The sequence below is a fragment of the Microcaecilia unicolor genome, chromosome 3 (assembly GCF_901765095.1).
Source record: "Microcaecilia unicolor chromosome 3, aMicUni1.1, whole genome shotgun sequence".
Taxonomy (NCBI): Eukaryota; Metazoa; Chordata; class Amphibia; order Gymnophiona; family Siphonopidae; genus Microcaecilia; species Microcaecilia unicolor.
This window is the reverse complement of record NC_044033.1, coordinates 62501702-62645880: the sequence shown is the minus strand read 5'-3', so window position 1 is coordinate 62645880 and position 144179 is coordinate 62501702. Positions and strand designations below refer to the sequence as shown.

The 144179-nt window shown below is 43.1% G+C and overlaps 1 protein-coding gene across 2 annotated transcripts; it reads right to left on the bottom strand.

The window, feature by feature from the left end:
• Positions 1–54518: 54518 nt before the first annotated feature.
• Positions 54519–119807, bottom strand: DUSP10 (dual specificity phosphatase 10). 2 transcript variants are annotated; one of them, XM_030195996.1, is made up of 4 exons: positions 119665–119807; positions 109702–110546; positions 60007–60378; positions 54519–55654 (listed from the first exon to the last, which is right to left on the bottom strand). In XM_030195996.1, the coding sequence occupies exons 2-4, from the start codon at positions 110498–110500 to the stop codon at positions 55389–55391; spliced, it is 1437 nt and encodes a 478-aa protein (XP_030051856.1). In that variant the 5' UTR covers positions 110501–110546; positions 119665–119807; the 3' UTR covers positions 54519–55388. The 2 variants fall into 2 exon arrangements, with proteins under 2 accessions (XP_030051856.1, XP_030051857.1); XM_030195997.1 differs by lacking the exon at positions 119665–119807 and adding an exon at positions 112306–112448.
• Positions 119808–144179: the final 24372 nt, after the last annotated feature.

Sequence of the window (144179 nt, the reverse complement as noted above, 5' to 3'; positions counted from 1 at the left end):
TGCGGCTTACATGGGGCAATGGAGGGTTAAGTGACTTGCCCAGAGTCACAAGGAGCTGCCTGTGCCTGAAGTGGGAATCGAACTCAGTTCCTCAGTTCCCCAGGACCAAAGTCCACCACCCTAACCACTAGGCCACTCCACTGGTTTTTTTTTCCTATTGTTACACTTACATACATTAACACGTGCAAGAGGCATGTAAATGCGACTGCCGCTCATGTAGATTTGTTCTAATGTAAGTGCATCCCATCAATTCCAGTATAACCTGTTTTGTGTAGTATAATTTATAACTGAGATCACGTGAGTGGTTGTTTATAAACTGAGGTATTGTCAGGGCTTCAAATTTTAGATTTTCATTGATAAACACCAATAAAACACCCTCATAGAAAAATTGTTAAATAGGTATTTATAGGATAAACACTGGAAAAACTCTGCCTTCCCTGATATTTTCCCCCCTCCCCCCACTGTCCACCTTGGATCATCTACTCTATTTTGGTGCCATTTCTATTCTGAGAACTGCTCAGCTGCCAAATGTATATATTTGATTCAGCTGGAAAAGGTACTCAGCAATAGTACTGACACAGCGAAAAACAACAATAAACACCAATTTCTAAAATCCTTGAATTATTCCTAATTAGCTGTAAAATGAATACATATTTTTACATTTTATAAGTTCTGAAGAATAAAACCCTTAAGCATTGTACATTCTATAGGTTATGAAGGATGGGGGGAGGTGATATATTTGTACACTAGCTTATCATAGTACTCTATAGAGTTATAAGTAATCACTATGGGAGTCTTTTACTAAGCTGCGGTAGCATTTTTAGCTGGCAACAGAAATCAGCTAGCAGTAAATGCTGAGATGCTCATTCTTTTCCTATGGGCGTCTCGGCGTTTACCGCCAGCTGATTTCTACCACGAGCTAAAAAAGACCCCCCCCCCCCATGGGCTTGATTCACTTAATGGCACTCAAAAATCAGCACCAAAAAAATCAGTGCATAAGGCTAGATTCTATATATGGTGCAAAAAAAGCACTATTGTATAAGCTGCGCTTAAAGTTAGGTGTGGTTTAAAGAATAGCACTTGTGCCCGGGAATTGCACCTAACTTTAGGCGTGGCCATTTGCACCAACTGAAACATGGTGTACATGTAAGCACCAGTGGTGTAGCTATGTGGGGCCACAGGGGCCTGGGCCCCCATAGATTTGGCCCTGGACCCCCCTGCCGACGACCCTCTCGACCCCCCCCCCCGCCATCAACCCGCCGTTGCCTACCTTTGCTGGGGAGGACCCCAACCCCCGCCAGCCAAGCTCCTCTTCTTCCTTCGTTATATTTCTGAGTCTGAAGAGGACCTCGGCTGGTGAGGGCTGGGGTCCCCTGCCAGCAAAGGTAGGCGATGGCGGCGGCGGCGGGGAAGGGTTGGCAGCGGGAGGGGGGTCGAGAGGGTCATCGGCAGGGGGGGGTCAAAATTATTGTTGGTGGTGGTGACGGCGGGGGTCGACAATGGCAGGGGTGTTGGCAGCACCGGGGGGGGGGGGCTAAAATGTGCCCCCTCACCTCAGGCTCTGGACCCCCTTCCCGCTGAAGTCTGGCTACACCCCTGGTAAGCACCATAATCAAAAACAAAAGACGGGTGTAGATTATACAAAAATATAAATGAAATCACCAAATAAATCCACTGAAAACAAAAAATAACCACTGCAAAAAAATGGAAAGGAAAGCCTCAAAGTGCTCAAGATCACAAACGATCCAATGAGCTGGGTTGTGAGCTATGGGGTGCGCATGCAAATTCAAATTAGTGCCAATTATTGGCTCATTAGCTAATATACCCCCCCCCCCCCCCATACACACACACAAAGTCACGCTAGCAGCTGCCAGTATGGTAATGCTGACACAACCCATTCAAAGTGAATGGGCTGTGTTGGCATTACTGCATGGCTTTGTAAAGGGGGGGTTAGTTGGGCACACATCTTGGATCGCCGCCCAAATATCAGCGCCTAATTTTGGACACCATATATAGAAACTGGGAATGTATGAATGATTCATGCTTATTAAGGTAGCATTATGTTTCAATAATATCCAAGGAAATTTCAGAAAGAAATTGTGCCCCCTAATAGGTGAACCTTTGATCTCAGAATAAAAAATTGTGTCCTTGCCATTAATCTTTCCAGTGTCCTGAGGATATGTGGTATCCTGGTCAGTGCTTTTTTTTATAGAAAAAAAAGGTGCCAGTACTCATTATGGGTGGGGTCACCACATATGGCCCCACCCCTTTTATAGCCAGACCCACATTAGCCACACCCCTTATACCAGCCATGGCGCATATAAACAGACATCCTTGAAAATATTATACTAGTATAGGAGAAAAAAATAACATGATTTTTTTTCATTATAAATAATTTCTGTAAGCTGTTACAGCTCCAGTATACCCAGTGCAAAATAAGACAGCAGATGTAAATTCTCAAATTGGACATATTCCAAACACTAAAATGAAAATAAAATGATTTTTTTCTACCTTTGTTGTCTGGTGACTTTGTTTTTCTATCCATATTGGTCCCAGTCTCTTATTCTGCTGCTCTCTATCTGTTCTCTTAACACGGTTTCCAGGGCTTCCTTTCCATTTATTTCTTTACTTTCCTCCTTTCTTCTTCATTCCTTGCCCTACATCCATAACTAAAAGCTGGGTCCTCCTCCGTGGAATTGACTGGAGGAGGTATAACGTGGATCCAGCTTTTGCCTATTTTCTCCATCTATGTGCAGTTTTTCTCCTCTCTTCTCTTTCCCTCATCTCCATCCATGTGCATCTTCCTCTTTTTTTCTTTCCTCCCCTCCATCCATGTCTAGCACTTCTCCTCCTCTCCATCCATGTCCAGCATTTCTCCTCTCTCTTCCTTTCTCTGTATCCATATAAAACAATAATTCTCTCTCCCCTCTCCTCCATCCAAGACCAGCATTTCTCCTCTCTCCCTGCCAACTCCTCCATCCATCCATGTCCAGCAATTCTCCTCTATCTCCTGCTCTCCTCTCCATCCATTTCCAGCATTTCTCCTCTCACCCCTGCGTGTGCATCTCCTTCCTGTCTTCCCTCCCCTCCATCCATGTCCAGCATGTCTCTTCTCTCCCCTGCCCTCCCCTCCCATGTCCAGCAATTCTCCTCTCTCCCCTGCCCTCCCCTTCCATCCATGTCCAGCGAATCTCTCTGCTGACCTAACCTCACATCCATGTCCAACAATTCTCTCTTCCCTGCCTTCCCCTCCCCTCCATGTCCAGCATGTGTCCTTTCTCCCCTGCCCTCCCCTCTCATCCATGCCCAGCGATTCTCCTCTCTCCCCTGCCCTCCCCTGTCCATGTCCAGTAATTCTCTCTTCCCTGCCCTCCTCTCCCCTCCATGTCTAGCATGTCTCCTCTCCCCTGCCCTCCCCTCCATGTCCAGCAATTCTCTCTCCCCTGCCCTCCCCCCTTCATGTCCAGCATGTCTCCTCTCTCCCCTACCCTCCCCTCATCCATGCCCAGCAATTCTCCTCTCTCCCCTGCCCTCCCCTGTCCATGTCCAGCATGTCGCCTCTCTCCCCTGCCCTCCCCTCTCATCCAAGTCACAGCGAAACGGAAGTGAAGGCAGCATTGCTCACTGAGGCAGGCATGCAGGCAGATTCGTCTCCTCTCGCGTCGCTTCCCTCTCAGTGCGTCCCACCCTCGAAGGCGGGAAGTGCTGAGAGGGAAGCAACGCGAGAGGAGACGAACCTGCCTGCCTCAGTGAGCACTGCCTGCCTTCACTTCCGGTTCGCCGTGACTTGGAGAGGGTAGGGCAGGGGAGAGAGACGACATGCTGGACATGGAGGGGAGGACAGGAGAGGGGAGGACAGGGGAGGGGAGAGAGAATTGCTGGACATGGAGGGGAGGGCAGGGGAGAGAGGAGAATCGCGACCGAGTAATCAAAGGATTTTGGAGTGTGGCAGCAGGAACGGAAGGGAGCAGGCAAGTGAGCCGGACCTCAGGGAAAAGGTGCCGGTACGCCGTACCGGCACAAAAAAAGCACTGACCAAGAGAGTTTATTGGATCTTGGATTGGATTGTTTCTTTGTGGCCCTGGTCTCGGGTGCTGACCCACAATGAGCTAGCTGGTGCCCAGACTGTATGGTGAGACCAGGGTAACACTAGCGTAAGTTGTCATCAATGCTCCTATATGTAGACATGCCCAGTTATGCTAGGTCTATGGCTAGCATAAGTGGGTGCACCCAAATGCAGCACTTACACGTTTAACTTACAGTATTCTGTAAGCTATGTGCATAAATGTTAGACCTCGCCCAGACCCCACCCTTGCTTCTCCCCTGTGAATGACCCCTTGCATTTACATACTAAGTAATTTGCATGCTTAATTTATAGAACAGCGCTGAGTGCTGTTAACACGCGTAGAAGTGTTCTATAAATTTAGTATTCTAGTATTCTATAAATTTAAGCATGCAAACGACAAATTTAAGCCCCCTGTTATAGAATGAGAGGGATGATGTGATCACTGCGCTATCACTATAAGTTTAGTTCAGGCTTGCTATTCATCAGAGCTAAGCAAAATGAATCATTTTAAAGCTGCCTTTGATCAACCCCAAACCCAAATCTATATTATATGGTTAGTACCAGGCCATTCATTCATATTTTTCATCCCAATAATCTCTGTATAATTTTTGAAAAATACATGGATATTAAAATTGTTTGTTTATCAGTTGAAAGGGAAATGGGACTTGATATACTGCCTTTCTGAGGTCTTTCACCTACATTCAAAGTGGTTTACATATATTCAGGTATTTATTTTGTACCAGGGGCAATAGAGGGTTAAGTGACTCGCCCAGAGTCACAAGGAGCTGCAGTGGGAATTGAACTCAGTTCCTCAGGATCAAAGTCCACTGCACTAACCACTAGGCTACTCCTCCACATCTTCGTTTGGATACCAAGCCGTTTTATTTCTGGGCATTCCAGTGAACTAACATGGTCACCATTTTAATTTATGATATGCAAGATGTGATATATGATTTTGACTCTAAATCTGGATCAAAAGGCTTCATCAAAAACATTGAAAATGTATCCTGTTACCCAGCCAAGAGACTCCAATCGGGAGTGGACCTTGCTGCACCTCAGCTGGTAACTTTCAATGTCTAGACCTGCACACACATCTCTTGTTTTTTTTTCTAGAGACTCTCTATTGATTTCTACAGAGATACATAGGGGAAGGTTGGATTAGTTGTATCTGTACGGTTTCTATGATGCATCTTGCTTTTTGCTTAGTACTTTGTATGTTGAGATATAATTCACAATAAAAATTTTAAAAAATGTATCCCAAATCACTAAACTATCTCATGTATCATGACAGATAAACAGGTTCATCTCTAGCTGATAGTGCAGCTGCTGTGGCTAAAAAACAGAAAAGGATATCCTATAATATGCACTGATATTACATTACAGCTCGCATGGCATGTATGAAAGTGAAGCGTAAAGCCCCCATGACAGACCATTGCAGTTAAAAGTAGAAGCTGACTTACATAACTATAGCAAGATGAGGCATTAACAGAGTGCATCTTCAAACGACCTAACATTTATAAAGTTAATGTCCTTGATCAAATATCGAAAGTTTGACATTCTGTGATTGCCAGAGACAGCTCAAACTTGCTGGGGTATTTCTGTCAGTGGGAGATCAAAGCTGGTTTAAGAAAGAAATCGCAATGGGTAGATTTTAGATCACTGTACTATTAGTATTATGGAAATGTTTTCTGTGAGTCAATTATGAATCAATCTAAAAAAACCAACATAGTAACAAACAAACTTGCAGTCACTATGCACAGCACTGGTCGAAGGATGGGGCCTGATGGAAGGAAGTAGCAAGGTTCCTGATCTGTTATTTTAGGGTGAGTTTATACTTCCCAAATGATATTTTGATGTCAGGTACCTCTCCACTTTTGTTAGGAACCCACAGAATCTCATACTCATACAGAAAATTAAAGAAGTTATATCTCTACAAAAAGAAAGAAAATAAAGAGAGAAAACAAATACCCATACCTATATTTTTTCTAGTCCTAGAGAAGAAACAGCACTTCTTCTACTATTAATAAAGATTGTAAGTTGAGCTGGGTGACAGAGCATGTATGAAGTTGCTGGTTCCTCTTAAAAATACTTCCTCACAGGATCACTTTAAGAAGCCTAGCTCTTAAGGGCTCAGCAGGCAGGATGAGGCTCAGTCAGGCCAGAGTAAGGAAGGTGTGGTTCAAGCATAGCTTTGAGCCTTGGTACAGCACAAAACCAGAAACTTGGGCTAAAGGAATTGGCACTGCCCTAGACAAGGACCAGAAGAGGTCTAGTCAGAGCTGGATGGGCAGGATTATTTATTTGTTGGGTTTACAGTGTACACTGGTGCGGTAAGCTGGAATGAAGAGGCTACTCCGGGCCCTAATAGCGGAGCAGCAGCAGTTTCTTCCACAGTAAATTGTGAAGGTGCTATGTGAACCACAGCAAACTCTGCAAAAATCTTTAGAGCTAAAACAGAGCTCTCTGGATCAAATGTTCCAGGTGCTACAAGGGCCTGTGTTCTAGGTGAACCTGACAATCCCCGTGTTGCCTAGGATGGCCCTCAGTGATGATCCATATTATTTTGTAGTGAATTTTGAAAGAACTACTTGAGTGGTCAGGTGGCTGGAAACAACATAGACAACTTAGGTAACCTCTTAACAATGTTGAGGCCTCTAAGGCCCTCTTAAGGAACATTACTATCGGTACCCTTGTCCAAAGAAATTGCATGATTTGATACTTGCCAGTGAGCCTTCTCAGAAGTAGCCCACACACTCTGAAACTTACTCCAGAGGGACTATGTCAAACTCTGGTCTATCTTTAGTACATTTGACAACTCACTCCACTACTACTACTACACTACTACTTATCATTTCTATAGCACTACTAGACGTACGCAGTGCTGTACACTTGAACATGAAGAGACAGTCCCTGCTCGACAGAGCTTACAATCTAATTAAGCTCCACACCTAGACTACCTTGCTGCACACCCTGTAACTTAGACCAGTTCTTCATACCTTATTCAACTATACATATAATTTGCCTTCAGTTTAGCCACCCATCTATTTATCCCAATACATAGTAACATAGTAAATGACGGCAGAAAAAGACCAGTAAATGTATTTTACATATAAAACTGTTTATCAAACCAATTCAGCAATCTTCCAAAATCATATGTTTCTGTGTCTTATATCTATTTCAGAACTAATTCTCCCAAAACCTCAGTGATGTTAATCACTGCAACTTCAACTGCAGTGATATAATTAACATCAAAATCTTCATAGGTTCTTAAACATTTAACATTCTTTATATTTTTGAAAAATTTTTGAAAATTTTTTTCACTTATCTCATCTCTTTGTCGGACCCAGGGGGAAATTGTCCGACATGCACGTTTCGCCCAAACCTGGGCTATCTCAAGGACCTTCCCCTGCAAGCACACAGACCCATAAGTTAAATTAATTCCCCATACTTCGGCTCAAGACCGTCGTCTAGGAAGAAAAGCTCTAAAGAAGAATATAATCTTTTAAACTCACCCGGTCTTTTCGTTAGCGTCAGCTCAGCAAAAGAAACTTAGTAGCCGAGATGGCGCCAGCGTTTTTTTTAACCACATTAAATAACAGCTGATTGATGACTCATCAAAACCCGCCCCCAGGGCATTCCACCGACAGCAAAGAATCTCCTAAAATCTCGTCCAATTAAAATAAGATTGAATGAACATAAATCTAGGATTTTAACTCAAAACCTTCAAGCACCTCTTGTGAATCATTGGATACAGAAACAACATAAATGGGATGATATTAAGTGGCGCATTGTGGAATGTATAGATAATCGGGAGGAGGGTGGGTCATTAAAAAATTTACTGAATTTTAGAGAGCAATACTACATTTTCTCTCTGCAAACAGTAGCACCTAAAGGTCTAAATCTAGAGATTGAGTGGGCTACTTTAATTTAGTTTAAGTTGTTCCTCCTTACCACCGGCAGCGATTTTAGGAGATTCTTTGCTGTCGGTGGAATGCCCTGGGGGCGGGTTTTGATGAGTCATCAATCAGCTGTTATTTAATGTGGTTAAAAAAAACGCTGGCGCCATCTCGGCTACTAAGTTTCTTTTGCTGAGCTGACGCTAACGAAAAGACCGGGTTAGTTTAAAAGATTATATTCTTCTTTAGAGCTTTTCTTCCTAGACGACGGTCTTGAGCCGAAGTATGGGGAATTAATTTAACTTATGGGTCTGTATGCTTGCAGGGGAAGGTCCTTGAGACAGCCCAGGTTTGGGCGAAACGTGCATGTCGGACAATTTCCCCCTGGGTCCGACAAAGAGATGAGATAAGTGAAAAAAATTTTCAAAAAATTTTCAAAAATATAAAGAATGTTAAATGTTTAAGAACCTATGAAGATTTTGATGTTAATTATATCACTGCAGTTGAAGTTGCAGTGATTAACATCACTGAGGTTTTGGGAGAATTAGTTCTGAAATAGATATAAGACACAGAAACATATGATTTTGGAAGATTGCTGAATTGGTTTCATAAATAGTTTTATATGTAAAATACATTTACTGGATTTCAGAAATATAGGCTATATGGTGATAGAAGATCCAGTTCTAGAATTATCAATTTGCCTTGTTATCTAGCTGTGGCAGAAAAAGACCTGCATGATCCATCCAGTCTGCCCTACAAGATAAACTCATATATGCTACTTTTTGTGTATACCTTACCTTGATTTGTACCTGTCCTTTTCAGGGCACAGACCGTGTAAGTCTGCCCAGCACTATCCCCACCTCCCAACCACCTGCCCCGCCTCCCACCACCGGCTCTTTCACAGACCGTATAAGTCTGCCCAGCACTATCCCCGCCTCCCGCCACCAGCTCTGCCACCCAATCTCGGCTAAGCTCCTTAGGATCCATTCCTTCTGACTCTCCATCTTGTCTTGTCTATACATCTCAACTGCACTTGACATCTTAAATATCTATTAAGATGTTTCATTGTATTGTATGAACAGCATTGACATCACAACTATATTATTTTATTGTTCTAATGCTTGCCTATTCAGGTGTGTCATTTGTATTGTGCATAGATCATGTTTATCATATCTTTGTTATTTGAGTTTTCTAATGTGTACCTATTGTACTTCATTTGTATTGTGCTAACGTTTTATCATCATCTGTGTTCTATGGATGTTCATCTATGTTGCCTATTATGATATCATTTGTATTCTGACATTTATCATATTTTGTGATATGATTGCTTTACAGTGCTGTTAAATGTTTATATTTCTGATACTGTACCATGTTAATCCTGTTAAGATTCAGCTTGCCTATCTCAGGTTTACCTCATTGACTGTATTTATCCTTATATTTGCACATGTTACTGTTATACTATTTTTAAAAATGGAAGTTTTATAACAAGCTGTACCTGCTGTATACCACCTTGGGTGAATCTCTTTATAAAGGTTATGGCTGTCTTTATTTGATATATCATCTTAATTGCAATCCAAAGTGGTTTACACATGAATAATGTAGGCTGTGATCAACCTTGCAAGCTGTGCTATTCATGATACTTGGGAGCACTGAGTGCTAAATTGTGACAAATATTCCCAGGCCACATCATAAGGGGACCAATACATGAATCTGGAGATTCCACCCTCCATCCCCCAAAGCCCACTCCCTACACACACACATATCTTTCCTGATACCTCCTCTTTTAAGATCCCTTTTACAGAGCGGCAGTAAGCCCAACGGGGGCTTACCACTCACTCTATTGGGACTACTGCCGGCCCAACACAGCCGCCAGCGGTAGTCCCGCCCTGAGTGCATGCCATTTCCAGGGGAAAAATACCCCTTCCCCCGGAAATAGCTTACGCGGTGATAACCTGGCAGTAATCGGGCATCGCCGCACACTGTCCGGTTACCACCAGGTTAGGGTGGGAGCCCTTATCACCACTTCAATGGGTGGCGGTAAGGGCTCCCCGTCGCATGGCCATGCAGTAAGAGTTCACTTACCGCATGGCCATGTGTGCTTGGGGTCTTTTTACCCGCTGTGGTAAAAAGGGTCCTGGCGTGTGGAAAAAATGGCCCCTGCTGTCAGCGCAGGGCCCTTTTTCACGCAGCTTGGTAAAAGGACCCCTTAATTTGGCAACATTTATATCCTTATCGCAGTTAATTGCTTGGATAACATTTACTACTTGTGCTTTAGATCCGGTGTCTTCTACATTGTTTAGGTTCTCAAAGCATAGCTGACTCCTTTAGCATCAATACTAATTAATTTCTAGAGAAGCCCCACTATGAGAATTCATGCTATGATCTGACCAGTTCTAAAGCAATCTGGTCCTGATCCCTCAGTTGTATCTGATCGCAGACCAATTTCAAATCTTTGTTTCATTTGCAAACTAACAGAACATGTCGTTTTCCCACCAACTTCAAATATATGCTGAGGCAATTTATATTTTCCATCCCAAACAATCAGGTTTTTGTACTCATCACAGTACTGAAATCTTGATGGCTGCTCTAAAGAATGACATACACTCCACTTTCAACAATGGGGATGTCTGTTTAGTGATCTCACTGGATCTCACCGCTGCATTTGATATAATGGATCACTCAGCTTTACTTGTCAAATTGCATTCCATTAGAATTCAAGGTACTGTTCTTGCTTGGATATCCTCATTTTTATCTCAAAGAATATTCTCGGTGGCTAATCTTACCACAACCTCATCTCAATAGCCTCTTACTTGTGGTGTTCCACAGGGCTCCGTTTTTGCTCCACTGTTATTCAACATTTTTCTCAGTCCACTTACCACTCTTATTTAATCTCTAAGAGTCAATGCATTCTATTATGCTGACAATATTTTATTATTTGAATCCCCAGATCCCCAGAATATCAATCTTACTCAAATCCAAACTTGTTTAGACTTTATTGCAAATTGGTTATTTGGCAATCATTTATGTAATCGAACCTAACACTTACAGGGCCACTGACTCCCCAATTGTGTCCAAAGATGTTTACAATAACAAATAGAACTACAAATTGAAAAAGATAAGAAATTAACATTTAGTTAAAAATTTTGGAACAAGTGAGTCTGAATCCAACATGGTTTACGAATAGGCAATCTATTCCTGTCTTAGTACCAACTCTTTACAATTCATCTATTTCTTTGGTAACTCAATTTAAATACTTGAAGGAGGGGTGGGTTGATAATTGACCAACATGTCACTCTTGAGCCTCAGATTACTGCCCTGCTTTTAAAATGCTTCTTTTCTCTATTCCTAAGACCGAGCATACTAAGTGGCAGGATAACTGAACTTGCTGCATGAAAATAACGCTCCTGAAACAGTCACACTGTAGAGCGAAGCAGCTTTTGTTTCAGATAAGTACCTGAGTGAACATAACTGAGGGGTACTTTTACTAAGGTGCACTGAAAAATGGCCTGCGACAGTGTATATGCGTGTTTTGGGCGCGCGCAGAATTATTTTTTAGCACACCTACAAAATATGCCTTTTTTTTGCTGAAAGCAGACGTGCGGCAAAATGAAAATTGCTGTGTGTCCTTTTTGGGTCTGAGACCTTACTGCAAGCCATTGACCTAGTGGTAAGGTCTCAGACGGTAACCAGGCGGTAATGGTCTACGCACATCAAATGCCACTTGACACGCGTAGCTGCTGTACACCAAAAAAATAAAAAAATATTTTTCAGACGCGCATAGTGGACGCATACCAAAATTGAAATTACCACAAAGGCCACACAGTAACCAAGCGGTAACTCCAATTTGGGATGCATTGGGCGCACATATGGCGCCTACGCGGCTTAATAAAAGGGCCCCTGAATTTGGACTTCAATATTGAAAAAAGGAGACAAAAAATTATCAAATATTAAATAAATATGGAACTAATTGTATAGGAGGGTTTTTTTTAGGACTGATGAAGAAGTAGGGCGGGTCATTAGTCCAAGCTATATTTCAGACGTGAGCTAGGCCACTGAAGTCCTTTTTCCTTCTCTTAGCAAATTGGATGTTACTTGCTAGTACTTTATAGTGATAGTTTTTTCAGAGCAAGTAAAGCCTGAGGAAATAGTTCTTTTCTCTTAAACAAATTTGCTGCCTCTGTTCATACTTAGATGTTTCTTCTCAAAAGACTCTACTTTAAGCTTTAATAGCATCTCGTTCAGATTACTGTAATATAGTGTACACAGGTTTACCGAATTATGCCCTTCATTAGCTGCAAACTGTACAAAATGTTGCTATTAGACTCCTCACTAATGCCACCATCCAGAATATTTGGTGAATTTGATTTTACTGACAGGTCATAACACAGTAAAGGACTGTGAGGCATTATCTAGAGTTATTGTATCCTAGCATGAAAGGTATAATATATAAATCGATATTATCAGGTATTTTTCAGTATCAAGCAGCAAAATCCTGGAATCAATTACCTGTTAAAATTAGAATGATTTCTAATTATTTTCTGACATCCTTGTTATTCTCAAAGTATGTACTAGTTAGCTTTTGATGATTTCAAGTGTATTTTATCTTGTTGTAAACCATATAGAACCATGTTTGAGGTAATTGTGGGGTATAAGAAACACAACTTCTCTACTATGGGATCATCATTGGATCCCAATCTAATAACAGATTCAGTTAAGATTTTGATGGTGCTGGGCAGACTTATACGGTCTGTGCCAGAACCGATGGTGGGAGGCAGGGCTGGTGGTTGGGAGGCGGGGATAGTGCTAGGCAGACTTATAAGGTCTGTGCCCTGAAAAGGACAGGTACAAATCAAGGTAAGGTATACACAAAAAGTAGCACATATGAGTTTATCTTGTTGGGCAGACTGGATGGACCGTGCAGGTCTTTTTCTGCCGTCATCTACTATGTTACTATGTTAAGATTTTGACTATGGCCTATAAGGTGCTCTTTATTAGTAACAAAAATAATTGGAAAGCAAAGGCAGCCAAGCACTCTTCAATACAAAAAATCCTTTGCTATATTGTTAAAGGGAGAAAGAAAGATCAGTGATCTGTAAGTATAATTCAAATAAAAAAATTAAACCTCAACTGCCCGGAGAGGTCAGCCAATGATATCCATCTCCACATGGCTTCCTATAACTGGTTCCAACCAATTATGGGGCCCTTTTAGTAAGATGTGTAGGCACCTATGTGCATACAACGTGCATCAAATTAGAACTACTGCCCGGCTACCGTGTGCCCCATGTGGTAATTCTAATTTTGACACGTGTCCAAAATGTGTGGCAGAAAATAATTTCTATTTTCTACCACGTGGCACTAACCGGGCGGTAATTGGCAGTGTACACGTGCTGATGATTACTGCCCGGTTAATGAGACCTTAACGCTATGTCAATGGGTGGTGGTAAGGTCCCAGGCCCAAAATGGACGTGCACTGATTTTTATTATGCCGCGCGTCCATTTTCAGCAAAAAAAATGCCTTTTTTGCAGGTGTCCTGAAAAATGAACCTGCGCATGTCCAATACACGTGCCTACATCAGCGTAGGCCATTTTTTCAGTGTGCCTTAGTAAAAGGGCCCCTTTACTCAGTAAAAAAGAGCAATGAAAAACTCCCCAAAAGAACCTCAAGAGAAAAGGTTGCTTCCAAAAAATAGAGTATAAAAAATACTTAATGATCACACTACACTCTCAGTTCTCTCAGGGGGTCTTTTACAAAGTGGCAGTATGCCCAATGCGGGCTTACTGCAAGCTAAATCTGAATTACTACCAGCCCAATGTGGCCACTGGTGGTAGTTCTGAGTCAAGCGTGCGTCATTTCCGGTGCTCCAGAAATTAAAAAAAAAAATTCTAGCGTGGCGGTAATTGGGCATTGTTGCATGCTGCTTGGTACCATGGGAGCCCTTACCACCACCTCAATGGATGGCGGTAAGTGCTCCCCACCTCATGGCCATGTGGTAAGAGTTATCTTACCAAGTGGCCGTTTTTGGGTGGGGCATTTTATTGGCTAAGTTAAAAAGGGCCCTGGTGCACAGGAAAAATAGCCCCTGTCACTACCACAGGGCCCTTTTTCCTGCAGCTTAGCAAAAGGACCCCTCAATTAACATTAACAATCTTAACAAGAGTCTTTTAAAACAAGAGCATTATACTGTACACAGCAAAAAATGAACCACTTATCTGAAAGAAAATTAACTTCACCACTTCTCTTGCATTTACAGTTCAACCTCGCAGGAGATGGCCAATCCCAAGTGACAACCTTGTTACTGAAAGCACATTCAGACTCTCAACAAGGAATAAGGATCCACCTTCTTTGACCTTGCTGCATCAGGAGGAAAGAACAACTCACAAAGGTGGTGCATCTCTTCAAAAAGACGCCAATGGCATCAAGCGTCTCCCAGCAGTATGTCACACACCAATAACCCAGGCTAATATAACACCTCTCATTCAATAGGAGAAGCGGTGAAGTTAATTTTCCTTCAGATGAGTGGCTCGTTTTTTTTGCTGTGCAAGGTATAATGCTCTTGTTTTAAAAAACTGTTGTCTTTTGAAAGATTGTTAATTGAGAGAACCAAGATTGTAGTGCCATTAAGTATTTTTATACTTGGTTTTTTTGAAAGCAATCGTTTCTCCCTTTGAGGTTCTTTTCAGGAGTTTTTCATTGGTCTTTTTTACCGAGTATAATTGGTTGGAACCAGTGATAGGAAAACAATTGGAGATGAATAGTGTTAGCTGACCTCTCCGGGTAGTAGAGGTTTCATTGTTTTAATTTGAATTATACTTATGGATCACTGATCTCTGTTTCTCCCTTTAACAATATAGCAAAATATTCTTTGTATGAAGAGTGCTATAAGGTGCTCTACCATAATGATCATTCTTATCTTGCCTCTATGATCTTGTTTTATGTCCCATCTAGGGCTTTAAGACCATTACATGATGGTCATTTAAATGTAGACAAGCACAGTGGAGGTGACACAAGGGATGATGCAGAATGAAAACAACCAATGGACTAAGAAAGTTCACATCAGAAGTTTATTCAAATAAAAAGGACTCAACACAAAATCGTGTTTCGGCCCCAAGGGCCTGCCTCAGGAGTCTGTGGTGATAGAAAAACTGTATTTTGTCGCTTGGTAGCACCATACTATGTAATAGCGCTTTGGCTTTCCTTTATTTTCATTGGCTTTTAATTTGTCTACCCAAGATACTGAGCAGTGTTGAATACAGTTTTTCTAGCACCATCCACTTGCCGTTTGAACATTCTTCAGTTTTAGATGTTTATTTTCTGGCTTTGTAAAAATGGAATTGTCCGTTGTCCAAAGTAGAAACAGCCAGGCAAACCAGCTAGTGGCAACTGCAGTTTATTAATAGCAATCTTCCAACATAAGGTGTGATATGCACTGTCCTCTCAAATAGATGTCTCAAAACCCACCCAACATGTTTTGGCAGAAACATCTGTCTGACTCCTAAAGTAATTTCTTATCGAGATCTCCATCGCACCATGATGTGGTCAGAACACATAAAATGCAGATCTTTAATTGTGCAAATGAGTGTCCAAGACTTGTGCAGTGTTCAACCAAAGGTGCCTCCAGCCAGTTGTGTTTATGACAACCTTTATATTCAGAGAGTCTTGTCAGTAACATTCTTTTTGTCTTTATGATATAAAGGAGGTCACCTGGGCAGACAATCAAATAAATAACTAGTCGTGGAACAAGTAGAATAACAGGAAAGGTTTCTGCCCTTAAACCATTTTATAACAATAACTAGTAAAAAGGCCCGTTTCTGCCTGTGATGAAACGGGCGCTAGCGGGCACGGGACTCCCTTCCCCTCCCCTTACGCTAGTATCCCTGGTGGTGTAGAGGTACCTGTTCGCTTGTAGCGCTGTTGCTAGCTGGCCTGCTGCATCCTGTGCGAGTCCGGCTCTCGGCGTTTAAAAATGGCCATCGAGAGTTGAAGTCTTGCAAGGCTGCTTCAACTCTTGGCGGCCATTTTGAAACGCCGAGAGCCGGACTCACACAGGATGCAGCTAGCAGCAGCGCTCCGGCCAGGAAAGCGGGGGCTGTTTCTTTCCTGCCCCCGAGCAAACAGGTACATCTAGACCACCAGGGATAGTAGCGTAAGGGGAGGGGAGGTGACGGGGGGAGGGAAGGTGATGGGGTGAAGAGGGGGTGAGCGGGGGCGTGGTGATGGCGCAAAAGGGGCGGGGTGATGGGCATGTCCTCAGCAGCAGCGATTCGTTGGATGGGGAGGAGTAGGGAAACACGCTATGCGTGTTTCCCTACTCCTCCCCTTTCTTTCATTTGCGTGTTTGTGTACTTGTCCCGCCCTCGACATCATCACATGTGACGCGAGGGCGGTGCATGGAGACATGGTGAGTGTTCTGGCTTCACCACCATGAACTTACGAACCGGTGTCTGAGTGCCTGCAGTGACGTCAGTGTCCTCAGAACGTTGAGGGTGCGTTTTATTATAGTAGATATTGGAGCAAAAACTACTACATTTAAAGTGTTCAGTGATCTGTTTGCTAGGAGGTTTTATTGTAGGTAATGCCGAAAGTACCAGTCTTTGTCTGAGATTGGGACCTCTGGCGTGAGCCATCAGAAGTCTGTTATTCTGAAAACATTCTAAACTTTCTAGTATGTACCAATGTTTTCTGAGGATATTTTTAATGTCCTTAGCCAAATGATAAAACTGAATTGTATATACTAGGGGAATATCGCTTTTATCTTCAAATTTGTCCATCAAAAACTTCTTACAATCAGTACGTTTGGCTCTGTTAGTACCTGCACTAATATAATGGGTTGGGTACCCTTTTTCTTTAAACCTGTTGGTCATATCAATTGCTTGTATTTCAAACTCTGCTAGAAAAGAACATAGCCTTCTCAGTCTCAGGATCTCACACATTGGTAGATTGCCTTTAAGATTTCTTAATGAAAGTTTGATAATGCAAAAGCTTATTGGTTGGTTTTCGATGAATGGTGGTAAGAAAATGATCATTAGATTTTTTAAATAAAATATCAAGGAAAGCTATTTCAAATTCGTCACAAGTCATCTGGAACTTCAAATGACCATCACATTGTTTATCTCCTTGCCAAAGTAAAAAAAAATGTAATCTATATATCTCTTCCACAAGAAAATATTATTGCTAAAAGGATTGCATTGTAAGAAAGTCTCTTCAAAGTTTTCCACATATAAATTAGCAATAGCAGGGACCATTGCAGCTCCAATTGCTGTAGCTTTAATCTGACAATAAAATTGATCTTCAAAGTGAAAGTAATCTTTTGTAAGAGCCAGGCTAGCTAGTTCAATGAATAATTCTGTGGGAATCCACATATCTATTCTCTTACTTAGGATCACTCTTATAATAGATAGTGCTTCAGTTTGTAGAATATTCGTATATAAAGATTCTGTATCTAGGGTTTAATATGAGCTGAGTCTCTTATATACAATTTCATCTTTGGGACAAATGGTGTCAGGAAAGCATCAGTGAATTGGGAAAAGGGTTCAGGTACTGATCCTATGGCAGAAACAATTGGATACCCAAGGGGGTTGATGAGTGATTTGTGTATCTTGGGAAGTATATATATTGTGAGAATGATTGTGTGTTCAGTAACCAGAAAATCTTGTTCTTTCTGAATAAGAAATCCAGCTTCAAAGGCAATATTTACAATGTTTTTATCTTGCCTTGGAGTTTAGGAGTTGGTCTGTATTTATTGCTCCATAGTCCCAATCTTACTTTATGTAGATGGAACATAATACTACTACTACTATTTAGCATTTTTATAGCGCTACAAGGCATACGCAGCGCTGCACAAACATAATATACACAGACCATGGGAGGCAAAGCATTGGGAGCCATTTTCAAAGCCTCTACCATTTATTCATTTACTCTTTCTCTCGCAGAAATATATGCAGCTTTGAAAAATCAATAAATTAAAGGTTTCTGTTTCTAATCATATTTTGTAATGCCTCATTTCCTATGGAGATGCAAATTATCTTTAACCACAATATCCTCATTTTGTTCTAGATGCTTAAGTTGTGAATCTACAAAGGCATCCAGTCCCCTACTATAAGCAGAGATTGTGTCCACTTGTGTTGATGCTTCTATCATCAATGTAGTGATTTGCTCTCCTAAACACTTAAACTGAGCAGTAACCATATTCCCAAGGCTACCTAACACTAATCCAAAGCATTTCCAAAGTAAACAAGCTGGACTTTTCAAGATAAAAGTGAAACTCAAATGTGTTTGATGTATAAAAAGAATAAAAAGTAGCTACTGGCTCATTCAAAATCAAAGCTTTTGGCAAAGATGACATTGGCGAGATGACAGCAGCATCAGCAGCAGAACAGCTCCCAAGGCCTCCAAGTCCCCCACAACTGATACAGCCCCAGCATCATCAGACAGCTTCAGCAAATGCTCCACCTAAAACTATCCAAATACCACAGAAACAGGGTCAGTGGGTCTTCTTCGCTCTTCAGGGCTCAGTGTGATCTCCACTGCTTCGGAAGATGTTGATCCTATTCCCACTAGCAAGTTAAAACTTTTTATTTGTTTTATACAACAAAGGAAAAGAAAAGCACCCCCCCCCCCAAAAAAAAAAAAAAAAACACAACCCAAACAAAGCATATAACAAACCATAATCAAAAACAAGAACATCGGGGAATCTGATTATCTTGCCAGGGATTGCAAGTAATTCATATCCACCTTAACTTGAAAAAAAGAGAATTCCAAACCATAGTGATAACACAACCGATACCCAGGACTACACATATAAACAACTCAAGGGAACATCCAGAGAAAGAAGCAATATGGAAATGTTATGGTGAACCAGTATGTAATAAGTCAATTACCAGTTGCCAAGTTTTCTCAATCACAGACAGCCAGATAAACTTACAAGCCATAGCTTTTTCATATATACAGCATAATAACAATGAATTCCACCAAAAGGTGACATTGTTGGACCCAGAGTTCTTCCAGTTGTTTATGATATGCTGTATGATATCCAGTAGCTAGGCCACTTGGGGTACCCCACTAGCAATTCTCCCTGCAGCTGATCCTCTGAAGCCAGGCATAGACCAGGACGCTGATGCACAAAGGCATCAATCAGGCCTTTAAGAGGTAAGGGTGCTATAGAACCTATGACCTGGTGCACTTTCCCCTTCCTCTTGCCCATTCTCAATAAAGGAAACAAGACAAGGTAAAGAGCATCAAAGATAATCGCGGTATGCATCTACCATCTTGCTCTGCCCTTGACCCCCACTTCCTAGTTTTCCTCACACCCCTAATATGGTAATTACCAGTACCATCAGATATCAGGTGAACCTTACTACTAAGGCATATCACATTATTATATCCTTCTTTTCCCTTCTTTCCTTTAACCAGAACCTTCTGAGTTTCTCAAGCCTTTTGTTATAAGGCTTCTTAAACATATGCTTGCTTCTTAATTGTAAGCTTCTGTTTACAAGGTGATCATGTGCTGTGAATATAAATTTCCACAGTACTGTAAGCAGATTTGAAGAACACGTTTCTCTTAGGTGTTATTTGTTTATAGTGGCACAGGAAAAGCCTGGAATCCAACTTTTGAAGTGAGCAGTACAAAGAATCCTTACATGACCCTCTCTGCGCAACAGAAACTCAACTAGTATTAGCTAAACTGTTCAAGTTAAGAAAATGACCTGCTTCATATACTGATTTAACATGTACTTGTTTTGTTGTTTATTGGTGTGCCATTTCCTTTAAGTTTCTGTTTAAAAGATAACTTTTACTTAAGAACATAAAAGTAGCCATACTGAGTCAGACCAATGGTCCATCTAGCCCAGTATCCTGTTATCCAAACAGTGGCCAAGCCAGATCACGAGTACCTGGCAGAAAACCAAATCGTGGCAACACTCCATACTACAAATCCCAGGGCAAGCAGTTGCTTAGTACTTTAGGTTCACTTTGAAGACCAGACTCCTTACTTCTATCCCACCCAGTCTATCCTACAACTACCCACTCCACTTCCTGGATCACATCCCTCTCCTCCAGTCCCATGGAAACTTCTCCCATCATCTAAGCACAGCTGTGAGGGGTTCAATCTGCACTTTGCTCATTTTTGGTGTTCTAGGGTGTACTACTTCAAGTCTCATGGCCTTTTCCTATCATATATCAAGTACTTCCTTCTCTTGCACATGTTTTTTGAAATTATTCACATTCATAGTGTATTTTCCTGCCAAGTCAGTCACCTTCTCCTTCTTTAAATACCAAGCAAACAAATTTATGATTCCTGCCATCTGTTGGTCTTCCTCTTCACATATTGCACTTTTTCCTTTCAGGCCGGGCTGGAAGGCTAGAGACAGGAACAAGCAGGACTGGATGACAGGAGCTGGCAAGGCAACAAACACTGGAGTAAACACAACCCTAGAAGCCTGTTGTCAAAGCACTGTTTTGCCCATGGTTGCTGGGGTTCCATCAGGACCCATTCTGCTGATAGGGGTCGAATAAGGAGCCTTCAGGGGTCAAGGTAAGGGGTCTTGTGGCCCAAGGTTTTATTTAGTTTTATTTTAAATTGCACTTTTTGGTCCTGTTTGGCTGGGAGATAAGGGGTTAATTTTTATTAAAATGTAAAGGTAGTTTTGGGTTCCTCAGATTCTCCTGTGGTGAATTAGTACCTTTACATTTTTGGCAACAATCATTTTGTAGGGGAAACGAGAAAGTTTTGATTTGGGGTGTTTCTGGGTTTTGGATTTGGGTTTTTTGTCAGGCATCATTTGGGGCTGTCTGTGGGGTGTTACTGAATGTTTTTGGAGTATGTCTCTGGCTTTTGGGGGGTTTGTGCATAAATTTTGCAAAAATGTGTTAACATCTAAACAAGGAGCAAAATTTATTTTAAAAAGAATATGGATTATGGAATTTGATGGGCTCTAGGATAACATGACCTTTTGAGTGAATTTTCTGAAAATTTTGTGCTAACTTGAATAAAAATGTTTTTTTCCCCATTATTTTCTACAGGATCAAAATGGAGACCGTGGACTTTTTAGTTTAGTTTATAACTTTCAAACCCCTCTGTTTACTAAAGCTTAATTCAAGTTATCTGAACAGGGTCCATTTTATTCATATGGGCCCTGTTGCAGATAACTCACGTTCAGCTTTAGTAAACTACCCCCAAAGTTTTGTGGAATGAGATTTGATTGGCCACCAGAGTCCCTGTTACCCCTAGCAACAGCTGATCAGACTGTGGTCAGAGAGGCTAAAATTCTCAGAGAGGTGGGATGCATGTATGTATGAGAGCTCTGTGTGAGATAAGAAATTTTGGGGCTAAAACTCTGTCAGCTGATTTTTAATATATTATTCCTGACCTTGGGGGTTTACAAAAACACTGCTGTTCACCCTAGAAGAAATTTTATTTTAAAGAAAAATAATGTTATATTCTGTCACTTTGGGGAATCTTGTGAAAGAGTGTAACAGTGATTGGAACTATGGCAGAAACTGTGAGGTCACAGTAGGGAAAAGAAATTATTTTCTTTCCAGAATGGTAATTTGGAGGTGGGCCTACAAGGTCTGGGGTTTGGCCTACAAGGTCTAAGTGTTGGGGTATAGCAGTGACTGGGATACCATATACTTTATAAAGTGTGAATGGGAGAGGTCTGGAGTTTTATTTGGAAGTAGAATCCTAGAGATTTATTTTTAAAATTGTTTTCTTCAGTACAGCTGCCTGAAGTTGGGTCTATAAAGATTCACGAGCATAGGTGTTGGCCTAATAGTAAAGCACAAGTGTATGGAAAATTGGATATGTGAGTGTGAAAGTATTCTGGAAAATTACCTGTGTCCTTCTTAATATAGGAACAACAGTGACAAGGTAGGTGTTTAAGTTAAGGACCTCAATTTCTTTTTTAAATAGTTGGAGGGCCAAGTAACCCTTTCCTTAGAAAGAGTAGCTAACCTGAAACAAGCCAGGAAGATAGACTCTCTTGTTGAGTTGTTTATAAATTCGTAGTAGTAGGTTCCAGAGTCCGTACTGGAGCAAGCATGAAACAAACGGCCCCACCGTTTAAGGAAGGTGAAGAGAAAAGACACAAGAAAAACCACAGTTTCTACAGATAAGTGTACTCATACATCTGGAAAAGGAAGAAAGGACACTGACACAGTAGTGACTTACCTGATAGCGAAGACTGATTCGTAGAGGTCTGAAAGACAACAAAATCGCACACAAGGAATCATTTCTTAGAATGATACATTTTCTTTTGAATTAAAGCTAACAGTAAAACTGAAACTAATTGGGAAATAATGCTTATTTGATAGATATTCAGGTTCTTTACCCTGTGGTTGATAGGAATGTCTAGCAATACCTGTAACTGGAAAAGTGTTGACTGTTAAAAGCAATAAACAACTTGTTTAATTGAAAAATTCCCAGACTAATAATAAACCAATTAATGCTGTAACATCTGATTAGTTATTGACTTATAACCCCTTTAGGTTTTTTTTTTCCTTCGTTTGGTTTAGGACCAAAAGAATGTGGTTAGTCTAATGAATCCTACTATTCAGATTTGTCTGGTGATTTGAGATAATCGGCCAGTTAGACTACAATACAATACAATATAGGACTGAAGCAGCAGGAAGTCACATTATGTTCATCTTTATTTAATAAATTATAAACAAATCAAAGCAGGCAGTCACTTGCCATTTTTAGCACTGAGGTCTGTAATCTTACACTAATGTACAGATAGGGTGCATTAACTATACTTACACAGTCTCCCATTGTTATTTAATTTGAAAGCAAAGAGAAATTTAGGCAGATGGATCTTTCAGGATACATCCTCAAATTTTCATAGCATCAGAATGCGAAATGGGGCACACAACCCATAGTTAATAAGCCAGGCTGGCCCCAGCACTGCCATATTAAATGAATAATCAGCAGTGAAGGAAATCACATGAGATGTATGTCAGAAAAGTCACAGCTGTTACCATCAGTGCAGTACATAATTGCACTTTCAAGAGTCCTTAATCCTTTGAAAGCTGCTGAAAGACAGGATGGGATTTGGGATTTTGATAAACTGCTGCCGTTATACAAAGGAAAGGATGCATGATCTGACTTCCTATGCATTTGACCTATGAAGCAGTGAAATATGACTTATGCATGGGTGACAGAGCTTGTGACCTTCTCGTTACCTTTTACAGCATGTGTGTAACTTTAACCTGGATAATGATTGGTGCACACCACATCTGAGAAAGCTCTAATTCTCTAGTGCTGCAAGGTATTTCAGGATATCCAGCAGTTATTTGGGTTAATCCCAAAATCTCTGGAAGAAATGGATATTTATTCTGTTGGAAACTTATAAATTAAATGCAACAAACAAATACATTCAGGCTGCTTTCTACCTCCTTACAAGAGCTTGAATAGAGGGAGTCACAGCAAATGAGAAATCCAAGCCCTTCAATACTATCTATTGCCATACTCCCCTCTCTCCCATTCTGTTTAACAAAATGATGGTCCCACTTGGTAGATTATTGAAATCAAATGGCTTTAATACCTTTATTTACACTGATGATGTCAATACTTACATACTATTAAAAGAAAATTTAGATGAAATCTTGCCTACAATTAAGACCGGCTTAGATCTGATGGAATCTTGGGCTGCCAATTTTAAATTAAAACTGAATATGAATAAAACCAAGTTCCTAATCCTAACCAATTCTGCCCATCCAATGACTAATAAAAACTTTACTATTGCTAATGTGTCCTACCCTTTTATCTACCACCATGAAAATTTTGGGAATAACTATCAACCAATACCTATCATTTGAACCTCAGGTTTCTGTGGAGATTGAAAAGACTGAGGCCTTTCTTTTCTAACTCGTGTTTTCGCTCTTTAGTTCAGTCTTTAGTGCTATCCAAATATGATTACTGTAATGCTGTTTACTCAGGCCTAAAAGTCTTTCTTATCAAAAACTTTCAAACAGCTCAGAATACTGCAGCTCGGCTCATATGTAAAGCCCCTCGATTCACCAAGTCAGCTCCTCTTTTAATCAAACTGCATTGGCTTCCCTTAAATTCAAAAATTACCTTTAAACTATGTGTACTTGTTTATCAAATTTTATTTGGTCTGTTAGCTGAGTATATGCAATACTTGTTAGAATTACTTTTATGTAATGCTCACCTGATGTCGAGAGACTATCTTCTCCTCCATTTTCTGTGTTGTAAAAATCTTTGTTACAGAGCTATTCATGATGCAAGCTTCACATACTAAGCTACTAGAAAATGAAATTCCCTACCAAGGTCACTCAGATATGTTACTACTTGAAATTTTGTAAATTGTTGAAAGCATTCTTATTTAGTGAATTCCTCACCACTGTTGGTGATTGTTATTCTTTTAGTTAATTTATTTTAAAATGAGTCATCTTATTGCTTGTATGTTTTTACCTATTATTGCCTTGTATTTTTGATATATTTCTCTTTTTATAATTTGCTTTAAAAGTTTGATGTATACCACATTGAACCCAAACTTGTTTGAGATAATATGGGGTACAAATGCCATAAATAAATACCATTTTATACATTGTAACCCACTTTGACGTACTCTGCATATAGGGCAGTACATTAAGCCTAAATAAACAATCTTTATTAATCTAAGGACAGTACAATTTTACAAACAGAAGTTAACCTTTTATCTATTTTATGTTAATCAGATTTTTAGTGGTGTTGTCTATATAAAGTAGGGCCACTTAAAATCTACAAATAAGGTTAAATAGATGAGACATCATTTGACCTTTACACCTGCTCTTTGTAAGGTGCCACTTAAATAAATTTGTTATTTGTCTACAACAGTAGTTGAATATTGCTAGTTAAACAGAGTTGGGAGTCCATGTTGATGCCTCTTTTAAGACTATTTTGTAACAACTCATAGCATGGGTTCCACTAAGCTGTGGTACACACTAACTCGTGCTTACTACAGCTAAAAATGTCTTACCATAGGGCACACTCAGGTGTCCAGTGGTAATTTTGAGATTGGCACATGCTACCACTAAAAAATAAAATTTATTTTTAGCACTGGGGGCAGGTCTGAGGTTGGAGAGTGGGCATGCTCTGCACTTATCGGTTAGCACAGCTACATTGCTGCATGCTAATCGATTACCATGTGATTAGTGTGTGAGCCCTTACTGCCTCAAAAATAGGTGGTGGTAAAGACTCATGCGATAATGGCCAAATGCTAATTTTATTTATTTGTTTATTGCATTTGTATCCCACATTTTCCTGCCTTGGTAGGTTCAATGTGGCTTACATGATACAGGAATAAATTGGTTATAGCAGTGGCGTAGCGAGGGCAGCTGCCACCCGGGGCAGTTCACCACTGCACCCCCCCCCCGGTTGCAGCATGTCACCCCCCCTTTCAGCGTATCAAGCCCCCCCCCCCGGCACATCACCCAAGCCCCCCCTTGGCGCATCACCCCCCCCCCCCCCCGAGTGCATTCTTGCATGCCATGTGCACGCTGCTGGGGAGGTGTCGGTTCCGCTGGTTCCCTGCTCCCTCTGCCCCGGAACAGGAAGTAACCTGTTCCAGGGCAGAGGAAGCAGGGAACCAGCAGAGCCGACACCCCCCCAGAGGCATGCACCCGGGGCAGACCACCCCCACCGCCCCTCCCTTGCTACGCTACTGGGTTATAGGTTGTATCAAACGAGGTTACAATTTAGGTGAAATAATGACAGTCTGTAGTAGATTCAAAGCAGTTTGTATAGAACAGGGTAGAATTTGTAGAGACCAATGAGATTAGCATGTGTCTTGATATTGACCGGTTACAGGGTTTTAAATTTAGTTTCAGGTAAACGCGTTAAGTGTTTGGGGGAGAATTGAGCGACATAAGTTGTGTCCACTGGTATATTTATTAGTGATGTATTAAGGTAGACTGGACGGTTAAGTTGGTTCAGTGGGGATGAACATCCTGAAAAGGTGGGCCTTCAGATGTTTTCGGAAGATTAGGTAATTGTCCTTGAGTTTTGCACTTGGCCATTAACACAGAAAATAGAAAAATCAGCCATTTTACTCCTGTGGTAAAAATGGCCTTAGTGTGCAGGAATGACCCATGTAAGGGTGCAGTACTACTACTACTACTATTTAGCATTTCTATAGTGCTACAAGGCATACGCAGCGCTGCACAAACATAGAAGAAAGACAGTCCCTGCTCAAAGAGCTTACAATCTAAGGCCACGTGTTACCACAGTTTGATAAAAGGGACCCTATCCCCCAGATTCTGCATATCACACCAAGATTTCTACATGGAAATTGAAGCGTATTCCATAACAATACGCATAACCTAACTGGTTAACAAGCCAATCAGCGCGGAGAATTGACAATTAATAAGCAATTATAGACACTAATTGGCATTAATTAGAATTTACACACAGAACTGTCTAGGCATATTCTATAACGTGTTGTGCGTAAATTCTAAGTTGCATAGTTGAAAAGGGGACATGGCCATGAGCATGGAATGGGCGGGTCATGGACATTTCTAAAATCTATGTGCATTATTATAGAATACAGCCAGAAATATAGGCTTATTCTTGCACCAGAGTTTTAGACATGATTTATAGAATCTAGTTCTATATGTAGAAAATCAGCTGAAATTATAGCTATTTATTAGAGTGTACCAAAAACTGGACTTGTCGGTGCGTATCTATAAAATCTGGGAGCCAAAGACATGAATAAAGCCTTCAACTTTGCATGGTCTGCTTTTTTTTTTTTCTTGCTTACCCTATTGGATCTTGCAAACCATTTGTCTTGCTGTTTACTTAACAAATCCTGAAGCCTCAAAGGCTTTCAGTTCCGATCTTGGTGCACAATGACATTCAATAATAGTGAGCTGCCTATGGTTCCACTGACCTCTCCAACATCAGTTATGTAGAATTCCATCTGATGCCAAGATCCTGAATGAACTAATGCATAGATGACTCTGCTGCCTGTAGCTTCTCATACAGCTCATGCCCACCCTTCACACCTGGAGAAAATATCCCATCAGTAGCTTCATGACAGGGTTGCTACTGCCCTTGACCCTAAGGCCATGGAAATCTCTTACTAGCAGGTGCAGCAAGTGTGCAAAGCATCAGATTTCATAAAATCACTCCTTATTCACTGCCTCCACCAGGTTCTTGCTTATTATCTGTTACAAAATTGTCAGAGACCAGAATTGTCTCACTTCGCCTAGCTGCTAGCCCTTCATCATTGACCTTTTTTCTGCTAAAATATGTGCCAACGTATGGCTACCATCTATTACCTGGGTGAGAAGCACAGTCCAACTGTACCCTGCTGGTGACGCACCGCACCCCACCATGACTACAGCCTGTTCCTGCCTCAACTAGCGACCACCAGAGCACCATCAGGGAGCAGCAGGCATATTTAGTGTTCTGACTAGTTGCTGGTAAAATGCACTGTACCTTCTTCTACCTTGGCCATCTGTGCCTGCAGCTCGGTATAGTGCTGATTATACAGGCTGGTAACTACCTACCTACTAAAAGTAGTCTTGGAGCATAGGCGCCCAGTATAAGAGGCTTGGACAGGCTAAGCCTCCCCTGCTGTGCTCTGAGGGGTTTAAATTGTTGATTTACCTCCATCTTCACAGCAGGAGCTGCAGTGAAAGCCCTCTAGCCTTGTCCAGTTGTAGAAATTGGTTTATGGTTTGTTTACCTTGCTGCTGGGAGAGCGGGGGGGGGGGGGGGGGGGGGGGGTTGGCTGGAGGTGTCCTGGGTTGCCAGGGAGATATTTAATGAGGATGACTTCCTGACCTGCACTGAGGACAGATAGCAGTAGAATCATACTGAGCCAGCATGATCAGAAAAACTCACCAGACAACAAAGGTAGAAAAGATCATTTTACTTTCATTATAGTGTTTGGAATATGTCCACTTTGAGAATCAGGTGCTCAACATTAAAAGTTTATATTTATTTACTTATTTATGGCATTTTATCCCACATTAAACATGAATTAGGGTGTTTTGTGGCTCTACATGAGAATTGTGATGATATGATCCCTTGTTTCATATTGTTGACGGTCTGCATTTTCCGTATGGATGGTATATTGGTGTATTAGGTTCTGCCCAGTGTAATATTTATCGTACAGTAAGGTTCTGAGTGTGTTTTTGCACAAAGTTGTGCATAGTGTTTTGCAGTTGAGAGATTGTGCTTAGAATATGTTTTGAGCAACCACTTTATTCTTTGACATATGATACATATCTAATATCTAAATTTAATAAAAGGTATTAATTGTGATTATTTTATTTTTATTTATTTATTTTTTCTGTGTGTTATCGGACAATTATGTATATAAGCTCTGCCCCTAACTCCACCCCCTAACCCCGCCCCCTTTAGCCTCCCCAAACAGTTGGGCCACCGACCGCCTATGTCTTGGAGGGCACTTAGTACTTGGAGACTAAAAAGTGCAGTAGTGTCTTAAAATCCATATTCTCAACCACCTCTAAAGGCTGCTCATCCAGGGCAAGCCAGAGTGGAGGAGTAGCCTAATGCTTAGTGTAGTAGGTTGCCAACCTGGGGACCAGGTTCAATGTCCACTACATTTCCTTGTGACTCTGGCCTAGTCCATTTCAACCTCCTTTGTTCCAGGTCCAAAATTTAGATTGTGAGCCCACTAGGGACAGAGAAAGTACCTGCATATAATATACCCCTGTGTCTTCTCCCCTTCCAGTTCTACCTTGACTTGTGGAATAAAGCTTCCACGTACATTTAACTAAACAAACAAGTTTTTCACATTTTCACTGTAACCTGAAGCTGCACAGTCAGTTACACACCTAATTTTGGGTGCCATACATAAAACTTGAAGGTTAGTGTCTTGGGCTGTTCATGCCACTGTTTGGTTTTTGGGTTGTTGTTTTTTTTGCCCTGCCTCATTTTTGTTGCTTTGTCCTGATCATGAAACTCTACTTTCTATTGCTCAGTTTCCAATGGAATGTTTTCTCACCTAAAATGCAAAAATATTTATTTTCAAATATTCATTTCTACAAGTTCATTATGGAAGGACACTTGTTGGGATGATTATTAGTTTTGTTCTGTTTAATTTTTGGAAGTGAATACTGGGGAAGGATGAGCACAGTGAATTCTAGGTTTGGTGTTTTAGGTCTTGGGAGTTAAGAGTATGTACACAAAACTGATTGTTCATCTAGGGTGACTAACACCCTCATACTGGTCCTACTTGAATGGCTAAAGCAAAAACAACAAAATACTGGATGACTGGAAACAAAATCCTGGATTACTGTAAAAATGTGATCTGTCCATATAAATACAACAGAAGAGATAGATTTAGATAAGTATTCTCAAGATGTGCATTTACCTATGAAAATTATTAATCATAAGACCATAAGAGTAGCCATACTGGGCCAGACCAATGGTCCATTTAGCCCAGTATCCTGTTTCTAACAGTGGCCAAGCCAAGTCACAAATACCTGGCAGAAACCCAAATTGTGGCAGCATTCCATGCTACAAATCCCAAGGCAAGCAGTTGCTTCCCCATGTCCGTCTCAATAGCAGACTATGGACTTTTCCTCCAGGAACTTGTCCAAACCTTTTTTAAACCCAGATACTCTACCTGTTGTTACCAGATCTTGGATAATGCTCAGTTTGGGAGAAATAAAAAGGTAAATGCATTTCCTTTTCTAGTGAACACAATATAAAGACATCTGCTATGTACATTTCCCAAAGCTAACATATTTCAGTTAATAAATTAAAAATAGAATGCTTTTTTCTACTTTGTTGTCTTGACAATTTATTTTTCCATCATGTTGGTTCCAATTTCTCTTTTCTGCTTACCAGTCTGTCCTCTGCTAACGCTCCTTCAAGCAGCTGCTGGTCCATTTGTCTTTTTTCCTCTGTCCTATCTTGTTCTATTTCCTCACTACACCTGTTCTGTCTTTTGACAGCCTTGCCTAAGTTACAGTGGAACCCTGGAATGGGTTAATGTTTGTTATTATTTCACTGCTAGGTCATGTGAGCTAGGCATTGTGTGTAGTGTAGTGTAGTGTAGTGTAGTTTATGTTAATGCAACCACTCTTGCCACCTCATTGACAAGCTCTGTTTGTATTGGTCTTTACCTTCTTCTTCTCCTTTGGGCTTGTGTGTGTCCTACTTTCTGGCCCTCTCTCTTTCTCCCTCTCTATGATTCTGTCTCCATTTTACTTTCAGTCAGCTCATGTCCTGTTAAACGCTCTGAAGAGAACTTGGTTTTTTACCTTGGACATTTCTTTATGTTAAGATATAACATTTCCAGCAGACCAGCTCTACTACTACTTAACATTTCTAGAGCACTACTAGGGTTACGCAGCGCTGTACAATTTAACAAAGAGAGACAGTCCCTGCTCAAAGAGCTTACAATCTAATAGACAAGTGAACGGTTGGTCCGATAGGGGCAGTCAAATTGGGGCAGTCTGGATTTACTGAACGGTAAGGGTTAGGTGCCGAACGCAGCATTGAAGAGGTGGGCTTTAAGCAAAGACTTGAAGACGGGCAGGGAGGGGGCTTGGCGTAAGGGTTCAGGAAGGTTGTTCCAAGCATAGGGTGAGGCGAGGCAGAATGAGCGGAGCCTGGAGTTGGCAGTGGTGGAGAAGGGTACTGAGAGGAGGGATTTATCCTGTGAACGGAGGTTACGGGCGGGAACGTAAGGGGAGATGAGGGTAGAAAGATAGTGAGGGGCAGCAGACTGAGTGCATTTGTAGGTAAGAAGGAGAAGCTTGAATTGAATGCGGTATCTGATCGGAAGCCAGTGAAGTGACCTGAGGAGAGGGGTGATATGAGTATATCGGTTCTGGCGGAATATGAGACGTGCAGCAGAGTTCTGAACAGATTGAAGGGGAGATAGATGGCTAAGTGGGAGGCCGGTGAGGAGTAAGTTGCAGTAGTCCAGGCGAGAGGTAATGAGAGTGTGGACGAGAGTTCGGGTGGTGTGTTCAGAGAGGAAAGGGCGAATTTTGCTGATGTTAAAGAGGAAGAAGTGACAGGTCTTGGCTATCTGCTGGATATGCAGCTCTGATCCTCTCCTGTAAACCCAGCTGTGTTTTTCACCTGTTCAGCAAAGCTGGGTTTCTCAGATTTCTGTCTCCATCCACTGAAGTAACTGTCAGAATCACAAAGTCTCTGTGCCATGAGGCAATCCTTCTGAGCTACTGACTGTGAGTACATTGTTGTGTTATTCAATAAAGAAAATATCAGAAAACAAAGAGACTTCAGGTGTGCTGGTATGTCAAGGTTAACTGCAAGATACTGAGACTTTCAGGTAACAGGTCTTAGGAGACTTGTACAACACCTGCCTTTCACATATTGTTCTTTTCTTTTTGGCTTTTTCCTTTCTTTTCTGCCTCTCTGTACACTCAAATTTATCCTGTTTCTCAACATTCTCCTTCTCCTCTTTTATACTTTTTGGCTGCCTATCAAAGTTTCATTTCCTTCTCTCATCCACTAGGTTTTAGATTCCCCATCTCACTCCTTCCCCAGCCTTCCATTCTCTTTCACCTTTAATCTACTCCCCATATTTCTACCCCCTGTAATCACTATCCTCCTCTCATTCCTCTTGCCCCGATCTCTCCCAAATGATTCTGCCATTCCTAATATCTTCCTCCCTCCACCCTTCCAGCTCAGCATCTACTTCCTATTTCTCCCCTCCTTAATCTCATAGCCTATCTCCCTGTCCTTGCTACTCCACCCCAGCATCTTCCTGTCCCTTTTCTCTTCCCTCCTGCCCCCCTTCTCCCATAGTCCAGCATTTCTTCCTCTCTCTTCTCTCCCTCCCATTATCCAACACTTCTCCCTTTCTCATCCCTCCCTCCCATTGTCCAACATTTCTCCCTCAATCCCTTCTACCCTGCATCCATTTCCCTCTCTCTCCTCTACCCCTCCTGTGTATACCCCCAAATTCATCTTTCTTTCCCTCTCCTCCACCCCATGGCCAACAACTCCCTCTCTCTCTTCCTGCCTCCCTCTCTCCCATTGTCTATCATCTGTCTCTCCTCCCCTCTCCCTTACACCCTGAATCCAACAGCCCCCCCCCATGCAGTATCTCTCCTTGTCATGTCCAACATTTTTCCTTCTCTTGCCTCTCTCCCTCCCATGCAGCATCTCTTCCTCCCTCTCACCTGACCCCACATATTGAATTCTCCATCTCTCTTTCCTTCCTCCCTTCCACTACCTAGCCTTTCCCTAGCAGATCCCCTTTCTAGATCTCCCCTCTAACCCCCATCTTAACAAGCTTCTCACCAGCAGCAGCAGTAATTCCTACATGTTGCCTGTATTCCACCCAGGCAGAAATAGGAAGTTACATCAGAAGGAAGCAGGATGTGGCAGAGGGAAGGCTTCTGGGTCAGCCACAGGCAGCATGTAGGAATCACTGCCACTACCCTTTGAAGAGAAAAGCCTTGTTAAGGGAGAGAGGGAGATTCAGGACCATGGGAGCCCAGCTTGTTTCCCCCATGCTGGCTGTCAAATGTGCTTTGCTGCTCGGTGGACCTGAGGAATATTATGGGCATCTACACAGTTAGCACGTGCTAATCTTTAGAGCACACTAAAAACCCTAGCACACCTTTGTAAACAGGGCCCTAAGTTCTTGTACCTGTGGCAATAGAAGGTTAAGTGGCTTGCCCAGGATCACAAGGAGCCAAAGTAGGAACTGAACCTAGTTCCCCATTGGGTTAACCATTAGGTTACACTATTCAGCAGTCAATATTTAGTGACACTTAACCAGGTAGTATCACTGAATATAACTGCTACCGTGTTTCCACGAAAATAAGACAGTGTCTTATATTAATTTTTGCTCCCAAAGATGCGCTAGGTCTTATTTTCAGGGGATGTCTTATTCGGGAGTAGTAGGGGGACTGTGGCGGTCGGGAACAGTATTGAAGTGGGGGGCGGTATCCTGCAGGAGTAGGCCGCGGCTCGCCTATCTGCCCACAGTGACCGCAGGACTCGAGCGGAGCAGAGCCGCCCTGGCCGGGCTGGGAATGGAGGAGGGGTATGCATTAGGGAAGGTAATGGAATGTGGGGACGGGCTGCTCTGGCTGGGGGTCTCGGGAGGTTGTTAGAGGGCTTAGGGCGCAGGATCATCCCTACTGTATTACAAACGTTAAAAAAAATTCTACGGTAGCTCCGTTCCCTGTTGGTGGCGCTTTATGCGCTCCTCCTGTACATTCGCAACACTTTCCATCCTTCTATTCTGACTTAGCCCTTGGGCGATGGAGCAGCGCCGAAAGGGCTCGGTTACTCATTTTCTTTTCTTTTATTATTTCTGCAAGGGGGATGTTTCTTTTCTTTCCGGGCTCACTTACCGGTAGTTGATCTTCACAAAAGCATGAAGGAGGATGGTAGGAGTCCGCTGGACGATAGATTTTCCACCTCAGTCTTGTTTCTTGCATTTCTTTAATGTCATTTCGTCTTTGTGTTGCAGCGAAAAAAATTAAGGTTTCTGTGTCCATGTCCCATCGGGCCAAACAAAAACTTTGCTAGGTCTTACTTTCAGGGGAGGCCTTATATTTAGCAATTCAGCAAAACCTCTACTAGGTCTTATTTTCAGGGGATGTCTTATTTTCGGGGAAACAGGGTAACTGGCCATTCTCTAACTGGGTCCCTTTTACCAAGCAGCGCTAAAATATGGTGGCACTGTTGTTAGCATATGGGTTTCCCACGCACTGCAGCCATTTTTAGTGTGGCAGTAAAATGGCTGCATCTGTATATTTTTCTGTAATGCCTATGCGCTAATTTCTCAATTAGCGCATGGCTATTACTGCGGGAGCCCATATTGCCACCTATTTTGTTGGCACCAAGGGCTCTCATGCTAACCCCATGCTAATTGGGCAGCTAACTAATTAGTGCTACCTAATTAGTGCAGGGCATGCCTACTCTCTGCCCATTGACATGCCTCCAGTGCCAGAAAATAAAAAAATATTTTTTTAGCGCAGGATTAATGCACAATAATCATTACACTACTGTGGAATGCCTCAGCGTGTCCCATGGCATTGCTTTTTGGCATGCAGTAGGCACACACTAGTGCCTATTGTGGCATAGTAAAAGGGTCCCTTAGGTTCCAGGCATGCATATTATAAGAAGACGAAGGTGTTATTCAGCTAAGACTTGCTTCAGAAAACCGCATAAAAAATGTATGTTTGGAAATTTAAGCTGTATGTTTTATTTTATCTTTAAGATCCACTACATAAATAATGATAACAGAACAGAGTAATGAAATAACAGAAAATCAAGAGAATGAATTTACTGTTTTATATAGAATTGATTTTTGGCAATTGCATGATTGCACTGAGTTAGCGGAAAGAAAGAAAGGTGACTTGTCCACATTCCCCCCCCCCCCCCCCCCCCCCCCAGAGATTCAGAACAAAGCTGTAACCTGAACTCTCCAGGCTGCTGGGACTCGTCTTTCCATGAACTTTCTGGATATAAAAATAAACCACAAGAGCTACTGATTTGCAGATGAACTGAGTTGAAAATGATTTCCATGTTCAGCCTTAAAAAACAAATGTAATTCCTTGACTATAAGGAGTCCTTTTACTAAGGTGCGCTGAAAAATGGCCTGAGGTAGTGTAGGCATGTGTTTTGGGCATGCACAGATCCATTTTTCTGCGTGCCTGCAAAAAATGCCTTTTAAAATTTTTTGTCGAAAATGGGCGTATGCAAAATCAAAATTGGAGCGTGTACATTTTGGGTCTGAGACCTTACCTCCAGCCATTGATCTCGTAGTAATTTCTCACGCGGTAACTGGGCAGTAATGACCTAAACACGACAAATGCCACTTGGCGCTCATCCGATATGTGCATCCGAAAATAAAAATTATTTTTTGGATGTGCGTATTGGATGCACACCAAAAATGAAATTACCGCGAGCCACACGGTAGCCAGGCAGTAACTCCATTTTGGCGCGTGTTTTGCATGCGTAGACGCTTACATGGCTTAGTAAAAGGACCTCTAAATTTCTTAACTATACTGGTCTCTTTTATGGATGTGCAATGTGAGCATGTATTTGGTTCGCCTGACTGCTTTAAAATTTAAAGTACACATAAACCACTTGTGTAGGGTTCAGAACAAGATGGCAGTCTGAAAAGTAGTTTATGTTTCTGGCTTAGTGCTTACCTAAATTCATTGTTACCTGGATTATGCCTTTCCCCCTAGGTGCTAAGTATACTAATCATTTTTTCCAATGGAAACATAAATGGGTGTAAACTCTTCACTGCACCTGGTCCTTAAAATGATGCTGTCTGCTTTCCCACAGAATGCATCATTAAGCAATTAAATGATGCCACAAAATCAACAGTTCACAATTCCAGTTCTAGACAGCTGCAGTTAAGGCCCGATTTTTCCAGAAACCTAACTCATACAAATTAAGGGGCCCAGTTACTAAAATGCAATAAAAACTGAACTTAGCATATTTTAACATGAGAGTTTGCTAAGCCTATTTTTAATATGGCAGTAAAATAGGGCTTTTTTATTTTATTTATTTTATTTTTTTTATTTTTTGGATGTCTCACACTAATTTTTCCATTAGTGCACGACACCAGCTAAAAAATGAACATGGGGACACTTACCTCCTTCTATTTAGGAGACGTGGAGGGGCATAATCGATCGGCGCAAAGAGCGGTCCCGAACCATATTATCGAAAAAGATGGTCGGCCATCTTTTGTTTCAATAATATGGTTGGGGCCGGCCAAATGTCAGAGATGGCTGGGTTTGAGATGGCCGGCATCAGTTTTCGTCGATAATGGAAACCGATGCCGGCCATCTCAAACCCGGCCAAATCCAAGGCATTTGGTCATGGGAGGGGCTAGCATTTGTTGTGCACTGGTCCCCCTGACATGCCAGGACACCAACCGGGCACCCTAGGGGGCACTGCAGTGGACTTCAAAAATTGCTCCCAGGTGCATACCTCCCTTACCTTGTGTGCTGAGCCCCCCCAAAAACCCACTCCCCACAACTGTACACCACTACCATAACCCTTACGGTTGAAGGGGGCACCTAGATGTGGGTACAGTGGGTTTCTGGTGGGTTTTGGAGGGCTCACATTTACCACCACTTGTAACAGGTGGGAGGGGGATGGGCCTGGGTCCGCTTGCCTGAAGTGCACTGCAGTACCCACTAAAACTGTTCCAGGGACCCGCATACTGCTGTCATGGAGCTGGGTATGACATTTGAGGCTGGCATAGAGGCTGGCAAAAAAATGTTTTTTATTTTTTTAGGAGGGTGGGAGGGGATGGTAACCACTGGGGGAGTAAGGGGAGGTGATCCCCCATTCCCTCTGGTGGTCATCTGGTCAGTTTGGGCACCTTTTTGAGGCTTGGTCGTGAACAAAAAGGGACCAAGTAAAGTCGGCCAAATGCTCATCAGGGCCGGCTTTCTTTTTTCCATTATCGGGCAAAGCTGGCCATTTCTTAAGCAAGCCCCCGTCCCGCTTTCTGTACCCTGCCGACATGCCCCCTTGAAGTTTGGCCGGCTCCGCGACGGACTGCAGTTGAGGCCGGCCAAAATCGGCTTTCGATTTGTGTCGGAAGATGGCCAGCCTTCTCTTTCGAAAATAAGCAGGACTGTGCTCCTGCATTAGCTGTGCAATAACCAGTTAGCGTGCACTAATTGGAGCACACTAGCTGGTTAACACATTTAACACAGACACCTTAATTCCCCCCACGCCATGTAAAACATTTTAACACTTTTTGCAGTAAGCATTTTCCCGCGTGTTAATCATGCATTAGGGCTTAACACCCTTTTATGTTTCAATCTTTTTATTGATAAATACATTAACCACATCTGTCATATTTATAGTCCAAAAAATCAGTATCTTGATACATTGGACAAATGCCTAAGAACATCACTCATCATTAACACATTTTGTTTTGTTTTAATCCCCAAACCTTCCCCCCCTCCCTATCCTCCCCTCCCATCCTTATACTTTGACCTTGTCTCAAACCAGGAAAAATGACTCCATGAATACCATTGAAACCAGTCACATCTAGCATGAAGTAAATTAACCAAATTCAAAATTGTACAAATACATTCCCAGATTTCTCACTTTATGAAATCATCACCCCTTCTCTACCTACCCCTACAAATAAAAAGAAGTTGGCCCCTGAGACTGGTCTTTCTTATTTAACCAACCTAATACCTCCCCCTCCCCTCCTCCTCCTCCCCCCTTCTGTGCCATGCCATGCCAGACACTAAGAGTTCAAGATTCTGCTTCGCGCCACTGCTGTCAGTGAGTCCCAAAACGGGGACCAAGTACGGCAAAAATCATCGCCTTTGGATGAGGCTAAATCGCCCACATCCCTACATTCTAGCGAACAAAGAAAAATCATCCTGGAACATCATTGGGCAAGTACCGGATAGTCAGTGGTTATCCACAAATGAAGGATGACTTTCTTACCTACCAGAACAGCCTTTTTTAGGAACGGATTTAAGCCCTTTGGTGAGAATTGCAAAAAATGAAACTTATAAAAGGGCTCCTAAATGAGTTGTCAGAAAAACAGTGAGGAGAGAATTCAGTGCAGTCCCATTTATATGAACCATCCAATGACAATAGAAATGTTCAGATAATCAGGTGAGTTACCTTAAGTCTGTATCTGAGCCAGTGGTGCATCAGTGGGACTTGAACCCTGGCTTCCCTGGTTCTCAGCCCTCTGTGTTATGGTGCACTTATTATCCTAAGGGACATAAAGATAGTCCATTATATCAGAAGCTCCAGAGGAAATAGGGCTGAGAAAACTGGGATTTTACTATGTATCTGATGTACATTCACTGCAGACAGCCTGAAATCAGGCCTGTCTACTGCTCTCGATGAATGGAGCCCACCTCTATGCTTTCACAGGAATTGGGAATTGGACTGCTCTGTAATGAAACAATTTAAATGAAATACTAATCAATGAATTTCCACAGTCTGTCATCCCCTCATATCCATACATTTTATTTCCCAATCCAAACAAAAGTAACAATAATGAAGGAAGCCTTAGATGGAAATGTTGCAGGGTTTTATAGGCAGAACTGTCTAAAGTTCGCTATTCTTATTCAGATGTATTTTTAGGAAATGACACAAACCTTGTCGGTTCTGTGTACTCTCAGCCATATAAAGCAAGCCCCATCTTGTGGAAGCCTCTTTGGGCCTGCTGTGGATGTCTGCCTTTCCCAAATACGTCGAAAACACCAACTGGAGGAGGCTGGATTCAGGATTGCTGAGGTCAGGGCTATTCTAGTGCAGCCGAGCTATGCACTGCTGATAGGCAAGGATTAATGAGCCTGCCTCCTCATCTAATGCAATTAGAAAGAGCACTATAACTATTTTGGTGCTATTCCTATGAAGAGAGCCGGATCTGCTTATTGAATCTGCCACTTGTAGGTCTCTGGGTAATCAGAGTCGCAGTTAAATATAGGATAATAACATAAACCAGTAGCTGCAGTACAGGTTCTTGTCTTTCAGAGATAAAGTTGCTACATACTGCTTGTTCCTATTTGTATAGTACTAAAAGAAGAATTATTATGATCTACTTGCTGGTTTGTGCCAGATCCCTGAAGGAGCAAACACTGTAGCTGTACAGGTAATGTGATGCAACAGGATGTATTGGAGAGCCAGTTTCCTGTTTCCCCCTTGACAGGATCTTTCGTGTTCTAAATTACAGTATTTAAAAGTCTAGGTCAACATCAACAGATTTACCCCCCCCCCCCCCTTTTTACAAAGTCACTCTACTGGCTGCCGTGCGGTAATAGCGACACAGCCATGCCAGCGGCATTACCGCACCAGCAGCCGCTAGCACAGCTTTGCAAAAGGAGGGGTTAGATTGGATAGTGACTGAAGCAGAGTAATCCTGCACCGGAATGGAGTGGGGATGAGTTCCGCAGTTAGTGAGGCTTTGCACTGGAGCCCCAGGCTGGGAGAGAGGATGACAGATGCTGATTGGGCAAGGAGTTTGGTACAGGAGATGATTTCTCCTCCAACATCTGCCAGTGGGGGCACTGCATGCAAATCTTGCTCGTGAATTAGAGAGCTGCACGGGAACGGGGTTCGCGGGAATCCCGCGGAACCCGCGGGATTCCCGCAGGGACAGAAGCAGGTCCTGCGGGGTTCCCGCGGGGACGGAAGCAGGTCCTGCGGGGTTCCCACGGGCATGGAAAGTTTTCTGTTAAGGAGGTGGTAGAGACACAAATGATGATGGAATTCAAAAAGGCTTGGGATGAACACAGAGGATCTCTAATTAGAAAATGGAAGTTATAAAAATCTTAACCTTAAATGGCTGCATGTGTGTGGATGTGTCAAGTGACGCTTAGATGGCGACTCTGGCTGTGATTAACTAGGGCCAATACCAGGCAGACTTGTATGGTCTGTATCTAATATATGGCAGTCTGGTTTAGGATGGGCTAGAAAGGGCTTAGACAGCAACTTCAGTGGCTGGAACATAAGGACAGTGCTGGACAGATTTTTACGGTCTGTATCCCACAAATGAGAAGACGAATAGACTGGAGTGGGCTTCAGCGAGAACTCCAGCAGCTGGAACATAAGTATAGGGCCAGATAGACTTCTATGGTCTATGTTCCAGAAACATGAAAGAAAGTATATAATATCACACTCATTGATTTAATCATGAATTGATAATGAGTGTGACTATTGGGCAGACTGGATGGACCATTCAGGTCTTTATTTGCTGTCACTTAGTATATTTCAATTAATCCTCTTTGCTCCCGGGCTGATGTGCAGACCTCAGCTCTGACACAGGCAAGAGCATCGGATGTCACCTGACCTACTGGCGCGTGCATGTGTTGACCTCTCAGCACACAGTGCCAGAAATCAGAGACAAATCTTACATGTGCACACCAGAGTGTTCTAAGTTTCAGCTTCCATTCCTTCCTTGCCTACAGTGATGTGGCTCAAATCCAGAGAGAGACTGAGGGAGCTGACCAGAATTTTTTTTTATGTACCATTAAATTCTTGCGGGGACGGGTGGGGACGGGTTGGGATGGATTAAAATTTTGCGGGGATGGGTGGGGATGCGTAAGATTCCAGTGGGGAAGAATGGGGACGGGCGGGGATGGGTAAGATTTCTGTCCCCATGCAACTCTCTATCATGAATATACATTGTGGATATCCTGAAAACCTGACTGGCTGGGTACCTCCAGGACCAGGTATAGGAACCTCTGTTCTGGGGGATAGGAGAAAGGGAAAGCAAAGGGAGGTTAAAGTAGGAGAAAATGAAAATCAAAACAAAGATCAACAGGTGCATGCCTAATGATAAAGAGCAACCTTGACCAGGACAAACTGGAACTACCAGTCAGTCTCTAACATCCTTTTTCATGGAACATTTATAGAAAAGATAGTCTAAATTCAAATCCATGATTAGTTACAAGAAAGAAACTGGCTAGATCAATGTCGGTCAGTTTGACTTCAGATGTGGGTATTAAACAGGGACAGTTCTTGTATCTCTGACAATCTCCACAGAAACCATGAAAGGGGATCCATCTTGAAACTAGTGCTGCTGGATTTCTCTGTAGCCATCAACGCTATGGACCAGAATATCATACTTGCATGGCTAATGGAAACAGGTAAGAACATAAGAATAGCCATACTAGGTCAGACCAATGGTCCCTCTAGCCCAATATCATGCTTCCAACAGTGACCCATCTAGGTCACAAGTACCTGGCAGAAACCCAATTAGTAGCAATGTTCCATGCTATCAATCCAAGGGCAAGCAGTGGCTTCCCCCATGTCTATCTCAATAGCAGACTATAGACTATTCCTCCAAGAACTTTTTGTAAACCAAGATATGCTAACCACTGTTACCACATCCTCCAGCAGTGAGTTATAGAGTTTAACTATTCTTTGAGTGAAAAAACATTTCCTCCTATTTGTTTTAAAAGTATTTCCATGTAATTTAATTGAGGGTGCCCTGGTCTTTGTACTTTTTGAAAGAGTTAAAAACCAACTACATTTAACCATTTTACACCACTCAGGATTTTGTAGACCTCAATCATATCCCCCTTCATCCATCTCTTTTCGAAGCTGAAGAGCCCTAACCTCTTTAGCCTTTCCTCATATGGGAGGAGTTCTATCCCCTTTATCATTTTAGTCGCTCTTCTTTGAAAATTTTCTAATTCTGCTATATCTTTTTTGAGATACGGCGAACAGATTTGAACACAATACTCAAGGTGAGGTCACACAATGGAGCATTACAGAGGCATTATAATATTTTAGACATTATAATATTCTTTGTCTTATCTACCATCCCTTTCCTAATAATTTCTAGCATCCTGTTTAATGTTTTTGTCCGCCGCTGCACACTGGGCAGAAGATTTCAGCATATTGTCTACAATGACACCTAGATCTTTTTCTTGGGTGCTGACTCCTAAGGTGGACCCTAGCATCAGTTAACTATGATTCGGATTATTCTTCCCAACATCATCCATTATTTTGCATTTGTCCACATTAAATTTCATCTGCCATTTGGATGCCCAGTGTTACAGTTTTCTAATGTCTTCCTGTAATTTTTCACAGTCCACATGTGTTTTGACATCTTTGAATAGTTTAGTGTCATATGCAAATGTAATCACCTCACTTGTTCCAATTTCCAGATCATTTATAAATATGTTAAATAACACCAGTCCCAGTACAGATCCCTGCAGCACTCCAATATTCACCCTCCTCCATTGAGAAAAATGACCATTTAATGCTACCTTCTGTTTTCTGTTCAATAACCAATTCCTAATCCTCAGAAAGACTTTTTGCCTCCTATTCCATAACTTTTTAATTTTCTCACGAGTCTCTCATGAGGAACTTTGTCAAAAGCTTTCTGAAAATCTAGATATATTACATCAACCAGCTCACCTTTAGCAACATGTTTATTCATGCCTTCAAAGAAATGAAGCAGATTAGTGAGGTAAGACTTCCCTTGGCTGAACCCATACTGACTCTGTCCTATTAAACCATGTTTATCTAGGTGTTCCATAATTTTATTCTTTATAAAAGTTTCCACTATTTTGCCTGGCACTGAAGTGAGGCTTACTGGTCTGTCATTTCCAGGATCACCCCTGAACCCTTTTAAAAAATTGGCATTACATTGGCCAGTCTTTAGATATCAGTAGTGTAGGTAGATCACAGGTGATACTTATCGGAGAAATCTCCCAACCGTGTCATCTGCGCTCAGATTCCCAATACAGAATTATTTGCAAGCCAAATACTCTGATCTGTGTCTAGCGAAGGCGAGAATCTGGATTGGCTTCAAGCCAATATTTCCGATAGAGAGAAACGAGACTGAAGAAAACAGCTGGAATATATATATTAGATTTTATTATAGATAATAATAGAAGATATACAAAATAGAACTCTGTAGCAAAGCTGAGCAATACAAATATCTAGATATATCACTTGCTGATAAGAATTACAAAAATATATTGTCACTCACTAAACACTCTGATCTTACTGGTTACTAGGTAAATTACACAACTGGATATGTAACACTGAACTATGTGAGGTAAGTACGGTTATTACCAGCAATCTCCTGACCACAAGTATGATGTAACCAGACTAATAGGAAATAAATCTCTGTCTCTCACCAGGCTGTCTCTCCGGCAGTTAGGATGAGATAAGAGTGGATTCCTTCGTAGACTCAAGCTGTCTCTCACAGCGAGTCTCAGTCTCAGAAATAGGACAGGGTCTCTGCAGCAAGCAGGGGTCACAGTCATTCCGTGCGGGTACAGCTGAACCAACCGGTACACTCTCCAGATAGACAGTTCACAAGGTTGTGGACCATGTCAGGTCTCATTAGTCTTCTTGCCAGCTCCAACTTCTTCCATGGATTCCGACCAACTAACTTCTCCTTGTTCCCGCTTTCCTTAGTCCCCTCTTCTCAGGTGACTAGCCGGGACCAATCAAGATCCTGTCCAGCTCATTCCATGAGCAAGAAGATGGCCGTTGTTCATGACCTTGAAACTGTTACTTCTTGGTATGCATTTCTGTTTCTCACCCGGCTTGTTGGAGCCATGTCTCACTCCCTATTCAGCTTCTTAGGGAGATAAAGGTGGGGGTGATTGCCCACAGCATGTCCTTGGATATTACATGACTGCCAGATTTTCCAATAGCAGAGAGCTGAATATGCTGGCTCACTGACGTGCAGGTCATAGGTTGCAGACTCCATCTTGATGTATTAGGATTATACAGGCTAAGACCAGCAAGGTGAGATACACAGGGAAATATCCCTACAGTAGCACAATATCTACATGGTTCAAATCATCTCAGACAATAATCATTTCTGTTCAGTTACAGCACATCACCTTGGGCACTGGACACTGCACAGGGATGAGGACCGAGAAGGGGGTTGCTGGACATGGGAGGAGTTGGGATATAGGGGAGATGCTGGCATGGCAAAGAGAGAACACGGAGGAATGATGGATACAAGGGGAGAGTAGGGTGTCATGGAGAGATGCTGGATGGATGTTGGGGAAAGAGGACATCCTGACAGAGGGGGTGAGAGAAAATATACTGGTCAGGAGTGAAAATAGAATGATGGTGCTTGCTGTATAGTAGGGAGGAAAGAGAAGGTGAGGGAAGAGAGGGTAGAGTTAGCAAAAAAAGAAAAACACCTATGAAATAATAGGATGCCCCTCTCTTCCCCTTCCATCCAGTGTCTGCCCTATCCCTCTTCTATCAAGAGTCTGGCCTCTCTCTCCAACTTTTCATCCAGCATCTGCCCTCCCCCTTCCATCCAGCGTGTGCCCCCTCTCCTTCTTCCATCCAGCATGCACTCTCTTTCTTTTCCCCCTTCCATCCAGTGTCTGCCCCCTCTCTCTCTCTCCATCAGCATCTGCTCCTTCTCTCTCCCTGTCTTCCAGATTCTGTCCCTTCTCTCCCACCTTCCTTTCACCATCTGTCCCCTATCTAACCCATCTCACTCTCTTCCTTCCAGCGCCTGTTCCTTCTTTTTGACCCATCCTTCCAGTGTTGTCCCCTCTATCCCTCCTTCCATCCACCACCTGTCCATTCTCACTCTCCATCCTTCCATCCAGCAACTGTCCCTTCCAGCTCTCCCTTCTCCCTTTCAGGATCTATCCCCTCTTTCCCTCCCTCCCTCCTTCCATCCAGCATCTGTCCCTTCCCTCTCTCCATCTAGCAGCTATCCCTTCCAGCTCTCCCTCCTTCTCCTTCTCTGTGACCCTTCCTTCCAGCAACTGTCCCCTCTCTCCATCCTTCCATTTAGCACATGTCCTTTACCTCTCTCTCCCTCTGACCCTCCCATCCAGCACCTGTCCCCTCTGCTGTCTGCCCCCTTACTTCCAGTGTTTGACCTCTCTCCCTTCCCCTCCCTCTGACACCCCCATCGCTGCTACTACTCCCTCCTTGACTACTGCAGTCCAGACCAGCAGCAACAAAACAAAGTAAAGCTATCGAGGGGCCACACTAGGGTATTAAGGGGGTGAAGAGCTGCTCAATTGGAATACCTTTCCATAACCTGTACGTACCAGGTCTATATGCTGTCTATCTTTTTGCACATAGACATCCCTTCTCCTTCTGAAATCGGAGTTGGACATCCATATTTTAGCTCTTTAGATGATTACAAAACTTGGTGGAGAGATACAACAGAAGGAAGGGCCTAGGTGCAAGACTATGTGTAGGAACTTATGTAATCATCTATCCAGGATAGGATGGCAACAAAAAATGAGTTGGGTAAGGTGTACAATCCTACTAGTGATTAGGCCTCTGTGACAGGCAGTTGAGATATGCCACAATTATTGGGTAGCTTGGAAGGGCCAATTTCTCTTTCTCTATCATTACTATCCAAGCTATTATCTTTGATATTGCATTTGAGTTCTGATAATATGGGTTTATAAGCAGTAACAAGGGACACCTGTGAGCCTACTTTTTTTTTTTCTTTTTGGAATAAAGCAAGCTTTCTCTGGGCATTTCTAAGGTACATTAAATTTCTCTATTCATCTGGTAGCGAGATCCTGTAGGATAATGATTGAGGTGAGGTGTCTACCATTAATGTCTTATTTAAACAGATCTGAAAGTAGATTGCTAATTTTTCGGGGAAACCAGGATTGCAACAAGAATAATAAAAGGACTGAAAGAAAAGCTCACATGATCAAGGAGGAGTGGCCTAGTGGTTAGGGTGGTGGACTCTGGTCCTGGGGAACTGAGTTCAATTCCCACTTCAGGCACAGCTCCTTGTGACTCTGGGCAAGTCACTTAACCCTCTATTGCCCCAGGTACAAATAAGTACCTGTATATGTAAGCCACATTGAGCCTGCCATGAGTGGGTAAGTGTGGGGTACAAATGTAACTAAAATAAAAAGTTAACTTAAAAGAAGAGCAATGAGACTTAATGAGATTCAGTTGTGGAATGCACAGGAGTTGCATAGCAAAGAAATTCTGTTATCAGTCATTTTCTGCTTGTGATGGGAGCCACAGTTTTAAATCACATTTCATCCTAATAGCTTGAAATGGAAGATGATATATTTCTTGCTGGTGCCCTTTACAATAATAGACATAGTGACATTTTTCTGAACACCATCAGGATTTGTCACATACTCAGATGACCCCCAGAGCACTCAGTGGAGGAGAGGAAAAGTGTGCATCATACTTTATTTCTCAAACTGAACTATTGGGTAAAACTTTTCTATTTAGATTATATTTGCATAATTAAAACACTGATAATTAAAGTACAAATCAATACTGACCCCCCCCCCCCCCCCCCCACTACTTCATATTTTATAGATTGGATAGTAAGAGAAAACATTGTCATATCATGATATGACCCTTATTTTAGAAGCATCCCAACAGTAAATAGAAGCATTTAAATGTCTGGAGAGGCTCAGGTTTTTAAAGGCTATTTCCTAACAGGGACCATTTACACATCCAGTACATTTAGTTGAAAAGGAAGCATGGCTAGGGCAGGGAGAAGGAGTGGTCTAGGCAATCTACAGTACAGACACAGAATCTTTTTTTTCACATAGGAAATCCACAAATGTAAAGACAAACATAAAGTCAGTATCTACAGACAGTCTAAGTGCATGCCACCAGCTCCCCCCCCTCCCACCCGTTAGAGTTCCCTCCCATGGAAAAGCCCCCCAGGTATCTGAAATGGTCCCTCGGCAGGTCCCCCACTCCCAACCCCTTTCCACGTACCAAGACTTGCTCTGTCTCAAGTCTTAGACCATTCAAAATGGTTACCAATACCTCCAGTGGTAATATTGCAGTACTACCACTAGGAGTTAAACTTCCATGCAGATAGATAGATGGATATAGGCCTGATACCTAGCAGAATACCACAATATTACTACTAGATGTCCTGGTAGCCATTTTCACTTGACACTGGGGCCCCTAGTAAGTGGTTTGGAGGTAAAGGTGTCTGCTTAGAGTAACCTTTTCAGAAGCTTGTGCCAGGGGGAAGTTGTCATGTGTCAGGCTGTGGAAGGGGGTTGCAATGGAGAGGAATGTGTGCCACAGGGCTGAAACAGGAGATGGGTGTGTGCAGAGCCACTGAGAGACTGAGCCAGGCCTGGGGCAAGAACGCCGCTGCCCCCCCAGGACCGCTGCTACTGCCCCCCTGGACCACCATTTAGCCAGACTACAAACATGAGGGGGCAGAGCCAAAGTGGGGGGCACATTTTGCCTCACCTCCCTGCCCCACCACAACTCTACATACCTTGGCTAGTGGGGGTCCCCAAGCCGTGCAAGCAGAAGCCTTCCTCCAGTGCCGTTCTCCACCACATTGCCTGTCCTTTGGCACTCAAGTGCATAGATCTAGAGCAGGGGTTCTCATCCCGGTGTTCAGGCTACCCTTAGCCAGACAGGTTTCTAGGATACTCACAATGAATATGCATGAGGTAGATTTGCATACAATGGAGATATTGTATGCAAATTTTTTTCATGCATATTTATTGTGGATATCCAGAAAAGCTGATTAGCTGAGTATGGCCTGAGGCTTGAGTTGGGAACCTCTGATCTAAAGTCATCTCTAGTCTTTACATTATTGCTTGACTGGATAAGCAGCAATCTCTCTCTCACATACACACATACACATAAGAATAGCCATACTGGGTAAGACCCATCTAGGCCAGTATCCTGTTTCCAACATTGGCCAAGCCAGGTCACATGTACCTGGTAGAAACCCAAATACTGGCAACATTCCATGCTCCCAATCCTAGGGCAAGCAGTGATTTCTCCATGTCGGTCTCAATAGTAGACTATGGACTTTTCCACCAGGAACTTGTCCAAACCTTTTTTAAACCCAGATACGCTAAATGCTGTTACTACATCCTCTGGCAAAGAGTTCCACAGCTTAACTATTCATTGAGTAAAAAAGTATTTCCTCCTATTTGTTTTAAAAGTATTTCCATGTAGCTTTCTTGAGTGTCTCCTAGTCTTTGTACTTTTGGAATGAGTAAATCGATTCACTTCTACTCATTCTACACCACTCAGGATTCTGTAGACCTCAATCATCTCTTTTCCAAGCTGAAGAGCCCTAACCTCTTTAGCCTTTCTATACATTAGGTGTTCCATCCCCTTATCATTTTGGTCACTCTTTTTTTTAACCTTTTCTAATTCCACTATATCTTTTTTGAGATACAACGACCAGAACTGAAAACAATGCTCAAGATGAAGTCGCACCATCAAGTGAGACAGAGGAATTATAATATTTTCGGTCTTATTTACCATCTCTTTCCTAATAATTCCTAGAATCCTGTTTGCTTTTTTGGCCACCACTGCACACTGGGCAGAAGATTTCAGGGTATTAACTCCAATGACACCTAGATCTTTTTCTTGGGTGATGACGCCTAATATGGACCTTAGCATCAGGTAACTATGATTCAGATTATTCTTCCCAATGTGCATCACTTTGCATTTGTCTACATTAAATTTCATCTGCCATTTGGATGTCTAGTCTTCCAATTTCCTAAAGTCTTCCTGCAATTTTTCACAGTCCGCATGTGTTTTAACAACCTTGAATAGTTTTGTGTCATCTGCAAATTTAATCACCTTACTCGTTGTTCCATTTTTCTAGATCATTTATATATATGTTAAATAGCACCAGTCCCAGTACACACATACACACACAGATAAATTTACACATAGATGGTGAGCACAGCTATGTGCACCCATAAGTACATAAGTATTGCCATATTGGGAAAGACCAAAGGTCCATCAAGCCCAGCATCCTGTTTCCAACAGTGGCCAATCCAGGTCACAAATACCTGGCAAGATCCCAAAAATGTACAAAATATTTTATACTGCTTATCCCAGAAATAGTGGATTTTTCCCAAGTCCATTTAATAACGGTCTATGGACTTTTCCTTTAGGAAGCCGTCCAAACCTTTTAAAAACTTTGCTAAGCTAACTGCCTTTACCACATTCTCTGGCAACGAATTCCAGAGTTTAATTACACAGTTTAGTATCTACTTGCATACATAACCTAAGTCATATACCAGCACCTCAGTCTTCCCTCTACAAAACTTTCTGCAATCCTCAAATCCGCCATCCCCATTTTCATTCTCTCCAACTGCTATGCTACCACTAAGATTTTGACAACAGCTCACACATCTGTTTTATCAATGGGGCTGTCGTTTGTACCTACAGTATTCTATGATGCTTTTGATGTGTGGTTTTATTTGCAAAAGTTTTTTTGAAATATAAAATTAAGAAGTTATTTTGGCTTTCATATGGATGATTTAGCTAGTAGTACTGAACAGATGGAACAGCAATCATTAACCGCTGCATTCACATCTAAGAATAAAGTACCATCAGTATGGTGCCTTCTGGGTCCAGCTGACCCAATTGTTGAAACATTTCAGAAGTTAGTCCTCAGGGATTTGGAACATTTGGGGGCCCTTTTACTATTCTGCGTAAGCATCTACGTGTGCCCGAGAGCTAAAATGGAGTTACCACCCGACTACCATGTGGCTCTTGCGGTAATTTCATTTTTGGTGCGTGTCCAATACGCGTGTCTGAAAAATATTTTTTTGGGGGCGCTCCATAGTGCAACCTCACCTCGAGTATTGAATTCAGTTCTGTTCGTCGTATCTCAAAAAAGATAGTGGAATTAGAAAAGGTTCAAAGAAGAGCAACCAAAATGATAAAGGCTAAAGAGGTTAGGGCTTTTCAGCTTGGAAAAGAGACAGATGAGGGTCCACCTTGCGGGTCAGCACCCAAGAAAAAAATCTAGCTGTTGTTGTAGACAATATACAGAAATCTTCTGCCCAGTGCGTGATGACGGGCAAAAAAAAGCAAGCAGGATACTAGGATACTAGGAATTATTAGGAAAGGATAGTAAATTAGACCGAGAATACTATGATGCCTCTGTATCGCTCCATGGTGTGACCTCACCTCGAGTATTGTGTTCAGTTCTGGTTGCCGTATCTCAAAAAAGATATAGCAGGATTAGAAAAGGTTCAAAGATCGACAAAAAGGAAACAGGGAATGGAACGCCTCTAATATGAAGAAACGCTAAAGAAGTTAGGGCTCTTCAGCTTGGAAAAGAGATGGGTGAGGGGAGATATGATTGAGGTCTTCAAAATCCCGAGTGGTGTAGAACGAGTAGAAGTATATCGATTTTTTACTCATTCCAAAAGTACAAAGACTAGGGAACACACAAGGAAGTTACATGAAAAAACAAATAGGAGAAAATTTTCACTCAACAAATAGTTAAGCTCTGGAACTCTTTGCCGGAGGATGTGGTAGCAGCCGTTAGCATATCTAGGTTTAAAAAAAAGGTTTGGACAAGTTCCTGGAGGAAAAGTCCATAGTCTACTATTGAGACAGACATGGGAAAGCAACTGCTTGCCTTGGGATTTGTAGAATGAAATGTTGGCACAATTTGGGTTTCTGCCAGGTAATTGTGACCTGGCTTAGCTACTGTTGGAAACAGGATACTGGGCTAGATGGATCATTAGTCTGACCTAATCACACTGACCACCCTTCAACATCTTCTGTCCTTCTGTGACTGTTCTCTTGTGCTTGACTGCTTAAATATTTTAAATTTAAATGCTTTACTTTTTGTCTATTAGATTGTAAGCTCTTTGAGCAGGGACTGTCTTTCTTCTGTGTTTGTACAGCGCTGCGTACACTTTGTAGCGCTCTAGAAATGTTAAATAGTAGTAGTAGTAGTAGTAGTAGTATGGCTTCAAACATGCTGTCATCACACCAATCCTTAAGAAGCCTTCACTCGACCCTACATGTCCTTCCAACTATCGACCCATCTCCCTCCTCCCCTTCCTCTCCAAGATACTTGAACGCGCCGTTCATCGCCGCTGTCTTGACTTTCTTTCATCTCATGCCGTTCTTGACCCACTCCAATCTGGCTTTGGCCCTCTTCATTCAACTGAAACTGCACTTACAAAAGTTTACAACGCCCTGTTACTGGCCAAATCCAAAGGTCACTATTCTATCCTCATCCTCCTCGATCTGTCCGCCGCTTTTGACACTGTTAATCACAGCCTACTTCTTGATACACTGTCTTCACTTGGATTCCAGGGATCTGTTCTTTCCTGGTTCTCCTCCTACCTCTCGCTTCGCACCTTTAGTGTACACTCTGGTGGATCCTCTTCCACTTCTATCCCACTACCAACTGGAGTATCTCAGGGTTCTGTTCTCGATCCCCTCTTGTTCTCCATCTACACTTCCTCCCTTGGCTCTCTGATATCATCCCATGGCTTTCAATACCATCTCTACGCTGATGACTCCCAGATCTACCTCTCTACCCCCAAAATCTCAACCAGCATCCAGACCAATGTTTCAGCCTGCCTGTCTGATATCGCTGCCTGGATATCTCAACGTCATCTGAAGCTTAACACGGCCAAGACTGAGCTTCTCATCTTTCCCCCTAAACCCACCTCTCCTTTCCCCCCTTTCTCTATTTCTGTGGATGGCACTCTCATTCTCCCTGTCTCATCAGCTAGTAACCTTGGGGTCGTCTTAGACTCCTCTCTCTCTCCTTCTCTGCTCACATTCAGCAGATTGCCAAAACCTGTCATTTCTTTCTCTATAACATCAGCAAAATCCGTCCCTTCATCTCTGAGCACTCTACCAGAACCCTCATCCACACTCTTATCACCTCTCGCCTAGACTATTGCAACCTGCTTCTCACCGGCCTCTCACTTAGCCATCTCTCTCCTCTTCAATCAGTCCAAAACTCTGCTGCACGACTCATTTTCCGCCAAAATCGCTATGCTCACATTAGCCCTCTCCTGAAGTCACTTCACTGGCTCCCTATCCGTTTCCACATTCAATTCAAACTTCTCTTACTGACCTATAAGTGTATTCACTCTACTGCTCCCCAATACCTCTCCATTTTTGTCTCTCCCTACACCCCTCCTCGGGCACTCCGTTCTGTTGACAAATCTCTCTTGTCTGTCCCCTTCTCCTCTACTGCTAATTCCAGACTCCATTCCTTCTATCTCGCTGCACCACACGCCAGGAATAGACTTCCCGACCATGTACATCTAGCCCCGTCTTTGGCCATTTTCAAGTCCAAGCTAAAAGGCCACCTCTTTGACACCGCTTTTGAGTCCTAACCACTGCTCACTTGCCTGTACCTTTTATCCCCTCCTCTTTAATTCCCCTTACTCCTTAGTTGTTCTGTCTGTTACCTGTCTTATTTAGATTGTGAGCTCTTTGAGCAGGGACTGTCTTTATGTGTATGGTGTACAGCGCTGCGTATGCCTTGTAGCACCATAGAAGTGTTAATTAGTAGTAGTAGTATGGCTACTCTTATGTTCTTATAAAGAGTAGCCATACTGGGTCAGACCAATGACCTGGGTCAGACCAATGTTCTTATATCCAGAAAATCTGAGGGCAGGTACTCAAAACAGCACAAGAATACCTACTCCAGTAAAACAAGGTGAGAAGATTGTGCCAGATGTATCCCTGGAAGGAGGACATGCAGAGGTGAGACAAAGAGCTGAAAAGAAGAAATATTTGATATGTGACAAAAGAAGAAAAGCTACATTTTCTGAACAAATTTTTGTTCCAAATTCACTGAAGATGGAGTTGGCAGGTGTACATGTGGTACTCATGGGCAGTAGGGGGGGAGGAGGGAGGGAAGTGGTGGATACTCTGTTTTCATAAAACTGTGAAAACCAGAAGTGCATCAGAAAATGGGCTAGAAGGGAAGTTCTGATTAATCAGGGGCTCTTTTACTAAGCCGCATAGGAGCCTGCGTGTGCCCAACGTGCGCCAAATTGGAGTTACTGCCTGGTTACCAAGTGGCCCTTGCGGTAATTTCAATTTTGGCATGCATCCGCTACTCGTGTCTGAAAAATATTTTTTTTTTTCTGGGGCATGGCAGCTACACGTGTCAAGTGGCATTTGACGCGCGTAGATCATTACCGCCTGGTTACCGCGTAAGACCTTACCACTAGGTCAATTACTTGCGGTAAGGTCTCAGATCCAAAATGGACGTGCGGCAATTTTCATTTTGCCGCACGTCCGTTTTTGGCAAACAAAGAAAAAGGCATTTTTTGTAGGTGCGCTAAAATATAATTCTGCATTCCCAAAACACGCATCTACATTACCGCAGGCCATTTTTCAGCGCACCTTAATAAAAGGACCCCTCAGTTAAGTACAATCATTCTGTAGAGATGTGAATAGTTCTAGAGGACTGAAGAAAAGCTGTCATTGCCTCTCTTCAGGAGAATGAGAACAGTGATGACGCTGGTCATCAGAGACCAATCAGTCTGACCTTACTGGTGTGTAAATTGATGGAGTTACCAGTAAAAAAAGGAAATACTTAAGTATCTCAAATCCAGCAGATTGCAGGTTGTAAGAAATAGTGGTTTTACCAAATGAAAACAAATTGTACCAATTTCTTTTACTAGAAGATCAAGGAATTAGATCAGAAGCAGACGTCTGAGGCAGACTGGATATACTTACAGTGCTGAGAAAAAAAATCTGTGAACGCCCTAAGATAGTCTGTATTTCATCACAATTTATATTTTAAAAATATGATTATATCCTAATCTGAACCCTGATACAAGAAAGATAAGTATTCCTCTATGAACCTTTCATTCAATAATTGGTGCACCTTGCTGAGCAGCAAGAACTTCAACTAGACATTTCCATAATTGTTGGTCATCTGCGAGGCCCTCAGCCCATTCTTCTGTCAAAACTATTTCAACTCATGGGAAGACATCTAGGAAGAAACCACTACTCTCTATAAAGAGCAGCACTTTACTAAAATACAGAGGGCCCTGTTTATTAAGGCGCACTAGTGTTTTTAGCTCGTGCTAAAAATTAGCATGCGCTAACACTAGACACCTGTATATTCCTATGGGTGTCTCTAGCATTAGCACACGCTAATTTTTTGCATGCACCTACAGCACAGCTTAGTAACCAGGGCCCAGAGCATCCTATTGGTTCATAAATTCTCAGTACTGCAGATTCCAATAAATCTGAGGGTCATGCTTGACTTCTCTAAAGCACTGTACATAGGGAATGTGAACAGGCTCATAGTCCAACTATGCAAATATCCTAAGGTATGGGAATACACTCCATGTATAACCTCTAGGGCAGTGCTCATCAATCTTTTTGTGGCCATTATCACAGCCAAATAAAACTGTATGACCTCCCACCCCCACACCAAGGTGCAGAATAATGATGTACCTATGGAGAGTACACTTAGGTCATGACCCGAAATGCAGGTTTTGTGACCTCATTTGGGGTCCTGGCCCACCGTTTGGGAAGCTCTACTCTAGGGGTTCTGCAGAAAAGCTCTTGAAAAGAACACTATCACATGAAGAAAGACAAATAAAGGACAAGACTTGTGTGGAGGAGTGGCCTAGTGATTAGGGTGGTGGACTTTGGTCCTGAGGAGCTGAGTTCAATTCCCACTTCAGGCAGCTCCTTGTGACTCTGGGCAAGTCATGTAATCCTCCATTGCCCCAGGTACAAATAAGTACCTGTATATGTAAGCCACATTGAGCCTGCCATGAGTGGGAAAGCATGGGGTACAAATGTAACTAAAATAATTAACTTGTGTAATAGTTAGGGGATCCTTTTATTGAGCTGAGGTAATAAGTGGCCTTAGTGCCTTTACTTGGGTCTTTCCTGCATACTAAGGACATTTTTATTGCAGCTGTAAAATGGCCAGTTTTCTATTTTTTTGTATTAATGACCAGGCACCAAGGTTGCCATTAGCAAGCAGCCATATTTAAAATTTACCATACGAGCACTTACCACCACCCATTTTGTAGAAGATAAGGGCTCACACGGTACTCCTGCACTAACCAATTAGCACATTTACATCACTATATGCTAACTGGTTAGCATAGGCTCACTCTTCACCCATAACATACCTCCTAAAAAAAAAAAGTGGAATTTTTTAAGTGCATGGTTAGCATGTGCAAATTTTAGAGTTAGCACGGTATTCCTGAGCATGTCCTACGGTACTCTATTTTTAGCTGCATGTTAGATTTGTAAAAGAGTCGCTAAGTGCAGAATGCAATCCACTGATGCATTTTTTTATACCAATGTCACCCTGTAAACCCATCAGAATAACAAGCAGCAGTAAGTGAATAACAAAAGAATACAGAATTCCAAAAGAATCTTCCATCTTTTTTACTGTCAAAAATGACATTTTTCACAGAATGCAACACACCAATATTTTGTGCGAAAAAATATTTTTAAATAAACTTAGTTATGGGCTTTATTTTTAATATTCTGATATACATATATAACAAGGTTTATGGCATTGTAACCAGAATCCAAACAAAACAAAACAAAAAAAAAGGAAAAATATAGGATTGCTTTTTGTTTAATTCCGCTAACCAAACTGGTATACCTTACTATTAAGCACCAGCTCTAACCTGTTTTTCACACATTCATAACAAAATTATTGCACATTGAGCCACTGAAGGCATAGAATGGTCAAGTCCCTTTTTGTTGAAACTTCTTAAATTCAAATAGAAAAATAGAACCAGAAATTAAAGCACACAGTATTGACAGTGTTTAGTATTTCAGTCATTAATGAGTAGCTCTTTTGCAAATATCAAACTGAGTTTCTCTGCTTGGTTTCTTTACAAACATCTTGTCTATGAAAGCAAAGCATCTTGTATTGTACATCCAAAGTATACCTTCTGACCATCTGTCAGCAAATTTCTTCGGTCTATGAACCTGCACAGACTATAAGCCATAAACTCTATGAGTAGCAGAAAGCGAAGTTGTTTTATGTTTTTTTCTTTGTTTAAAAAAATAAAAATGAAGGAAATGTTTGTTCAGCTTCCTAAACATCAGTATTTTAGAAGTTAATTCTGAAGGGTGCTGAATGAACAGACATTCTCTCATCTTCATTTGCCATTTCCAAACCGGTCAAGGTTTCTGTTCTTCCATTATCCATGAAAAATAAAATAAAATGGTAGTATGGAAAACCAGATTATGTTATAATCCTTGAAAAAAAAACAAATCGTCACCAAACGACCGCTGTCACACCACAGTCTCCACCCCAATTAACTTTGGTGTCAGAATCCGTGGTGTGAGTCCACTGTTTAGGTCTTCCTCAAACTCCAATAGCTGCCCCATGAAGTTCAGGTTTGGAGAAATGATTGGCCGCTTCCCTTTGACAAATTTGTAGGCATCCGTCATAGTCATTCGCGTGTGCTTCATCAAGTAAGCAATCACAATGGTGGCAGAGCGGGAAACACCGGCTTGGCAATGGATCAAGAGGCCCTTTCCACCCTGGTGAGCTTCCTCTGAAAACAAATCATGAGTAAGGCAAAATTAAGACAACTAGAAAGTGCAATGCTCTAGAGCATTTTGGTTCAACTCATTTATTCACTATATATATATACTATTGTAAACTGCTCAGATGTAAATATAATGGGTGTTATATCAGCAGAGATGATTTTATTTTCAAAACATGTCCACTTTGCCCCCTCAAATCTCATAAGCCCCACAAGGGCTTACCTCTACACAAGGAGAGGAGGTTATCAACATGGGCCACAAATTATGCTAAATGGTAGCCCACCTTGATGCTTCCCCCCAAAGTTTGGCAATGTTAGGTCCATTCTTCTTTTCAAAGTTATAAAGGACCATATGCATACAAATTACATGTATTTCTTACAAGACAACTATCAAAGTTTTTCCCCTTCCATACCTTGCCCCCAAATCACTCCCCAACTTTTGAAAAAGTGAAAAAGTCAAGCTCCTCCCCTCTCCCCAAGGACCCACCTCTAAAACACTGCATTTGTAGCAGCTAGGTCTAGCCAATTAAACTTAAGTGGGGGTGAGGAAATATACACATAAAAACACAACTGACAACTCTCTGGGGCTTTTTACTAAAATGTGCTAAAATTTGCAGTTACTGCGACTTAACATGGGATTTTACAATCCAGTAGATGCAAATTTTACATGGCAGCTTTTGGGGACATTCCCACTATTTTTATTGCAGGACATGCATTAAACATTCCCATTAGTGCTCAGCATCTGCTGAGAGTTAACACAGGACCACTTACCACCTCCTATTTAAGAGGTGGTAGGTGGTCCTGTGTTAGCCAGTTAGCACACAGTAAGTGTAACATGGTAGCTGGCTAGCACTTCCATACCTGCTCACTACACATGCCACTGCATTTTTCAGATTTTTTTTCCCCTCAGGGGCTATAACACATGGTTTAACTACAGCATAACCTCTTCACATGGTCGCACGATAGCCTGTTTCTGCACATTAAAGACTTAATGGCCTTTAGTAAAAGGGCCCCTCTGTTTTAAGAAAGTCTCTCTGTTCTACTGAATTAAGGTTATAAAAGCAAGAAATTATGAAACCCACTCCCTAGAATTCATTACAAACTCATTTTACTTTACTAAAGGCTACTTTCCTCTACTCTTTCATGTGAGACCTTCCACACATGGGTCTATATAGTGAAGAAAGGGAGAAAACTAGCCAGGCTGCATGCAAATGACCTCATATCATGGAATGCAAGCACTTTGGGCTAGATTCTGTAAAGATTCTGCCAAAATGATGCGCGCTACGCTAATGTTCTGTAAAGAGCATTCTGCATGGAATGACTTTTACAGAATACTAGATTGGCGTGCATTTCATGCCTAACTTTGGGCATGGGTCAAAAGCACAAACAGGAAGAAGCCTCTTCATCAATACAACAAAGTCCAAGAAGAGTAGAGGATGACACAAATGACGACCAGCCGAGGGGATGAATCTGAGAAAATTCTTTATTGAAAGCACCAGCCACAAAGACCCGACACGGGTGACTTCCTCATTATGACTCACTAATGGCTGACAACCTGCCCTGTCTCATGCTTTAGGAAGTTCAGATCATACAAACTTACAGCTTGTATGTGATGAAACATTCACCAGTGCAGTGTTCTAAATAGTAAGCTCTGCATTACCAGAAATGCCATGGTAAGGATACAATTATTTTTGCTGAACTGATGTGGCAACATTAGATACCATCACAACCTGATTTGTGACCCCTGAAGCAGGTGGCTGCATCCATCGAAACACGGCCCATGTTGGGTCTTTGTGGCTGGTGCTTTCACTAAAGAATTTTCTCAGATTCATCCCTACGGCTGGTTGTCATTTGTTTCATACTGTACTCTTCTTGGACTAACTTTGGGTATGAGCATTTACGCCTGCCAAAGACTTGTGTAAAATACTCACACCCAACCAATGGTAGTTAAGCACGCAAATCCAGATATTGTGCCTAATTTCTGGGAACACCCCTTACCTGTCTGTGCCTCTTCCATGGCCACACCCCCTCTAGAATTGCACTCTATGAAATTTAGGCATGCATGTTATAGAATAGGGCGTAGGGCAGACCCATGCGAAACTCCTCATTGCTGCCAATGTTTGTTAATCCCAATAATTTATTTATTTTCAGTATTTATATACCGCCTAGACCTATCTGTGCCCAAAACTGCATGCCTGACTTTGGTCAACCTATACAGAATCCCTCCCTCAGTCCACAGTCTATGGTGTGGGGTTCCTGCCTCACCCAGGTCAACCCAAACATGCTAATCTAGTCCTGGAGTTGCTCCACTGCAAGCATGGAGTTGTAATTCTGACTTTCATGGGAAAAGTAAGTGTAATCTCTCAAGAACTACAAGAAATGGATGCAGTGGAAGAAAACTAGTCCGGCAAAAAATGGAGCCAGCTAGCATTTAAAAAGTTACTATAGGAATGTCTGAATATTTATAAAGATTTTAGAGCAGTTCATGACTAAGAAACTAGAATTAGTGGTTCAGGGTATAGTCTGTACCGTTCATAAATTTCTAACAGCTCTGAATTCTGCATTTTCTCTTTCTCTGCCAAATTGTTTGATATAAACTTGTAAATTAACACCTCAAACTCTTCTGTCATTCAACTTTATCAACTTGATTAAATTAATCTTTCTTTGTTGTTCAACAACATTATAAGATGATGAATCTGACAATTTAATGTTTTCAAGAAAACTAGGATACAATTCATTTATTCTGCCCATATAAACAACTATAAGCATCTATGCTTAATGTCTAAAATAAGTGCCAATACTGCAGATATAAAATGTTGGCTACGTTTTAAAAGTGCTTAAACTTAGCAACGGCATAAAACCCTCCGAGACAGAATACAAAATACCCAAACAGCAGTTTTTGCTTCCTTGTCATCAGGGCAGACTAAGCTAATTATGGGTTGGTTCCATTTCACCTACAGACTCATGGTTCTGCTTTACTTGGCGGGGCATAATTGAAAGGGGTACCCAAGTTTTCCTGAGGACGTACTCGCAGGGCGTCCTGGCGAAGGGGCGGGGAAACCCATATTATTGCAACAAGATGGGCATCCATCTTTTGTTTCAATAATATGGTTGGGGACGCCCAAATCTCAACATTTAGGTCGACCTTAGAGATGGTTGTCCCCGATTTTCGGCGATAATGGAAACCGAGGACACCCATCTCAGAAATGACCAAATCCAAGCCATTTGGTCATGGGAGGAGCCAGCATTCATAGTGCACTGGTCCAGCTGACATGCCAAGACCCCAACCGGGCACCCTAGGGGGCACTGCAGTGGACTTCAGAAATTTCTCCCAGGCGCACAGCTCCCTTCCCTTACCTTGGGTGATAAGTCCCCCAAGACCCACTACCCACAACTGTACAACACTACCATAGCCCTAAGGGGTGAAGGGAGACACCTACATGTGGGTACAGTAGGTTTCTGGTGAATTTTGAAGGGCTCACATTTACCACCACAAGTGTAACAGGTAGGGGGGATAGGCCTGGGTCCACCTGCCTGAAGTGCACTGCACCCAACTCAAACTGCTCCAGGGACCTGCATACTGCTGTCAGGGAGCTGGGTATGACATTTGAGGCTGGTATAGAGGCTGCCAAAAAATATTTTTAAAGTTTTTTTTTTAGGGTGGGAGGGGGTTAGTGACCACTGGGGGAGTAAGGGGAGGTCATCCCCGATTCCCTCCGGTGGTCATCTGGTCAGTTCGGGCATCTTTTTGAGGCTTGGTTGTAACAAAAAATGGACCAAGTAAAGTTGCCCAAGTGCTCGTCAGGGACGCCCTTTTTTCCATTATCAGTTGAGGACACCCATGTGTTAGGCACGCCCCAGTCCCGCCTTCGCTATGCTGCCGACATGCCCCTGTGAACTTTGGTCGTCCCCACGACGGAAAGCAGTTGAGGATGCCCAAAATTGGCTTTCGATTATGCCAATTTGGGCGACCCTGGGAGAAGGACGCCCATCTCCCGATTTGTGTCGAAAGATGGGCACCCTTCTCTTTCGAAAATAAGCCTGTTAGCATCATTTTAAAAGTCCTAATCTAACATGTACAGTGGAGGTCAAAGCAGGACTCATTCAATCTGTCCAACTGCCATGAAATTAGCTTTTAACCTACTCCTAAAAGTGTGTTGTACTGCATACATCTAATAGGACAACCATTAAGTAGTGACAGAGTAATTAGTGTTTAAACGCTAGCAGGAAGCATGTCAACTTGACTGACTTCAATTCACCAAAATTGAATCCCTCCTTTACCATAACCTTTTCTTCAAGTACAGTTTGACTCTGAAGTGGCCTAATGTACAGAGAATAATTCACTGCTGGGAAATATTTACCAATGAACTCAAAGGCCTCTTCAAAGTACTGCCTAAGATTCTGTTTGTTGCTGTCCGTGGCGGGGAGTCGTTTGTAGTTGAAGATGCCTTTCTCGTAGTGGTAGAGGGGGAGGTGGGTGGTCACATTGACAATATACCCAATATTCATCCTTTGCATCTTCTCCAAGTCCTGCGCATCATGCTCATTTCCAAGGAAAAGAAAAGGCAAGATAGGGGTCAGCTGTGCATTCTCTATGTCCGGAGTGGAGGGGATGGACTGAGGTAGTGTAGCTGGCACCAGTGATGCCCCTCCTCCTCCATCTGGGCACTCTTGTAACTGGAGAGAGTTATCACAGAGGTTTTCATGGTTCTGTTTAAAACTGCTGAGTCCTCCTAAAAACAACAGGAGATAAAGGTGAAATCAACTTATGCACTTGACTTTCATTTAATAAAATATCCCATTTTTATAAATGAATTGCTGATCCTGCATGAATACATAGACGTGTATTCTTATAGCGTAAGTTAGTATTAACCTGTTTTCCAAGCAAACCAGGAAACAGTGGCAGAGTTGAGCTAGGACAGTTCAGTCCTAGAGAGATCTCTCACACCATGGGTCAGGTAAGGATTCTGCAGAGGAAGTGTTCAGAGCCTCTGGAGAAGGGAAAGGAAATTACTGTATTTCACCTGGTGGCCAGATTTAAAGCCCATGACACAGTGTTCTGGAAGAAGACCTGGTGTATGGCTCCTGGCCTCAGAACCATTGTTTGTTACAATGACTGGACAAGCAACATTAGGTGGGTGGATTACTGGGATAGACTGAAGGTTGGTTCATGGTGCCAGAATCCCAGCCCTGGTTCCAATCAAGGTGGAAAAAATAAAGGAAAAAGCTGCCTGGCCTAGAGAAAAAGCAACCACAATATTTGTGCCATCTACAGTGATGAATACCCATATACAGTAGATGGTTTGTTCACAAAACACTACTGGATTCTCATAACTTTTCATCTATCCCTTCCTGTTTAATATATTGTTTTAAAATCACATCTCATTACAATACAAAAGCTCAATATACTGGGAATCTAGAAAGCAAAATATAGTGGTTGCTTGATACAAAGCAATCCATTCCAGACACGTTTCTGTGGACTGCGGGAAAAAAGTCTGCCATCTCATTGTTTACATCAGTCGCTTGCTCCTCAGAATAGATTCTTTAAAGGAGGTAAAACCAAAACATTTGCAACATGCTTAGCATAAAAAGTGAAAAGGGATACTGCTAATATGCAGAAGTCTTTTAGTAGGATGAAAAGGACTGGAAGACTAAAAAACATGTGCAATCACCACTCCTTCCTTTTTGTGTAAAACAGTGCCAGATGCTGCATATATTAGCCTCATACGCAGCATGAATGATGCTCCTTGCTATCACTCACAAAGCAGCGGCTGGTATATCCTGGCAAAACATAGGATAGTATGGTTTTTCCAAGAGGTGCATTTCTACTCAGGACTGCATTTTTAAACACGCTTTGCTATAAAATAAAGGGACAGATAAAGTTTCTGTGATGCAATCTTAGTGGCCTATGAATGGCCAGACTTTGAATCAGTGATTCTGCACCTTGACATAGGAAATAAATTGCACAAGAAACAACTAGCAGGGCAAGTCCTGGAGGCTGGCCAATCATAGCTCTCAGTGCCCTTCAAGACACTCTAGCTGTCCTCTTCCTCACTGAGCCACAGCAGACAAGACATTACTGACCAGGCGTGTCTGCCTGATGTGCAGATCCTGTCAACCAGCATATGCAGCTTGCAATACATTATTCCCTTCTTCCCCAGGCATAGTGATGAAGAGGTCAATGACCACACTTCATTTGTTCTTCTCTTCTCACATTACCAGAACAGATCACAAATGGTAATTTTCAAAAGTATTTTTAGAAATACTGTAAAGAAGTGTTTTTATAAAAATAAGTTTTCCATCTGATGTGCATGTAGAATTTACATTTGCACAGCCTTTATACAGGTAAATTTAGGGGCCCTTTTACTAACATGGTATTTTGTGTAAAGATCAATTTTATCCATTGGTTTTAATGGGTAAGGTTGATTCCAACATGGAAATTGATTAGGAATTCTAAAGGTAGCTGACAGTCTGCGAATCAGTGCCTGATTGGTGACAAGTCAGGTGGCTGAGCGGAGGCTTGGTTACTAGGGGCAACAGTGTGGTTTACAGAGGGATAGGAACTGAAGACGCTGAGAGGGACAGACCTATGTGACATGAGCTCTGCCTGTGTGTGTGGAAAGTGGGTCTGAATCAGTGAGAGAGTTTAAGTAAAACATAGGGTGTGACTGCGCTAAAGAGGAGCTGACAGCTGAGAGAGAGCTGTTTTATCAGACAGAGATCCTGAACTGTGTGCTTGAATGTGGAGGTATTTTACAGGGTGTCTGAAGTTATAAGTTATTTTAAATATAAGTTGTATAACAAGCAAGTAAAATTTGTTTATTTATTTATCTATTTTTGTTCCAAGTGTGGATTGAGTGAGGATGGGTCTTGTAATAAATCCTGCCCCAGCTGAATAGATTCACAGCTGTATACAACCCATCGGCCATTATTTATAAAATTTTAAGTAAGAATGTATGTTTGATGAAGGTGGAATATAGAGAGAATACAAAGTGAGCACTGGAGTCAGTGGCATTCCTGGCCTGGATGGCAACCGGGGCGGAGCGCCGATGCGCCCCCCTGGTTGCAGCGTGCCCCCCCCCCCCCCGCTAAATGACACCTTCGCCCCCCCTTCCGGCGAAATGACACCCCCCTGGTGCACGCCGCTGGGGGGGGTGCCGCAGCGCGCGCCTGCTCCCAGTTCGCTAAATTTCGCTTCGCTGCAGCTCCCTCTGCCCCGGAACAGGAAGTAACCTGTTCCGGGGCAGAGGGAGCTGCAGCGAACGAGCGACGAAGTTTAGCAAACTCAGAGCAGGCGCGCACCGCAGCACCCCCCAGCGGCGTGCACCCGGGGCGGACCACCCCCACCGCCCCCCCTTGGTACCCACTGACTGGAGTGAGACTGTGAGTGTCTTTTGCCAGTCCATGAAGAGTGTTCCTCTTTAGAGAGGGAAATAAGTACAAGAAAGGTTTTCCTGGATAGGGAAACTAATTTTTTTTTTTTATAATTAGAGAGTTGGCCACAGTAAAGAAAAAATAAATTAATTCCTATTTAGAATTCCTGTTAGATAGGAAGCTAGGGTTTTATTTCCCTTTGAATTAATTAAAGAATAGGTCACGGAAGCAGCTGAAGGGACAACGCTGGATCAACAAGTGCACCAACAGTCAAGAAAGACCAAAGGTAACAACAGTCAAGAAAGGTCAACAAACCAGCTAAGTGTCCCAGCATTCACAATTTCCGACAGTTTAAGAGACTAAGTATGCACATAATCACCTGATAACTGAGAGATTAAAATTGTCTGAGTTCATTCAAGTAGAGGAGAGTTGGTTCTGAAAGTAACATACAAGGGAACATAAAGTATCAACTCCTTTCCTGGAGTGAGTGAGTAAAGGAAAAAAAAATAGAATTTACTACTTATCTGATGTTTTTTTTCCCATATTGTGTGAAGTTTGGGTTGAAGGGGGGATTTGTTGTTTAAAAATAGTAAACATTTTCTGGGAAAAAATATTATAAGGAAACCTAAAGAAATTGTGAAATCAATCTTCTTATTCATTCAAATATGGTTAATGGCTTTTAAAACATTTTGCGCAATAAATTATTTTAAATCAATACTCTAGTGTGCAATTTTGATATTGTTCTTAATGTTTGTAACATCATAGGAAATTCCTGGACAATTTCAAAGTGCACATTATAAAACGTTCATAATTCTGGAATTTCCTAAATTTTCTGTAAAATTCTTATTGGTGAATGCTTAAGCGGGAGACCCCTATACCGTGCTAATAACATCTAACCATCCTAATTAAAATTCATCAATGAGGGTGTTATACTGTATGCAATTCTGGTCACCATATCTCAAAATAGATATAGCAGAAAGATACAGAGAAGGGCGACGAAAATGGTAACGGGGATGAGATGCCTTCCCTATAAGGAAGGACTAAAGCAGCTAGGGCTCTTCAGCTTGGAGAAAAGACAGCTGAGGGGAGATAAGATAGATGTCTATAAAATAATGGAGTGGAGTGGAACAAGTAGACGTGAATCGCTTGTTTATTCTTTCCAAAAATACCAGGACTAGGTGGCATGCAATGAAGCTACAAAGTAGTAAATGTAATACAAATCGGAGAAAATGTTTCTTCACTCAACATGCAATTAAACTCTGGAATTCGTTGCCAGAGATTGTAGCAAAAGCAGTAAGCTTAGCAGGGCTTAAAAAAGGTTTGGATAACTTTCTAAAAAAAAAAAAAGTTCATAAGCCATTATGAAGATGGACTTGGGAAAAATCCACTGCTTATTTCTAGGATAAGCAGCATAAAATCTGTTTTACAGTTCTGGGATCTTCCCACGTACTTTTGACCTGGATTGGCCACTGTTGGAAACAGGATACTGGGCTTGATGGACCTTCGGTCTGTCCCAATATTGCAATGCTTATGTTCTTATGCTATGTTCCTATGAGCACAAACACAAGAAAAGCTACTTTGTCTAGAGCCTTCAGTGCAATAAGTTCATTCTCAGGAACCAATGATTTAATAGTGACAGGTGGCTCAGGTTTGCATTTGCCTAGCCGAAAAAAAAATAAGGTAACAAGGAAGGTTATCACTCTTCTCCCTATGCAAAGAGAGAGAGAGAGAACGAGTGTGTTTACAAATAGTGCATGTTTAAGCTCAAATCACCTTTGTTTTTCATCCATAGATATTTTTTTGAATTTCCCTAGTATCAACTGTGGATCAAAAACAAAGAATGATGCCAAACAAATAGAGTAATAAATGCACGAAGAAATATCTGTGTACCAGTGCATCAACAAAATGTTTTCCCTCCCTCTTAAAAAAAAAAGGCTTCTGGCACATACTAATAACATTCCCTACATCATTTGACTTAATTTAGTATTATTTTTGACTAGTCATATCCTCCCAGGAAAGCACCTGAAAACAATTGAGGGGCTCTTTTACTAAGCCGCGTAGGCGCCTATGCACACCCAAATGCATGCCAATTGGGAACTATCGCCCGGCTACCACGTGGCCCGGGTGGTAATTTCATTTTTTATGCGCGTCCACTACACATGTCAAAACATTTCCAGTTAATGTGTGAGACCTTACCGCTAAGTCAATGGGTGGCAGTAAGGTCTTAGGCTCAAAATAGACGCACGCCAATTTTTATTTTGCCTCGCATCCATTTTCGGCCAAAAAAAGGCCTTTTTTGCAGGTGCACTGAAAAATGGACCTGCACCTGTCCAATACACGTGTCTACACCAGCGCAGGCCATTTTTCAGCGCCCCTTAGTAAAAAGACCCCTTAATTAATTGAATATATATACACACACTCTGTAATTATATGACACTTTCTCAAGAGTTGACTATAGAGTAACCATCCTTCGATTACAGGCTGAGTTCTGCTGTCTAATATCTACACACAATTAATTTCTAACAACTAGCAATGTTTGAAGTACCCAGTGTTCTCTCATTTAGATAAAGGCAAACTGTCTTCTACCACTATGCACTGCAGCTAATCAATTTCTCAGGATATCCACGTGAAGAACAAGAAAACTCCATCTCAATAGACCTATTAGGAGACATGAAAAATAGCAAAATATCCAGAGTCCTTACAGGCAGTCAGGAGGGGAAGTCAGCAAATCTGGCTCTATTCCTTCATATGATCTCACTCATAACATGCTCTGTCCTAATATAAAATTATACTTTTTGATAAATAATAAATTGGGAATACAAAACAAAATGCAGTTTTAAAATATTATGATTGCATCCACTGTCCCAAGCTAATGATATATATTCATGTGCTTTGCATGCATCACTGCAATGTAATCCTGGGGTTCTCATAATGAGTCGAACAACCAAGCTCTGGTGTATATAGATGCACAGTGGTGGGGGAGGCTTAGTGGGAAGGGTTTCCAACCATTTTTAAACAGAAGTATCTGCCTTTCTTAATAGGCTGTAAATCTCAAGAAACAGGAACTGTGCATTATCCCCCTAATTCTGTAAAAGTCACCAGTTTATCAAGCTATTAGCACCAACAATTAGCTTTTTAACAAGCAATTATTGGCACAAATTAAATTTAATTGAATGCGCAACGTGAAAAATGGGGCATGGAAATGGGAGGATTATGGGCGGAATGGGGTTGTTCCTAAAATTAATGCATGTTGTTATAGAATACTACTACTACTACTATTTAGCATTTCTAAAGCGCTACAAGGCGTACGCAGCGCTGCACAATAATAATGGGGATAGGCGCCACTATAGGTACGTACACATAGGCGCCCAGTATAAGAGGCTTGGGGAGGCTAAGCCTCCCCTGCTGCAGCAGGATGGATCAGCTGTGGAGTCCCTGCTCTGGGGGGTTTAAATTGTTGATTTACCTCCATCCTCACAGCAGGAGCTGCAGTGAAAGCCCATCTCTAGCCTTGTGTAACCAGTTGTAGAAATTGGTTTATGGTTTAATTTGTTTACCTTACTGCTGGGAGAGCAGGGGGGGGGGGGTTGGCTGGAGGTGTCCTGGGTTGCCAGGGAGATATTTAACGAGGATGACTTCCTGACCTGCACATGAGCAGTTCATACCAAAGAGACTTGCTCTGACACCTGAGGACAGATAGCAGCAGAATCGGATACTGGGCCAGCATGATCAGAAAAAGTCATCAGACAACAAAGGTAGAAAAGATCATTTTATTTTCATTATAGTGTTTGGAATATGTCCACTTTGAGAATCAGGTGCTCAACATTAAAAGTTTATATTTATTTATTTATTTACTTATTTATGGCATTTTATCCCACATTAAACATGAATTAGGGTGTTTTGTGGCTCTACATGAGAATTGTGATATTATGATCCCTTGTTTCATATTGTTGACGGTCTGCATTTTCCGTATGGGTGGTATATTGGTGTATTAGGTTCTGCCCAGTGTAATATTTATGGTACAGTAAGGTTCTGAGTGTGTTTTTGCACAAAGTTGTGCATAATGTGTTGTAGTTCAGCGATTGTGGTTAGTATATGCTTTGAGTAACCACTTTATTCTTTGACATATGATACATACCTAATATCTAAATTTAATAAAAGGTATTAATTGTGACTTTTATTTTTATTTATTTATTTTTTTCTGTGTGTTATCAGACAATTATGGATTTAAGCCCCACCCCAGCCCCACCCCTAACCCCACCCCTTTAGCCTCCCCAAACAGTTGGGCCACCGACCGCCTATGTGCGTACATTTGCACTACATTTCAGTTGGTGGAAATGGCCATGTCTAAAGTTAGGAGCAATTCCCAGGCATAAGCGCTATTCTATAAACCGTGCCTAACTAAGCGCGACTTATAGAATAGTGCTTTTTTCAGCACCATATATAGAATTCACCCCTATATATGGAGCTATGCATACCTGGTAGCACTACACGTGTTAATACTAATAAGCTCCTAAAAGACAGGCTGTAAACAGAGGCTAAAAAAAATTTCTGGATGTTGTAGGAAAGAAACAGATTTGGACAATTCTGTTTACAACAACTGCAAAATGAAATACCTGAAATATATATTATACAAATATATTGTCAATATTACTGTTCTGAAAGTCAAGGCAGCTGGCCTTGGGATTGTAAATTAATGTACCTTGTAAGCAAACTGCATCAATTCTTTTAGTATTATTATTACGGCGATCCAGCATCTCCATTTTAATGCTTTCCGAGTCCTGCCTCAGACTCTACATGACAGCATTTTGATAGAAAGTAAAGCATTAGAGGTGACTATTTTATTTTTAAATTTCTGTTCTGCATTCTGTAGCTCTGTGTAAGAAAGATATCCGACTTCTAATCCTTTCAAAATGGAAATAAAGATCAACACTGAAATAAAGGTGATACCTTTGCAATGGGCTACCTTGATTGCCAAAACCTAGGGGTCCTTGTACTAAGGTGCGCTGAAAAATGGCTTCCAGTAGTGTAGGCACGGATTTTGGGCACACGCAGAATCATTTTTCAGCGCACCTGTAAAAAATGCCTTTTTAAAATTTTTGCCGAAAATGGATGTGCGGCAAATCAAAATTGCTGCGCGTCCATTTTGGGCCTTCGACCTTACCGCCAGCCAATGACCTAGCGGTAAAGTCTCACGCGGTAACCGGGCAGTAATGACCTATGCATGCCAAACACCACTTGGCGCGTGTCCATTACGTGTGGCCGAAAATAAAAATAATTTTCGGACGCACACCAAAAATGACATTATTGCAAGTGCCTAGCGGTAGCCATGAAGTAACTCCATTTTGGTGTGCGTTGGACACGTATTGAGCCTTACGCAGCTTAGTAAATGGGTCCCCTAGTTAGTTAAACATTTGCTTCCTCAGATCCAAAGAGGAGTAGCCCAACCCCACTATGCAAAAGTGACAAGGCAAGGCAGGAAAGTTCAAACTATCAGAACAGACTCAGCTAGCCCCAAGTGTTCTGGTGCCCTCTGTATGTGATATCTGATTTTCAGAAAAGAAGATGAATCCCTATTAGGACACAAATACCTGATTTACAGACATGTTGGCACATAGAATGATGGAGACTATATTGAAGACAGAGACCAACAATTTAGATCTCTAGAAATCTGTTTATCTTTGTGATGGCCTAAGCATCCCTCAAGCCATATTATCCTGACTGAACTTGCAGGGGATATAACTGTTGTTCATGGCATCTCAGCTCTGGACCTTGGGTCCTTCCAACAGGTTTGTTTTTCAGAATGATCAACACATACAAATTAAGCCACTTTGTAATGAAAATATATGTAAATATGTTAACATAAATCTTCATTGTACCTATTATTGAAGCCAGACCTGCTGGGACAAAAAGGCATGAGAAATAAGATTTGAGAGCAGCTGTAGGACACAGAACATTAGCTGTAATCATGGCATGCATACTTGATTGAGCTAGCTCTTCTAAATGCCTTCAATTGTATTGTACTAGGTCAATGGAATGTGGTCAAGGCCTTCTAAGGCTTCAGTGAATCCCCACAAGAGGCATAGCCCCTAACACAGGTTCCTAGTTAGCGTGCTACGCCCATGGGGGAATTTCAGAACTGGTGAGAAACTTACAATGGCCGAGAGAGAGACAAGAGGAGACGGGCAAAGGTGTAGTGTGTCTAGTTATGTTAGGGTTCTATGGAGCAGGTGGACAATTAAACACCAGGACCCACTCCATGTCTCCCCCTCTCCCTCCCTAGTCGAGCTATGCAGGGGAGCAGCAAACTCTTCCTCTTTCTTACTCCTGTGGGATCCCCTCCGGGCAGCAGGGGCCCTCAGCAATCAGCACTTCTTAATTTTCTGCTCTGCTGCCTCCTCCTCCTCCTCCTCCTCCTCCTTCTACTCCTCTGCCAGCTTTCTTCTGAGAATGGAATAGTGCTGAGCTGGTGAACTAACAAAATTATAGGTGCTTGTATGGTTCCCGGTTCACAAGAAGTTGACAGAGGAGGTGGTGGCAGCTAAGAACTGCTGCTTGGTTGGCTTCTGCTGTTAGCTAGATGTGTCCCTCAGGGGAAAGGGAAAGCGATGCCAGTGGAGTGAAGGGAGGGTAATGATGCCAGGGGTAAGGGGGGAGAGCAGGAGAAGAAAGACAATAAAACAAATATTCATACCCCTCCTACTTCGGATTGATTGGTGAAGCATGGAATGAAATAAAATAAAATAAACAGACTAGGAGAGAATACTAGGGGAAAAGAAAGATACTACTACTACTTATCATTTCTATAGCGCTACTAGATTTACGCAGCACTGTACACTTGAACATGAAGAGACAGTCCCTGCTCGATACAGCTTATAATCTAATTAGGACAAGTGAACAAGAGTTAGGAGTTAAAAGCAGCATCAAAAAGGTGGGCTTTTAGCTTAGATTTGAAGACGGTCAGAGATGGAGCTTGACGTACCGGCTCAGGAAATCTATTCCAGGCATATGGTGCAGCAAGATAAAAGGAATGGAGTCTGGAGTTAGCAGTGGAGGAGGAGGGTACAGATAAGAGAGATGTACCCAGTGAACGGAGTTCCCGGGGAGGAATGTAGGGAGAGATGAGAGTGGAGAGGTACTGAGGAGCTGCAGAGTGAATGCACTTATAGGTAGTGTACACTAAAGGTGCGAAGCAAAAGGTAGGAGGAGAACCAGGAAAGAACAGAGCCCTGGAATCCAAGAGAAGACAGTGTATCAAGGAGTAGGCTGTGATCAACAGTGTCAAAAGCGGCGGATAGATCGAAAAGGATGAGGATACAATAGAGACCTTTGGATTTGGCCAGTAACAGGTCGTTGGAAACTTTTGTAAGTGCAGTTTCAGTTGAATGAAGAGGGCGAAAGCCAGACTGGAGTGGGTCAAGAATGGCATAAGATGAAAGAAAGTCAAGACAGTGGCGATGAACGGCGTTCAAGTATCTTGGAGAGGAAGGGAAGGAGGGAGATGGGTCAATAGTTGGAAGGACATGTAGGGTCAAGTGAGGGCTTCTTAAGGAGTGGTGTGACCACAGCATGTTTGAAGGCATCAGGAACGGTCGCAGTGGAAAGTGAAAGATTGAGGATATGACAGATAAAAGGGGTAAGAGTAGGAGAGATGGTGTTAAGAAGGTGGGTAGGAATGGGATCAGAGGAACAGGTAGTTCGTTTAGAGGAGGAGAGAAGGTGTGTTGTTTCTTCATCAGTGACTTCAGGAAAGGAGGAAAAGGACAGAGGAGTTGGGGAGATAGGGGAACGGACAAGGGAAGGGACAAGGGGAGGGAGAGGTGGGGGTGGCTTGGTTGAGAATTCAAGGTTTATCTTCTGAAACTTGCTATTTCCTACAGGATGCATGAGAAGGGTGAAACAGAAGAGGAGAGGCTGGATTAAGTAACCAAATTGTTCACTCCAACCTCATCCTTTCTCTTCCTATACACTGTAGCATAAGAAGGGAGAGGCTGATTTAGGGAGCAGGGTGTCTTCTCTGCAAATATCAATGCCTCACTTTCTATACCTTGCGCACTGCCTAGGAGAGGAAGAGAGGAGACCCGAGAGGGGATGGAAGAAGACGAAAAATATTTTCCGCAAGGTGAGATTGGTTGCAGTTGTATGTTGATCACTTTGCAATTATAACTTCAGATTATTTTGGGGGGCTTTGATTATTTTTCAATATGGCTGCCTTCTGATTTTCAATAGCTGTGTGTGTGGTTCTCAGGGCTCCAGGGATCATCCTATCTGCATCCTCAGAGTTCAGGATGAGGAACAGCAATGTAAAAGAAGCCTGCTGAATCTCAAGAAGATTTGCCAACACCAACCTCAGAGGCTCTGGTTGAAATACAGCTTATAATCCTATATAATAAAAAGCACCTCCAACGTTCTGAAGCTGACTCCGTGGCACTGTGGCAGTGTAGGGTTCGTAAGTCTGTAACTCAGTGTTTCATTGGCTCTCACTATCCCGCAACGTCACAAGAATGAGGGACTAATCAACGGTCTGTAAAAAACGCCCAAGCCGCCTGCCCGGTCCGTCATTGCCACCCAGCGATTCTCCTCTCTACCCTACCCCCCCCTACCCTACCCTACCCTACCCTACCCACCCACCAAGTCTCCGTCGCTCCTTTGAAAGCCCTGCCCGTCTGTAGCCTTCCCTTCCAGTTCATTCCCTCAGAGTCCTGCCCTCGTGGAAAGAGGAAATGACGTCAGAAGGCGGGACTCAGAGGGAACGAACTTGAAGGGAAGGCTACAGACGGGCAGGGCTTTCAAAGGAGTGATGGAGACTCGGTGGGTGCCTGGAGGGGGGCAGGGGAGAGAGGAGAATCACTGGGTGCCTGGAGTGGGGGGCAAGGGAGAGAGGAGAATCGCTGGGTGGCTGGAGAGGGGGGGCAGGGGAGAGAGGAGAATTGCTGGGTGCCTGGAGAGGGGGGGCAGGGGAGAAAGAAGAATTGCTGAGTGGCTGGAAGGGGGCAGGGGACAGAGGAGACAGTCTCACTCTCTGTCACACACACACACTCGCACATTCTCTCTGTCACACACACACACACACTCGCACATTCACCCTCTTCCTCTCACACACAGTCACTGTCAAACACACTCTGTCAAACATACACACTCCGAGGAAACGGGCCTTTTTTACTAGTATTTAAATAAAACCAGCTTACATTGTGGCATGGAACATATCATATTTGAGCTCATTGGAAAACGAAAGCAACTGGTGCATCAATGTGAAACCACAGCTTACCCGTTTAAGCATACAGATTCTTATATAGAAATATCACTACCCCTCCCTAGAAAGGGAAACTGCACTTCTCTAAACCTGCTGCTTGTGCTTGTTCCTTGTCAGTTGCATACCAAAGTTACTTGAGGATTCACATAAATCATTTATTCCAAGGAGTAACGTTAAAGGAACACTTCTCAGTATAGGATTTCATTTGAGTGGACTCATCCTGTGTTTCACCTTTGCCTAGCACCTGTGTGAAATGCTAAATCATTGCAGATTTAATGACTTGAGCAACTGATATACTGAAGTGGTAGCCCATGTCCACCCATGTGCTTTATGCCGTCAGTTTAGCATAGATGATAACTACCAACCTCAACTGTAGTGCAACTGGCGCTTGAGCATGAAAGCCAAAGAGTAAAACAGAATTATAATCAAACTCTAAAAGTATAATAATATGCAAAAGGCAGACACGGCAGCAACATGATTTAACTCTACTTGCCTTCCATATAAATCTGTAAAAACATGGTGTCAGGCAAAATCCACAAGCCTCCCCCCCCCCCCCTTATTTTCCCATTTCTCCTTGCTATAGCAACTGGTTTCTGATGTTAGCCCAGGCCCTCCATGACCATCCTTCTTGTTCAAACCCAAGTTGGTGGGAAGAGGGTGTGGAGCTGAGAGCCCACATCAGCTCACAGTCCTGTGCTCAGTGAAACACATTCAGTATTCCACAGACCTCTCTGCCTGGCCGCTGAGCAGTTAAGTAGGTGGAGGAGGTAGAAGGAGGATCCAGACCTATGTGCTACATAAGAGGTTGGAACACTATTAAACACAAGAATATCTGCATCTTGCAAATGGCAAGTTTGATGGTTACATCCTCTCTAAAAAGGTTCAAATTCCATGACCTTCTGACCTCTGGGCTGGAATCCAGAAATCATAGATGTAACCCTGGTCTCAGCATTCACACAGTTCAGGGGCACAAACTAGCTCATCGAGGGTCTGGGGCACCTATTTGGTCAGCCTTAGATTCTTGAACCCATCCAGGACTCCCCCTCTCCTCCAAGGGTCCTAGCGGGGGTACAGGCAACCAAACAAACCTCATGCACTCCCCAACAATAACATTTATTAGCTCCTAACTCCTCCCACACCGTCACTCAATAACAAGAAACATTTCCCTCTGCAACTTACCCAGGAACCCACCCCCTTGGGTTGGATCCTTTACCTCCCACAACTCAGAACCCTCCCCTCAGAGACTCTGGAGAGTTCTCTCAAGATGACCTTAGTAATCTTCATTATAATGAGGGATTACATAGGTTTCTGAATGTTTCCTTAGTTATGAAAATTAATACAGTAGTTGCAGAACAGTAGCCTGGAAACCCAGATGAACTTGTTAGATAGGCACCGTAGTTAACCTATCAGTGATCAGTCAAAAGGGTTTTGTGAGTCATCGCTTACTCTAGGATGTGGTTGTACTGCAGTAACCAAAGGCCACTGCCGAGCTGCACCCTCTCAAGCTTTCAACCATGTACAAAGTGTGAGAAAATCAGCAATTACAGAATCTCCCATCTTACCAGCAGCTCTCAGATTAACAGATATAGGAGTTTAGTATTGCCTCATGGAGGACGGGCAAGTGAGTAGGGTGTAGTTTTCTTTGTCCTGGGAATCAGCAATTTTAAACTTTTTTTGCGGCAGATGTAGACCACATCAATATTTTGGTTTCAGTGTTATGCCCCTCTACATGGAGATATTTTGGCTGGAGAAGTCCATAGAACTTGTATGTAGGACCCAGGGCATTTCAGTGACCAGGCCAGAAGTTGTCGAAAAAAGAGCTATGATATTCTGTCAGTCCACAGATAAGTTTGTTGTGTGTGTCCAACCCCAGAAATAGCAGGGACTTAAATGCTAGACTTTGCTGAAAATACACAAAATGTTATCCTATAGACTTGTGTTCAGCACTCAGCTGAATACTGGATTCACATTTCTTTTTAATCTACAACCAAATTGCACCTATACCTCCATGTGTAAATAGACTGTATTACACAAAGGGAGCACTGAAGAATCCGCATGCTTCTATGAGTTTTATTTTAACATGTAAAATGTACCTTTCTATGCAATATTGTCCATATTCTTAGTTCTAATTTCCATAAACAAATTCTAAAGAGCAGCTACTCATGCAGTTCTTTTCCATATGCTTCTTTCATGCCTGATAAGGCAGGTTGCCCACTGAAGGTCACACACAAAAAAATAGATACAGAATGTCATCAAGCTTATCAATCATGGGTGGCTCTAAAAAGGAAAACCAGTCTATGATTTGCAAACAACCTCTGGAAGATGGACATTTATCTCACATGCCAGAAGTATATACATGACTTTCAGAAACTCTCCTAGGAAAAGCTTTCTGTCCTGGGGGATTTAAACTATCAGTATAGGTAAGGAAATAAACATTTGTGTTGATGGGAAGCTCGGTAGAGTTACATTCTTGAAGTGAACTACTCCCACTGCATGCTTTGTTGCCCAGGAACATACAAATTAAGGGGTAAATTTTCCACGTACAAAGCATGTTATAGACATGGAAATGAACCTGACAGAACACGTGTACAAGTACATATGCTGACAAAATGGTACATAATTTACATGCATTGCACATAGGTTTTCCTGGGAATGCAGCTGTGATGTACATGTTTCTTTTATAAAATGTGTTTACATGCATAGCTATAAATTTACGTGAGAATGTCTGTATACTACTGTGAGCCTAATTTCATAAAGGTACTTCGGTGCTATTGTCATGTGCATAAAATAGACAGCCAGTTATAAAATTACCCTCTAATGGTGTAACTAGAAAAAAAAAAGTCACTAACCCCCACCCCCCCCAAAAAAAAAAGAGCTGAAAAAAACGAAACAGGCACTAAAATCGGGTGCAATGGGAGCGCTTAAATCCTATAATATACTTCATTAAAATGGTTTATCATTTTTTCTGAAAATTATAAATTGTAAAAAAAAATCCTTTACCCAAAATAATTATTTTTAGACATTCGCAAAGCCACTTATGGAGTTAGTTATTAAACTGTGGTATAAGTTGAGCTTTTACTACACCTTAATATACCATGAAAGTGGCTTAACTGTGGTAGCTCAGTACTGCAGGTTTGTCACCCCTGCAGTTTATGAATAATGCAGCTTATGATCAACCTCACAAGCTGTGCTATTCATTGTGTCTGGGAGCTTTCGTCATAAAAAGGAAGCAGCACACAATGTCCTGAGCTGCCCCCTTCCCTCTTCCTCCCTCCCCTCCAATGGCACCCCCTGAAGCTCCTCCCAAGTCAAGATCCTTGTATGGGCGGCTTGTCTCCTAGCGGTAGTACTACAAGTTTATACCAATAGGGGGGACTGATACTATTTTGAACCCGGCACCAACAAAGGCTCCTGCCCTGAATCCCATTAGAATCCAGGGATTATGCCAAGTAGACCCAGGGGGAGAGGCAGGGGAGTAGAGGACATCATATGCCGGCCCCTTTAAGAAGTGCCCCGGAGCTCTGGGCAGCACTTTGTGCCCTGATGCTCCCGGGGTGGTAAGTTATCACCAGTTTTTTGCTGGAGGCATTTTTCCAGGAATAACGGTGACTTGGAGGCATATTTTCAAAGCACTTAGCCTTCCAAAGTTCCGTATGGAACTTTGGAAGGCTAAGTGCTTTGAAAATATAGCAAGCTGTGTTTTCAATTTACATAATAATGAGGTATTTTGCATGCATTTACATGCTTTGCATCTCATTACTGGGTAACTCATGGTGCCTCATATTAAACATGCTTTATGGTGAAATATAAGATACATTATTGCCCTTTAACTCATGTTAAGGGACAAATAATGCACATTAGAGCTCCAACGCTCCTTAATAATTACCTCCCCCTCACACACAGATATAAAGTTCATACTAATATGCATTTTAAACCTTTCCTGATGCAATTTAAGATATTTTTCATAGAATCTTAGATGACAAAAGTCTTCCAAACAAACTCATTTTGAAGCTTCTACATACTTTAACATATTCATTCTCAAAACTGTCATTTCAGCTCATTGCTGGGGACAACTGCAGATCATCTTAAATTGTTATTTCTTTGGGGGGGGGGGAGTCCTCCTGTGGGATGCCAGAAGTGACACCTAGACACTGTATTAAAATAATCTTCTTTTACTTAGCTATGACATAATCAGTTGTAACTTGCTAGAGAGAAGTATTTTCCCCTGTGACCAGTATTCTAATCAGGAGAAGAGAGGAGACTCATTTTGAAGGGAACTTCTCTAAGGTATAAAACCTTGTGTTCAATTCAAGTCTTTGGCTCCTTGCCTTCCTGGCTGAATGACTTAATGTGAGGGGACAGCCATCCAGCCCAGAAGGACCTAGCCATCTAAGGTCCCCCGCAAAAGGCTGCACTTTCAGATTCTTTGTAAAAATGGGCTAAAAATTCTCACAGTGCAATTCCAGAGGAACATGTTTAGGCTACCCCAGTCTGCTATGTTATGGTTCCATTTAAACTTAAGCAACAACAAACATGATAGTAACTGAGCCATACAAATAATCACAACTTGAACATAATTTTCACTTTGTAACTGCCATCTCAAATGAAGAATATAACAAGGGATATAATTTACTTGACCCCTGTATTGTAGGTGAAACATGACCACTATTGGGTGTTTGTTGCTTTTATGAATAAACCTTTTTAGCTGTTTTGGTTGTTAGCAATCCTTTGTGCTTTTGTGGACTATATATCATCTTTTTGCAGATTATTCTCCTTGTCTATTCTTAGGTTACAATCAGGCTCATTTTCAAAAGAGAAAAACATCTAAAAAGTGACTTACGTTTGATTTGGACGTTTTTCTCACAAAAACATCCAAGTCAGTATTTTCAAAACCTATTTTAGAGGTTTTTCTATGAAGTCCATCAGAAGTATGTCCAAATCTCAAGGGGGCATTTCAGGGTCATGTTCAGGGCGGGACTTTGGCGTTCCTAAGACTTAGATGTTTTTCAGCCATAATGGAACAAAACAAAAACATCCAGGACTAAAACTCGAAGAAGGCACAAAAAGGTGCCTTAAATGACCAGATGACCACTGGAGGGAATCAGGAATGTCCTCCCCTTATTCCCACAGTGGTCACTAACCCCCTCCCAGCCCCCCAAAATGTGATGAAAAACATTACTTGCCAGCCTCTGTGCCACCCTCAGATGTTATACTCAGGTCCATCAGAATAGCATGCAGGTCCCTGGAGTAGTCTAGTAGTGGGTGCAGTGGACCCAGCGTCCTACCTCTCCCTACCTGTTACAATTGTGGAGGAAACTGCAAGCCCTCCAAAACTCACCAGAAACCCACTGTACCCACATATAGGTGCCCCCTTCACCTGATAGTGGTGTACAGTTGGGGGTAGTGGGTTTTGGGGGGGCTCAGTAAGCAAAGTAAGGGAGCAATGGCCAGATGTTAACCTGGGAGCATTTTATGAAGTCCACTGCAGTGCCTCCTAGGGTGCCCTATTGTTGTCCTGGGATGTCAGGGGAACCAGTCTACTAAAAATGCTGGCTCCTCCTACATCCCAATGGCTTGATTTTGGAAGTTTTGCACTTGGACGTTTTTTTTTCCAAAATGGACCAAAAAAAAAAGAGCCTGTCTAAATCACAAAAACGTCCAAAATACAAAACGTCCATAGTATTAAAAAAAAAGATAGTTTTTCAAAAATGACCTTTCCTGTTCAGAATTTGGACGTTTTGTGTAAAACGTTCAAATTCAGATTTAAATGTCATATCAAAAATGCCCCTCCATGTGTATATAAACAAGCATGACAATCCTTCCTTGCCTATTCTCCATTATCCCCCCACCCACCCCCATGGGAACACCTATAGATATATTGCATAAAAGTAGATATCATGTTTTCTGAGTGCCTGCTTGTATGAATGTATACCCCTAAGCAATTTAAGAGGTGCTTTTTTCAGCCTATATAAGCTATTTATACCCATTCAAGGTATTTATAGAATTAACTCATCTGTGCACTAGCTACCAAAAGGCAAAAGAAAGAAGAAGCAATATCATTCTAATGCTTATTCATCTGGGGCAGATAGTGCCACAGAGTGAAAACTGGCTACTCAGAGCCAATCAGGACATGCGATGCATGTACATGTAAGTCTAGTCGGTTGTACTCTCCTAACATCAAATTCACCATCTGATTCTCTAAACCACATGAATACCTTAAAGCGGACAGCTGGGTACGATCTCTGTACTCAAAGCAATGGAAAAATTACCGTAGACTGTTTTGATCCATTACTTACTAGGAGTGTGCAGCCAGAAATTTTTCATTTCCATGTTGTTTTTGGGAATGTTTTGTTTTGTTTCCACTCTGTCATTATGAGAGCTATGTCATTAAGAGGGCACGCCCTTTCTGAAAGAGCATGCACTATTGATGGCACATGAAAAAAAAAAACACCCACAAAATGTTATGTTTTTCTGCTCGTTTTCATTTGCCAATGACATGGGATATGTTGCTGACATTTCCGATGATGTTTCAAACAAATGCACATCCGTACTATTTGCAATGTACTGAGGTCCGCATAATTTCACATAAGAATCTGCCTGCATCTTCTAAAGGAAAGTCCCTGCTTTCATTACATATGTTCTCAAAAGATAACAAACCTTAACTGCCTACTTTTATATAATTTTGTTTGGTTATTTTTATTTCTAGTTTTCTGAAAGGGTACTTCCCCAAAAGGCAGAACTAGTTGGTTTATTAGATTTAAAAAAAAAAAAAACTCAAGTCACAATGTGTACAACAAAATATTTCACTTATAAGAACAAAATTTTAATAAGATACTTTTTTTTTTTTTGCATTGACCGATTGACAGGTCTTGGCTGATAAGCAATTATAGAGGTATGTAATATGTAGAGTCAGTAAATTTGTCCAAGGAAGAAATGTAGTTTCCATGTATACCATCTCCTGCTCTCCCAGCACACAAAAATATCCTTTGGGAGGGAAAGGAAGGGGGAGGCAGGGAAGTGGAAGCTGTGGGAGTGCATTTCATCATCCCTGGCAAATGCGCTCCCACAGTTTTGTCACTCTACATAGTCCTGTTATTTCCTTCCTCCTTTCTCCACCCTATCCTCTCTTCCACCAATCCCCCTTACAACCGTTCAGTTTTTTTCCTCCATTCCATGCCCCACATAAGAGCATGCCATAAGAACACAAGAACAGCCATACTGGATCAGACCATGGCCCATCTAGCTCAGTATCCTGCTTCCAACAGTGGCCAATCCAGGTCACAACTGCCAGGCAGAATCCCAAAGATTAGTAAGATTCCATTCTATCGATCCCAGGGATAAAGTAGTGGCTTTTCCTCCAGGAACTTGTCCAAATCTTGTTTAAACCTGGATATGCTAACTGCTTTTACCACATCCTCCAGCAACTTAACTACTCCAAACAACTTCTCTCTATCTCTTCTCATGCCTCTCTTCACCCATTCCTCCTTTCAACCCCATGCCACCATCACCTTCCCTTCTCCCCAGCGCCACTGATTATCCCCAACTTCATGCAGTCGATCATTGCCCCTCCCTCCCAACCCCACTTAGCAACAACTCTAACTGGCAGGAGAAAAAATTTCTTAACCAGCTGCTACTGCTGCTTCCTCTTGTACCAGCTTCCCTGTGACTAAGAACCATTCAAGCATACATGTCACATACCTTCATAGTTTCTCTTCCCTCTTCCAGCCCCCTCCCTCCCACAACACTCTTGCTTTCTTACCCTTTCTCCTCTTCCCCACAACCCTCGCACTGTCTCCCAAAGATGCTTTCTCCTTGCCCATCATCCCCTGAGACCCAGAGCAAAGTCCAATATGTGTCTATTACTGCCTTTTCCCACAGTTGAGGCCAGGCCCAGAGATGTCTCTGCCTCCTGCTCTCACAACTGAGAAATTCCACTGAGCTGGCAAGTGGATTTTCAAAGTCCTGTAGATATGACATATTCTCACCACAAGCAATGCAAGGCTGGGCAACTGGGATCTCAGGCTCCCATTGAGGAAAAGTTAAAACTGAAGTAGTTGACTGGGTATTTGGAAGCAGATTGAAACCAATGACATAGCAATAAGCCACGGAATCCCCCCCCCCCCCCCCCCCCCATTTGCCTGGAAAGTCCAAGCCAGTCAATCAGATAAATTATTTTGGCCTTTCTCCAGCCAATAAATCCTAAAAATATGTTGCCAAGTATCAGCTTTGCAATAGTTTGAGCTGGCATCCGGATGATCCTTCCCATTCTCTACTTATAGCATAAACCTTTGCTGAACAGGGCCCCAATCTAAATCCCACTCTTTATATAGCCCTTAAGCTCTACCACCTGGTTGATATTTTCAACCACATATTTCACTTAAAATTGTTACAAGGCTATAGATTGCTTCTTTACCACACTAGCTCTCATTGCATCTAAAATATTAAGGGGCTCATTTTCAAAAGAGAAAAATGTCTCAAAAAATTTTCAAAACTTAGATTTTACACGTTTTTCTCTGCAGTGTATTCAAATCACAAAGGAGCATGTGGGGGCCATGTTATGGACAGGGTTTGGGTGTTTCTGCCATAATGGAACAAAGCAAAAATGTCCAGGGCTGAAAGTTAGATGTTTTGGTGTAGCCCTATTTTAATCATGACTAAGGGCTCATTTTACAAAGCCATGGTACTGATTCCCAGTGCGTAAAATGTGATGAAGCCCATTCAATTTTTATGGGTTTCGTTGCATTTGATGCGCAGGAATCAGTACCACAGCTTTGTAAAAGGAGCCCTAAGTCAAAAAAGGGGCCCTAAATAACAAAATGACCACTGGAAGGAATAAGGCAAGACCCCCTCTCCACAGTGGTCACTGATCACCTCCCACTACTATAAACATTTGCATGCAAGTAGACTGTAATCTCACCTTGATAGGTACTGTAAGTGAAGCCCCAGATGAAGAATACAAGCTCCTAGAGGCAGTGGCGTAACCACAGGTGGGCCTGGGTGGGCCAGGGCCCACCCATTAAGGGCTCAGGCCCACCCAACAGTAGCACACATTTAGCCAGGGCCGGTCTTAGCAAGTGCGGGGCCCTATGCAGACCAATTTGGTGGGGCCCCATCCTAGCCCCGCCCCACCGTAGCACTGCCCCTACCTCCACCCCATTGATAAGATTATTCCATTTTTAGAACTTTATTTATGAAATTTCAAATAAAGACAAATGAAGCTAAACTTGTACAAAAAATGATTGAAATAATAAGCACAATGCTATCATGAAACCTCCCCTCCCTAGAAATTATTCAGTTCAAGTCCACTACAATTAGTAGTTCTAATTCTCATAACAAAGGAGAATAAAGGAAAAATATTAAGAAAAGATTCAGTACTTTCAAATTCCCCTATTACTCTGTAACCCATATATGCAATAAAATAAAAATGAAATGAAAAGATATACAATAAAATAAAGTGATGTGTGAAATATAATGTACAATATAAAAACATATAGACCACCAAGGTATTAAAATTGTTTTAAAATATATACCACAGCTCTCTGACTCAAGAAGACTCCGACTCTGTCTGTCATCCATAACTGTCTGACAACACACAGAAAAAAATAAGTAAAAACAAATTGTCACAATTAATACCTTATACACCAATACACCAGCCTTACGGAAAATGCAGACCGTCAACAATATGAAGCTAGCAAGGGATCATAATACCACAATTCTCATGCAGAGCCACAAAACACCCTTTTAGAGGTAGTGTGTCATGATTTAGGCTCTACACCCTTTCTGATGTTTGGTGCCACCTTAGTAAGGTCAACACACAATCTCTCCACTGCAAAACACTATACACAAACTTGTGCAAAAACACACTCATAACCTTAACAAACCATAAACAGCACTAATTCCAAGGACAGAACGAGCTACAACCTTATGCGTGGCGTGGAAAGGCAACTGTAATTACACCTGGCTCTAAAACACCAGTGCACAACCTAGTGAAAAAAAAACAAACAAAAAGGGATTCAAACTATACGCTAGCAGAATACTGCACCTTCCTTGATCACACCTGAAAAACACATGAAGGCAAAATACTGAAATGGAAAGTTACCTCAAGAAGTCAGACTCAACATGCAGCAATACTACAAAAATTGAAACGTACATGAAAAATATCACAGATGCACATTTCCAAAAACTGACATATTCCAATTAATAAATCCTGAATAAAATAGTTTTTTCTACCTTAGTTGTCTGGTGACTTTGTTTTTCTGATCATGCTAGCTCAGTATCCGATAGTGCTGCTATCTGTCCTCTTAACTTCGTTTCCAGGCCTTCCTTTCCATTTATTTCTTTACTTTCCGCCTTTCTTCTTCATTTCTTGCCCTACATCCGTAAGTAAAAGCTGGGTCCTCCGCAGACTTGACTGTCCAGTGGATCCAGCTTCTGCCTATTTTCTATATCCATGTGCACTTTTTCTCCTCTCTTCCTTTTCCCTCACCTCATCTCCTTCCTCACTCTTCCCTCGCCTCCATCCATGTCCAGCATTTCTTCTCTCTCCTCCATCCACCCATGTCCAGCGACCCTCCTGTCCCCCCTGCCATCCATCTATGTCCAGCAACCCCCCCCCCCGTCCCCTCTGCCCTCCCCTGCCATCCACCTATGTCCAGAAACCCCCCTCCGATGCCATCTACCCATGTCCAGAAGCCCCCCTCCCCTGCCATCCACCCATGTCCAGCAACCCTCCTGTGCCCCTGCCCTCAACCTATGTCCAGAAACCCCCTCCCCTGCCATCCACCCATGTCCAGAAACCCCCCTACCCTGCCATCCACCTATGTCCAGAAGCCCCCCTCCCCTGCCATCCACCCATGTCCAGCAACCCTCCTGTGCCCCTGCCCTCAACCTATGTCCAGAAACCCCCTCCCCTGCCATCCACCCATGTCCAGCGACCCTCCTGTGCCCCCTGCCCTCAACCTATGTCCAGAAGCCCCCTCCCCTGCCATCCACCCATGTCCAGTGACCCTCCTGTGCCCCCTGCCCTCAACCTATGTCCAGAAACCCCCTCCCCTGGCATCCACCCATGTCCAGTGACCCTCCTGTGCCCCCTGCCCTCCCCTGCCATCCACCTATGTCCAGAAGCCCCCCTCCCCTGCTATCCCCCATGTCCAGCGACCCTTCTGTGCCCCCTGCCCTCCACCTATTTCCAGACCCCCCCTCCCCTGCTATCCCCCCATGTCCAGCGACCCTCCTGTGCCCCCTGCCCTCCACTCATGTCCTGCGTCGCGACTCTCCTCGTTTTCCTGATCCCCCCCCCTCCAGCCGTCTGAGCCCCCCCCCCCACTCCCCGACCCGCCAAACGACCCTCGTCTACCACCCGACCCGCCGGCACCTCACCTGACCCAGCATTTTTAAAAAAGCTTCAAGCGGCAGTGCCTCCTCGCATCTGTGAAAGAAAAAAAGTTGCTTCGTCCATTGGCCGGCCTTCCCTCATGTCCCGCCCTCTGATGTAACTTCCGCAAGGGCGGGACATGAGGGAAGGCCGGCCAATGGACGAAGCAACTTTTTTTCTTTCACAGACGCGAGGAGGCACTGCCGCTTGGAGCTTTTTAAAAAATGCTGGGTCAGGTGAGGTGCCGGCGGGTCGGGTGGTAGACGAGGGTCGTTTGGCGGGTCGGGGAGTTGGGGGGGGCTCAGATGGCTGGAGGGAGGTGGAGCAGGGGAACGAGGACTGGAGAGTGGGACGTTGTAAAAGCCAGATCCGCGGGATCCTCCGGATCTAAGTACTACCTTAAGCGGTTGGTTTTTACACCATCCCGAGAGTCACGTCGCTGGACATGGAGGGCAGGCGAGCATTGGCGGTGGTAGGAGAGGCGAGGAAGACTTGAGGCAGGCCGCGCGAGGCCCCCTTAGGCGCGGGGCCCTATGTGGCCGCCTCGGTCGCCTCTGCCTAAGACCGGCCCTGCATTTAGCGGTAGCTGGTGGGGATCCAAAGCGCCATCAGCTGAAGACTTCTGCCTAATGGAAACACAAACGCTCCTCTCAATGATACCGGAACCTGCACATGCTCAGTTTTCAGCGCATGCCTTCTGCAGACTGCCAAGGTGGAAAGAAGCGTTTTCCTGCCAGCTTAGATATTTTTTTTTGGTAGTGGTGTGGAGAACACTTGGTGCCACCCACTTCTTGCTTAGGCCCACCCAAAATCTGTTGTCTGGCTACGCCCCTGCCTAGAGGGATCATGCCTATATAATTTCTCTTAATACAAAGGGGCCCTTTTACTAAGCCGCATAAGCGTCTACATGCACCCAACGCACACCAAAATGGAGTTACCGTACAGCTACCACGTGGCTCTTGTGGTAATTTCATTTTTGGCGCACATCCAATACGTACATCTGAAAAACTATTTTCTGACGTGTGTATCGGACGCGAGCCAAGTGGCACTTGACACGCGTAGGTCATTACTGCCCGGTTACCACGTGAGTCTTTACTGCTAGATCAATGGCTGGCGGTAAGGTCTCGGACCCAAAATGGATGTGCGTCAATTTTGATTTTGCCGCACGTCCATTTTCAACAAAAATTTTAAAAAGGCCTTTTTTTACAGGCACACTGAAAAATGGATCGCCTCACGCCCAAAACCCGCGCCTACACTACTGCAAGCCATTTTTCAGCTCACCTTAGTAAAAGGACCCCAAACTAATTTATAATGAATTCAATATTCAATTGGTAACTAATGGAGATCACCCCCAAAACTGAAGAAAATGTGTTGTACACTGGAAAATGAACTCCTGGCCTGGTTTCCTTTAACAAAAGCAGGTCAGTATATCATTATTATTATTATTATTAGCATTTGTATAGCGCTACCAGACGCACGCAGCGCTGAACACCTGATACAAAGAGACAGTCCCTGCTCAAAAGAGCTTACAATCTAAATAATACAGACAGACAAGACAGTTACGGGTGAGGGAAGTACTGGGAACTAAAAAGCAGCAGTGAAAAGGTGGGTCATGAAACAAAGAAACCAGTAACTGGCATTTTCTATGACCTTCTGCTTTTGTGGGGGGAGGGGTTTGACAAATTGTGTGTGTGCATGTGTGTGTGTCTGTGTGTATGTATAGATAGATAGATAGATAGATAGATAGATAGATAGATAGATAGATAGATAGATAGATAGATAGATAGATAGATAGATAGATAGATAGATACAGATATTTTTTTTTTACTTTGAGATCTTCTCTAGGCCAGAGACTCTCAAATCTGTCCTGAAAGACCTCAGTCAGTCAGGTTTTCAGGATATCCGCAATAATTATGCAGGAGATTGCATAAAATGAAGGCAATGCATGCAAATACACCACATGCACTTTCTTGTGCATATTCATTGTGGATGTTCTTAAAGTCTGACTGACTGGGGTCTTCCAGGACAGGTTTGAGAATCACTAGTCTAGAAAAGATCTCAAAGTTAAAAAATTGTGAGTCTAACTAAGTAACCACAAATATGTCATCTAGAACATTTTCCAAACACTGCATGTATTGCTATCCTGCATAAACCTATCTAACCAGTAGAACTGGGCAAGAAATATCCACCACACTAGCACATTACATCATCCAGTACAAAAATGACATGAAGTTTTTTTTTTTTGGAACACAGGGATAAGTGAGGATGGGGATGGGGTGGGGACAGAGACAAACTTTGTCCCCATGTCATTCTCTATTTTGAAGGCTGTTAATGAATTGGACAGTTATTTATGTTCGAGTGATGCAGGTGATGATGTTTTCATTTTTTGGAAAAACAAGCAAAAGCGCTGGCCACAACTGGCAAAATTTGAATGGGAGATCCTGTACATTCCTGCTACCAGCACATCTTCTGAGAAGACATTTTCTATTGCAGAAAGGACTGTGGAAGACAGGAGAGCTAGACTGAATCCTGAGAATGTTGATGACTTATTATCCATCCACAGATTAAAAATTCATAACAGTGTTTCAGATGGCATATTGCTCCCCCACTAGGGCTTACAGAGCAGGTTGTATTCAGTACCCCTGGACATTTTAACTAGGTGGATTAGGGTTCCTTGGGGTAGTAGAAGCCAGCTATTTTGGGGGTTGGAAGGGTAGAGGGATTTATAAACTACAGTTGCACAGCATATTGTTCCTTTTTTATACTTCAATAAAAAGATTTAAATATAAACTCATAAGTGTTTGAGGCTTCTTCACATGAGGACAAAGCCTGCGGGGATGGGGACAAAACCTGTGGGGATGGGACAAGGACCGAGACAAAACCTGCGGGGGATTGGGTGGAGACAGAGACAGAACTCACGGGGTGGGGTGGGGACAGGGACAAACTTTGTCCCCATGTCATTCTCTAGTATGAGGGTTCCTCCACCTTCTGTGGCTTCTCGCATTCTCTAGTATGCGCCATAAAGACACCACACATACTTTTTATGCTGGGCAGTATTCTATGATGTCATTTACGCGCTAATGGCTAAATTCATTAAATGGCATCCAAATTCTGGCACCAAAAAATGGAGCACTAAGCACTGTTCTATAAATGGCGCTCCACATTGGGTACCAATTATAGAATAGCGCTTAGTGGCACAATCCACATCAACTGAAACCCGGTGTAAATCCTCACATCTAAATTAGGCATGGATTCTCTAACACTGCGAGCAAATTCTAGGAATGCCCCGACCCGCCTATGCCCCTCCCATGGCTACGCCCCCTTTTGGATCTGTGTTTATACATTTACATGCATATCTTTATAGAATACCAACTAGGAAGATGTGTGTGTGAATTCAAACTGGTGCCAATTAACGCCAATTTTTGATTGTTAGCACCCAATTATTGGTGCTAATTGGCTTGTTCAATTAAATTGTGCATGCACCAAAATTTGTACACTCAGTTTTGAATGCCACACATAGAATGTGTGGGTAAGTGTCCATTTGTTATGTGTAAATGACTAAAGTCACCATCATTTAAATGACTTCTAGCCATCTACCACTAGGTGACTCCTTATAGAATTCTCCCTACACTGCCTGCTATCAGCCTCATCCAGTTGGCATTGCAACCAGGTGACTGGTAGCCTGGCACATATGCTATTTGAATGCCCCCAAATTTAGGCTCTTTGGCTGGAAGTGTGGAAAATAATAGGTAAACTCGTCCCTAATAATCCATCTCCCACACACTCCTTTTTCGCTCCTCCCTGAAATCTCTCCAATGCACACAATCAACAAGCTGCTGGACATTTTACTCTCCCTGGCTTTTCAATATTATTGGGTAATTGAAAGAACTCAAGGTCTAACAATATTGTGCTTTAGTGGACTTCAGTACTGTTATGTTACAGATAACAGTGAGCAGCTGCTTGTAAGATAAAATGGATAAGATCTGAGAACCCGTAGCAAATATGTTTTCCACTAGTTGTCAGCAGTTTTCTACCCACATATCTACTTTGTGGAACCTTGCTGCATTGAGCTGTGTTTGCTTACATAATGTTTTTACAATCCACAGTTTGTCTTCTGTAATTTGGAACCCCTTATTTGTTTAACTTTTAAGACTAACTGGTTGTTTGTTTGTTTTGGTTATATTTGTTGTTTCCTTTTTTTTGTATTGGAACTCAATAAAAAGATTTAACTAAAAATTGCACTCTTGAATTAGTTCTGGTAGTTACAAAGGCAGATATGGGTCAATATTCAGCTGGCAGCAGTGAGCACATTTTAAATCATGGACCACTGCCAGTCAGATTAAAACTGAATATTCAGTGAAAGAGCAAATCCAGGCTCCAGAAATGAATATCTGGCTCATGATCAGCGCTTAGAAGTTATGCGTATATTCAGGGCTGTACCTCTGAACCCCTATAGCCAAATGGGCAATATTAGTTTGAGCGCTCCTACTTGCAGGGCTATCATTATCACTGGTGCCTGCATAACTTCTGGCACTGCCCGAATTGCGCCAGGGCGGTAAGAGTTGATATTCAGCAGCATTACCCAGTTACAGGCTCCTGAATATTGGTGGATGGCTAGCTAAGCATGATTTAACTGGTTAAGAGGTCCTTTTACAAACCTGTGGTAGAAAGTGGCCTTGGTGTGCCTTTATGCGGGTCTTTCCTGCATGCTCCTATGTGGGTTTTTCCCATGTGCTGAGGCCATTTTTTACCACTGCTGGAAAATGGTCAATTTTCAAAATTAAAGGCGATGCGCCAATGCTGCCTTTAGCTCATGGTCATTACCAAAAGTTAGCATGCGAGCCCTTACCGCTACCTATTTTGTAGGCAGTAAGGACTCGAAAGTTAATCCCATACTAATCAGTTAGCACACAGAAATGTAGATGCACTGGTTAGAGCGGAAATGCCCACTCTCCACCTCCCAGAGACACCCCCTTCCCGAAAATTAAAAACAAATGCTAGCGCACTGTTTGCATGTGCGCATTTGGAACTTACTGTAGGATGCCTCAGTACGTCCCATGGTAAACCCTTTTAAGCTACAGTAGGCATGCACTAAGCTTAGTAAAAGGAGTCCTAAATAATTTTTGAATATGGGGCCCACAGGCGCCAATGTTGCCTTTATAAAACAGGTGCTTTTTTGGGCATTTCACATAAGTGCTCTGGTATGCAATTAACCCCACTGAAGGTGATTTTGTACCAGAGCACCAAACACATGAGACACATATATACATATGTTAAACCATTTTAAAAGAGAGAAACATTTCCTAAAATTATCCCATAGGAAAGGCATGTGCACATTTACACCTTCTCTGAAGCACAAACAAATTTGTCTTTGGGCCCTCCAATAAGATGGATACTGAAGCTGTTTTACATGCAGAAATGCTTTTCAAAATTACCTCATATACACTTAACATAAATTATAAGAACAATAACGTTTGATTATGGTACTATGTTTGTAATGTACTTAACTACGTATCAATTATATCTACAAAAATATTTTGAAAAACATTGCAGCTAAAAATACATTACATTCACTTCAACAATAATATTCCATCTTTCCACAAATTCGTGGCCTGGATAGGAGTTGTGCCTAACCTTAAGGCAATAAGGTCCTTTCTGATTTCTATAACAAGTGGAAAGCATGAAGCATGATTCTGACTGGGCAAAGGGTAGATTCAAATACATGCCCCAGAATTCCTCCAGACTTGTTGTTTAACCCTTTCCAAATCTTCACTTTGAATCTTCTGCACCCAAGTTTAAATCTGCTTTGAAGACTTGGTTAATATTCTATAGTTTTTATTCAAAGTTCTGAAGCTTAGCTAAGCTGTCTTTGCCCTCCTTTATGTTTGCTGCATGATTGGGATTTTTTGCCGTACTATTCACATCCTTCCTGATGGGTTGTCTTGAGTGGGGTCCTGTGTTGTTTTATGAGTTGTCTCTGCTACTATGTCATGGTTTGAATGGCAGGATATTAAGGGGGAGAAGTTATCAAGGTGCAGTAAAAGGTGAGTTTTTACTGTACCTTGATTTACCACAGCCGATGCACATTGCAAGTCATATTATGGTTTTTATACATGATTGAGTTGTGACACAACAGTGTTTACCCCTGATTAGCCCCATTTCCATGTTTTGCATCTCATTAATATGTAACCCACGGTGACCTAAATATCGTCACGGTAAAAACATGTCAAGCTGTGTTAGGGCCCTTTAAGTTGTGTTAAGAAGCAAATAATGCAACTTAAAGCTCTAACACATCATGATAAATGTTGGATAAACAAATAACGAATAATAATTTAAAAAATAACTACTAGATCACTCCTAACATCTTCATAGTATGTTTTTTTGTGCCATGATGGACAGATGCCCCTTAGCTGTGGAGACCCACACACACACACACACACCAACAGCTACATCAAGCTAGCACAACAACTACTGAGCATGCTCAATAGACTACTTAAGTTCATCAATGCCTCTGTCAAACTAGTTACATATATTCCAGGGGCCAGGATAAAAATATACAATGCCAACATAGACTTTGCATATATACTTACAACCTCACTTTACAGAATGCAAACAGGGCTCACAGCTTACAGTATTAAGTACAGATACCTATAGACTTAAGTGGGGTGTGTGTGTGTGTGTGTGTGTGTGTGTGTATCTATATCTATATATTTCAAGAGAAGACCATGTGGGCCAGAAGAATTTCGTGGCATGACCTTAAAATGCATCTGGATGGATGGAAGAAAGTGGTGTGAATTCTATGTTTGATCAGTGCCAACCAATATTTAGCCACCATGCTCAGCATTTCTTTTAAACGCTGGCCATGGTAGTTAAAAAAATTCTAAGTAAATATTCAGCGCTGGTATTCAGAGAGTAGTAGGTGCTGAATATCTGGATAGAGTAATGACTAGAAGATAGCAAAAAAGGCTGAATATTGCTGCTAATGTAACCCTAAGGGGTTAACATAATCTTAACTGGGCTTCTCCAGAGGAAACAAAATAAGGGTTCTATGGTGACATCACTAAGGGACAACAGCTGAGCAAGCTGAGACCTGGTTGCCTTGGCAATGGCTTGATGGTCAGTTGAGAGTTGGGCAGAAGGAGCTGACAGTTGGGGAAGAAGGTGAAAGCAGTGAGAGTGAAAGGTTGTGGTGGTGGCTGGTGGTGGTGGCTTAAGAAAGAAAGTTTTAAGTTGTATTTTTGAAAGGTATGAATGCTGAAGTGCACAGTTGAGATACAGATGGTGAGTGCTGATTGACTGTGGAAGAGAGAGGAGGTGCAAAACTGTGTGGCAGAGACTGGGAAGTGGAAAGCTGAATATCTGGATAGAGTAATGACTGGAAGATAGCAAAAAAGGCTGATTATTATTATTATTAGCATGCTGCTAAGTTTCCAGATGGCACATCAAGGAGAGAAATTATCAATGTGGGCTACCATTAAGATGGGTTATTTTACGAAAAGTCATGCTAATTTAGTTTCCAAGTGTATTCAGGGCTTATATTCATCCCTTCAAATTAATATCTAGGTAGCTTACAATCAAATATAAAGAGGAAGGGAGAACTGACATTCATGTAAGAGAAGAGGAGGGGATGAACTACAACAAGCGATAGGAAAGCTGGGGGCAGGGGAAGCACAAGAGGAAAGGAAAGCTGGGGCGGGGAAAGTACAAGAGGAAAGGAACCTGTAGTTCAGACTGGTCAACCATGAACCCGGAGGCGGGACTCAGGTTAGCCATAGGTCTCGAGAGAAAAGAAAAGTCTTTAGCTCAGATTTAAATTGCTGAAGTGAGGAGCATAGGCTCAGGTGATGGGGCAGATTTTAGCATGGTCCCATTTTTTGCTATGAGAACTTGAGTGCCCAAATATCATTGCTCTCCAGTTATCTCCAGGGCACTTTCCAGATAGTGCCAGGGAGGTCATTAATGATATTATAATGTTACAAGAGACTCATTTACCCACATCAGAATGTCTTAAAATACAGGGGCCCTTTTACTAAGCCGTGTAAGCGTCTAGTGCACCCAATGTGTACCAAAATAGAGTTACTGCCCAGCTATCGCATGGCTTTTGCCATTTTTGGCGTGCATCCAATATGCACATCTGAAAAATAATTTTTAATTTCAGATGCGCATATTGGATGCGCGCAAAATGGCATTTGATTTGCACAGGTCATTACCGCCCAGTTACCATGTGAGACTTTACCACTAGGTCAATGGCTGGTGGTAAGGTCTCAGACCCAAAATGGACATGCGGCAATTTTGTTTTGCAAAAATTTTAAAAAGGCGTTTTTTATAGGTGCAGTGAAAAATGATTCTCTGCGTACCCAAAACATGCGTCTACACTACCGCAGGTCATTTTTCAGCACACCTTTGTGAAAGGACCTCACAGTTTCCTTGGATCTCTACTCATGCTTACTCTCCTGCACCTCATAAGAAAGCAAGCGTTTCTATATTATTTAGCAAAATATTTCATTTTTTACTTGAACCTCAAAAAGCAGCAAAAATGGATAGTTGTAATAGGCTAGATTAATAATGTTCAATACCTATTTTTGAATGGTTTATGCTCCTAATATAGACAACCCTGAGTTTTTCAAAGAACCACCTCAATTTTTGCTTCAAAATAATGACTGCTGTTCTATTGTAACTGGTGATTTCAATCTCCCTTTAGACTTAAATTTAGCTAAACAGTCTTCTTCAAAATGTGGAAAATCTTGCTTATGGAGAGAGCTACATAACCTCATTTCTAACCTAAAACTTGCTGACCCACGGAGGATACTTTATCCCATTGGTAGAGACTATACATTTTACGATGCTCCTCTTGATACATATACCAGAATAGATTTCTTTTTAATATCCAAAACTTGGATATTAAAAAGAAAACTAAACTTTGATACTGGATGTGACTGCCTGAACAATTTTACCAATTCTGATGTCTGATTATGCTGCTATATATCTTTGACATTACGTCTAGGTATGGACTTAACCAGGAAATCTCAATGGAGATTTAATAATGGCCTTCTACTTGACCCTGATTTTCTTCTTCAGTAAACTGAAAAATTTTACTGAAGGTTTCCTCCAACTGACCACGATGCTATATAACTCTGGGAAATATTTAAAACCACTCTTAGGGGGGAAATAATCAGTTATACTTCTCAGAAAAGAAAACTTGATAATCCTGAATTTAAAATACTTCAAGATAAAATTAAACTTCTAGAAGCTGAACATCAAACATCCTCTTCATCAACAACACTTAAACCATATCAGTATAATAAACTATTTAGTAAACTAGCCGGTCAAGAAATTTTTATTAAAAAATCTGGTAAATACATTGGAGATATTAAAGCTGGTCATTTATTAACTAAGAGGTCCTTCTACAAAGTGGCAGTAAGCCCAATGCGGGCTTTTCGCTCATTAAAATGGAAGTACTGCTGGGCTACTGCAGCAGCCCGGTGGTAGTTCTGACCCCAGAATGCGCCATTTACAGCGCTACTAAAATATTTTTAATTTTTGTAGTGCCAGTGTGTACCCACCAGTAATCAGGCAGTGCTGCATGGCCATTTCTTCAAATAAAGACTTGCCTTTTACCCACTGCGACAAAAGGGGACCTCAGCGCACATCAAAATCAAGTGCAGACACCAGCGCAGCCCCCCCCCCCCCTTTTTACCACAGCTTTGTAAAAGGATCCCTAAATACTTAAAAGGTAAATGTTGTAAGACTCAAATTTCCTCCATTAGGAATAGCAACTCACAAACATGTACCTCACAGTTATAGAAAATTCTTTTGTTACTTTTTTTTATCATCTTTTCCAATTTTACTACAGATACAATAGACATTTCTAAAAGTTTTAATCACCCCACTCTCACTGATAAACAGCAAGGAATTTGGGGAACTTAGAATCACTATTAAAATCAATGGTGGTAAGTAAGACATCAGGTCCAGATGGATACACAGCAAAATTTTTAAAATCTATACTTATAGCTCTTCTGTTAGATTATTATAAAATTCTATGTATCATGATCCAATCAATCAGCACAATTTTGCTACTGCTATTACAACTCTTATTCCAAAACCTGCACAAGACCATGCATTACCTCAAAACTATAGACCTATCTCACTTCTTAATTTGGATTACAAACTAAAACACTGGCACTCAGACTTACTAAAGTATTGAATTCCATTATACATCCTAATCAAATAAGTTTCATGGAAACAAGATTCATAGGTGATTTAATCTAATTACCTAAACCGCATCTCTAAACCAAGCCACTAGCATTAACCATACCTCATCCTGCCCCCATATTCCTTCGTCTTCTCATTCTCTATACAATTTGTATCTCTGTCATATGATGTATCCATATCCTATATTATCTCTGATACACCTTATTCCCATTTATTGTAAGCCGCACTGAGCCTGCCATCGAGTGGGAAAGAGTGGGGTATAAATGCTACAAATAAAAAAAATAAAAATTATTCCATTCCCTTAATGATATAGCTTCTTGAGATAAAAACGTATGTGTGGCCCTTTCCATGGATGCAGAAAAAGCATTGACTTGTCTTATGGTTTAATTTAGGCCCTAATTTCTCTGGTTGGCTTAAAATGCTATATAATAATCCATCTTTAGAGATACTAATAAACAATAACTTAACAATCTATTCAGATACATAAAGGTACGAGACAAGGTTGTCCACTATTTCCTCTCCTTTTCAACCTAGCCCTTGAATCTTTATTAATAGCAATATGTCAAATCAAAGTATTGTTGCCATTGGTACATCAAATACCCAAATTAAAGTTGCAACATATGCTGATGACTTACTCCTGGTTTTTTTTAGCTCAACCACAGATATCAATTCAATACTGCTGAAAGACTTTCTTCATTTTCAGGATATAAAAATTAATTGAGCAAAGTCAGAAATAACGCCCCTCAATTCATATTCAACCCAGTCTAATATTGGACACCCTTAAATGGTCTCCATTACAATTTAAATATTTAGGTATATGTCTTAATAAAGATCCAGAGCAGGCTAACACAAAAAAAATTCTTACTATACTAGATGAAGCAATAACTAAATGATCCCCTTTCTTTCTTTCTTTCTTGGTGGGGCAGATTACATACTATTAAAATGGTACCGACTCCTCAAAATCAATTATGTTTGGTGGTGTTAATTTTTAGCACATGCTAATGCTAGACACCCATATATTCCTATGGGTGTCTAGTGTTAATGCGCGCTAAAAAATGTTAGCGCACCTACAGCGGCTTAGTAAACAGGGCCCTAAATTGGTAAAATTTTGTGGAAAAGAAAGGTACCAAGGATTGCTCTTAAAATTCTTAAAGCCTCCAAAGAGAAGGGTGGTGTTAACGTTTCTGACTTTTATACATACCACCAAGCCTCATTGGCATGTTATGGACTCAGTTGGTTATCTGATGCTAATGTAGATTGTGCTGTAATTTGGTTACAACTGGAATGAGACATATTGTTTCCTATCCCTATACAGCTAATTACTTCTTAAATTATTTCCATAACATTTTAATGAAGGAAATGGAAGTAAAACCCGCACTGGCTCAATCTGTCCTCCATGACCCGGAGCTATCACAACACAAACGGGTGGACCACATAAACTGAAAGATGAGTGGAACCACAAGCACAGGTAGGCTGAATACAAACAAGATGGTCATTTCATTTTTTAAAAAAAACCCTCTTTAGCACTTAATAGAATCCAAGCTCACAGCACGAAGAAAGGCTGGTATCCAATACGTACTACAGAGGCCTGATAATGAAGACAGGATGCAAACAATACGACTCTCTCTCTCTCACCCGAGTGCTTCACTTTTCATAACAAAGATGCAGCTGAGCTACGAAAATAAAATGGTAGGTTTTTACTACTAATAGTTTATAAAAACATGTGACGCTGTTGGTTGCAATTTACATATGTAAAGACCAGCATTTACATGTAGAAAACCTGATTTTAGAAAGCTGGTATTCATACATGTAAATCAGCATTATCAACAGATGGCAAGGCGGCACAGCTTGAGAGGACCTAAAATCTACACAAGTATCCCCATTAAAAAAAAGGAATACAAGTAGATGCCTTAATCTATCAACATTTATTTATTTATTTAAACATTTATAAGCCGCACATCTACAGTCCTGAGTGGGGAACAATACATATTCACAGTATTCAAGATTTTTTGTTTTTTCAGACATACATCATAATCATGTCTGTATTATCATTGTACTGGAGGGCCAAAGTTTATTCTCAAAAGAGGATCTCAAATGTTTGCTGGAAAAGAACAGTCTTTAGAGCTTTTTTGAATTTGCTTAAAATTACGTAAAGCTCAGAGCTGGTCAGGTAAGCAGTTCCACAGTTTAGGTCCAGCGATATGGAAGATCAAGTTCCTGTATTTGTCTAGGAAAACAGTCTTGAAAGAGGGAACATCAAGAAGGTTAGAGGATGCAGACCTCAAGGACCTAGCGGGCTGATGTATGTGCAAGCCTGCTAAGATCACCAGGAAACTTTTGTTGGTTATCACCTTAAAACACTAACAGCAGAGTCTTATATTGAAATCTGTACACAATAGGCATCCCATGCACAGAGACAAAGGCGGGCATAATATGTTCGGAATGGTTTATTCCCAGAAGAACACGTGCTTCCACATGTTGTGCAATTTGTAATGTTTGAAGAACATATTGAACCTAACAGTAACAGTGCGATTTACAGCTGCTCCTGGGCATCTAGAGGTTTTCTAAAGGTGCTCATTTTGGGCAGCCTGTTACAACACAGATTAAGGGAGGTCGCTATGGTTCTCCTCCCCCCCCCCCCCCCCCACCAGAACTGAGGGTACAGAAAGATTATGGCCTCTGTTCTTAAAAGCATTTACACGTGCAGAATTCTAAAACGGGAGCAGTGGCATACCAAGGGGGGGCGGTGGGGGTGGTCCGCTCCGTGTGCACACCGCTGGGGGGTGCTGCGGCGTGCGCCTGCTCCGAGTTTGCTAACTTTGCTTGTTCGCTGCAGCTCCCTCTGCCCCGGAACAGGTTACTTCCTGTTCCGGGGCAGAGGGAGCTGCAGCGAACGAGTGAAGTTAGCGAACTCGGAGCAGGCGTGTGCCGTGGCACCCCACCCCCCCAGCGGCGTGCACCCGGGGGGGGTGTCATTTAGCAGGGGGGGGCGCTGCACCCGGGTGAGCATCGGCGATCCGCCCCGGGTACCATCCAGGCAAGGAACGCCACTGAACGGGAGATATACACATGAAGTTGTGAAATACTGTTTTCCACATATAAGTTTTGGCATATAAACATGTAGCTGCTGTGTTCCCTCTGTTGATGTTTCCATGTTCACAGTTGTGGCTCCATGCAGCGGGAGGATCCATTTTACATGTGCATTCCTTTATGCGGTGGGTATTTTCTAGCAAAAAAGGTGTCGGTACTCAAATGACAAGCCATCCTTCAGGAGTGGGGTGATCACTGAGGGACCTGCCCCACAACAGCCAGGCTCCGTGCAACAGCCACAGAATCTATAAAAAGGCAGTTTTGGTGTACAGAGCCTGGGCTCTTTCATTAAAATCTGGGGATCATGGGTCAATTTTAGAAGGCAATGGAAAAGGTACCAGTACTCAGTTACCCTGAGTGGCCCCTAAAATAAAAGTTCTACCTTTATGTTGCTGTTTGGTTTTTTTTAATTTATATTTTTATTGAAATATTTCAACAAATACAGTTGAGTTATTGAGCATGTTGAGACATTAGTGGATGTTTAAGTAAGAAACAGTTAGGGTCTCCTTTTACTAAGCTGCAGGGAAAAGGGCCCTGCAGTAGCGGCGGGGGCCTTTTCCCCCGCGCCAGGGCCCTTTTTATTGCAGCAGGTAAAAAGACCCTACAAAAATGGCCAAGCAGTAAGAATGGCCATGCAAGGGGAGCACTTACCACTACCCATTGAGGTGGAGGTAAGAGCTCCCTCAGTAACCGGGCAGCGATGCCTGATTACTGCCGGGTTAGTGCCACACTATCACATTTAAAAATATTTTCCAGTGCACCGGAAATGGTGCGCACTCGAACCAGAACTACCACTGGCGGCCACATTGAGCTGGCACTAGTTCCGTCATAGCGTGTGATAGGCCCACATTGGTCTTACCGATACTTTGTAAAAGTGGCCCCTTAGTTAATTATTTGCTGTTGGCTGCTAGACTGGTGGTAGCTGCCAAATGGAAACAACTCGAATGCACCTTTATGTCATTAAAGAAAGCGTTTTAGAAAAGGATCTGCCAAAATAGGCCCTATCAGAAATGGACACATCCTAACCTGGACATATCAATTATGATTTCTACATTCTATCTAAAATGGGCCTTTTGGGCTACATATGTACATGTCCTAGATGGTAACGTGAGATAGAAGACCCAATGTCCACTGAGTCTTCAGAATGTCTGTCAGCTGTCTCTGAGGTAGTAATGCAGGGAAAGGAGAATCCTTAGCTAATCGTTATCCTTGCAAAATGTAATCCAGTGACACAAGGGAGCACCACATACATTGCCTTATAGTAACAGCAAAACAGGATAAAATATGAGAAAAGCTGCATATTTTCCCACACTTCCCACATTTTCATTCTTTGGGGAATATAAGATAAAAAGTGGATTGAACCCAGCTCTGAAGCCAAGTCAGCAGGAGTGAAGTGAGGTAATGGTTCAGGGCCAGATGTACTAAGCATTTTTCCCATAAACACAAAGGGGGTATTATATATATATATATATAAAGCTTTCTATTAGGTTAAGGTGGGCCCTAGGGTTTTATCATTTTGATATATTGGATTTGGGAAGTCATGCTTTTAAAGTACTGTATTTTTCGGACTATAAGATGCACCGGACCATAAGACGCACCTAGGTTTTAGAGGAGGGAAATAGGAAAAAAAAATTTTTCCTCTTTCCCTCCTCTAAAACCTAGGTGCTCCGGTGCGTCTTGTCCGGGTTTTGGACCTCCGTCCTGTACTTACAGGATTCCGTGTTCCCTGGTGGTCTAGTGACGTCGGGGCAGGAAAGAGCCCCCTCTTTCCTGCCCATCTCGGCGGCCATTTTGAATCTCGCCGAGACCGTCGGAAAGCATTGAGAAGCACGGAGAGCAGCGCGATGGGCAGGAAAGAGGGGGCTCTTTCCTGCCCCGACGTCACTAGACCACCAGGGAACATGGAATCCTGTAAGTACGGAACGGAGGTCAAAAAACGCTACCTTCGGACTATAAGACGCACCCCCCATTTTCCTCCCAAATTTGGGGGGAAAAAAGTGCGTCTTATAGTCCGAAAAATACGGTAACTATTTGCCACTACGAGATTGTGAGATATGAAAGCTTCTTTATATCTACATTAACCTCACAGCATTGGCAGATCACTGGAATGAAAGGGTGGGGATTCATTGGTTGTAAGCAATAAGCTTTTTAAACATTTGTAACCTTTGGTTAAGTTTTCTCAGACTTTAAGGTTCTTGTATGGTTTGGTGTGTATTATGTAATGTCTTGGCTTTAATAAACAGATTTAAACAAAAAAGAAAGCAAAGAAGGAATGCGATGAAGAAAATGCTAACAGCACTTCCATTCTGGACTACCTCATCACAGTACCTTTTGCTAAAAGTATATTCAACACAGTTTATGCCGAGTCTATGGCAAAATTCTCATCAAAATAGAACCCAAGGGTCATTTTTAATAGTGTGTACTGACCATTAGTGAATGGCCCTCTATATTTGCATAAATCTTTTATTTTTCTTGGTATCATATCTATAATGCTGGCTTCCAATTCATGCATATAAATCTCCATTCCTGCCAGAAAAAGGCAGCATTGTGGAAATGACTCACTGAGAGGCTCATTTACTGGAGGTTGGTGTGCACTGATGTCACTAATGTGCATTGTTTATGACGGGTTCCATTGCATACGATGGACTTTGTGATAAATAATGGCACTAGGGCACCTTTACTGTTAGTGAATGACTCCCTAAGTTTATTACCCACAGGCAGAATGGGAAAAGAAGTATGAATGAGCTAGGCCTCAAGACAGAAAGAGATTTGTTTTAATACTCGAATTAAGAAAGCTGTACTGGATGAAATTTTTTTTAAAAGGCTTTTCTATGTCTAATGCTTGTTTTACACACAGATAATGGGTTTCAAAATCTGCGCAGCTCTATCTATGCATAGAAGTACACACCCAATGAATGTCAAATGCAAAGCGCTGATAAGGAAGGCTAAGAGGGACTTCGAAAGAAAGATTGTGTTGGAGGCAAAAGCACATAGTAAAACTTTTTTAAGGTATATTAAAAGCAGGAAGCTGGCAAAAGAATCGGTTGGACCGCTATATGACCGAGAAGTAAAAGGGGTGATCAGGGAAGACAAAGCTGTAGTGGAGAGATTAAATGAATTCTTTGCTTCAGTCTTCACTGAAGAGGATTTGGGTAGGATACTGGTGCCGGAAATGGTATTTGAAGCTGACGAGTCGAAGAAACTTAATGAATTCTCTGTAAACCTGGAGGACGTAATGGGGCAGTTCTACAAACTGAAGAGTAGCAAATCTCCTGGACCGGATGGTATTCATCCGAGAGTACTGATAGAACTGAAAAATGAGCTTGCGGAGCTGTTGTTAGTAATATTCTTAAAATTGAGCGTGGCACCAGAAGACTGGAGGGTGGCCAATGTAACGCCAATTTTTAAAAAGGTTCCAGAGGAGATCCAGGAAATTATAGACCTGTGAGTCTGACATTGGTGCTGGGCAAAATGGTAGAGACTATTATTAAGAACAAAATTACAAAGCATATTCAAAAGCATAGATTAATGGGACAAAGTCAACATGGAAGTGAAGGGAAATCTTGCTCACCAATCTACTACATTTCTTTGAAGGGGTAAACAAACATGTGGATAAAGGTGAGCCGGTAGATATTTTGTATCTGGATTGTCAGAAGGCGTATGACAAAGTACCTCATGAAAGACTCCAGAGGAAATTGGAGAGTCATGGGAAAAGAAGTAGTGTTCTATTGTGGATTAAAAACTGGTTAAAAGATAGAAAACAGAGAGTAGGGTTAAATGGTCAGTATTCTCAATGGAGAAGGGGAGTTAGTGGGGTTCCTCAGGGGTCTGTGCTGGGACCGCTGCTTTTTAACATATTTATAAATGACCTAGAGATGGGAGTAACTAGTGAGGTAATTAAATTTGCTGATGACACAAAGTTATTCAAAGTCATTAAATCGCGGGAGGATTGTGAAAAATTACAAGAGGACCTTACGAGACTGGGAGTCTAAATGGCAGATGACTTTTAATGTGAGCAAGTGCAAAGTGATGCATGTGGGAAAGAGGAGCCCGAATTATAGCTACACTGTGCAAGGTTTCACGTTAGGAGTCACGGACCAAGAAAGGGATCTAGGCGTCGTCGTTGATGATGCGTTGAAACCTTCTGCTCAATGTGCTGCTGCGGCTAAGAAAGCAAATAGAATGTTAGGTATTATTAGGAAAGGAATGGAAAACAAAAATGAGGATGTTATAATGCCTTTGTATCGCTCCATGGTGCGACTGCACCTCAAATATTGTATTCAATTCTGGTGTCACATCTCAAAAAAGATATAGTGGAATCTGAAAAGGTGCAGAGAAGGGCAGCGAAAATGATAAAGGGGATGGGACGACTTCCTTATGAGGAAAGGCTAAAGCAGCTAGGGCTCTTCAGCTTGGAGAAAGGCAGCTGAGGGGAGCTATGATAGAGGTCTTAAAATAATGAATGGAGTTGAACAGGTAGATGTGAAGCATCTGTTTACACTTTCCAAAAATACTAGGACTAGGAGGCATGCGATGAAGCTACAATGTAGTAAATTTAAAACGAATCTGAGAAAATGTTTCTTCACTCAACGTGTAATTAAACTCTGGAATTCGTTGCCAGAGAATGTGGTAAAGGCGGTTAGCTTAGCGGAGTTTTAAAAAGGTTTGGACGGCTTCCTAAAGGAAAAGTCTATTGACCATTATTAATTGGACTTGGGGAAAATCCACTATTTCTGGGATAAGCAGTATAGAATGTTTTGTACTTTTTTGGGATCTTGCCAGGTATTTGTGACCTGGATTGGCCACCGTTGGAAACAGGATACTGGGCTTGATGGACCTTTGGTCTTTCCCAGTATGGCAATACGTATGTACTTATGTACTTAACTGGTGCTATTTGGCACTAATTAGCAATTACGTGCTTAACTGCTATAAATCGGTATTCTAAAAACTGTTCACATAGAGGTCGTTTTACTAAGCTGCAGTAAAAGGGGGCCTGCGCTAGCATCAGCATGTGTTTTTGACGCACGCTAAGACCCCCTTTTACCGCAGCAGATAAAAGGATGCCTTAAAAAAAAAAAAAAAGAAATGGTCGTGCGGTAAGTGAACCACTTGCAGTATGGTCATTTTTTTTTAGGGGCGGGAGAGAGCACTTTAACACCACCCATTAAGGTGGTGGTAAGGGCTCCCTCACTAACCCAGCAGTAACCGGGCAGCGGTGCCCAATTACCGCCGAGTAAGCACCGGCACTACAAAAATAGAGAATATTTTTGTAGTGCCAGAAATTATGCGCACTGGGGATAGGAACTACTACCAGGCTCCTTTGGTAGTTTCAGATTGGCGCACGACAAGCCTGTTGCTGCGCACCAACCCTTTAGTAAAAGGAACCCATAATCCACAGGGGATGTGAGACCTGAGAGGGGTTTGGACCGGTAAGTAGAGCGCACAGCACTTGCAAGCACAGGTTATACAAACAGTAGCAGTTATGCACCTAACTGCAAGTATTGAGCCAGCGTAAATGCTTGCACCCAAAGTCAAGCGTGTAAGAAACATAGAAACATGACGGCAGATAAGGGCCAAAAGGCCCATCCAGTCTCCCCTTCCTCAGCAACCACTAACTCCTCCGTTTCCCAAGGGATCCCAAGTTCCTGTCCCACGCTTTCTTAAATTCTGACACAGTCCTCATCTCCACGATGTCCACCGGGAGGTCATTCAACTTACCGTGTGGCCATTTCGAGAGGGTAGCCCTTTCTTCTACCCATTGAGATGGCGGTAATAGCTCCTGTGCTAACCCGGCGGTAGCCGAGCAGCGCTGCTACCAGGTTAAGTTCCGACACTACGAAAATAGATCATATTTTTGTAGCAGCAGAAATTAACACGTGTGTGTGCCTAAATTTTACGCGTCCCAGAAAAAGGGGTGCAGAAATGGGAAATGTCATGGGCGGAGAGTGGGCATGGATTCCAGTTACGTTTGTAATTATACAATTAGGGCATTTGCACCATGTTTTCGTTGGTGCAAGTGGATGCCCCTAAATTTATATGCAACCTCTATGTTTAACTGCTGTTCTAGAATCCTCGGCAAACATTGGGAGTGGTTTATAAAATAGTGCTTAAGCGAGGTTTTTTTTCTGCATCGATTTTTTAGGCATGATTTATAGAATGCGCCCCTTAGTGTGCATCATCTCAATACTTATCTTTAGGTGATTTATAGAGAACTAGCCGTTGAGCCCGTAAAAACGGGCTGGTATTGGGGTTTTCCTTCCCCCTCCCTCCCCGCGAGGTCGCCACCGCTACCGTTCCCCCCCACCCCCACCCCCGGAGTTGCCGCCATCCCTCCACCTGGCCTGGGCCTTCTCTCCGCTACTAAACTTACACATTCATTCACCAGAACGCAGCACGCACATCAGCTGAGCTGCCGTGGCGTCGGCCCTTCCTTCTCTGCCTGTGTCCCGCCCTCCTGTGATGTAACGTCAGCGAGGGCGGTACACAGGCAGGGAAGGAAGGCCGACGGCAGCTCAGCTGATGTGCGTGCTGCGTTCCGGCGAATGGATGTGTAAATTTAGTAGCGGAGACAGGGCCCGGGCCGGGTGGGGGGGAGGAACGGTAGCGGCGATCTCAGGCGGGCAGGCGGGGGAAGCGGCATCAACCTCGGCGGCGCAGTTTTCCTCTCTGTCCCGCCCTCGTCATCACGTATTGACGCGGGGGCGGGACAGAGAGGGAAGTCTCTACTGCGAATTTGCGAGTGAGTCGGTCACTCGCCGTTTATATGTTTGATACCCCCATTAAGTACATGCATACATTTATACCTGTGGAACAGGTGCACATTTGTTTATGGGCATTCACATGCTTTAACAGCTGAATCTGTGTGTATTTTACGCAAGTAGTCTATGTTGTCTTTATAAAATAAAATGTGCATTAAACGTCCAGGACTGCTTTTGCAAAGGCAGAAAAGGGACATCCGCCACTACAGTACATCCAAAGAGCAAGAGGACGTGTTGTGAGTATGCTTTGGGTGGGACTAAGGAGAGCTTTAAATCTAGACATCCAACAAAGGGGAAGAACCGTCCAAGTCTAATAAGAATGTCCTTATTTAGACCTCTTCTATGCATGTCCAGGGTACAAAATGCTGCCCTGATTGAGCAGCTGTCTAGGGGAAGGATTGAGGCATGACACCTCCTTAATTCTCCCAGTGGCTGCTGTCCCCTTCCTTCTCCCCTGAAAGTGACACTGAAAGGGGATACCAGGCTCTATGACAGATTCAGGTATTATAGGTATTCATAAAGCAGGTAGTAAATCTGAGGAGTAGCTTAGTGGTTAGTGTAAGTGACTATAAACAAAGAGACCCAGGTTCAAATCCTACTTCGATGCTTTTTAAATTAATTATTATTATTTGTTGTTACTGTTGTTGTAATTGTGAGCCCTCCAGAAACAGGAAAATACATACTATATCTAAATATATAAGCCACTTGCAAGCCTGAAGGCTATTGAAGTGGTGTACATCAGTGGCATAGCCAGACCTCGATGTGAGGGGGTCCAGAACCCAAAATGGGGGACATATTTTGGCCCGCCTCCCCGCTCCCCCCCCCCCCCCCCACCGCTGCTTCACAAACGAGCATGTACATGACGTGAGGGGAAAAACAAGGCAGGTAATGCAGCGGACAGCTGGAGACCAGCGCTGGACAAACGCTTCAGCTGTCGAGGGTTGGGGACCCCCGCCAGCCAAGCCAGGAGCCCTAGAGCCAATTTGGGGGGCCCAGGCCCCCGTGGACCCCTGTAGCTGTGCCACTGGTGTACATTCTGAGGTCCCTTTTACCATAGCGGGTAAAAAGGTAGGTCTTTCTTTTCTTTAGAAAATGGCCATGTGGCAAGTGAAGCACTTGCTACGCGGCCATTTTGGGGGGAAGCCTTACCGCCACCCATTGAGGTGGCAGTAAGAGCTCCCACACTAACTGGGCAGCATACGGCACTACCCGATTGCCACCGGGTACACACCGGCACTACAAAAATATTTTTGTAGCGTCAGATATGACGGCACACTGGGGGTGGGATCTACTGCTGGGCTGCTGCGGTAGCTCAGCGGTACTTCCCTTTTAGTGAGCAGTAAGCCCCTAAAGGAGGTAAAGTGGGATTTTCACCTGAGTCCTTTGGTTCACAGTCCACTGAACTAACCACTAGACTGTCCCTCTGCTCTGTATGGAGGTCTGTGTGACCATTTTCAAAGAGTGCTGTCATACAGACATCAGTGTCCCTTGTTTAATTCCTACCCCCCCCCCCCCCCCCCCATTCATAATTTGCATTCCAGTTTGTAAAATGGTAGCTCATGCTGGGCGTTTCATCCATCTCACATATTTCCGACCAGGAAATCCTGACATATTTCCTGTTTAAAAATACATGTGAGATTGACATCCATTTGGGTTGTTCAGACCTGCATGTCCTTTTGAGAATGCCCCTGTATGCCTTCACTAACATGTAAATATCATAATGCCAGGCATCTTTAATGGAGAGCACCTATGTCATTATAAAGACCTCAATAAGAAAAACCTTCACCATATATATCTGATGGTTTCAAATGAATTATAATAATGCTGAGTAAGCTTCACTCAGAGGAGATAAGTATGATAGAGGTCTATAAAATACTTACTGGAGTGGAACAGGTAGATGTGAATCGCTTGTTTACTCCTTCCAAAAATACCAGGACTAGCGGGCACACAATGAAGCTACTAAATAGTAAATTTAAAACAAACTGGAGAAAATATTTCTTCACTGAACGTGTAATTAAACTCTGTAATTTGTTATCAGAGATGGTAAAAGCAGTTAGCTTAGCAGGGGTTTAAAAAGGTTTGGATAATTTCATAAAAGAAAAGTCCATAAGCCATTATTAAGATGAACTTGGGAAAATCCACTACTTATTTCTAGGATAAGAAGATAAAATCTGTTTTACTATTCTTGGATCTTGCCAGGTACTTGTGACCTGGATTGGCCACTGTTGGAAACAGAATATTGGGCTTGATGGACCTTTGATCTGTCTCAGTATGGCAACACTTATGTTCTTTATCCACAATTCCTCATAGGTCCATTTTCCAAAAAAGTTTTTTTTAATTTATGCAATTTTAAAATTTAAAAAAATCAAGTATCACACTTGTACAAAAATAGGAGCTCAAGCCCAAACAAAAAAATAAGGTAAATCATAATTTATAAAAAAACAAAAAAAGAAAGAAAATGTTTTTAAATTCCACACACAATCGGTTAAAAAAAACTTGCACTTACTTGTTTTCTGTAGTGGTCACTAAAAAAGAATTACGAGTCTATATTACATTACAAGTGACTACTACAGAAAGCAGATAAGTGCAAAAGTATTTTTTCTTTTTCAATTGATTGTTTATAGAATGAAACATTATTATTGTAAACTGGACCTATAAGGAATTGTGGATAAAGCATGTATGAAGCTTACTCAGCATTATTATTATAATATATTGGATGGTCCTATATGAATTATATGATGAAGGTTTTTCATATTGTGGTCTTTATAAAATAAGCATGGCATTGATTCTTTCTATTAAAATACTCCCAAAATGGGGGGAACCCCCCTTTCCTACATCTGGCCCTTAGTCCTAAGGCTGGGAACCTGGAGGTGCCTTGACTGATTCCTCCCCAAGCATTACTGCTCCAGCACAGCTGTTTGCTTAAGAAGCCACACCAAACATGGAGAGCATGGCGGAGAATCAAGGGAATTTAAACTTGGCCGGCCTGTCTAGCAACCAGTGTTTACAAACAGAAAACAGAGGATCAGATGGACTGGCAGTAAATTATGGCTGGATTGCAGTGCGCAGAAGAGATCCCTCAAAATAAAACAGAGTCCTTTGAAAATATTTCCCATCTCTCCTTCCTCAGCTCTGCTAAGGCACAGTTCCATTAGGTCAGAAAATGTATGCCTCCAAATTTAGTTTCACAACAGAGTAGGAACTCATTCTTCAGGCTCTGAGGGCTCTGCAAATGGGGTCTGGTTTTAAGCATACTTCCAATAGTGTTTTCCAATCTTTTTATTGCTGTGACCCCATGATTGCAGCCAAATAAAACTGTGTGACCCCTTGGAGGTGCAGAATAATAATGCACCCATAGAGAGTCCACCTAGCTCGTGACCCCAAAGGCAGGTTTTGTGACCCCCATTTGGGGTTCTAACCCACAGTTTGAGAAGCTCTGCCTTAGGAGCAGGGCTAGAAAAGGACCAGGTACCAAACCACCCAGGTGACTAAGATTTGGTGCTGAGCTGAAGAGCACTGGAGGTCCAGACCAGAAAAAGAGGTGGCTGCTTGGACAGGGAGAAGCACTGGAGGTCCCGGGACAGGCCCACTGGAAGAATTCACTGCAGTGGCCAGAGCCATAAAAAAGATTTTTTTTAAAATAGAGCTTAAAAAAAATCCCACCTGATCCCCTCCCACCCTCATCATCGGTATCCCCCTAACATATTCAAGGTGGCACCTGTTTCTTTCACAACCCCCCCCCCCCCCCCTAAAAATACAAATTCAGTCTGTTCATATTTACACGGGGTGAGTTTGATTCACATATTATTGCTAGTCTGAAAAACCAGCCCTTCCATTTGACGCTGCTCCCACAGCACCACCACCTCCCTGATGCGACCATCACTACTTTCATCATGCATGAAAAAGTATAGTCTCCCCTTCCACTAAGTCATTATCTCCTTTTTTTTAGATGCCAACTTAAAATGTAAGCTCTTCAAGGCAGGAACTCACTGTACCTGGGAAAAAAAATCTAACATTGGAAAGGTGGTTTAGAAATACAAACTATTAATAAAATATACACAGAAAAAGACAAAAAAAACAGATGCTGCTATTTCTTTTATGGTGAAATAAAAAGTCTAATTTTTCTATCTTTTGCGTAGACTAATGTTACACAGTGACGTCAGAACAACAGGTGCCTCAGCCGCTCACCAGGACCTGACAAACAACATGGAACTGAAGGGAGGAAGGAAACACGAGGATGTACAAACTTTGTCATAGCATTTCTCATCTTTCTTTGCCTGGTTCTTTTATAGCCCACCTTGCAAGTCATAATTTCCCTGCAGCGCTACAGGTCTGAGAGTACCGAGTGATTTTGCAGGTCTGATTTACTGGTCCCTTTAACCATAGGTTCTGTTTATTTTGAACCTACTGAGAAGGACCAGAGATGCAAAACTATGTATGTCTTTTTGAATCACCAACAGTGAAACCATGTGACTAAAAATATCAAATACATGTAGAGTTAAAAAAAATGCCACAGCATTTATCACTCCCCTTTTTACCTATGTCTCACAAAGAAACTAGTTTTTCATGAGTAAAGTGTGTACAAAGGGAACTTCAGCACAAGTGTTGCAAATCTGAAGGCAAGATGATGCTACCTCAATGGGTAAGGTCTACCCGGGTTCTCTTACCGCATGACCATGTTTGTCTGTTTTTTTTTTTTACCCACTGCGCTAAAAAGGGCCCTGGCACATGGGGAAAACGGCCCCTGCTGCTAACGCAGGGTCCTTTTTCCTGCAGCTTGATAAATGACCCCTCAGAGACTGATAGAACCAAGCACCAAGTCTCAAGAGAGCTTTATGTGGAAGCTTCTGTCCAGAAATCCTCCAAGCTAAAGTCTCACCCTAAACAAACCTGGGACTGCCACCTCTCCATTGAGTAGAAAGGAGAAAAGAATGGAAATGCTTTGGTAGGACGCCTATACAAACCAGTTACCACACATGTTCAAAATGCAAATCAGTAGTCGTTTAATTGCTCCAATTTCAATGTTCTGTGCCTTCCCGACCCTTCATTGGGATGGAAAACTCCCAAAGCTTCCCACTACCCAGATAAAATGTTACAATATGGGGACACAACACATCTTAAATTCTCAATCTGAGTCATCAAACTAGTGCCAATTCGGAACTATCGCCCGGCTACCGTGTGGCCTGGGCAGTAATTTCATTTTTTATGTGCGCCCACTACGCGCACCGGAAAATATATTTTATTTTTTGGCACGCAACACTAACCAGGCAATAATTGGCATTGTACGCATGATGACGATTACCGCCCGGTTAATGAGTGAGACTTTACTGCTAAGTGAATGGATGGTGGTAAGGTCTCAGGCCCAAAATGGACGCGTGCCAATTTTCATTTTGCCGCACGTCCATTTGCGGCCACAAAAAAAAGGCCTTTTTTGCAGGTGCACTGAAAAATGGCCCTCCGTGTGTCCAATACATGCATCTACACCAGCGCAGCGCATTTTTCAGCGCATCTTAGTAAAAGAACCTCTTATTTTCTTATTCCTGTTACTTTATCTTATCTATCCATAGGCTCCATCTTTGCTTACACCCTATGCTGTCTATTAAAATGTTTTATTATGTATTGTGTTGGCATTATAATGTAGCATACTATGCCATACTTTGTATTGTTGTTTGAATATTTTTACTGATGTAATTGTTTATTGCTTACATTTGACATTCTTGCTGTACAACGCCTTGAGTGAATTCCTTCAAAAAAAGGTGGTAAATAAATCCTAATAAAGAAATAAATATACTTTCCCCTAAAAGCAATGGCTTAAGGGTGAGCAGGTATTCGTTTAATCTGCTTACAACAAAAAAACAGTTTGGTCCAATGATCTCAATGGGAGATAAACAGTCTCCAGTTTTACATTCAGATCAAAATATGACTATTCTACAGTTTGCAGTAAGTCAAGGAAAACCAAATTAATGCTAAACCAAGAAACATTAAATGAATGTACCTTTCAGAACAAGAGGTTCCTTGCCTTCTCTCTTCAGGGACTCCAGCACTATATGGAGTGGTTGAGAAGGCATTACCCGGCTCGGCTCATTGGTATTCTCATCATAAACTATGATTTCTTTGGAAAAGATCCTCTTGAAAGAGTCCTTGCCTTCCCGGCATGAGATCAAGTCCAGGACTGTGATCTTGCCCTGCTGAAGCCTCCTCCGGCTGATCTTATCCGAGCAGTTAATATGGACTGCCCCTTGAATGTGACTCTTATTGTACTCCAAGAACGGTCTGCAATCGATGATGACAGGCCCCTGACTCTGGATGGGAGTCTTGCTGCATTTGGTCATCTTCTTTGCTAAATCGTTAGGATAAATAATTTTTATATTGGCAAACTGTTTGGGAGCACCAGATACTGGGCTTCCCAAGCCGCCCGATGGACTCAACGTGCCACTGCTCTCATTGCTGTTCACCATCGGGTTGGAAGGGCATGTGGACAAGGCCCCTACAGTGGTGCTTGTGGTTATCTGTGACAGAGCCTGGCTGTCCTTCTCATAAGTTGCTACAGTACAACAACTGGCACTGCTGCATCCACAATTTATGGAGCGTGCAGTGCCGTTGGATGAGGGCATATACGTCAGGTTAGCAGCCGTGAGAGACACTACCGTTGTGCTGATAAGAGTTTGATGGTTATCACTTGCACAAGAGGCAGATTCGGGGTAGCTAGAGTCTAAACAAAGCTTGAGATCCTGAGGTCTTACTGGCCTGGACAGTGCCACTACAACCCTGTCGTCTAAAGGAGATGGAGGCATCAGGAAGCTGAAAACTGGCAATTCAAGAAGAACTCAAGATCTCACTCTGTGAAGAAGAAAAGGGACAAGACACATGAGGGGATAATAATTCCATACTCTATCAGGCATGAAAACAAAGATATGATTGAACATTTGAAACAGCCTTTTTCAGCTGCGAGAACAAAACTTTTAAAATAAATACACAAATAAATAGACAAATATTTGGACAACTATAACTCATGTTTCTTTCCTTAGGGGAGAAATCTATGTTCTGTATCACATCAATGCAACGAGTGCATACCATTAGTACTCCAATAATGGTTCAGGCTGTCACTGAAACCAGAATTAAATATACATCATATGCAAATGCTGCAGAAAAGCTTTTAGAGTTATGTATAATATCTGCAATACCATAGAATTATAAAGGCATGCCAGCTTCTCACTCCAAGAAGAGGCAGGTCTAATGGCTAGGCTCTCAATATATAAGAATCCACAGCAGCCAAAAACACCAATGGAGGACATGCAATTTAGCTTGGCAAGCTTGAATAAAATCAGTCCGTAAATAAACCCTCCTATATGTGTCATCACACAGTCACAAATAGTCAATAATGAGAAACCCAAGACTCACAGGGACCTAGCAGATCCAATGAAGGCAGACAACCTTATAACACTGCACTGCATAGACTTTCTCACTCCAGCCAAGCACTGTTAAAAAAAATGTACTGCACACACACTGCTGGGCAGGTAGGCCTGTAAACTATGGACCCCAGTCATCCTAGGATGACATTAAACCAACGAGTTTTACACATCCCCCACCCATCAACATGATGTGCAAGTGTAAAACGCACTAAGAGACCTAGAATACAAACAGCAAATTAACTTTTCTTTAAATCAATCTTTCTTGCAATTTTAAGAATCCATAAATATCTTGGCTCATGAACTAAAATGTGCAAATATTAGACGTTTAAATGTGTATAATAGGTTTAAAGGATGCCACAGAATGAGAAACGATACTTTAAACTGCATTCCCTATATTTAACAGACATCATAGAAGGGGAAATAAATGTAAGACCCCAGCCTTCCTCTTAACATTTTTAACTCAAATCATTATGCCCTGTACTAGAAATTCTAAATAATTTTTTTTTTCTGCTACGTCTCCAGATCAGGTCTAGCAAGTGGAAGTCGGAGTATAAATGCATCAAAATCGTAGTAGAATAAAATCATCATGACTTTAAATAAGGAAGAATAAAGACCTGACATTATTCAAATACAATTTCAAATAGCTCATGACTTTTTTTTTAGAATGAACGAGATCGGGAAAAGAGGGAATCATTTTCTGCTTTATAATCATTTCAACCTGACCTGGGATTTGTTTTTCTTTAAACAGTTCTGGCTTTTCCTTTCATACCTCTGCATCCCTGCAGCAGAAGGTCATATATTTTAAAATAAAAAGTGGGACCAGGGCTTCAGCAGCGACTACAACGGCCTCCGCCCCCTATCTACTCCTGATCTCTCTTTCCCTTGAATAATAATAATTAAAAAAACGTGAAAGCCATTCAAGTAATCAAGGTTAGAAAGACACACTATGCCCTCACTTCTCTCACTGCAGCACTCTCTTACAAGCAAGCTGCACACTATCTACAAATCCAGCTGCAAGCGTAAAACAGTTGGTCAGTAATAAAAACCATAGCAAGTCACGCAGGCTCCTCACCTGCCTCTAATTAAGAAAAAAACTTGACAATCTACGGGAAAAAAATATATATTATATAGAATAACAAAACAAAATAAATTGTTCTGGATATAAAGTATCCTCCATTTCCACTTACATCCTTCATCAAAACAGTATATATCCGTTCAATATTTGGTGCTTCTCCGCAGCTGTTGATTTATACATCCCCATTCACTCAGGCTTCATTGATCTCCAGCTGCAATGTACTGTAGTTACTTTCTCTTTTTGCTCCAGAGTAATGTAAGCTTCTGCGGATTCTGACTGATGAGGCCTGCAGCCAATTGAAAGCTGCTGGGGGAAAGTCCAGGGCAGAGCCAGTGCTGGGGCACACCAGTGGGCGTGACCTGGGGCGTGGTCCGGGATCAAAGGAAGCATCAGGGTGCTTTGGTGTGAGTGTGGGTGGTGATGTCATTGGTAGCCAATCCCAGAGCTTAAAGAGCCAGACTGAGCTGGTGGAGAGCAGCTGCACTCCCTCTGCTTGTACAGATAAGCAGCAGGATGCAGTTAACCTTTTCTTGCCTGATTTTCTTAATGAAATGAGTTGCTTGCTCCTCATTGCCCTGTTTCTGTGCATATACTTTCATGTCTGCATATGTCTGCATGCATAATGATTTTGTAATTTACAAAAGAAATGGACAACACTATTTTAGCATTGGTTCCAGCCTAGATTAAGTGACAGACAATCCTGTTTGGACTGAAGGAGTGCGAGCTCCAGAAAGGTAGCTCAACAAATGTATTGTTAGTTCATTATAAACTGGATCACAGGTTATATTTTTGTTGTTTGTTGACCTTCATTAACATGCTTTAAGAAAAAGAAACTTACTTTTCCAACCTTAGCACCTCTGGGTTTTTAAAAAAATTTATTTATTTGGCTTATGCTTCCATTCTTTACCATCTGCCTATCTTTTTATAAACCTTAGAGCTGGGACCCCGTTCGACCCCAACATATTCCCCCCCCCCCCCCCCCCCCCCCCCCCCCCCCCCCCCCCCCCCCGCCTGCCCCTAAAAAACTCTCCGACACCAGAGTTGGGTAAATATAGGCCGCAGCTTGCTTTATTAACCATGTACTTAATTTAACTTCATTAACTTGAAGAACAACATGACCCCCCCCCCCCCCCCGAGCTACATGTGCCCAGGCTTAACAACAACAGTTAGCCCCCCCCCCCCCTCCGCCGCTCACCATATTAGCAAAGCGGCCACTTTTCGGCATGTTCTGGGCCCCGCCATAACAGCAAGGGCCCTGATCCGTGCAGACCTCCGCACATCTTCCAGGTCGCCCGACCCCCCTGTTATGCCATGGCTCAGCCCCCATGAGCCATAGCTCCTGTAGCTCGGGGTTTGCTTGCTTCTTTTTTGCCACAGGGGGAGATTCTTGTGGCCGCAAGGACTTTCCTCCCCCCCATAAAGTTGCGGTCTACCCAGACCCTGTCCCCCCATTGTTTGCCAAATAGTCCTAAATATCCATCAAGAACAAGTCCCAGCCCACATCAGACAAGTGCACCTGGTCCCTTGCAAATAATGCCGCACATTGCGTGTCCACCCATGTGTGCCTGATTTGAAGACCACCCCCCTTGCAATGATCCACACACTGACCTGCCAGTTAATCTTGCTCAGTCCCCGGCACCACTTACGAGCCGGGAGGCAAGCCGGTCTGGGAATAATGTCTGACCACCCCACCCTTGTATGAGGGAACCATTCCATTGCCAGCCGCAAGTCCTCTTTTACAGTGTCGATGAGCCTTTTGCCCATCCAGCCGTCCACATTGTTGCCACCCAAATGGAGCAGCAACATCTGCGGGTGCAAAAGTGGGAGGGCCAACAACGTTGGGCATACCAGGACACCCATAGACACCCCTGATATCAACAGAACAAACAAACTAACAAGTGTTACAGGATAGGTCTAGCAGACTTTACTTCTAGGGATTGCACCCTCCATCCTCGGCCTCTCAACAACGCCGGATGTAACCCCTATAGGCCCCAGAAGCCCACCTGACGATACTACGAATGGTGTCTGCTCCTAAGCTCGCTTGACTGGCACTTGTTGCCGCCCCAATGCGGAAGGAATACGTGCCAAACTGCCTCGGGTTCTGCCCCGCTGCCCCTAGACACAGACGGAGTACCACTGCGAATTGGTACCTCGTCAACGCTGCGCCATTGGCATGCACTAAGAGAGCGGTGGGCCCCGTGGGCCAAACCCACAAGTAGTCTGTCAACACGGCCACTGGACAGGAGTCCATACCTCGACCCCCCCCCCCCCCCCCCCCCACAGCACTATTGTGCTACCTACCCCTCTCTGGTCCGTTTTAGACCGCGTCAACTTGATGCACAACACGACATCCTGAATGCATACATTTTCATACAGCAACCCCGACGACGACGCTGACCCGCCCCTCGCCACCAGTAACCCCACTCGAAAGGCCCCATAAAAAACCAAGGCAAAGGCTGCTCAGAATAGCTTGGCTTTGAAAACCGACTGAGCCACCTCCCCCACTACTTGTAACAATCGCACTAACAAAGCGTAGGTGATCGGCCGACGCGCATCCCCCATCGGCGGAACTGCTCTGCTCCAGCCCTTTAATGCACTGCTCACTAGGAAATGGGTACTAGGTTGACCCCATCCAAAAGCCTTGATGAAGAACGTGAAGCCCGCCACCTGCCGTCTCACCGCGCTATGCGAGCTCCCCTGCCTCTTGGCGTTGGCGATGTATGCCTCTAGCAGCTCATCTGAAGCCAGCCCATCGAACCAGCCCTCACTCTGCAGGAAGCTAGACACGTTGACGTAGTCGCTGATGTATGCAGACCAAGTTGCTGGTGCTACCGAGGCCCTCAGTATCTTCCACACCTCAGGTCTCCGAGTCGCCAAAGCTGCTCCGGCATCTGCTGCCCTTCCAAGTCCACTTCCAGTGCTAGAGCCCTGAAAGCCTGAAATTGAAATCGAGGCAGCGCATCAGCTACCCTATTATCCAGCCCCGGTATGTGTCTCGCCCTGAGGTATACATTCAGCCGCAAACAGCGGAGTACCAATTCCAGAATCAAGGAGTTCACCATCAGGCAACGAGCCGCCTGCTTGTTCACCACCTCCACCACCCCTTGATTGTCGCACCACACCAGTATATTCTTATCCCGCAGCTGCCCCGGCCACAACTCGCATGCTACCACAAACGGAAACAGCTCTAAAAAGGTGATATTCTTCGTAAGCCCTGCCTCAATCCAACTTTGTGGTCATGGGGCCGCACATCAAGCTCCCGTATAGTACACTCCAAAACCCAAGCTCCCCACCGCATCTGTAAACAGCTCAAGGTCTGCATTGGACACTTCCACGCTCCGCAGTGCCAATGTGCCATTGAATGCCAACAGGAATTCCAACCACATCCGCAGATCGCTGCGCACCCCCGCAGATAATCAGACATGATGGTGCAGCTGCTCTACCCCGGATGTCGCCACTGCCAGACGCCGCGAAAAGGCCCGCCCCATCGGGATGACTCTACAAGCAAAATTTAGACTCCCCAGTAAGGACTGGATGGCCCCCAGCGTGGCCTTCCTGTCCTGCAACACCCCCATGATCTGCCTCTCCAACTGTACCACCTTCTCTTGCAGCAACCGCGTCACCATGCGCTCCGTGTCAATCTCGATGCCCAAAAACGTCAGGACCGACACGAGGGCCCTCCGTCTTGTCCGAGGCCAACGGTATTCTGAATTCTGCCGCCACCTGTAGAAAGGCTCCCAACAACCTCCTGCAATCTCCACTATCTGGGGCCCCAATGAACAGGAAATTGTCCAGATAGTGCACCAGAGTGTCCAACCCCGCCCTCTGCACGGTCACCCAATGCATGAAGGAGCTGAAGCGCTCAAAATAAGCACATGACACAGAACACCCCATCAGCAGACATCGGTCAAAATAAAAGGCCCTGTCAAAATGAAACCCTAACAGCAGAAAAGCTGACGGGTGGACCGGCATCAACCTGAAGGCCGCCTCGCTAACGACTTTTGCCAACTGCGCTCCGACTCCGCAGTGTCGCCCGAGTCGCATTGCACAATCAAACGAGATGTACTGTACTGAACAGCAATCTTTTGGAATGCCCGCATTCACCGACCTGCCCAACGGATAGGACAGGTTGTGTATCAGACGGAACTTCCCTGTCTGCTTTTTTGGGAACACTGCCAACGGGGACAGCATAAAAGGGACGAAGGGGCAACCGACAAACGGACCCGCCACTCTGCCCAACCATATCTCCTCGTCCAGTTTGCCTCACACTACCCTTCCCAGCCTTGAGACTGACGCCGAGTTCCGAACCCAATTAGACACTACCCGCCCCTGGTAAGGAATAATGAACCCTTCTGTGAAACCTTTTTCCAGTGTTGCCGCTGCTTTTTTTTGCTGTGTATCAGTGGAGCCGTGGCAGCATCGCACCTACCTTCACCGGCGTGGGCACCCGTTTTAACCACCTACTGTTTAACGGCAGGCGCTCCCCCCGCCCCTTTTCTCAGACATTTGACTGCGGCGTGTCCTTGCCCACACATGGAACAGGTGTGGTGAAACTTACAATCCGGGAAAAGACAGGCCGCTCTATTAAATCGCCAGCAGACCTCTGAGGCTGGGCCAGGGACAGCCCCTGTGGCGCTGATCTCCCCTCTCCCCGCGGCCCGAAAGGGCTTGCTCGAGCTGGGCGGAGTGCCACCCCCTTTTCCTGCCCCCCCCCCCCCCGCCGCCCCTGATTGAGGGGCCATGTGTACCAACCAGAGGTTGATATCCTGCGTACCCCAGGTCATATGTGTGTTCTTCTCCATTTTGTCTCGAAAGACTTCGTCGTAGTTTAGCCACGCCCAACCACCGAAGCGCTGGAATGCGTCCAACATGGAATCCGCATGTGCCAACATTACACCGTACTGACTCTGGTCGCTCCGCCCCCAAATGCTAGTCAGCCGCAAAAAGGATCGCATCCAGCTGACCACCGTTTTTGCGACCTTGCACTCCTTAGGTCCTTCAGTCTGATTTTTATCACACTTCGCACGCTTCCGTCTCTTCCTGCCTCCAACAAATGGAATATATCTATGCACTGCCTTTGCCTGACCCTCTTCCGTAACAAACGCAGAACCTGTTCCCAAAGCTCTGACAAGGCTACTAATGCCGGCGGTCCTCTCGCCCCTTCCCCGGTGCCTGTCGTCATACCCTCCTGCCTAATCCCACCCCCTGCCTGAGAGGTGGAAGAGGATGAAGTAGAGAAAGAAGAGGAGGAAACAGAAGAGGAGGAAGAATCCCTACTCCGCTTCCCCCACCCCCTCCGTTTGCGTCGCGTGCCCCTCACCCGTCCCCCACTACAGCCCACTCTATTACCGTCTCTGGACGCTGTAGCCCTTGGCACCGCAATTCCAGCAACTATCGCTGGGCCATGTTCCTGCACTCCAATTTGCCGCTCTGTATCCTCTGTGCTTAGCAAGGTCCCCTCCTGACCCGCCATCATCCGGTTGCTAGCTCCTCCTGCCGCGAACGTTGAAGGGTGCTCTGCCTTTCGCTCCTCCCGACTTACCGCGCTCCTTCCGGCGCCTTCCATGTTGTTCAGTCCCTGCGAAGATAAAACAGGGGAAGCAGCAGGACCAGCCCACCTGGTGCCCCATCCCGCCTCCCGGGCGAGAGCCCCTCCTCCTGATAGCCATGCCCCTCTCACATGTCCCGCTGCAGGCACGCCCAACCAGGGGGCCACCCAAGGGAGGGCCGCCAGTGCCGTCCACGAGGGCGGCCCAAAAGGAGGCCAGGCCCCCCACTGCAGTGGGCCTCACCCAAATGCAGCACTGCCCGCTCCCCATGGGACTCCCTCCCTGGCACCTCCTGGGCACCACCCTACTGAGGTCCCTGGAGCGTTCCGCACCTCCCCGTTGCTCGTCCTGGCTTCCATGACAGCCTGCTCGCTCCCCTGACGCCCCTCAGTACGCTCCTCATGCCGGCCCCCGGACTCCTACTCCCCCCCCCCCCCCCCCCCCGCTGCTCTCTCCTTCGTGATCCACTGCCCGGGGACATGATGCCTCCCCCACCAGCCCTGCCCCTTCCCCTACGTCACGCACCATTTTGCCCGCCGGCAGCACCCTGCCCCGCTTGCCAACGCCCACATGATGTGTTTTCTTTTTTTTCTTTTGTCTTATGACTGCGTCCACAGTGATAGCCACCCGGGCCACTTCTTTTGATCTGTGCGCTCCCAAGACTCACAGGGACCTAGCAGATCCAATGAAGGCAGACAACCTTATAACACTGCACTGCATAGACTTTCTCACTCCAGCCAAGCACTGTTAAAAAAAATGTACTGCACACACACTGCTGGGCAGGTAGGCCTGTAAACTATGGACCCCAGTCATCCTAGGATGACATTAAACCAACGAGTTTTACACATCCCCCACCCATCAACATGATGTGCAAGTGTAAAACGCACTAAGAGACCTAGAATACAAACAGCAAATTAACTTTTCTTTAAATCAATCTTTCTTGCAATTTTAAGAATCCATAAATATCTTGGCTCATGAACTAAAATGTGCAAATATTAGACGTTTAAATGTGTATAATAGGTTTAAAGGATGCCACAGAATGAGAAACGATACTTTATCTTTATACTAATTTAAACTGCATTCCCTATATTTAACAGACATCATAGAAGGGGAAATAAATGTAAGACCCCAGCCTTCCTGTTAACATTTTTAACTCAAATCATTATGCCCTGTACTAGAAATTCTAAATAATTTTTTTTTTCTGCTACGTCTCCAGATCAGGTCTAGCAAGTGGAAGTCGGAGTATAAATGCATCAAAATCGTAGTAGAATAAAATCATCATGACCTTAAATAAGGAAGAATGAAGACCTGACATTATTCAAATACAATTTCAAATAGCTCAAGATTTTTTTTTTTTGAATGAACGAGATCGGGAAAAGAGGGAATCTTTTTCTGCTTTATAATCATTTCAACCTGACCTGGGATTTGTTTTTCTTTAAACAGTTCTGGCTTTTCCTTTCATACCTCTGCATCCCTGCAGCAGAAGGTCATATATTTTAAAATGAAAAGTGGGACCAGGGCTTCAGCAGCGACTACAACGGCCTCCGCCCCCTATCTACTCCTGATCTCTCTTTCCCTTGAATAATAATAATTTAAAAAACGTGAAAGCCATTCAAGTAATCAAGGTTAGAAAGACACACTATGCCCTCACTTCTCTCACTGCAGCACTCTCTTACAAGCAAGCTGCACACTATCTACAAATCCAGCTGCAAGCGTAAAACAGTTGGTCAGTAATAAAAACCATAGCAAGTCACGCAGGCTCCTCACCTGCCTCTAATTAAGAAAAAAAACTTGACAATCTACGGGAATATATATATATATATATATATATATATATATATATATATATATATATATATATATAGAATAACAAAACAAAATAAATTGTTCTGGATATAAAAGTATCCTCCATTTCCACTTACATCCTTCGTCAAAACAGTATATATCCGTTCAATATTTGGTGCTTCTCCGCAGCTGTTGATTTATACATCCCCATTCACTCAGGCTTCATTGATCTCCAGCTGCAATGTACTGTAGTTACTTTCTCTTTTTGCTCCAGAGTAATGTAAGCTTCTGCGGATTCTGACTGATGAGGCCTGCAGCCAATTGAAAGCTGCTGGGGGAAAGTCCAGGGCAGAGCCAGTGCTGGGGCACACCAGTGGGCGTGACCTGGGGCGTGGTCCGGGATCAAAGGAAGCATCAGGGTGCTTTGGTGTGAGTGTGGGTGGTGATGTCATTGGTAGCCAATCCCAGAGCTTAAAGAGCCAGACTGAGCTGGTGGAGAGCAGCTGCACTCCCTCTGCTTGTACAGATAAGCAGCAGGATGCAGTTAACCTTTTCTTGCCTGATTTTCTTAATGAAATGAGTTGCTTGCTCCTCATTGCCCTGTTTCTGTGCATATACTTTCATGTCTGCATATGTCTGCATGCATAATGATTTTGTAATTTACAAAAGAAATGGACAACACTATTTTAGCATTGGTTCCAGCCTAGACTAAGTGACAGACAACCCTGTTTGGACTGAAGGAGTGCGAGCTCCAGAAAGGTAGCTCAACAAATGTATTGTTAGTTCATTATAAACTAGATCGCAGGTTATATTTTTGTTGTTTGTTAACCTTCATTAACATGCTTTAAGAAAAAGAAACTTACTTTTCCAACCTTAGCACCTCTGGGTTTTTTTTTTTAAAGTATTTATTTATTTGGCTTATGCTTCCATTCTTTACCATCTGCCTATCTTTTTATGAACCTTGGAGCTGGGACCCCGTTCGACCCCAACATATCCCCCCCCCCCCCTCTGCCTGCCCCTAAAAAACTCCCCGACACCAGAGTTGGGTAAATATAGTAACATAGTAACATACATAGTAACATAGAGGGGGCTAATCGAATGTCGCCGGCCAAATAGATCACCGGCGATCTATGTTGGCGGCAGCGCTACAGCTGGCCGGAACCGTATTATCGAAAAAGATGGCCGGCCATCTTTTTTTTTCAATAATATGGTTTAGCCCAGCCAAATGCCGTGGAGTTTGCCGGGTTTGAGATAGCCGGGTTTGTTTTTCAGCGATAATGGAAAGTTATGTCGGCCATCTCAAACTCCGGCCAAATTCAAAGCATTTGGCCGTGGGAGGAGCCAGCATTTTTAGTGCACTGGCCCCCCTGACATGCCAGGACACCAACCAGCCACCCTAGGGGTCACTGCGGTGGACTTCAGAAAAGCTCCCACCACGTGCATAGCTCTCTTACTTTGGGAGCTGAGCCCCCCAAACCCACTACCCACAAATGTACTGCACCCACTAAAATTGCTCCAGGGACCTGCATACAGCCTCTAGGACTTATTGCTGCTGTATAACTTTGGCACACCAGTTCACACCTGAAGACTAATCTCTCTGAAAAAGTCCTTTCTTGAAATAACCACATTTACTCACAGTTAACTGCAGATCAGAGGTTGTGCCCCACTGGCAAAGAGTCCCCTGGTACTAAGATTAGCAGTAGGTCAGAGCTGAAACAATGGTGTACAATGTCCTCTTTCAGCACCATTCAAGGTACGAACTATGTTCTCTAACGTGAGTAACACAGGAAAGGGAACTAAAACTGGCTTACAAAAATGGCCACTACCGCATGGACAACAACAGGAAACAAACAGGGCACACTCTGACCCAGTTAGCAGGGGGGAAAAGCACCATGGGAGTAGAGCCCAGTACCCTACACCCACCACAATGCATTGCTAATGTGACTCTCTGCTGGGCACCTAACAGAAAAGGTGTCACACTCACCCCAGAGCCACATCGCAACCAGGGAAAGGCTGTTGGAGGATACAACACATTCTGCTATCATGGAGGTGGGTACAGCATTTGAGGCTGGCATACAGGCTGGAAAAAAGGTTTTTAGTTTTATTTTTTTAGTTTGGAAGGGGATTGGTGACCACTGGGGGAGTATGGGGAGGTCATCCCCCATCCCCTCCAGTGGTCATCTGGTCAGTTGGGGCACCTTTTTGAGGCTTGGTCGTGAAAATAAAAGAACCAAGTAAAGCCGATGAAATACTGCTTAACGCCGCTTTTTTTTTCCATTATCGGCAAAAGCCGGCCATCTGGTAGCCACGCCCATGCCCGCCCATGTCCCGCCTTCGCTAATCTACCAACACACCCCCCTTGAACTTTCGCCAGCGAAGCGGCGGGAAAGCGGCGATGCTGTCAAAAATGCCGCTTTCAATTATACCAATTTCGCCGCTTTTAAGAAATCGCCGGCCATCTCCCGATTTATGTCGGAAGATGGTCGGCGATCACTTTTGATTATAAGCTGGATAGTAACATAGTAGATGACGGCAGAAAAAGACCTGCATGGTCCATCTAGTCTGCCCAACAAGATAAATTCATATGTGCTACTTTTTGTGTATACCTTACCTTGATTTGTATCTGTCATTTTCAGGGCACAGACCGTATAAGTCTGCCCAGCACTATATATAGGCCGCAGCTTGCTTTATTAACCATGTACTTAATTTAACTTCATTAGCTTGAAGAAACAACATGCCACCCCCCCCCCCCCCCGAGCTACATGTGTCCAGGCTTAACATCAACAGGTAGCCCCCCCCCCCCCCCGCCGCTCGCCGTATTAGCAAAGCGGCCACTTCTCGGCATGTTCCGGGCCCTGCCATAACAGCAAGGGCCCTGATCCGTGCGGACCTCCGCACATCTTCCGGGTCGCCCGACCGACCTGTTATGCCATGGCTCAGCCCCCATGAGCCATAGCTCCTGTAGCTCGGGGTTTGCTTGCTTCTTTTTTGCTGCTGCGACGAAAACTCCCAGGTCATCTGCTGTAATGAGAAAAACAACCAACCAGAAAAACTGCCTCCCCAAAAACAACCTCCTCCCAACCTTATACCCCATGCCAGGGCGGGAGGGTGGGCAAACTGCCTCCAAGGAACAGGACAAAGCCCTGAGGCTCGGAGGAGCCCTCTTTATTCTTCTCCCCCTAGCCCCACCCCTCCAAGCCGCCATCCACCAATGACTGCCCTCCCATGACCCACTGGGCTGCCGCCTACATGAGCCGGCCGCTTGCCACACCCCCTCCAGCGCATCCCGCACATGGTGCTGCTCGCCCCCTTCTTCGCCCTGCACCCCTTCCAGAACTGTCTCGAACGGGCCCCAGCCCGCGTTTAACGGGGCCCGTCGAGATCAGCACTCGGGCCTTTTATTCCTTTACGAATTTAAGTTTAAGATATACTATTGGACTGTCTTTATATAAAAATTACACAACATTAATTGTTATCCTGGAAAGAAATGTAGCCACAGGATCATCCCTATTTGAACCCAATTCAAGGACTTATCCAGAAGCACCCTCATTAACAGGAGAATGAATAGCCTTGTTTTCCATCTGTCTTTTGGGGTCAGAGCAGGATCAGTGGTTGAGCCTAGCTGGCAAGTTGGGAGCAGTTTTAGAGCTGAAGAGGCAGAAGAAGCTCAGGGAGAGGAGGGTGGGAGTCCTTATTCCCTCTAAACTGAGCTGGGGTCCTCCAACTACAGTCCTGCTAGTGGTGTGCGCTATCACATTTTCAAAAGTGAGGGACAGGCAAGCTCAGGACATCAGAGAACTTGCCTGTCCTTAGCAAACTGACAACAAAATATTTATTTATTTATTTTATTTTATTTGTTAGGATTTATTTACTGCCTTTTTGAAGGAATTCACTCAAGGCGGTGTACAGTAAGAATAGATCAAACATAGGCAATTACAGCAGTAAAAATATTCGAATTACAATACAAAGTATGGCATAGAGGGGCATAATCGAACGGCAGCTGGCCGGCCATCTCCAGGGCCGGCGCCGTAAGTGGGCGGAGCCAACCATATTTTCGAAAAAGATGGCCGGCCATCTTTTTCTTCGCTAATACGGTTGGGCCCGGCCAAATGTCAGCATTCGCCAGGTTTGAGATGGCCGACATCGGTTTTCGGCCATAATGGAAAATAATGCCGACGATCTCAAACCCGGCAAAATCCAAGGCATTTGGTCGTGGGAGGAGCCAACATTTGTAGTGCATTGGCCCCCCTCACATGCCAGGGGCACTTCTAACAATTAAAAATAAAAATAGCTCCCAGGTGCATAGCCCCCCAAATCCCCCCAAAACCCACTCCCCACAACTCTACACCATTACCATAGTCCTAAGGGGTGAAGGGGGCACCTACATGTGGGTACAGTGGGTTTTGGGTGGGTTTTGGGTGGGTTTTGGAGGGCTCCCATTTACCACCACAAGTGTAACAGGTAGGGGGGATGGGCCTGGGTCCACCTGTCTGAAGTGCACTGCACCCACTAAAAACTGCTCCAGGGACTTGCATACTGCTATCAGGGAGCTGGGTACGACATTTGAGGCTGGCATAGAGGCTGGCAAAAGTTTTTTTTTTTGGGTGGGAGGGGGTTGGTGACCACTGGGGTAGTAAGGGGAAGTCATCCCCGATTCCCTCCGGTGGTCATTTGGTCGGTTGGGGCCCCTTTTTGAAGCTTGGCCATGAAAAAAAGGGACCAAGTAAAGCCGGCAAAATGCTCATCAAGCCTGGCTTTTTTTTTCCATTATCAGGCGAAGCTGGCCATCTTGTGAGCACGCCCCCGTCCTGCCCCCGTCCTGCCCCCGTCCCACCTTCATTACCCTACCGACATGCCCCCTTGATGTTTCGCCGGCTCTGCGACGGAAAGCAGTTGAACCCGGCCAAAATCGGCTTTTGATTAAACCGATTTCGCCGGGTTCAGGAGATCACCGGCCATCTCCCGATTTGTGTCGGAAAATGACCGGCGATCACTTTCGAAAATGAGCTGGTTGGTCAGTTGGGGCTCCTTTTTGAAGCTTGGTCGTGAAAAAAAAGGGACCAAGTAAAGCCGGCGAAATGCTCGTCAAGCCTGGCTTTTTTTTTCCATTATCGGGCGAAGCCGGCCATCTCATGAGCACCCCCCCGTCCCGCCCCCATCCTGCCTTCACTACCCTACCGACACGCCCCCTTGATGTTTCGCTGGCTCCGCGACGGAAAGCAGTTGAACCCGGCCAAAATCGGCTTTTGATTATACCGATTTGGCCGGTTTCAGGAGATCGCCAGCCATCTCCCGATTTGTGTCAGAAGATGGCCGGCAATCACTTTCGTAAATGAGCTGGATAATATACTACTTAAAAAATTCATAAAATTGTACAGAGTATTTTAAATTAGAAACTGTTAACTGTAAACCAATACCCTGAATCTCTGTTGTTAATTTGACACTTTTATCAAATGTCAGCGCAGGGTACCTTTAAACTAGGACACCAACTGAAATGGCTATCATCATAGGCTCCTCCACCTTCCGAAAACACCTACAGACTAAAAACTTCAGAAAAAATTTTTAATATTGGAAGAAAAGATCTGTAGTAAAAAACGGGAGAAGTATTGACTATGACAAATTTTTGATCTAAGTGCTCAAATATCAACCTTCTATTTTAATTTTGAAATTGAAAAACTTGTCAAAAGTGTTAAGAAGATCTCAGAATGAGAATACCGACTTTTTTATTTAGCTTTTAAGTGGGAGTGAAAACCCCCAACTGACCCACTAATATGATAGATAGTATGGAGTTAAAGCCTATAATGTTTTTTTAATTTATTATGTCCTTCGGGCGGTGGAGGAGCCTATGATGATAGCCATTTCAGTTGGTGTCCTAGTTCAAAGGTACCCTGGGCTTTTGAGGCTATTTTATATAAAAATAAATAATTGACATTTGATAAAAGTGCCAAATTAACAACAGAGATTCAGGGTATTGGTTTACAGTTAATAGTATACTACTTACAATGTCAACACAGTACGTAATAGAACATTTTAATTGATAGTGAAGGGTATAAGCAAAGATGGAATATATAGATAGGTAAGCGAGTAAGAAGAGTTAGAAAGTAAGGTGACTAATTTAAAGAAAGTTGCACATGAGGTCAGAGAGATGGTCAAATATTACCTCAGCTAGGGTAGGAGTGGATAAACATGTCCTTCTGCAGTATATGCAGCCTGAGTCACTCCTTGTGTATGTGAGTGAGACTAACAAGTTAGTTACTTTTTCCATTAAAGGCTGGTTGAAGAGCCAAGCTTTCACCTGCTTCCTGGTAGAGATAGTGAGGAACCACCCCCTACTAGCAGCAATGCAGTTGGTCTCCTGTTCAGCTTAATGGGAACAGTGGTGGGAGAGGGGTTTAAGTTTATAGAAATTAACCAATAGTTATTTTAAGTATTACCTGGGTAAAAGGTTGGTCAGGTGGTCTCAATCAGAGGATCCAAGTAGAAGTTTATTTTTAAAAAGTGGTTCAGTGGAACATTAGGACGCTGCTGGATGGTCAAATCAGTTGGTGGGGTAGAGCAGAAAACGTTTAATGGTTCACCTCTGAGACCCAGGCTTCTTTATGCTCTTTGGAGGTGGCTCATAATTCCTGATGTGCTTAATTATGGCAAAAGACGTTGATTCTTTAACCAAGGTCAGTACAGACCCTGTACCAGCAGAAAATATTTCTTGCAGCAGGAGACTCATTTGAAGAAGAGGCCAGCTCTGAAAGGGTAAGTGCTAATGTTACTGCTGACTTGCTACCTCCTACCAGCTCTATGGTCCCTTTTGCATATCTCTTAAAGGAGCTGGCCAGGGTTGTGATCACCAAAGCTAACTGCACCCCTAAGAAGGGTAAGAGAGTTTCCATGTTGAGCCAGCATGCTACCCACTGCCTTGGCTGTCAGTCCAGCCATGCCCCCCCCCCCCCCCCAACATTTCCTAACACAGCATTTGACTTAGGTGTGGGACTTGTTGGCTCTTCCTACTGTGGGCCTGATCATTATGTACCTGGTGGGTGGGTCAGCTCCTTCTACTAGCATTCCAGTACACCATTGAATTGGGACTGGAGGAAGACAAGCTGTGGGTCGATGAATATGGGGATCCTGATTCCTTTTCCGATGACATGGATCGAGTTTACCCTAGTCAGACTACACAGACATGGATCTTGATTTTTTTTCCTCCTAGGATTACCCTTCCTCCTGGAACCTGAGACATGGCCCTTTGCTGCTATAGCGCTGCCCTCCTACATGGGGCTCAAGCTGGGGTCCTTATTTTTCAGGATCCCCCTTCTCACTGGCGGGAGGTAATTTGGGGCCAAAGAGGTATAGAATGGGATGCTGGGGGCTTCTGCTTTCCACCTAGGGGTAGAGTTAGCACCAACAGACAGGACTCTGGGTATTAATGTGGGAGATCCAGGGGCTGAGTATGGGTGTTGCTGGTCACTCTTCTTTTATATCTTCAGGACCTTTAGATGAGTGTGCTTAGCCATCAGTCATGCCCATCTCAACAGGACCAGCTCAAGGGACTGTGGTACCCTGAACCAACTTTTATATCGGCGCTCCCACCTCTGCCCACAATTCAGTGTCTCTCCTTCCATTCTCTTCCCCCACCTCTGATCCAGTATCTTCTCAAGTCCCCCTCCCTCCCCACACTGATGACAAAGGGTGTCAAAATCCCAGTTTGGCATTTCTCCTTCTCTTTTCCCTCTCTCCTATCCTATGGACATTGCACAGGCAGAGGGACAGGGGGGAGGGAAGAGAGAAGGGGAGATGCTAGACCAGGATTCTGGCACCCTTTATCACTGGCACCCTGAGTCAGTGCCTCACCTGACCCATAGGTTGAGCCAGCCCTGCATCTCAAGATTAGTCAGTAGAAGAAGTTGCTTGTCTTCACCCAGTTGGCCCTCTAACCACAAAGTACTTTGGATGCCATTCCATCATCTTCTGTTGCCACCTTCAGAAACTCTGTTTCTGCTGTGCATGAGACAGTAGTTCCTTTGCTCACTAATAGCTGAAGAGGGAGCTTGAGAGCAGCATAAGGTCACAGGGACAGGGAACAAAATATCTAAGGTATCTGGGAAGAAGAGAAATGGAAAGGGTAAAAAGCATAGGCACCCTAGTTCCAATTTCTCCAGTTCCTCTACCTCCTCTTTATCCTCTTCCTCTGATTCTTCTCCTGTCCAAAGCAGTGAAAATGTTAGTAGTGATATGGCAAACAGGGGGCCACTGGCATTGGTGGCTTTAACCAAGCTATGGGAGTCAGTGCCAAAATTCCTTAGGAAAAAAGATTTAAAAACATGTTTAAGCTTAAGGACAGGAAGAAGTGACGTGGTAAGAAAAAAATGTAAGCCTGATGGAGGCTCTTCAAAAAATAAAAAATAAAAAAATTCCAGGAATATCATGAGCTGGATTTGTTCCTTATTGTGCATTGCTAGAGTGTGAAGCCACAGTGATCCAAGTAAATATAGCCCCTTTTCCTGTAGGCCATTTCCTGTGTTGTTCTTATCTATATTAGTTGTGATTCCAAAGAATCAAGCAAATTCCGGCACATTCACAAGTTATCTCACTCTCTGGCCAAATGATAAATCCATTAATGATTTTCTGCCTTGGGAGTTGTGGGATGTCCAGTACGCTTCATTTGATAGTGTTGTATGTACAGTAGATTAGCAGAGAATCACTATACAGTAATTACTCCGGACTCATTTGGCAAAAGATGATGATCAGTACCTGATAAATATGATCCTTAGGTTGTGTCAGGCTGCCCAACAATGAAAGGAATAAGGCCAAAATGAAAATATATTATTTATCATAGATAATAATGCAAAACAAGGTACAAAACTATGCACACTACCAAAACTATACTGATTATTACACCAACAGATATGTGGAAATATATAAGTAACTATCCTATATAATAATTCTCACCTCCAACGTTCTATGCTTGGGACCGTGGCTCCCTGGCTGCAAGTGGTCTGCGAGGCAGACATGCACGGACGTCACTGACGTCAACACAGCTGATTCCAAGGCAAGGGGAGGAGTGTTTCCCTACTCCTCCTACTGCCTCGGAATCAGCTGTCACCCCCCCCCCCCCCCCCGCGCTATGGCCCGTCAGACGCACGGAGTTAAACTTTCTAAGAAGATGATTGAACAACCTACGGGAAGGGAAGGGAAGGTAGCACAACAACGGTGGCGGCGGTGGCGGCAGTTTTCGGCGTTCCAGGGGGGGGGATTGACAGGTTCGCGGGAGGGGGTGGGTTCGAGGGGGCCGTAGCACGGGGGGGGGGGGGATTGCCTGGGGGGGGATTGCCTGCCTAAGGCCCGTTTCCTTGCCTACAAAAACGGGCCTTTTTTTACTAGTACAACTATAATATCCATAGAAAAGATTACCAACAGCAGCAGAATTAGGCTAACAACCACAGGTCCTGTTACAACCAATCAGTCACAGGCAAAAACCAAACTAACTAAATCCTGAGCAGAAGAGGAAAATTTTCTGCAAGCTCACCCTTGTGGTCCATAAGTCCCAGACTTCAAGTGATGGTATAAGGACATAAGCATTACTACTACTACTACTTAGCATTTCTATAGCGCTGCCAGGGTTACGCATTGCCATACTGGGACAGACTGAAGGTCCATCAAGCCCAGTATCCTGTTTCCAACAGTGACCAATCCAGGTCAAAAGTAACTGGCACGATCACAGAACAGTAAAACAGATTTTATGCTGCTTATCCTAGAATACGTGGATTTTCCCAAGTCCATCTTAATAATGGCTTATGGACTTTTGTTTTAGGAAATTATCTAAACCTTTTTGAAACTCTGCTAAGCTAACTGCTTTTACTACATTCTCTGTCAACGAACTCCAGAGTTTAATTATTTGTTGAGTTTAGAAATATTTTCTCTGATTCATTTTAAATTTACTACTTAGAAGCACTAATTTTGGAAAGAGTAAACAAATGATTCACGTCTATCTGTTCCACTCCACTCAGTATTTTATAAACCTCTATCATATCTCCCCTCAGCCGTCTGTTCTCCAAGCTGAAGAGTCCTAACTGCTTTAGTCTTTCCTCACAGAGAAGTTGTCCCATCCCCTTTATCATTTTCGTCACCCTTCTCTATACCTTTTCTAATTCCACTATATCTTTTTTGAGATGCGGTGACCAAAACTACACACAGTATTCAAGGTGCGGTCGCACCATAGAACTATACAAAGACATTATAACATTCTTTGTTTTGTTTTCCAATCCTTTCCTAATATTACCTAATATTCTATTTCCTTTCTTAGCTACCACTGCACATTGAGCAGAGGGTTTCAACATATCATCAACAATGACACCTAGCTCCTTTTCCTGAGCGGTGACTCCTAATGTGGAACCTTGTATCACATAACCAGTGGTGTGCTGGAAAATTTTTAACAACAGGCTCTCTCTCCGGGCATAGCCAGCCATACAATGTGTGTGTGTGTGGGGAGGGGAGGCCGAGGTGGATAGGAGACAACGCACTCCTCACTCTCCCCTCCACCCCCCATGCGAGCATGCAAGACATACCTTTGCTGGCAGGGATGCCGACTATCTTTCTCTTTTGATTTAGGCACAGGAAAAAAAAGATTTTAAATGCTCCCAGGTTTCATCCTAATTCACGTTTAATGTGGGAATATAAATGTCATAAATGACTTAAAATAAGTAAGTTGATGGTGACCATAGACCTTTTTGATTTGTTTTTTTGAAATGCTCAGTTTCAAAAAGTTTAAGCATACTGAGGTTGATATTCTAAAGCAGATTAGTGGTCAGTGGTGGCAGCACCAATGCATAAGTACACTTAAAAAAATAAATAAATCTGAGGCAGTTGAATGGATTATTTTGGATGTATAACGTTATATGCCCAAAGTTGTTGTTCAGAAAAGGATGTTGATTTATGCGCTTTTTACAGGCATCTTAAACTGTATGCATACTAATAGATTCATATGATTTGTAACTAAGTTAGACAGTTAAAATTATACTTGAACTCAGAAAAAAAATGGGTTTTGCTTTGAAGCATATATCCAGTAAAATCCAGAGGGAAAAATAATTAATAATTATAGTATTCCATATTTGAATTTTAAAATCCAACAAGAGAAGGTGGTCCCAGAAGGAAAGCCCTGACATCACACCAGAAGTAGAGTACTATGTTGACATTATCAACCCTATCAAAGCTTCAGTTCTGCTCTGTCTCCAGTTGCACTTTTGTGTTGGTGTTGAGAAGCATTTTTAGTTATATGAGATCATAATATGTTCAACTATTACACTGAAATTTAAGCGAGCATTTGCAAGGATAAGTGCTTCTTAATGTGACATGTTTTTTTCCTTTTTACTGTGTGGCCTTATGTTTGAAAATACATATACTATATTTTGAACTCCCAAATTAATAAGAGGGCAAATTTATAACAGGTTACCTAGATAGGAGATCCAATTAGTTAACTATTTTGAGGCTATTTGTGATCATCTCTGGGAAAAGATGACTAAATTCACCAGAAACAAAAATGAGGTTGAGGTTTTAATGAATTATGTTAGAGCAAACAATTTGTAATGTAACAATCTAAACTCCATCCTTTTATGTTAAAACTAAAAACTTTACAGAAATTCAGACTACTTATGGACCTATGACATGAAAAATCAGTCATTCTCAACATTTTGAATCCACTACTCCAGCCAACTTTTCCTAGAGATGGTCATGTTTTATAAACAACTTTTGCATTTATGTGTCTTTGAAAAAGCCTCACAGAACATGAAACAGTCATTGGTAAATACACCTCTTCTTCAGAGTTGGTGTAAGTTTACATGCATGAAGTACATGCATGTATTCATTCTATAAAATATATGTGCTCTGGCCAGACTTTTCTGTCTGAACATACCAATGTTTTGATCATATGAAAGTAGGTACAATCATTCACCACACCTATTTTATATGTATGGTATATCCTTAACACTTGGGGCAATTTTATAAAAACTACTTTTCCTCTGGTAAACAGGTTTTACCTATAGAATAAAATTAATAAAATTATCCCCCTGAATGTTTGTTATGAAAAAAATGCACTTAATAAAGTTTTTTTGTATCCTTCGTGTTTGAGAAAGACAGTGACTATGGTCCAGCATTCATTTATAGAAATCTGTACGAAAGCCAGTGGTATGAAGACAACTAACAAATGTTCTCCTTGAGTTTCCTTGTTGATATTTAATATGTCAAATTGAGAGGAGGGATAGACCCCATCTGCTTATTTGAGGACCTGGTGCAAATGCTATCTAAACAAATCTCTCAGGTAGAACTGAAGATTTGGGGAAGTTATGCAGCTTAGTCTCATTCTTTGTCTCCTGTTTTTTATTTTTATTTTTATTTGTACCCCGCACTTTTTCCCCACTCATGGCAGGCTCAATGCGGCAGGCAATGGAGGGTTAAGTGACTTGCCCAGAGTCTGAAGCAGCAGACTCTAGTCATGCATTAAAGTGAAGTTGCTACTCTAGTTTGGTTCTATGATGAGTTCTCAGAGTCATTAGATAGCTTCTCCATCAGGAAACTTCTGGCATCAGCTGTAGTTAATGCCCAATGATGGAGGCAAAAACACATAGTAAAACTTTTTTTTAGGTATATTAAAAGCAAGAAGCCGGCAAATGAATCACTTGGACCGCTAGATGACTGAGGGGTAAAAGGGGCTCACAGGGAAGATGAAGACATAGCGAAGAGATTAAATGAATTCTTTGCATCGGTCTTCACTGAGGAAGATTTGAGAGTGATACTGGTGCCAGAAATGGTATTCGAAGCTGACAAGTTGGAGAAACTAAATGAAATCTCGGCAACGGCATCAAGTACAAGTCCACGTATGCTACCTCCTTCTCTTTCATTAGCACTCAGCTTTGGAATTCTTTGCCGAGGACCATAAAAACCATCATAGATCATCTAACTTTCAGGAAATCTCTGAAGACCATGTTATTTGGAAGTGCTTATCCCATGGCCTCTTCATGTGTCTCCACTGCTGGAAGCGCATCGATCTAAAGACATTTGGACACATCCCCCTCCCCTCTTTCCTCACAGTTTCCCTTCTCCTTCCGTCCATTCCTACTCTTCCCCAGTATCTCTTGTAGGTTTTTTGCTGTATTAGCTTCATTTTACTGCATTGGCGTCTGCCTCTGTGGTGCATTGTAAGCCACATTGAGCCTGACACTGTTGGGAAACTGTGGGGTACAAATGAGATAATAAATAAATAAATAGAAACTCTGGATGTTGAGCACCTGATTCTCATAATATATCTGTTTTAGTGACTCTTTCCAGGAGAAAAATCTCTGCATGAATACAACACGTGCTAGTGTGTCCCTATAACCAGCCCCTCCTCCAAATGACACACTAATCATGATTTATAACATAGTAACATAGTAGATGACGGCAGAAAAAGACCTGCACGGTCCATCCAGTCTGCCCAACAAGATAAACCCATATGTGCTACTTTTTGTGTATACCTTACCTTGATTTGTACCTGTCCTTTTCAGGGCACAGACTGTATAAGTCTGCCCAGCACTAGCCCCACCTCCTAACCACCAGTCCCGCCTCCCACCACCGGCTCTGGCACAGGCCGTATAAGTCTGCCCAGCACCATAGGCGCCCCGTAAAAGAGGCTTGGGGAGGCTAAGCCTCCCCAGCCCAGCTGTGACCTGCTTCTCCTGCCTTCTCGAATTCAGCTGGGCAGCCAAGAACAACAAAATTAAACTTTTCTCTTCCTGCTGGCGCGCGTGCTCCCCTGCCCCCCCCCCCCCCCCCCCCCCCCCGGGCTCTTTTTTTTTTTTTACCGGCTCCGGCTGCAGCTGTCTGCCTGACTTGATAGGCTCCTTCCCCAGCAGTTCCAGCTCTGCCAGAAGTTGAACTAACATCTCACCCAGAGGCACCAAGGCGGCCGCAGATTCAGTCAGTTTTGCGCAACGAAGCACAGCGAAGCCTTCTGTTCGGACCGTTGCAAACAGCGAAAATGAATCGCTGCATGACGCAGCGCCTCTGAGGTACATGGAGACGGGGGGGGGGGGCAGATACCAGGCCGCCGGCGGAGGAGAAGAAGAAGAAAGGGAACTTTGGTGCAGACCAATACTTCAGGAAGGGGGGGGGGTCAACTTCAGAGAGTGAGCGAGTTGCTGGGCCGGGGAGGGGGGTATTGGGGAAGAAATGGGGATTGGGAGGGAAGGTTTAAAATGTATTTTATATATCTACGGGCAGGGGATTGGGGAGAAAGGGCGAAATGTTGATGGGGTGAGAGAAGCAGAAGCTGAGTGGAAGGTTAAAAAAATATTTTATGTATCTACGTGCAAGAGATTCTCCTCAGGGAAGGAGAAATGTTGGGGGAGGGAAAGGTAAACCCTGCATCTACAGGGTGGGGGGGTGGAAGGGCCCACCCAAGTTAATTCTGGGCCCACATAATACTACATAGAGAACATCATAGTAATGCAGGCTGTTATTGCTTTGTTGAACAACTGGTGAGGGGACGGGGTGATCAAGCTAGATGTTGAAGGGAGGAGAGAGAGATGGGGAGGCATAGGGGCAATGTTGAATGGTGGTGAGGGGCAAGACAGTGGGGCAATACTGGATTGGAGCAGAGAGAGAGAGAGAGAGGTTTTATAAGTTAAAATAAAAATAAATATTTTGTTTCATGCAGATCTCTTTTGTTTAAACATAACTAAATGGGCTATAAGCCCCTAATGCAGTCCATTGGTTTCTTATATTTTGTTCTTGTGATGACTTATACTGTATCTAGTCGTTAGTAGAAGGAGTTCATTGTGAACATTATCCACCCTAGTAGGTTGTTTTGTGGCTGTATATGAGGAATTGTGATATTATGATCCTTTGTTTCATATTGAAATATTTCATATTGAAATATTGTTTCATATTGTAAGCCACATTGAGCCTACTGCTATGTGGGAAAATGTGGGATACAAATGTAATAAATAAACAATTGTTGGTGTATTAGGGTCTGCCTAGTGTAATATTTACAGTGCTGCCTTTTCATGCATAATGTTACTTGACTAATGTGACCATTTCATTTTGGGATTTTCAATGAATGGAAATAGCAGTGTTTAATAATTGATAACATTTTTTAATAGTATACATTGGTTAATATGTGCTTTGAACAACCACTTTATTCTTTGACATATGATACATATCTAATATCTAAATTTAATAAAAGGTATTAATTGTGACTATTTTACTTTTACTTATTTTTTTTTCTGTGTGTTTTGTCAGACAATTATGGATATAAGCCCCACCCCTAACTCCGCCCCCTTTAGCCTCCCCAAACAGTTGGGCCACCGACCGCCTATGCCCAGCACCATCCCCGCCTCCCGCCACCCAATCTCGGCTAAGCAGTAAACAATTTACTACTCTACCTATGAAAAGCTGGCATATTTGAACATATAAGTGAGATTAAATAAACATGCTACCAACATTAAAGAACGACAACATGGATGCAGCAGCTCAAAGGACTGTTTGCTTTGTTTGGGATGATGGCTGCACGGGGTAGGGGAAAGAGACAAACCTCTGAGGAATCTTGACTTAATATGTCTTTGAGCTGCAGCCCTGCATTCACTGTTGCCGGCTTTCTTTCTTCTCCCCGGGACGGTACAATCGGTGGCCTGAAGCAAGAACCTTGAGCTGCGGATCCTCATGCTTGTGGCAGGCAAAACAAAAAAACAGTATGAAACTGTGCGCGGGGCCGTAGCCCTGCACGCACTGCTGCCAGCTTCCTTCCTCCTCCCTCCCCTCAGGATGTAACTCCTGTTTTGAAGAGGGAGGAGGAAGGGAGCCGGCAGCGGCACACGCAGGACTACGACCCCGCGCAGGGTTTCATGCTCTTTTTTGTTTGCTGTGAGGGTCGGACTCGAGTGAGACGTTCAGCCACAGGGCAGCTGGAGCTGACGCTGCCAGGAAGGGACCTGAGCCACCCCAGCCCAAATTTTGGGAGCCAGTTGTTAAAGTTAACAACCGGCTCCCAAAATTCTTTAAAAAATAACAAACGCTCTGGCGAGCCAGTGCGAGCTGGCTCCAGCACACCACTGCACATAACTATAGTTTGGGTTCCTCTACCCACATGCATCACTTTTCACTTGCTCACATTAAATGTCATCTGCTATTTAGATGCCTAGTCTCCCAATATTGTCAGGTCCTCTTGCAATTTTACAATCCTCTTGCAATTTCACAACTTTGAATAACTTTTTGTTGTTGGCAAATTAATTACCTCACTAGTTATTCCCATCTCTAGATCTTTTATAAATATGTTAAAAGGCAGCGGACCTAGCTCAGACCCTAGGGGAACCCACTGTCTACCCTTCTCCATTGAGAATACTGACCATTTAACCCTACTTTTCTGTTGTCTATCTTTTAACCAGTTTTTAATTCACAATAGAACATTGCCTCCTATCCCATGACTTTCTAATTTCCTCAGGAGTCTTTCATGAGGTACTTTGTTAAATGCCTTTTGAAAATCCAGATGCACAATATCGACCAGCTCACCTTTATCCACATGCATATATACCCCTTGAAAGAAATGTAGTAGATTGGTATGCAGGGAGAAAGAACCTGAAGATACATGAAGTGATTGGAGGAAGTGCAAGCTGTGAGTGAGGGGATCAGAAAGGTTATAGGGAGTGAGTGAGGGATTGGAGAAGCTGTGGGTTGTGTGGTGGGAGGGAGGAGAGTGATGGGTTCTAAAAAGATGGGGGAGGGCAGAGGGATGGGGTGGGGAGGGGAAGATAGGTAGAGTGAGTGAGGCAATCCAAGGTAGGCAGCAAAGGAGGGGGAGAGGTGGTGCTGTTGGTAAATGAGTGGCAATCAGAGATGGAGATAGTTTTATAGTTTATTAAACATTTTCTATACCACACAGTCTGACCAGCAGAACTTGGCAGTTTACAGGCAGGGTGTGACTGGGGATCAGAAGTGCTGTGAAGTATGAGTGGGGGAACTGGATTTGGCAAGAAAAGAGAGAGTGAAGGGATCAGGGGCTCTGGAGTTTGAGGTTCCTTCCTTCTCATCTACTTTGCTGTCATCTCCCCTTCTGTTCCATCCTTTTCCTCTCCTTGCTCTGATTTTCTCTCCCTTTCCCTTTCCTCCTTGCTCCCCCATGAATCATTTTATCCTTTATCCCTTTCCCCCTCTCCCACTCCATTCCTCAGATCCGGTCCCTTCTTACCCTCCCCTCCTCCTTTCCCAGCACCAATCACTTAAATCCCTTTTCCCTACAAGGGACCAAATAAATAAATTGGGAACACAAAAAAAATGCCAGAAAACAACGCTGATTTAATTTGCAAGTATGAAAATTTGCTAAATAATTGCCACAGAATTTGGAAAGCTGTGCTGCCGAGCTTGGAAAAAAAAAAAACAGAATCTTGAAAAATCTACAGCAGGAAGTTGAGGGCTGTTCTGATGAGGCGCCAGCCCTGTATGTTATAAATTCTCTGTACTATGAAGAAACCTGAAATTATTCTGTAACCTGTACTATTATTAACACCTGTTATGCTTTTTTAGTTCCTTCTTCCTCCTTTTAACCACTATGAGATCAATATTCAAATGTGCAGTGAACATTGAAAGCTGAAATGTTTAACCTAAGACAGTTTCAAATCAAACATATATTCAGTGATACTATCCATTTTGCGTAATGCCACTAAATACCACATATACAGGGAAAGTCTATATATAGTGCTGAACTTTAGGCGTGAAAAAGCATTCTAACGGATGCATGGCGCCGAAACAGAGCACGAACACACTTATGTGCCCATTTATAGAATAGCGTCTAAGTGTTTCTGTGTAGAACTGCAAAGGGGCGTGGGCATAGAAGGGGCATGGGTGGGTCAGGGGCGTTCAATTAAAATGTGCGCTGTGTTATTGCATGCCAGGATTTACACTTGATTTCAGTTGTGTAACTCCTTGCACCCGAAGTTAAAAGCGGGATCCTAGCGCTACTACTTCTACTACTATTACTACTACTATTTAGCATTTCTATAGCGCTACAAGGCGTACGCAGCGCTGCACAAACATAGAAGAAAGACAGTCCCTGCTCAAAGAGCTTACAATCTAATAGACAAAAAATAAATAAAGTAAGCAATCAAATCAATTAATGTGAACGGGAAGGAAGAGAGGAGGGTAGGTGGAGGCGAGTGGTTACAAGTGGTTACGAGTCAAAAGCATGTTAAGGTGGGCTTTCAGTCTAGATTTAAGGTGGCCAAGGATGGGGCAAGACGTAGGGGCTCAGGAAGTTTATTCCAGGCGTAGGGTGCAGCGAGACAGAAGGCGCGGTCTGGAGTTGGCAGTAGTGGAGAAGGGAACAGATAGAAGGATTATCCATGGAGCGGAGTGCAGGGAAGGGGTGTAGGGAAGGACGAGTGTGGAGAGATACTGGGGAGCAGCAGAGTGAGTACATTTATAGGTTAGTAGAAGAAGTTTGAAGAGGATGCGAAAACGGATAGGGAGCCAGGAAGGGTCTTGAGGAGAGGGGTAGTATGAGTAAAGCGACCCTGGCGGAAGACGAGACGGGCAGCAGAGTTTTGAACTGACCTGGAGAGGGGAGAGGTGACTAAGTGGGAGGCCAGCAAGAAGCAGATTGCAGTAGTCTAAACGAGAGGTGACAAGGGTGTGATGAGGGTTTTGGTAGAGTGCTCGGAAAGAAGGGGCAGATTTTACGGATGTTGTAAAGAAAGAAACGACAGGTCTTGGCAATCTGCTGGATATGAGCAGAGAAGGAGAGAGAAGAGTCAAAGATGACCCCAAGGTTTTGAGCGGAGGAGAGCAGGGAGAATGAGAGAGCCATCAACAGAAATAGAAAACGGGGGGAGCAGGGAGGTGGGTTTGGGGGGGGGGGGGGGGAAATGAGAGGCTCGGTTTTGGTCATGTTTATTTTCAGGTGGCGTTGAGACATCCAGACAGCAATGTCAGACAAGCACGCTGAAACTTTGGTTTGGATGCAAGGTGAGATATCAGGGGTAGAAAGGTAGATTTGGGAGTCATCAGCATAGAGATGGTAGGAAAAGCCATGGGATGAGATTAATGAACCAAGGGAGAAGTGTAGATAGAAAAGAGGAGGGGACCAAGAACAGAACCCTGCCAATTTTTTTTATCAACTATTTTGAGCGTTATTATCTGAATTTTGCCTGTAGCTTCAAATGACTATGTTAGACGTTTAAGTAAAACGTGCTGTTTGTAAGGACCACTTTGCTATGGTGATTTGTACTTCTAGCAGCTGAATCTTGCCACTTAGATGTAAAAGTTAGATGGCTAAGTGTCACCGTTCCAAAATGTCCAAAATCTCCCCCCCCCCCCCCTCCACCCCCAACACACCCTTTTGGAAGGAGAGTTTTAGCCACATAACAATTGATACATCCCACATTATCAATTCAAATGTCCTTGTTACTGAACGTGTTATGTATTCTTTGTCAGTAAGTACGATTTTGGCAAAATAAATAGAGCAGAACAGACGAAAATAGTGAGAAAGAAAATTTATTGATAGTGATCAAACCAACAATGACTGACACAGGCCGTGTTTTTCCCACAGTGTGATGTTTTTCTCCCATGGAGGGCAGGCAGATAGTCATAGGACAGAAACATTACATAGGAAAAAAGTTGGTTTGATCACTATCAATAAATTTTCTTTCGCTATTTTCATGTGTTCTGGTCTATTTTTTTTTTTTGGGGGGGGGGGGGTTGCCATCTTGGAGTTTGCAGATAGACTGACCTCTTGTTTCCTTGGTCATTCAATATGGCCTTCCCTGGTGCTTTTCCTATGTCTTGAAAAATTTGCAAACCAGGTAAAAGGCAAGTGCTCTCTACACTACCCTCTGTCTGGCAGCCTACAAAGTCTTTTTTGTTCACTTCTTTTAGCTTGGGTATGGTGGTGTAACATACCGCCATACCCTGGCAGCTTGTGTGGTGTGGTTGTGTCATTTCCTTAGTCAGTGGGGGTGTGTCTCAGTCTCAGCCTGTCACTCCCTGCACGTATGTGTGTCATTCCCTGCTGCCTGTTCTTTTTGTGTCTATATGCATGTCACTCCCTCAGTGTGTCATCTGCTCATCCTGTCTATCTCTCTTCTATCTCTCTTCTCAGGGCCAGTGCAAGGCAAAGCCAGCTTAGGTGAACTTTCAACTTTGCTTCCTCCTCAATTAACATTCCGGTCCCTAGCCCTATGTCCGTGCCCCCCCCCCCACCCCCCCCCTGGGTGAGAGTTTGACAATTAAAGTGAAGAGTAATGATCAGTAACAGGAAGAAGAAATGTTGAAAATTAAAGAATACTATTGGGACATTGGCTATTTGGCAAACTATATCTCAGTCTGTGTTACAAGTTCAAACTGTTCAAGCTACTTTGCTGAATGATGTCTCTGCAAGTAGCTATAAGTTGGAAAATATAGATAACATGATATAGAATTGAAACTTGAGATCACTAACCTTTCCAAAAGAATTGAACATTTCCCCAAAGAAACTGTACATAAGTACATAAGTAATGCCACACTGGGAAAAGACCAAGGGTCCATCGAGCCCAGCATCCTGTGCACGACAGCGGCCAATCCAGGCCAAGGGCACCTGGCAAGCTTCCCAAATGTACAAACATGTTTTAAAGTTACTTAAAAGAAGCCTTGCCTCTATCTAAAGATCTATTCTCAAATATAGTGTGTGTCTTTATTTACCTGGGAGAAGGACTATTATGGATAGACCCTTTGGAGATAGTACTGCTGACTCTTGAACACTCTGGAGTTGCTGATCAGTGTATGGCTAATTGGTTGTGACTTTGGTTAATAGTTCAACAGGATAATTTGTTAAGAAGCTATTTTCAAGATAGGAGTGTGAAGAAACAGTGGGCCCCATTTACTAAGCAGCAGTAAGCCTAATGTGGGCTTACCGCTCGCTAAACAGGAAGTACTGCCAAGCTACCACAGCAGCCCATCAGAACTTCCCACCCCTAGCGTTCTGTCATATCCGGCTCTACAAAAATTATTTATTTTTGTAGCACCAGAGTGTACTCAACAGTAATCGGGCAGTGCCACACACTGCCCTGTTACCACTGGGTTAGTGCAGGAGCCCTTACCGCCACCTCAATGGGTGGTGGTAAAGGCTCTCCCCCAAAATGGCTACGTGGCAAGTGTTTTACTTGACACACAGCCATTTCCTGCAGGAAGGAGAGACTTCCCTTTTATCTACTGCAGTAAAAATGTGCCCTCGGCACATGTGAAAACACACGTTGATACCAATGCAGGTACCCTTTTGCCACAGCTTGGTAAAAGGGGCTTAATGTGTTTTAAGTCTATAGAATTGCCTTTGTTGATTCTTGAAGTGTATTTCTCTAGTTTGGCCAGCAGGTGGTGCATGTTATATTTTAAGCTGTTACAAAGAGAAGGGAAAGGGGAAAAGGGCTTGATATACTGCCTTTCTGAGGTTTTTGCAACTACATTCAAAGTGGTTTATATATTCAGGTACTTATTTTGTACCAGGAGCAATGGAGGGTTAAGTGACTTGCCCAGAGTCACAAGGAGCTGCAGTGGAATCAAACTCACTTCCCCAGGATCAAAGACCACTGCACTAACCACTAGGCTACTCCTCCACAAAGAACTTTTAGTTAACACAGATAAAAGAAGTGCCTTGCAGGGATGTAACCAGCTTTTTTTCAAATGTTCTTCTGGGCTCTGATTGGCTTGGAGTTTGAAATTACCCAGCAGTTGCTGGTTGTTTCTTCAGTTTCAACCAGGGAAGAGAGAAAGAAAGCTCTTTGCTGAAGCCTCTTTAAAAAAACAGTTATATTTGATAAGTGGTGAGCAACTATATGTCCTGATATCCCCAGGTACTTTTTAGAAAGTAAACAAGTTTATTTAGTGTTACAATTGATCCATATTTCAGTTACCTGTTATTGTTTGCTGATTGCACATTTTTTGTTCGTTGTAAATAATGTTTATTGCCTCGGCCTGTCTGGACTGATAAAGAATCCTGGTAGCTTGTGTGTTGGGTCTGTGAGTGCTTTCTGCCACCTGTGGGACCACTAGGAGTGGGGCTCCAGGAACCTAGAAATCACTGGAGGTAATTTGAGAGCGGAAGACTCGCCCAGAGGTGGTTGTGACCCAGTCGGTGGGAGGAAGATGCTAGTGTAGAGCGCAAGCACCAGGTGCAGGCAGACCTGAGCAGTTCTGGGGTTAGACCCTCTAAGTAGCCGTGGGGTAACCCCAGGTGGGTGGCTAGGCATTTTGTGACAAGGGGTAACCTGTTTAAAGAGCAACATACTGGAATAGCACAATTGGGAGTACATAAGTAATGCCACACTGGGAAAAGACCAAGGGTCCATCGAGGCCCAGCATCCTGTCCACGACAGCGGCCAATCCAGGCCAAGGGCACCTGGCAAGCTTCTGAAACGTACAAACATTCTATACATGTTATTCCTGGAATTGTGGATTTTTCCCAAGTCCATTTAGTAGTGGTTATGGACTTGTCCTTTAGGAAACTAACCCCTTTTTAAAACTCTGCCAAGCTAACCACCTTCACCACGTTCTCCGGCAACGAATTCCAGAGTTTAATTATGCGTTGGATGAAGAAAAATTTTCTCCGATTTGTTTTAAATTTACTACACTGTAGTTTCATTGCATGCCCCCTAGTCCTAGTATTTTTGGAAAGCTTCACATCCACCTGTTCCACTCCACTCATTATTTTATATACCTCTATCATGTCTCCCCTCAGCCATCCCTTCTCCAAGCTGAAAAGCTCTAGCCTCCTTAGTCTTTCTTCATAGGGAAGTCCCCGCTATCATTTTAGTCGCCCTTTGCTGCACCTTTTCCAATTCTACTATATGTTTCTTGAGATGCGGCGACCAGAATTGAACACAATACTCAAGGTGCGGTCGCACCATGGAGCGATACAACGGCATTATAACATCCTCACACCTGTTTTCCATACCTTTCCTAATAATACCCAACATTCTATTCATTTTCCTAGCTGCAGCAGCACACTGAGCAGAAGGTTTTCAGTGTATTACGATGACGGCACCCAGATCCCTTTCTTGGTCCGTAACTCCTAACATGGAACCTTGCATGACGTAGCTATAATTCGGGTTCTTTTTTCCCATATGCATCACCTTGCACTTGCTCACATTAAACGTCATCTGCCATTTAGCAGCCTAGTCTCCCAGTCTCGTAAAGTCCTTCTGTAATTTTTCACAATCCTGTCGCGAGTTAACGACTTTGAATAACTTTGTGTCATCAGCAAATTTAATTACCTAGCTAGTTACTCCCATCTCTAAATCATTATAAATATATTAAAAAGCAGCAGTCCTAGCACAGACCCCTGAGGAATCCCACTACCCTTCTCCACTGTGAATACTGCTCATTTAACCTCACTCTCTGTTTCCTATCCTTCAACCAGTTTTTAATCCACAATAGGACATTTCCTCCTATCTCATGACCCTCCAATTTCCTCTGTAGCCTTTCATGAGGTACCTTGTCCAAACGCCTTTTGAAAATCCAGATACACAATATCAACCGGCTCCCCTTTGTCCACATGTTTGTTTACTGCTTCAAAGAATTGAAGTAAATTGATCAGGCAAGATTTCCCCACACAAAAGCCATGCTGACTTGGTCTCAGTAATCCAGTCCTTGGATATGCTCTGTAATTTTGTTTTGATAATAGCTTCATTCCATCTTAAGTTTCCATGTAAATCAATCTGTAAAATATTATTTTTGAGAACCTTGTCACTTGATAACCTTCTGGGCAGTGTCTGATATAGGTTCAGCAGTTGGAATTGGGGATAAGTAATATGAAAGCTCCTTAATCTTACATCTCAGGTTTTTTTTCCCTTATGGACAATGTGCCTTTATCCTTTTTCTTTATCTCCTCCTGATTGTGTTATTGGAATCCTCACTTTGTGGACATTAGCTTTTTTTTTGGGGGGGGGGGGTTCTTGTTCTTTTTTATTTTCTCATATTTGGATATTAGTTTCCAATGTACTGTGTATGCTTTGCTATACAACTTTATTATTATTGCTTGATTGTATATTGAAATGCTACAAATTAAAAAAAAATTTTTTAAACAAAGAATCATGATCAGTGTAAGAAAACTGTGCCCTCATTGCACATAGGACTAGATTCTATATATGATACCAAAAGAATCAGTGCTAAAAAAGAACTAGTCTATAAGCCGCGCTTAACGTTAGGAATGGTTTCTAGAACAGAGCTTACACCTGGGAATTATGCCTAACTTTAGGCACGGCCATTTGCACCAGCTGAAATGTGGTGCAAATGTACTCACCTACATTAGTTGCATATCCCCATTATTCTGTTTATAGGAACACCCCCATTATCCCCATAACCGTCCCATGTCCGTGCCCCCTTTTTCAGATCACATGTAAATTTCAGGAAGGATCCCATGCCTAAATTTACACCCGTAAATGCCAATGAAATCTAAATAGTACCAATAATTGCTTGTTAAAAATCCAATTATTGGCGCTAACTGGCTCATTATTAAATTAAAATGAGTATGCAAATTGGGCACATAATTTTTGGCAACTTTTATAGAATTAGGGGGATAGTGGGCATTCCTAAAAAGGAGTGTGCACACTTGACCTTAGTTCTAGAACAAAACAAACAAAAATACCAGGAACAAATGACACAAATATAT

What these genes read in the sequence shown, in the direction of transcription:
- DUSP10 (XM_030195996.1), bottom strand. Translation starts at nt 110,500, where the DNA reads ATGCCTCCATCTCCTTTAGACGACAGGGTTGTAGTGGCACTGTCCAGG. An exon ending in GGAACCTCTTGTTCTGAAAG is followed by an intron (nt 60,379 to 109,701) that starts GTACATTCATTT and finishes TGTTGTTTTTAG; the next exon opens with GAGGACTCAGCAGTTTTAAA. An exon ending in AGAGGCCTTTGAGTTCATTG is followed by an intron (nt 55,655 to 60,006) that starts GTAAATATTTCC and finishes ATTTGTTTTCAG; the next exon opens with AGGAAGCTCACCAGGGTGGA.